Source organism: Gallinula chloropus (assembly GCF_964237585.1).
Source record: "Gallinula chloropus genome assembly, chromosome: 13".
Lineage (NCBI taxonomy): Eukaryota > Metazoa > Chordata > Aves > Gruiformes > Rallidae > Gallinula > Gallinula chloropus.
The window spans coordinates 7,499,980-7,644,158 of NC_140098.1; the positions used below are offsets into that span (position 1 = coordinate 7,499,980).

At 38.2% G+C, this 144,179-nt stretch overlaps 2 protein-coding genes across 2 annotated transcripts; one reads left to right on the plus strand and one right to left on the minus strand.

Annotated features, from left to right (window-relative positions):
• Positions 1 to 36,964: 36,964 nt before the first annotated feature.
• On the plus strand, positions 36,965 to 80,130 carry LONP2 (lon peptidase 2, peroxisomal; the record flags this gene model as incomplete). The annotated part of the gene is made up of 15 exons (XM_084270007.1): positions 36,965 to 37,197; positions 38,131 to 38,365; positions 39,127 to 39,258; positions 40,402 to 40,524; positions 41,372 to 41,535; positions 42,236 to 42,330; positions 44,055 to 44,313; positions 51,143 to 51,284; positions 57,125 to 57,275; positions 57,741 to 57,867; positions 58,957 to 59,090; positions 67,966 to 68,108; positions 75,194 to 75,401; positions 76,612 to 76,802; positions 78,541 to 80,130. 15 exons carry the CDS (start codon positions 36,965 to 36,967, stop codon positions 78,760 to 78,762), a joined length of 2,559 nt encoding a protein of 852 aa, XP_084126133.1. The 3' UTR covers positions 78,763 to 80,130.
• A 2,776-nt stretch (positions 80,131 to 82,906) lies between these two features.
• SIAH1 (siah E3 ubiquitin protein ligase 1) lies at positions 82,907 to 103,809 on the minus strand. Its single transcript, XM_084270145.1, has 2 exons — positions 103,577 to 103,809; positions 82,907 to 84,823 (listed from the first exon to the last, which is right to left on the minus strand). The coding sequence occupies exon 2, from the start codon at positions 84,819 to 84,821 to the stop codon at positions 83,973 to 83,975; it is 849 nt and encodes a 282-aa protein (XP_084126271.1). The 5' UTR covers positions 84,822 to 84,823; positions 103,577 to 103,809; the 3' UTR covers positions 82,907 to 83,972.
• Positions 103,810 to 144,179: the final 40,370 nt, after the last annotated feature.

Here is a 144,179-nt window from a genome sequence, read left to right on the forward strand (position 1 = left end):
ATCAGTGCCTGAATTTTTACATCAACAGTCATCTGCTTGTCTTTATGTATTTAATAAGTTGTTAGAGTGAATGCATTAATGCTTGAAAAGAAGGATTGTTCAGAGTCCCAGTCACTAGTCTGTTATTCTGCTTTATGGAGGAAAGCCTCTTTTAACAAATAGGTAATATTACTGCATCTCTTTCAAATCATAGGGAGCCCCAGTAAATTGTGCTCTTTGTAACCAAAGTGCATCTTCAGAACCTTTCGTTCTTTCTGTCATCTTTCTCTTACCACTCCAGGCAGTTGTAATGCATTTATGGCATCTTTCAACTCAACTGTGTTATAGCTCATCACCAGCATTGCTATTGTTCTCCTGTGTTTGGTTACAGTTTAAATTTATACTTCTCATGGTCGGGACTCTTGTTTTATTCTGCTCCAGGTTACTCATTCCCTCACTTTCTCTTTCTTTCTGTAATACCCTCTGATCTTTCTCTCCTGTCTGTCACTGCCTCTTTCCTTGTGCCTATCGTTTCCCAACTGTATTGCTAAAGGGAAGGAAGGTAAGTCTTTGTACACCTTTGTGTCAGAGTATATTAGTGTTTTTGAATGGCTGATCTGAAAATTTATGCTGCAGGTAAATTATTTTTCTTTTTTTAGCTCTGACTGGTGAATAAGGACTGGAAGGACTCGATTTTCTTAGTGTGATTAAAAACAGTAACCAAGTGGTTCCATTGGCAACAATGATACGGGGCACATCACTTAAAACTAACCTTAGGCTGTTACTTATTGGATCCTTTCAGTAGAAAGTGGGAGATTAGGAGAAGCAGCTCCTCTTAAATTGCTTTCATTTTTACACAGTTTTTACCTTTTACAAACAATCCTTTTGCTAATGCCTCTAGCTAGACAGCTTCCTGAGATGTGCACCAACTTTATGGAGGTCAAAATAATTCAAAAGGAAGAAATAATTTTAACACATGAGCTGGCTCTGAGTACGTAATTTAACTTGAACCAGAAAGAGCATTCCAGAGTGCAGAATTGTCCCTTCTTTTCTGAAATTAACAGCATTGGTGTTGACAGAACATTTTAAGACATCCCATTGCATCATTAATTCGTTGGGAATATGTTGTGCTTCACTGACATAACAGTGAACATAATAAACTAATCTAGCAATAGCATGCAGGGGTATAGTTTCATATCCACACAGCCCCTGCTTCATCACTCCAAAGATAGTTGTAGAGGATACTAGCTGCTTAAACAAAGGTCAACTGCTGACAATCTGCATTTTTTATATATATTCTATTTCCTAGGGGTAATAATCATGAGTTTCTGTGCTTGCAGATTTTGCAAGAAAGAAGTGTAAAACACCTTTCTCTCTCTTTGCTTGACCTTTTATTTTGCCAGTGGAGCACAACCACGTTTTTTGTTTCATGGGGTGTTACAGAGAATTCCAGTCCAGTGTGACTGGAGAACTAACACTACATTTAACAAACATAAAAGAATGTCTGAAGCCCTGAATCTTTCCTAGTTCCTATAATTTGCAGTTTAGATTATGTAATCAGCAGATCACAGCAGAGAGTAAAAAAAACTCCCACCTTAGAACTGTAGGATTTATGGATCTCAAGTGTACAAACATTAATTTGTTAGATTGTTAATTACAAAGGCTTTATATTACTATGTAACTCTTAATTTGAAAATCTGAGCCATCTAGATTTGGATGAAATTACTTGCCTTATGTCTAAGAATGGTGTCATTGTTTAAAAAGAAAGTCTGTTTCTGCCACCTACGTTCTTCCATGCTTCTTTCTTTCTTGGTTGTTTTGTTTTTGTGGGTTTTTTTGATGGCAAATGTTGGAAATGTGGATAGATGAAGTGAAAACCTTGAGTTTCAAGTTACAATCAGCCATTGCAGGTGTCTTCCAGTCATGATTTTGGCCTTTCTTATTTATTGATGAGCCTTTGAAGGGTCTCCAGTTACTTACCAGGTCAGCTTGTTGTTCTCCAAAGCAACCACAAAACTGAAATCAAGCAAAACCATATTTTTTTTTAAAAAAACCCAGCAGCCCATAAATGTCAGGTGATAGTAAATGGTGACTGGGAAATACAGACCATTTTGATTGTAAGTAACATGAAGTTGGTGAAATGGCTGAGGCCAGTCATGACAAATGCTCCAGTTTGTACATGTGGTCTTTCTGATTTTATACAAGGTGGTCCTGCAAGCAGCAAACAGTTCTTTCCGAGAATGAGAGTATAATGAGCTGCTTGAAATACGACAGGTACAGAGTCTTGAGTGTAGAGTACAAGAGAGCTGTAAAGAGGCCATCTCTCTCAAGTTCTGGTATATTTAAAACAAAAGCCCTGAAGAGGTGATAAGATTACATCTCAAAACCCATGTTATATATTTAGGTGAAGCAGCTAGGAGGAATGAGAGTTTTTCCCAATAGGGCTTTGACAGGCTCATTTGATTTTATTACTGTGCACTCAAACACATTAGATACTGTATGGATATGAGAACAGGACAGATTCCTCTGAGAAGTCCTTTGCTCATGCTAGAAAAGGAAGACTTCAAGGAGTCCCAAGCAGCACTTTCCAGTTTTCCTCTCCAAATGGGAGGAGTTGTCCCTTCAATATAATGAACGAGGATAAATAAAGCAGTCTGCATCAACAGCCGTTTATTTCCTATTCCCCTAGGCTGAGCAACATCAATCAAAAGTGAATTAGAGAGACATGTTATACTTCTGTGGCATATTAGATAGCTGTTCAGGCATTACCAAATGTAAATTCATTTTAGAAACTAGAAATTAGTAATCAGCCTGGTAACAGTGTATCTGAAAACTGCTCTGTCCTGGATTAAATGAGTGTCTTGTGGGAAATGTGCCATACCTGCTGCTTTTGCAGTAGAAACCCATGAAGCACAAGGGGTGCTTCAGAGGTGATTGGAAACAAATATTGCAGTCAAATTATTTGAGAAACTATTCATAGTCCTCTAGCTTCAGCCTTTAGTGTGACATTCTCAGCTTTGTCCAGCAGAGATTCGTATCTTTGCAGTCATTTATTTAACTGACCATCAGATAATTTTCCTTCTGGAAGGTTCTGCAGAGGCAGCATAGGTGAACATACTCAAGATTTACGGTAGTCTGGATTCAGGTGAAGGCTTGAGGCAGCTGTCTTGGATGTCCTGTAATGCTCTATGTTCTTTACTGGTAAGAACTTGCGTCTTGAAAGAAAAACACACAGACTTAAATCAGTTGAAGTTGTGTTCAGAATGTACTCTAGGTCTGGATTCCAGAAACAAATGCTGCAGATGATTTATTTACTGAAAAAACATTTACAGCTTTCTAATATTTCATTGTGACTTTTTAATCTAAAGCTGTGTCCATGCTACTTGGTGTGCTAGATCCCACAAAACCTCTTATGTGGATTCAGTATGCCAGCAGACTTGCAATTTATACTAATGCAATGACACAAATCAGTGAGAGCACACCTTTTATTAATGCATAAATGTGTCAGCATTAGGGGCTTCTGCTACCACAGATATGCATTGCAGGAAAATGTCTAATTGGCAGAGTACACATTTTTGATGGCTTTGTTATGATTTGGGGATGGGGCTGTTTGTTTTGATGTTGCTTAGAGGCTCTAACCAGGTGTCATGGTTGGTAACCCCAAAGCATTCAACTAACATGTTACAACTTACTATATAGATGTACAGATACTGTAACTACGATTGTGGTAGACTATAGGTCCCAGGCATAGCATTGCTATTTGTTTGTCACCTTTATAAAATGACATATCAATGTCCATTTTGAAAGATACCGTGCATTTCAAGTGATTGAATTTAATACTTCTGTGTTCTGCACTGCTCTCCCCCTATTTCTATGAAGTAGCAAGGATGGTACTGAATGCAGTTTCCAGCCAGAAAGAATTACACTGTATCCTCATTTAATAGGTCTCCTGTCGCTGCTGTTACGTCTATTAACCCCTGATGATTGCGTGGTTACAATCTGACATTTCTTAGGAGCCCAAAACGCAGTCTTAAACTGGTGATGTGCCCAAGCTCTTCTGCAGCCAACCAGCTGTATATAATTCTAAACTGAGTAACAGTGAACAAAGGTACTGTATTTGCAACTCTTATCCTAGAATATTATGGGGGGGTGGAGGTGTCGGGGGTGGTGGTATATATTTTTTATTGTCCCTGCCCATGCAGGGAGGTTGGAACTTGATGATCTTTAAGGTCTGTCCCAGCCCTAACCTTCCCATGACTTAGAGAATATACCAAAAATAAGTTATGGATTTTAACTCCCATGAAAATGCCAGGTGAAACAGTAGCCAGTGAAAAAAGACAGAAATAATACACTGAAACAATGTATGGCAAATAGTTTGGTTACTGATCTTCAAGGTGGTTTTTAGTGAGATGCTTCACCTCTCTGTGTTTTCTTTCATCTTGTAGCCCTTATCTGTGTTTGTTTTTTGTTAATGCCAAGCCCTGCCATACTGTGTCACCTCAGTCAAGAGCTAGGTTCTTCCATTTTATACAAATTAGAGTAGGTTTAGAGGAACTTGCACAGGCTAGAGATGATTCAAGTTATGATCTAGGTTGAGTGCTATTAACCGAATATTAATAGGATTTTTCTCACTTTATGGCATGATTTGGTTCTCCACACATGGAATGTATACATAGTAAAATGTGGTCTGAGCCCCAAGAAATATTTTCTTTAAATGCAGAGACTGCAAAGTTATAATTCACATCTTCATTCTTGTACCCAATATGTCTATACTGATATATATGGTCTGGCTATATATATATATATATATATACACACACACACACACATTATTATGTGCATCTGTACATAGATACGTGGATGTATGTACATACTGATGCATCCCCATTTGTGTGTCATGTTTAAGCTATGGCCAGTAATTTAAAACTGTAGTATTAGTTATATATCTCAACAGAAGTCTTCCAAATCCAGGATAAGAGAGAGATGCTATTATGTATGTTCATAAAATGGAAATGGTGAATTTTAGCTACAGGACAGAATCCTAGGTTTATGTGTTTTAGTTTGTTGGTTTGTTTGCTTGTTTGTTTTGGAGAGGGAAATTGTTTCTCCGCAGTGATTACTGGAACAGATTATTTTGTTCTCGGTGCTAAAGGTGGGGTTTGGTTTTTGAGATGTGAATGCTGATAGCTGCATATGGAAAAAAGTCACTTATCTAGCTCTTTACTGTACATTGTGGATAAGACAAGTTTGTAAAGATGCTTTTATTTGTCACCTCCTTTTCTAATTGTATGGTTTTGTCCCAGAATAAGAAGTTGCATTACTTATGCTCTCTGCCAGTTATTAAACCTGTCCTCTTTCTGTAGATTCCTTAAGCCTTGTGATTAAGCACTGAATTCTAAAAAGGAAGATTTTTGTGATGAGAAAATGAAAAAGCCGGAATGACATTACAGGAGTTCCATTGAATTTACATAAAAATTGAAACTGGCAAGAGATAAGAATCTACTATAGACTACTTGGGTTTTTTTTAAATAAAGTTGTATAATCTTTGGAAATGTTGATCAGGTAATTTTTTTTTTTCTTAAAAACTCAGTGCATATAAAATAGCTAAGTCTTTTAAAACATGGAAATTCAATGTAAAGATTTTCATCATAGTTCTACATGTTGCGATGCAAGTGAGCATTAGAACACAATCAGCTTTCTTATCACTCTTAACATCTCATGAAAGAAACCAATGGAAACAATCTTCATCCTAAATCTGGGGTAAAGCTTTAAAGGAAGCTCTTTTACAAAGGAGGTAGCAGAGTAGATGGTAATTACTGGAATTACACGTTCAAGTCACGAACTGGGCACCGTTTTCTTTTTCATGGTTCTGTATGTTCTGTTTCCTCTAACGAGAGCAGCACCTAGTGGCTAAAACTCCCCAGTTCGAAACAGAGCCGGGTCCTGGTGTCGGGCGAGTGGGAGGGGGAGACTTTTTGATCATGCATGGAATAATTCCATAGCAATGACTGTACAATTACTGTGGTTCAGTTAAATGCTACAGTAATTTACATAATAGTTTCTGCTAAAGTATCTTAAATGTTTTTGATTGCAAACACCAAAATAAGCCTTATATAGAATCTTCAGATCAAAAATCTCAAAAACCATGTTGGGACAAACACAATGCATCTGATAAGCACTTCAACTTCAGTGATATTAAAAAAAAATTGCAGATGCTCAACATGTTTTAGGATTAGTGCATATTATGTGTTAACAAACAAAACACCCATTAGGTTTGAGAAGTGGTGTCTAAATTCAACAGCATCCTGGCTTGTATCAGAAATAGTGGACAGTAGGATAAGTGAAGGGATTGTCCTCCTATACTTTGCACTGCTGAGTCTGCACTTCGAATACTGTGTGCAGTTTTGGGTGCCTCACTGTAAGAACAACGTGGAGCAGCTGGAGCATGTCCAGAGAAGGGCAACAAATCTGGTGAAAGGTATGGAGTACAGGTCTGATGAGGAGCGGCTGAGGCAGCTGGGGTTGTTTAGCCTGGAGAAAAGGAGGCGGAGGGAAGACCTTATTGACCTCTACAACTACCTGAAAGGAGGTCGTTGTGGGATGGGTGTTGATCTTTTCTCCCACGTAACAAGCAATAGGACAAAACATTTTGTCCTATGCGTCTTGCAAACAAATCATACAGATGTTCACGTTGTGTATTAGGATAGTGTCAGCAGTTGATTCTACTAGTTGAAACAGTGCCACATAATGAAGACTTATCTGCAGAAAAGAATACTTGGAGTGTTTTAAATAGCTATTTATATCAGACACTGCCTGGAGTTGGAGGGGTGTTTACACTGGCAGACTTCTGGATATCTGTGTTCTTATTTCCTGCAAATAAGGTAGACTAATAATTGGTGTGACACAAAATGCAATCCTACCATTGTGACTCAATCATTTAGAGTGTACAAGCGGGGAATGTATGACTTTTTTACGGGGTATGAGATTTGTTCATGCTGCTTATTTGCTCCTTTTGGGCTATCTGAACATGTTAACAAGTGCACCCGTAATAATAAAAATGGTTTCAATTTAGGGCATTCTTTGAAATTTTGCTGAAAGCTACTTAGTAGGTTTCTAATTTTAAGAAAGGAACATTACTGTATTAGAGAAGCAATATAAAAAATGAGCCTGCACAGTTAATTCTGCTGTTAGAGGAAAGTTTATGAGATTAAATTAATGTATAGTAGAGCGTGTGAGCAATCTGTTGGATTTGACAGTTTCACAACTCAAAAAGAGTTTAGGAATGGTGTCCATGAGAAGTTCTTGAACTTTTTATATTAACTAAAGATGATAAAACCTGATTTAACCTGTGATATTTGTTGAACTGTAAATAGATAAACAAATACCAATGTGCTAGAACAACCTTTTCATTACTTGCTGAATGGGCAGCACCCTTCGTATTTTCTGAGTAATTAAAACTGCTGTTTATAGATTGCCTTCCCTCTGGATATGTTTGTGGCATAATGAGATGTTTCATAGTGATAACGAAGTTGGATCTAATTGTGAGATTGAGTAATACCACCATATTTACATACTATTTAACATATGTTCATCCATGTTGCATTGCTTATCAAGTTCATCAAGTATATACTACACTTTAGATAGTGGGCTTAAGGTATTTTTTTTTTCTTTCCCCCCCCCTTATACTTGTGTACTTAGAATTGTCTTAAGATATAATTTTATAATCCTGCAATATATAGTGTGGATCTCTACAGTATTAAATACTACTTTACAGATAGATCTACATTTCTAACTAGATTTGTTGGAAATATGCCATTTGGTGGCACAAGAGAAAGTATACCCAAGAAAAAAGTGCTTCTTATCAAAATGAATTCTTCTGACTATATCAATACCCATAGTTTCTTGACTGTTAAATTTAATATTTAAGCCTGTGAGAACCACGGAACTGGTTTTTTCCTGTATTTCATTTGATAATCTTGAAATATAATTTCTTCCTCACTTGGCCAGTCTTTAGGAGGTTTCAGTGACTCAGTGTTTTGTGGGCTCAGGTACACATCTCAGAAATCAGGGGGAAATGTATATTATTTAATGCATGCAAAGCATCTTTAATAATGCTGTTATTTTTAACAGAATTTTATATATCTGTATGAGCTGTAGTCTTGCTGCCATATTTGCAGGTAGGTTTTACCGAGGCATAGTCAATTATCTCTTCAACTGAAATAAATTTTGAGTCTCTCAGTAGCTGCTCTTGAACACAACTGGAGAAGTCCACTCAGCTATAATTTAACCAGAAAAAAATAATCTGATATAATTATTGGAAAATCACCTTTGTTCATTTTTATCTGTAATAGCTCTTTTGAGGAAAGAAAAGTGACTAATCCAAGTAAAAGGCTGCATAAGAATGTAGCAATATAAAAGCTCATCAACAACAGAGTTCAGTGATAGACCCCAAGGCAATTTCCAAGCTATTAGAACTGCCTGTGGAGACTGCCAAGCTGTAGTAGCTAGAAAAATATCTTTCACAGTTTGATGTGAAGTCTTGTGTTTTTTCTGGCCTCCCTTCTTACTCTAAAGAGATACTGCATAGCTATTAAAAGTCAATAAACAGTATATTTAGTGTGACATTTTAACTAAGTATGGGTTGTAACAACACTAACAATCCAAGTAGTAATGCTGCTATAGTACTTGTGTTTCCCTATGCTAGTTGTTATTGTTTGAATTTTAAACAGAAATAGAAGACTGAGGTGGAAGAAAACTAAGATGGAAAAACAAATCTTATTGCATGTAAGGGTTTTACTGTGACTGAAATATTTGCAGAATGAAAAAGTATTTTTAAGAAACCCCAACAAACAAACCACAAGAAAACAATGAAAAAACAGGAAAAACCCCAACTGAAGCCCTAACCTGAGACTGTACAATGATGACGATCAAGACAAAAATAATATATTTCTATTAGTATGAAGGAAGCAATTCTAATTTTTTTTAATGCAGTGAAGCAAACTGAGATTAAGTTTTTTCTTATGCGTTCTGAAATAAGTAATGTTTAGAAGAGGTCCTGGTTTTTAACAGTACACAAATTAGTCAAATTTGGGGCATACTGCCGTAATACAAAAAGAAAATATAGTCTCTCCTTTGACTTTAGTGAAATACTTCCAATCTCATTTTTAAAAGCTATTACAAGTGAGTTCAACAAGCTATAGAAGGGCATTAATGTGAAATGAAATTCATATTCAGTAACAATGGCATGTTGATTAGCTACATGTGTAACTTCGTGTACAAGAGCTCATTGCAAAGTATGGGCTTCTACATCTCTCCTTTTTGTTTCTGTACCCTGGCATGCCTTCAGAATGCTGTCAGAATATAAGTAGGATAGAATGTGACCCAGAAGAATTTGTCTTGAACTCTATGTTATAAACAGTGGCTAGAATAAGAAAATTACATGTAGCAACATAATTTAACAAAAAAGGTTAACCTGTGAATAACTTGTTATGCCTGAATGCTGTAATATCAAATATTTTGATACAGCACTTATCAGGCAGAAGGCCTTAAAATGCAACAAAGTCACAAAGCTCACAAGGATGTCTGTTCTAACTGCACACCAAGATAATACATAGTTGAATAACAGCATGTGTTTGGCATTTTCATTTATTAACTTTTTTAACCTGAATTGCAAGCAAAAATGAACCTTTTTTTTAAATATGTAAAACAATTTTTTAGCATAAGTGGAAGTTTCATGTCAAACATTTAGGTACTGATTTTGAAACACAATCATCATGAATGTTTTCACTCAAAATGCTTTGCAAGTACCTTTTACCGAAGCAGACGTGTTGATCATGAACCTGTGAAGAATCAGTTTATATTGCAGCCTTGGTTTTAGTGAAGTACTAAGTTCTGAAGAGAATCTGTCAGGTCAGATGTTTGTATTACTATGGTCCCATGTGATGAAGATAAGGGTTAGTATGTGCTCCTTGAAGAATATTTTTTCTAAAAGATGCTCTGTTTCTGGCTAAAACCTGCCAATTTGAGAAGCATTTTTCTTGGGTATACTTGATCTTTTCTCTTTTTACTGAATTTAAATGCACATGTGAAAGGACTAATAATTAATATGGTATTAGACCCATTGTTTACTAAATCTGGCAGATTGGTGGGTCATCTTAGGTGTACACATTGGAAGAAACTCTATGCAAGTATGGAAATTGAGGCTAAAATCTGTTCAAATCTAGAAAAGAGAAATCTGTATGTAATTTCTTGGCATACAGATTAGACAAATCTACAAATTTCTCTTATATTGACAGAAGCGCGTGTGACATCTTCACTGCTTTTGGAGAGAATCCACAGTCCTCAAAGGGCCAAAGTATTTACAAATATGGGATTTTACAAGTGTAAAGGGACTACATCTGAAATGTAATCATGCAGTTTAGGGTCTTTTCATTGTTCCTGGGAATCAAACTTTTGCATGGATGTGAACTATCCTATTTAACACTTATGCTGGTCAATGACAGTACCTCTGGTCTGCAAATATGCCTTGACTGTGTTGATATCTCACTGTTTTTAGAATCCTGCTAGATCAGTGGGTTTTAATTAGCCTAATGGAACACTGCCTATCAGTTTAAGCAAATGCCACACAATGTATTTTCTACTCGCTTATATGCTGGATTCTGGACAAACTTTCCTCTACTTTTTGACACGGCTTCCCTGAGGATACACAGAGCAGTATCTGTTGCTTTAAAAATCCATTAGTGAGTCAGTGAACCATATCACTTTGAAAGCATTCTAGAGATTGCTTAAAACTCAAAGGTAAAGGTATATGCTATGTTTAAAAGTTGGCACAGCGAGATTTGATTTAATGGTGTTTGTTAAATTATTTTAAGGGTCTGTAGTAGAAACTGGCAGCATTCCTGTGGCTGCTCACTTTCTAAATATAAAAAGCTCCTGGATCTTTGCTGCATGTGTAGCATGGTAACTTTGATGGAAACATTCTTTTATCATCCTGTTAAGGTTTCATCAAAGTCAGCGGGGATATCAGCCTACAGTAGCTACAAGCAGCTGCATTTGAAGACAGTCTTACCTGTCCAAACTAGAGCAAAAATGAAACCAAGAATGTTGAATTGCATTTGTCTTACTGGTTCATAGCCATATTTTCTGTCATACTGAGACTTTGCACAGAGAGGCTACATGAGACAATAGTGATGGTCAGCTGTTTTTTATTATTTTTACTTCCTGGATAGTTTACAGAAAAAACCTGCAACACAATAAAAACACAAGGTGCAAGTTTCATGTGCCAGTAAAACCCCTGGGTGTAAAGCACAGCTGGTAATTTGGTGATACTGCCTCATGCAGGTGACTTGAACTGAAACTGCAATGTTTTGTGCTGTACAAATTTGAATGTCCCAAGATTGTACAACACTATATATACTTCCAGCCACTACTTTACTTTTTTTATCAGCTGAATTCTGCTTTCAATTTAGAGAAAACCGAGACTATAGTTTTCTCTCTTACTCAGAAACCTACAAGAAAGTAGTCCTGATATTTCCTGAATAGTCACCACAATTTTTATCTAGGTTTGACATAGTAGTGTAGTAAGTTAGGAGAGCCTTCTGGCTTGCAGCTTCAACAAATACCCTTTCTAGGAGTCTAGCTTAAGATACCTTTAAAAGCTTGATTGAGGGTGTAGCTACTAGTGTTTGAATTGCTTCCCATCAGGTTCTCTCAGGTCAGTAGTCAGTTGAAAACTCTGGTCACACTTGGTAATTCTGTGTCTACTGTCCTAGGTCCTCCCCAAATGTTTTAGCATAGAAAAATGTAATGAGTATATTTTTTATATACAGTCTCTCATGTCATGTTTCAGTACTGAAAATGCAAGATCTTCACCCCTGCAAATTCTTATATTATTTTATGTCATCCCATTAATAATGTATTGTGAATATTAAAGAATGGCAAAACATAAAAGACATGAAACTTACGTTTTCAGAAGAGGAGTGAAGCTTGAAGAATAGCAACACATCTAATCAAGCATTTGCCCTGCAAAAAAACAACCATCTGCATTCTCTGGAGTGGTGGTTGAAGGTGACAAGGTACCTTTGAAGTTGCTACATTCTTGCGTTGCTGGATGCTCTCCAGCAAGTGCTACAGAAGTGAACTTCCAGCCACTTCAGTTTGTTCTTCTTGCTAACCTGGCCTATTTCTGGATCTCTGCTAGTTGTAGGATTCTGGGTGAGCAGGCAGTTGTGGTTGACATGTGCCTCTGTGTGCATTCTGCACATATGAAGAGACTTGGCTACATTGGGGAAAAGAAAGGTTTAGCCAAAGTCTGAACGCAGCCCTTCCTTTCTACAAAAAGCAGAAAGTAAGACACCCTGCCATGCTGGATGTGCTTGCTATTTAAGATACTTGGTTCTACAGTTCTTGGCTTCTAATAAGCCTTTATAAAAGAATCCACAAAATCAAAGTTTACAAATAAAATACAGAAACATACACAAAATTTCTGTAGATCAAACAAAAAAGGTAATTTATATAACTTAAAATATCTTGGAGATACCAAGTTACTTACAGAAAAAAATAATAGCTGTGATAGCAGCTGCAATTAGTAGAAAAGGAAAAACAAGAGCTATTTTGACTTTGAATAAAGATGACTTTAAACTGCTGCAAAAAATTCTCAGCATGAAATGGAAGGCTCACATTCAATTTATCCATATTATTAGAAAAAAGGTTCATTAGCCTGTCAGTGGGAGTTGTATCAAAGAAACTCAGTGGACTCTAAGATCTGTGGATAAAGGGAAAGGGCAGAATCAGATGGTAGTCTTTGTCTTCTACTGTTGTTACAGTTTATGTAGTAATGCATGTGATAGCTTTAATCTTAGCTAAGATTAAAATTACAGGAATAACAAACAATTTTGTTACAGCTTTTACAACATCAGCATTTATAAAGCAGCTTCTGAAAGTGATGCTTTTGAAAGTAAAATAATTTTCTTCAAGTCGGTATCTTCAAGTATTTCTATTATCATAAGTAGAGCCAAAAATTGCACGAGTCAGGATATTTGATGTTATAGCAATATCTACTACTTCCTCTCAGCTCTGACTAGTGCATGAATAATAGCAACTTAATTTAAAGCAGATTAGAGTTACTGTTGTAGATTTAGGCTATACAGAATGATAGTTTGTACTTAGAACCCCTTGACAAGGTCTCTAGACATTTTGTAAAGATTAACTGATTAAGATTGTTTTCGGTACTGATGTTGTCCCAAAACTGCTTTATATATCCCATGCATAGTAAATCCTTCTACTTTATGTAGAAAAAGCCTTGGATCTATAGGCTTATAAAGTCTATAGACCTTATAGGGAGATGTAACTGAAACAGTAACTCGTTTTCTGTCTGTCTAAGGTCCTGTGCATCTTGGCTTGGAATGAACGGAGGAGAATCGGAGTTTATTCTTTTCTTGAACCAGTTGTTTCAGCTCCTTGAACCAGCAGATGAAACACAATTTTCTTTGTAGGACTAATACTAAGTATGTTTTTTAGCACAATAACCAGACAAAAGAGCCTTTGTGTTAGTGATTTCATAGGAACGTTTTGTCAAATGTGCTTACTTGCATGTAGAATCCTTGCGTTTGCTAAATGCTGCTGTATGGTGAGTATGCCTTCCACTTCTGGAGCAGTTTTTGAATGAGTATCAAATTGTGGTAATTATACGTACTTACTAAGAATGATGAGTAGCTTTTAGGTCTGCATACAAAACCCTATTGATGTTCTATTTCTTCCTTCTCATCCTTGACAAAATAAGATGTCAATAGAAAGAAATGCAAAACCCAAATCTTTTTCCGTGAAAAAGCAGTTCTAAATCAATTCCTCACCACCACCTTTTTTTTTTTTTTTTTTACCTGAATTGAACTGGGAGGGCAGAATTTTTATAGATTAAAAAGTGATTTTTCATCTAAGAAATGAACCTTCAAGCTGTAAAGAAAGTTCCTACGGGATGATGTAATAGAGATGCGCGAAGATGAGCGAAATGAAGAGGATGGATAGGAATTAAGCAGTCAGTGTCTAATGTAGCAACCAGGGTGCCAAAAGTAAAGCAAACTGAGCAAAGGGTGGTGGTTCCTCATACCATATTAAATACAACTGTAATTTACTGTGGATGCTTTACATGGTTTCAAAAGTAGATTGGAAATATTCATGAGAAGGAAATCTATTGAAGATTGCTAAATATTCAGAAGCTACAATTAGTTCATTAATTGGATAACATGGTATTTAAATAATTAAATTCAATCCCACTATGTCACTGATAAAAATGTTAAAATATTATTGGTCCTAAATAAAGACTTGTAGAGGGCTTTTTTTTGTCATGAGAAAAATGAAGTAGATTAAGTGAAGTATGTTTTGGCCTGTCTGTGAACCTGTAAGAATTTCAGATTCTGGGGTAGTGTTGAGAGTAAAGGAGGAATCAGGTCAAGCTAATATACAAGTTTAAAAGAAAACAGCTGTCAGTGAAGAGTACTAGCTTAAGCCTTTGCTTAAATTGCTCTGGAACAATCAGTGGGCAGAGCCTACACAGGTAGTGCAACTAGTAAATATTTACTCACATTTAGAGTCCTTATTTTATCTTGTTGGTAGAAGATAATTGGTAGTCTTGCAAAAAAACTGCTTTTGTTTAATGATTTACCTTTCAAAACAGCTGTGCACCTAGATGTTTGTGTCAGCTAACTATTTTTATGGCTGCTTCTTTTATTTCCTGAAAGGCCCTTGCTCAAACAACATGATTTTCAGTCCATAAGGCCATGGAAAAAATTCAAAATCAAATGAGAAAAGTGTCGTCTTTTTTTTTTGTATTGCAGTGACACAACTTGCAACCTCTCTTCATCTCAATAGATACTAAGTGTGAAGTTAATCAATTCTTAATGTCAACAGTATCTTGTTACTGACCTTCATAGCAAATTTGCCATAAAGTCTGTTCCCTTGAAAATGTAATCACTTTCTTTTACCTATTACTCCTTCTTTTCTCCCCCCAGTGCACCTAGAGTAATCTTCAGATGTATTGCTTGTTTTCTATTCTGTTTCTAAAATGAAAATGATGTCCCTCTACTTACTTGCCCATATTATTTGAAGAATTATTACTATTTTGTAAAAATATGTATGCACATTTTATACCACAATATTTCTAAGTGAAAGAAAAATCCCTCTATTTGCCTCCTGTAATTGATGCATTACCAACAGTCCTGTTTTTTTTTTCCTTTAAGAGCCTCTTTTATGTGTTGTTCAAAAGCATGCTTTCCAACACACACATTAACTGCTGGTAGGGGATCATCCAACAAATAAATATCTCTGTTGGCATAAACAACATGCACTAAGATGATTCTTTGTTTCTGATCACCAAGAAGGTAGAGACCTCTTTTATCTATCTATGAGGAACAGAGAGCTGCATAAATTAGGACAGACATCTAGACAAAACGCAGTATTACAGGAGACAGCTCTGCATTCATAACTGCAGTTGATTCATGATTTACATTGTTTATACGTTTGTGTTCTTAATTAGATGAGGAATTATTTACCTGATAGATTTTTAGCCTTCCAAGGAGCAAATATATCAACTCACGTTAATTTTGTTAGGCTTGTTTCTGTGCCTTGGTTGTTGTTTTTCTTTTTGTGTTAGTATTGCAGTTTCTGGCTTTCACATGTTCATAAAACAGCACGGTCATCTGTCTCCTGATTTTGGGAATATTATGGTTACTAGAATGTATTCCCTCAGAGAGAGCATAACCTGATAGACATGTCCCTGAACCTTAAGGGAATTTGTAACAAATTTAGACCTCAGTTTTATGTATTCTGATACTTCAGCAATTGCATTTTTAAAATCCAAGAGTCACTGAAAATTAATTTTTTAATGGAACAAGGCATATCTCTTCACAGTAGTGAATTCTAAGTAAAAGCAGTGTGGTAGCCTTAACATGAGGAAAAGTGAAGGTAGTAGGGAATCTTACGTATAGTAGTAATTTGTATTTAAAATTACTTCAAAGATTTCTACAAAATGCCTATTATTCAGGCAAATTGCTACTTATTTACTAAAATTCTGCATATTGTTCTTGATCTGTTTCATCTGAATCGTGAGTTGACTTCTAGTTTTCAGAATGGATAAGTAAATTAGTACTTTTCAGAAATGATCAGCAGGTGATAAAAAGGTGCAGAAACAAACTGGATAGAAAGATTCTTTGTGGTTTCAGCTGCCCCACAAATCTAAAGTTTTGATTTGTTTTTTTGCTACAGCACAGTATTAATCCCAAATCTTGCTGGATAATTTAATCCTGTCTTCCTAAATCTCAAGTAATTTACAGTTATCAACTATGTAACCACAATGTACACCTGAAGAAATTAGTATATAAGCTGTGAAGAGAAGTCAAGGGGGTATGAACTTCTGTTTAAATACATCCTTCTGACAGCTGTACGTCTAGCCAAGAAAAAAACCTTTCTCAGAGCAGGTCGGGTCAGTGAATAACTGGTCTATTATAAGCTTGTGCAGGGATGTCTCCACTTCTGAAGTCTGGAAGTGGGTCATTCTCATTCCAGGATTTTTGGAAGAGAAGGATGAATCTTAAGGGGAACAATGTGACTGCCTGACAGCTTGCTCTGATTGGATCACTTTTGTGACTGATCGCATTAGCATTTGCTCTGATTGTTAGGAATGACTATATAATTTGAAATGCATGTCTCTGGAGCAGTTGAATTATCTTAATCAGTTATAGTCTAACTTTCTACTATAAAACTTTTAATCTGCATTTTGAATCCCTAACTGTGGATCAGGGATTAGTTACTTTATTAAAAATTGTAAATTACTAACTTCAAACATCTGAGAAGTTTTTTGTTACATGCATGATCGGGGGCGGGGAGGGAAGACAAAATTCAGTAGTGAATCCACCATTTGGGAATAACTGTTTTATACATTCAGTGACAGATGCTTAGCAGTTAAAATATAGTATAGCTCCATTCACTTCAGTTTACCCCTGCTGAGATATTGGCCCTTATAAGTGGGTTATAAATGACTCACAGACACTAACCACACTGAAATGACAGAAGAGAATACCATCATTATCCTGTGCTAACAAGAGTTTCCTGTTATAAAGACACTTAGTGAACCTCTCTGTATTTCATTGGTTTAGCACCTTGATTTCTTAATCTGATAGGATGTAATGTAACTTTATTGACAAGAGCATAAAAAAATATAAGATGTTAAAACTTGTAGCTCTTTATTTGCAATATTACCTCCAAACGCCATAGTTACTGAATAGTTTATTGGAGGTTGTTAGAGGCAAAGCCATCAGTATAAGGAAAATAAATCACAAAAATGATGAATGCTTAAGATAATACATGCATGGATATAAAAAGCATATTGAATCCTTAAGTCCACTAACATGGCAAGATGTCTGACAAGCTGTAGAGTCAGTGATGTCTGAAATAGACTTTGGTGGAATTGAAGACATGCAGCTGTGCAGAATTTTTGAGAAACTAATGATTAAAAAATAGAATATTTGGACCAGCATATGTAAACTTCAGTGTGCGCTGAGATCAGTGTCATGAAATGAAACTCTTTGAAGAATCATGGCAGTTTGAGATTGTGGCCACATTTCACTATCTATCATGGGTTTTAAGACAGTTTTCATTTTCAAATGGTTGGAATTAAGAGTATAATTGCTTTATGCGTTTAGAACATTTGAATTGGATGAAAATCAAGTACTAGATAACACAGTAGGAAAATCATTAGCATAAATGAGTTTGGTTTGGGTTTTTTGTTTTGGTTTTACTATGGGAGTAAAATTGTAAAAAGGCCTTGGTGGTTCAGAAAACTAAATTCAGAGGAATGAAACTGTGAAGAGAAATCTGTGGTATCTCAGTCTCCAGACTGGTTACTATTGGGTTTTCACATAGTAAGACACTTTCCCACTGATGCAGAGCAGTTTTGTTCCTCTGGGATGGACCAAAAGAACACTACTTTTTGGAGAACTTCTCATATGTTGTTCTCTTTACCTCTTACTAGGAGAGAGAACACAGAAGATAAGCATTTAAAGATACTTCTAGATAAAACATTTTAGAAACTACAATAATGCATATTATTTCTGTGAAATCCTGATATTGGAAAGAACACTAAAATTAAAATCGTTTGCTACTTCGAAATTGGAATTTTCTGTACCTTAAGTGGTTGTTGCAAATGCTATTTCCTAGTAGTACATTGTACTTGGTGCGTGTTAAAATCTCAGTCTTTATTTGCATACACTTATCAGTTACTGAAATTGCTGCTTGTTGAAATTCAGTTGTGAATTTACTCATCTTCACCTGTAATCGAGCTGTAACAATCTTGTTAAAACATTTCCTTAATAGTAAAATATCCGGCAAAAATTTAACCTAAGTGGTGATCACCGAACATGAGTATTAGAAAGTAGAAATGTTACAAACTATACACCACACTTTCTAAAGTGATATTTATTCTTTTCTTATGCTTACTTTTCAAGCATGTATGCTCCTACATTGCCTATTTGAATGTTCATTTATTCCTGAAAAGATGTAAGCATTGGAATTCCTAAGAACATTAGCAATTGTGTTGAAGCAAAGCTGAAGAATTGTTTTCCCCAGAGTATTGTACCTGAGATCTGGCCCACAGCTTTTCTTCAAATTATCCACTCCAGAGTGGATACAGAGTAGTGGATGTAAGTGGAAATCTATTGGTTTACTCTTTACAGAGTTCTCCCTAGTTGCAGTAGCCAAGTATTAAACATTGTTCGCTTTAGTATGAAAAGGCTGTGTATTTCTTGAAGGGACTTTGTTGTTTAGATTCTTTCATATGATGCAAGGAGGAATAGATCCTTGAAAGGACTAGGAAGCAGAGTAATCACTGAACTCTGGGAAATGCAGGTTTGTTCCTGGTGATGCAGAGGAGGCATGCTTTGCCTTTTCTTAATCACTAATCAAAGACTGGCTAATTGAATCAAGCAACTAAGACATGTTTGATGCAGACACTTTATTTCTGAGACAACACCGGACAGTTATTCCTATCAACCATGTAGATATTTTTCTGTGGTATTTTTACCTGGTTGAAAACTGGTACTAAGAACAATAGTTCTTCTAAAATCCATAACGTCCATTCATTAGGAGCAAATTTGCTATTCTTACTTTGTGAAACAGATGTAGACAAAAGCATTAATTTTCAAGTAGAAATAGTGGAGTGAAGTTTAGAGAAGGGTTCCTGTGGCACAAAAGCAAATGGTTGCATAGGAATTATTCCCCATTCAATTATTATTACTATGCGTGCAGAATGTTTGAGAGCAACTTGAATAACACTGCTAAATATCTTTTTTTGTAAGAGAATCATTCATGGCTTCCATATCATAAGTTAAGAAATTACTTCTGTAATTAACTATGAGAGGTCATGTTATGGTGAACATGAAGAAATGGATTTGCTTTCCTCAAAGCAATCCCAACCTCCTTTCTTTACAGACAGTGAAGATGGGGAGAATAGTCTTGAAGCGCCTTCATATGTTTAAGAAGTTCTTCAATGAGTATGGAGCAAGAGTCATCTATGTGGTTATTTTTTAGTTAATTTTGTTCAAAACATACAGTTAATTTCATCACACTGAAATTATTGTTTTATAGTAGCAAAATTTGCTTTTCTCTGTCACAAGAATCACAAGGTTGGAAGAGACCTTTGAAGATCGAGTCCAACCGTTCCCATCCTATGCTAAACCATATCTCTAAGTACCTCATCTACCCTTTGTTTAAACACATCCAGGGAGGGTGACTCAACCACCTCCCCGGGCAGCCTGTTCCAGGCCCTGACAACTCTTTCAGTAAAAGTTTTTTTCTAATATCCAATCTAAACCTGCCCTGGCACAGCTTCCTGCCATTTTCCCTTGTTCTATCTTCTGTCACCTGGCTGAAGAGACCATCGCCCACCTCTCTACAACCTCCCTTCAGGTAGCTGTAGGTGGTGATAAGGTCTCCCCTCAGCCTCCTCTTCTCCAGGCTGAACACCCCCAGCTCCCTCAGCCATTCCTCATAGGATTTGCTCTCCAGCCCCTTCACCAGCCTGGTTGCCCTTCTCTGGACTTGCTCAAGGACCTCAATGTCCTTTTTATGGTGGGGAGCCCAGAACTACACACACTACTCAAGGTGTGGCCTCACCAATGCTGAGTACAGGGGCACAATTACCTCCCTAGACCTACTGGCCACACTGTTTTTGATACAAGCCAAGATGCCATTGGTCTTCTTGGCCGCCCGGGCACACTGCTGGCTCATAATCAGCCTGTTGTCAACCAACACCCCCTTGTCCTTCTCTTCCTGACAGATCTCCAGCCAACCTCCCCCAAGTCTGTAGTGTTGCATGGGGCTGTTATGTCCCATGTGCAGCACTCTGCACTTGGCCATGTTAAACTTCATCCCATTGGTCTCAGTCCATCGGTCCAGTCTGTTCAGATCCCTCTGAGGAGCCTCCCTCCCCTCAGGCAGATCAACACTTCCTCCTAGTTTAGTGTCATCTGCAAACTTACTGAGGGAGCATTCAATCCCTTCATTGAGGTCGTTGATAAAGATGTTGAACAAGACCCAGGACTGAGCCCTGGGGGACTCCACTCGTGACCGGCCTCCAGCTGGATTTAGTTCCATTCACCACCACCCTTTGGGCCCAGCCATCCAGCCAGTTTTTAACCCAGTTCAGGGTCCACCTGTCAAGGCCAGTGGCAGCCAGTTTCTCAGTCAGAATGCTATGAGAAACCATGTCAAAGTCTTTGCTGAAGTCCAGGTAGACTACATCCACGGCCTTCCCCTTGTCCATTAAGCGGATCACCTTGTCATAGAAGGTGATCAGGTTAGTTTGGCAGGATCTACCTTTTGTAAACCCATGTTGACTAGGCCTGATCCCCTGGCCATCACACATGTGCTGCATGATAGCTCCCAAGATGACCCTCTCCGTGATCTTCCCAGGAACTGAGGTCAGGCTAACAAGCCTGTAGTTCCCCTTGACGCTATTTTGCTATTTTTCCCCTCTCTGTCAGCCAGATCCTGAGGATGAGTACTCAGGGAATAACCATCGTTACTATTATAGACTGAGGTAAAGAAGGAATTAAGGACTACAGCCTTGTCCTTATCCCTTGTCACTAATGTTCCTTGATCCTCCTCTTACCGTTAATGCACCTATAGAAGGACTTTTTATTATCTTTTACAGAACTGGCCAATTTGAGTTCCGGTTCAGATTTAGCCCTTCTGACTTTCTCCCTACATGATGTCACTAAATTCCTATAGTCAGCCCAAGACACCTGCCCCTTCTTCCAAAGGTCATATTTTTCCCTCTTTTCCCAAAGATCTTCCTGGATGTCCCTACTCAGCCAAGCTGGTGTCCTTCCTCGCCGACTCCTCTTTTGACAGACTGGGACAGCCTGTTCTTGTGCTGCCAAGATTTCCTTCTTGAGGAGCAACCAATTCTCATGGGCTCCTCTGCCCTCAAGGGCTGCTTCCCATGGAGTCTTATTGAGCAGCTTCCTGAACAGACCAAAGTCAGCCCTATGGAAGTCTAAGGTGCTTGTTCTGGTGTCTCCCTTTCTTACTTCTCCCAGTACTAAGAATTCTATCAACTGTCATGGCAGCTTTCAATGGAACTGGTTGTCGGCAAAGAAGAGATAATGCAGAAACACCAAATATCTGCTGTTGAAGATCAGTTCTGTGTTCTCTAACTTGCTTGCAAACTATAGGATGCAAATAAGGAATGATGCTTTTGAAAAGGAAAGGTGCGAGGAAAAAAGGTTTGCAGTCTTCTCCCTGTTACAGAAGCAGTGTCAAAGCAGAGGTGATGTAGAGACAAAGATACTCTCAGCATCTATTCTGCGTAGGCTTAAGGAGGTGCTGAGATTAAGTAAGGTTGAACAGTAGGGCCTTTGCATCAATTTAAGTACATTGGGGTTTTTTTATATCTATTTAGTTATGGTTGTATTATGTGGGATAAAGTAGCTGAGATCTACTGTCTCTTTGTGGAGCACAAGTATTTTGTGCTCAAGTAGTTGAGGAAATCTGAATATATACAATCTTCTCTATACTCTGTTTGTATGTGAGAAGAGATGACTCTGCGGCTAAGAGGAACTTCTGTAGAGCAAATGGTTTTGTACTTAGTAGTTTGAGGCTATGTTAATTGGTCAGATTCTAAGAGGTAAAAAAATACAGAAAGTAATTCAATTTGCATGTCAGGTTCATGGTTTCCTGTCAGAACTCTGCAAATAGATCTGTAAAAAATGAAGGCCAAAGATTAAAAATGTACAGATACTGAAGGACATGTTAGGACAGTATTTCCTGTTCTGCTGTTACAATGTTCATCACAGGTGTGATATATTCATCTCCTGTGTTTTCTTGCAGTTGCATAAACAAGCCCTGAATTATAGCTGAGTATAATAACATTTATTCACACACAAAGAAGAACTGGTAGTTTATTAATATTCATTCACAGACCATATAATTTACCTTTCCCAAACCAGACTGTGTTTTAAATGTTTAAAATATTTTCATTTTAGGCATTTGTGATAAAGTACAATATTAGTAAATTTTTTTATAAATATGTAGTAGAATTTACAGGTATTAAAGGAGCAAATAAAATGCTAACTAAATATGCTTTCATGTCCATCAAAACTCTTGTTCTTTGGAATTTCTATATTACTTTGCCCAAGAAAGCCTTTTTCAGGCCCAACACTTGCAACCTGTGCTTTCCAAAGGTGATGAAATCTGTAAATAAATACATTTAATAGATGAAATATTTTATTAATTTTTTCAAATCCCCAAATTTGTCAGATACTTGTGTAGAAAACTGAAATAAGTATAATAATAAAAAATAATACAAGTCATCTTCTTGCTCTGTTAATCAGTGCATTTGAAGACTTCGTCAGAATTAACATACAGAGCATATTTCCACTGAGCAACATTTCCTAAAATTAATTTATTATGCAAAATGACTCCTCTAGCAAATTATTAAAATGAGGCATTAATTGAGATTTTTTTTCATGAGGACAGTCTTAATTTTTGAGCTAAATGTAAACCACAGGGGAGTAGGATGAAATCATTGGGTTTTTTCAACCCCTGGAGGGAAGTCAGAGTGCTAATGTTGAGTTGAAATGAATGTCAGCTTCTAGCACTAGAAACTGAAGCTTCATGGGATTGTTAATGCCAAATGTAAAACTCAATTTCTTCACAAAGGTTTGAACTTGATACTACTAAATTCTGAGTGTTCTGACTCCACCCTATGATGCAATAACATGAATTTAAGGTTATAAATAAGATTTACAGTATTCTTAAATGTTCATGCCAATCATGAACAGGACATTTAGATCAGATTCAACTTGCACAAAACCCATTTGCAGCTTCTGCTGGTTTTTGATTAGAACTGTACACTAATTTGACTGGAGACACATGAAGCTTGATGAATTTTGAGAAGAATTCTTCATAGTCTTTTTCAATTTTATAGGTAGACACTAGATCTTCTTGCATAGAGGTTTAAGAAGGGAGGTTGTAAATCTTTTTTTATTTTTGCTTTTATGTTTCTCTTTCTCTGCATGTTATATACAACTCCCACTTTTCTTTCACATGTTAAGCATGTTGGGTTTCTCCCACCATTTATACTTTATTATCTGAGAATCATGAACTAAGTTAAACAATGGGAACAGCAAAAAAACTAAGCAGCTAAGATCCATGTCTGTATCAATTCATCGTTAAGGGTGAAAGCCAAGAACATGTAGCATATGAGAACAGTCTTGCCACATCCACTGGATTAACAGCCAACCTAAGGGAAAAGAGAAGATGATATTATACATTCCCCAAGTTCATTTTATGGTTGGCAGACTGACCTTACAAATGTTAACTGTAGAAAATCATGTTCTGAAGCCTATAAAGATCTCTTGACACTTCTTGGCAGTGATTGCCATGCATTTTTTAGGAGCATGAAGGACAATACACCGCTTACTAATTAATGATAAGGTGAGGTCACATTCATGGCCTAAGAATAAAGCCCTGCTTTCCAGTGAATGCTGTCTGTTCTCTTTCTGAGCCAAAGGGCACTCCCCTTCTTGAAGCAAACTGGCATTTGGTATGTGTAATCAGTATCCTTCTCATACTGCAAAGGGGCATGCAGGGAGTATTAGGGCTTATGCTCATGTTACCTTTAAACAGTGTTACATCCTGTGAGTTAAACTCAGGTTGAGACTATGCATGACTCAGTTACAAAAAACAAACTAAAGAAAGATACTATTTCATTATAATGTAGCCAATGAATTTTCAATTGTCCTTATGTTTCTGCATTTCGTTTTCCAGTTACAAACAGATGAGGCTTACTTTACTTTGATGTGGGTAGGAATCAGTGTTTTTAAACTGGGTTCATGTGTCTGAAGAACAGAGCTTTTTTTTTTTTTTACTTCTCCATCTACATTATGTGGTACTGAATCACTCATTATACCAGTATGCAATTTTGAGAGGGTTTTTTATCCCTTTTCAGATATTTCTTTGGAGCAAAAATTTGAAAAGCTTATGATTAATTTTAACTAACTCCTTATGAATCTTATAATCCAACTGAGTATAATAAATTAATTAATGGAACAAACTTATGGACCTGACAATACGTGGTTAGCATGGTTGGCTATAGTCCTTGGTGCTTGCAGAAGTCAAGGTGATCAGACTTGAGAGGCCTTCAACAAGGAAAGCTGGAACTCAAGGAATTGTTGGTTTGTTGTTTGTATTGTTTGGGTTTTTTTCCCCTGCAGTCTTTCCTCTGTCTTTAGTGTTTTATGCTTCTTGCCATCCTGTCACAATTATTTTTATTTTTGAGATCCTGGAATTTTTGCTTTTGCTGGGCATGTTTCTTGCCTGTTCTGCAGGATTACTCTGGGTTTATGAGACACTTTCTGCTTTTTCTTCAGTACATCTTTCCTGCCTGTACTATATGCTTTCTCTTTTGTGCACATTTTACTGTCTCCAGTTTTTCTCTACCCTGTTTCTGCAGCTGTACTGCAAATCTCTGACCCTTTGTGGTGTGTGTATATATATATACATACATGTACGTATATACACTTAGCTGTGTGATAAAAATGCTTTTTGCTTGGTTCTGTTATTCATAATGTTAAGATGTTACAAAATCTCAGTGGTTAGGCTCTTTTAGTGTTCTGGTGTCTAGGGGTGCATCAGGCTTCTGCCTTGGCTACAAAAGTTCTCATAGCTTTTGTTTTCTCTCTACTTAGAATATGCCATTATGACTGTCACAGTGATTAAAAAGTAGTAAAGCACATAAAAGAATATAAAGGGTGTACTTTCCCTTTGCATTTTGATCTTCAGTACAATTACTTTTTTTCACTGAGCTTTGATATGCTTCTCATTACCATCAGGTTTTCTTGACAACATTATAGTGCTCAACTGAGGAAAGAGGTGCTTAAATTTAGGAGCTTTTAATTTGAGAAAGTATACTTGGTGTGGTTAACATTTCCAGTCATATTGTTGACCTTAGTCTAATGTCTCACTGATCTGATAAAAATGAAAAAAAAAAGCTTCTTAAAACTCTGCCTTTTGTTTCTTCCCTGTTTTGTTAATCTTTGTACTTTTTTAATTCAATATTTAGTAGACATAAAAACAATGCTACACCCTTTTTTCATCTTACAGCTGAGAATGTTCAAATTTCTTGTCTCTCTTGTCCTTGTGTTGCTACACCCACATCATGCCCAGAAATGTCAAATCAACGTCCAAACTGTGTAGACTTTAATTGGAATCAGTGGGATTTTTTCTTGCTAGCTGTGCTTTAGAATAAAACCTAGAATAAAGTTCCCAGTCTTTTTATTTGGGTTACATTATCCCATTTATTTATGCAGGTTTCTGTGATTTTTTTGCTCAGGAGTCTTCAAACAGTAGCTAGAGTCAGCTTGTGCCAAATCTGCATTTTACCCACTAAAGTGTGTATGCATTTAAGTATGTGGGTGTAGACATATGTGTATGCATACAGATAATTCATATCTTATACATATACGTGTACACATACATATATTTACAAACACTGTAGAAATGCTACTGTGTCCTCCTTGGTTCCTCCAGTGTTTCTCTGTCACTATAATTCTGTTGTACGAAGTGTCGTATCTCTTTTCTCTGACTTGCATATTTGATCATGGCACAATACAGCTATTTCCAATCTTAATAAATATTTATTATGTTAATTAAATATTAAATAAATAGTAAAACATAATTAAAATGAAAATATTAAATATTTATTGAAAGAGATCTAGTGCTGGTGATTCTATGAGCAGATATCCAGAAATTACCTCCTCGTTAATGTTGTGCCATTTATAATTGTTATGATAAAGGTCCAGCAGCCAATTAGGTATTTCAGACTATGCTCATGTTCGAGTCACGTCTTTCTTTCCCCTTAAATAGATTTGTTGAGCTATACTGAAACCACTGGTAAAATTTTAGCAGTAAACTTCCATTTTGGGGAAGATAATTGTAGTAAGAGACCTGAGAAGTACGCTGGTCAAAGTTGACGCTGCCCAATTCAAGGGTTACTGGCTTAGCAACTTGCTCTTTGAGGAGCTTAGAACGTAGTGAAGGAGTGCTGTGCTTTAAACCTAATTATGATGAGGAGAGGGAAAAAAAGTATTATGTCCCCATACTTTTCCGTTCTGAGACTTTCCAAGGCTAGAAAGCATAATTAAGAAAAAGTCAATTTCTGCTTGACTTGAACTACTGCTGTAATGTTTTTAGCATATCTGAACTTAGAACTCTTGCTCTAACCTGTATTCAGCATTGTGAAAATGACTACTGGTCCAGTATACGTGGTATACTTTATGGGATGTTGGAAAGATGGAACTGGACCTTCAGAGTGATACCATGCCAAAGGAGGAGAGAGACTGGGCAAAAATGAAATAACAGATTGTTTAAGCAGCAGAGAAAAAAACCCAAACAATCCAAACTGTGAGGTTGACCAAACATTGCAACAGGTTGCTTAGGTTGTAGAGTCTCCTTTCTTGGAGGTATTCGAGACCCAAATAGTCATTGCAACTTGCTCTAGCTGACCATGCCTTGAGCTGGAGGTTTGGACTAGATGGTAGCGAGAGATCCCTTCCAACCTCAACTATTCTGTGGCTATATGTTTCATACCATGTGTATGACAGATGTTGGTATTTTCAGTGCAAAATTAACACTAACTTACTAGAACATGTAAATTATAATAGCATGGGAAAAAAAGTAATAATGCCTATATTGTTTATTTTTTTACTATTTATTTTTTCCTTTATGCTGATTAATTTGGTTTGGACTATTTTTAGTTTTCACATATTTAACTGGTTTCCAAGAACGCTGTCTTAAATTGTTTTCACTAAAACAGCAATCAAGATAAGTATAAAGAACTGTAGTTCCTGGAAGTATTAGAAGCATAGTGTGTGGTACCAAATTCTGCCTCTTGCCTTTTTCTTCCAAATTTGAAGTGATAAAGTATACCTGAAACATTACAAATCCAATGTGTCTGAAACTATTTTTCATGGAACAGACTAGATGTCACAGGCAAATTTGAACAAAGCACTTGATAAGAGGCTGAATACTGAATATGCAATAAATAAATGTGAGCTCTTTTTTATGAATCAGGTTTGATTCTTCAAATATCAAAAAAGATATTTTAATATCCTATCTTGAGTCTTCAACATCCTGAATAAAGCATATCTTAAAGGAAACATGGAGGGCTGTTTTTTTTTTCCATATGAGTGTTCACAGGACCTGGGTTTTATTAGCTTTTTTCTGGCCACAGTTTTGTTCTTATATGAGAATTCTATTTGACTTGAAATTGTGGTGGCTGAGATAGTCATCAGCACTGTTACCTACTTGGAATAGCTGATCTAACAAAAAATGAAGCTAAAAGAATCAGAACATATAAGTTTCTTTTCATTTTTAAATGGTGCTTTTGTAATTTATATGCTGTCACGATGTTTTGTCAGTTAATATCCTATAGCCTAATATTTCCAGAAAAGCTAGCTTGCTATTTCTTCCCTTCTTTTTTAATATAGCAATTAAGAATTAAAAATAATTATCCCTTTACATTTATGTCAAGATTGCTTTTCAACACTGCATTGTGAATGGTTTTAAAACTCCTATAGAATTAAGTTAGGTGGTGAAATACTCATACTGTAAATACACACGCCACCTACTGTTGGACACTGATATTGAAACCGTATTAAAATACATTGTATAGGCTCAACCTTTATTAATCTACTTACAGCTATTATTTATAAATATTTATATTGAATCACATGAGGCCTAGTTCTCCCTGCATTGGAGTCAGGCCTCTAATCTAAGTGGAACCTAGCTTTCTTTTTTTCAAAAAAAAAGGTACATTGTAGATATTTTATAAAAAAACAGGGAATATAAAGAGGGCTAAATGTCTTAAGAGTATAATTATGTTATCATGAATTTTGGTTACTGACAGCTAGAAGTCTGTTGCTAAACAATTAGTTTGCAGGCAACTGCAGTCCAAGCAAAGTCTGTTCTCCCTGGGCTGCTGCTTATAGCTATGCTCATGGATTGATCCAGAATGTGCAAGTGCACTGCAATTTAATATTCCCTGGATTTAATTAATGGATAAGGACAAAAACATTGCTGTTCTTAATGTCTGCATGCCAGAGTCAAACCTAATGAGCTTTCTCTAATGCGATGGACAGGAAAATATGGTCCTCCCTTCCTAAATAGCAGTAAAATTATGCAGAGGTGTGGGAAATCGAGATTGCTTTTGCTTCTGTTAATTTATAGTCCATTTTGACACTGGTTCCGGATTGTGGGTTGGTGTTGGGTTTGGTTTTGTTCTTTTTTTCTTGGGTGAAGTATTAATTCCAGAATGGTTGATAGAATTATAGATAGGAGTAATTTTGGTAACATGACTTGCTCTCTGGGCTGTTATCAGGGAAGCTGCTAACTAAATGGAGGACTTTTTTACTCAGCGCAGTTCTGGTAAGTGTACTATATCCTTCATGTTTAGTCATGAAGCTGAATAGTGCAATGTATATTCAATTTAAGAATTAGATTCGTATCACAATGACTTGGTTAATCTCATATTTTAAATCACAGAAAATTCTCAGCTGTTTAATGTAAACTTTATGACGTTTAATGGTATGTCCTTTTTTTTTACATGGCCATGCAGTTTTTTCCAAGACTCACAGGCATTTTTAATATGGCTAAGCATAATAAATACTGAAAAAGTTTTGTATGTGCAGAAGTTTTATGAAGTGGCAATGAATAAAAAATAAATGCATCTGCATCTGCCATATTTTATATGTCCTCTATCATAATAATCTAACAAGGCCAACTGGTAAAAATGTACATACGTACGTGCTGTTGTGCTTAGCTGATACAATAATTTCTATGAAAAACAAAGTGGTTTGAACTTAATTTATGTGTATTAGAGAAATCCGCATGAAGTAACAGTGTTGTTGCCATGCACACATGATATGTGTCTGCTATGGGTATTTCAGGCTATGAGGTCAGTGGCTACCTGACCTGAATTTAGACAACCATATTAGAGGGGAAATTGGTTCAAGTATATAATTTCTTGAAACATCCTTAGGGAATACACAGTTTTGATTACTTAGTTACTTTAAATCAATGCAGCTAGAACAGTACTTGTAATATTTGGCAGCTTAAAAATATTTTAAAACATTAAATTATGGATAATATTTTGGGTAATGACTCCAGTTTGCATTGTGATCAAAACCAGTGATGAAACATGTTTATGTAATACAGATTCTGTCAAACAGCAGTGTGCAGATACACTAACAAAGAATGACCAATGTGAAAACAATTATTTTGCTAGTGATAGGTAACTGCTTCCATTCAACTTCATTTTTGAAGAGCTTTGACTCTGGAAAATTGAATAATGTACAAAAAATTTGGTTGAATAACTGAAAGCAGAGTAGGTCATGTTACATGTAGAGAATCATTATCCTGTACATTTGAAAAGGAATCAGGTAGGCAAACGTTCTTGAGTTGATTGACCTACAGTGTGCAGTTAATATGCTATCAGACTGTTGAAAATAGAGCAGAGTGACTAAATCCAGACCAGGTAGTCTATTCAGAGTTCTTGACTGAATGGGTATGGTAGAAAGTACATTGTGCTGCAAAATGGAGAAGCAAATACAGAGGGAGAAAGAGCAAAAATACAATGTGAGCGAAAGAGAAGGAGGAAGTAAATGATCAAGGTAAAATGCAAGGAAGGATTGAACTAGTCTTAAATAAGGATTGCTAAAGTTCTCTCTTGGAAGTTGTAGGTGTTCAGCAGTACCTCTGCAACTAAATGATTAGGGTAAAAGAAAATCAAGGCAATAAATTTGAGTGGAGTAATATTTGAATAAAAATAGTGCAAAGGAAGTTTAATGAGTAATAATAACTAAAGCTGAAGGAGATTTTATACTGAAATAAGGTTGCAATTCAAGAAAATACTATGCTAGTAGTTTCTCACAGTGAATTTCATGTAAACACAAAGATAACTAGTTTTGATGTAACACCCTGTGATACTGTACTGAATTAGGTTAATAAAATAGATGATCTGCAAATAGTAGCAATCAAAAATTGTTTTGTTACACGACTTGAATTTGAAAATGTGATTGGTTCGTGAACTTGGAAGCTTTATTAAACAAAGGACAGGCTAGCAGAACACGTAAAGTCAAGGCTACCATACTCTGTGCTGCTACCATGAAGAGACAAACCAAGTTTTCCATCAGTATCTTAGAGGCTGTGCATTACTTTCCCTTTTGCTATGAAAAGCAAAATGTCTCCTAGCACATAGTTAGTCTCAGACTGTTAGGAGAGTGCTTTGTGATTATAGCTATTAGATAATCATGTTACAATTAGAAGATCTGTAATCCAATTTTTTCTCCTATTCTTTAAAAGGAGTGTGATTCTAAGGTTTATAGGATCTGTAGGAGCTTACCCCACAACCAATAATGCCTTCTTTAGATTTGTCATGAAATGAGACTAGAGATATGGAGCATTATTGGTTTGGGTTTATTCTAGCATCTAGCCTCAATCACAGTCTTTTTACTCACCTTGTACTATCAAAATTACAAGTTGTATGTTTTTTCTTTTTGGTATTAAGAATCATTTAGAATGTTTTTAGATTAATGTTAAATCATCTAAAATAGAACATTTCTCATTATAGACATGTAGAAATATTATTCAGGCCTCAGGATTGTTGAATACCCCCAGTGAGACAGCATAATACACAGGTGCTCCGAAAACAGAAGCAGAATTTGACTGTCTGTAACAGGTGCAACACAAGGCATATCAGTGTCCTATCTGTTCTTTCTCTTTTAATACTGTCTTTTCATCCTTAATATTTACTCTTTCTCTCTGCTTATTTCTCCTGATGATCATTTCACTTATCACCTGCCACTTTCCATTTTCTGCTTTTTTTTTTGTTGTGGATTATACTGCCCACTTGCTCTCTAGCAACCTAGTTAACTGCCACTTTCAACTTGCATGAAACTTAGGACAGTGTTCCCTTCTATCCTGGTAAAGAAGCACTGTCCAAGTAATGAAAGCAAAAGGCAGAGAACTTGATTTTATTTTATTTAATTTTTAAAAAATGTTGAAAAGGCAAATTAGCTGCATAACATAGCCAAATATACCCTCTTTTCTGGTAGGACACATCCATTTCAGAAGATACAGTTCCTCAGTCTATACTGAACTCCAGAGATGATGTGTGCAAAAATACGCAGAGAGAACTTTGTTGTTAGCATTCTGCATGGACAGCATGAGATTGATTCCATGTATCTGACAAGAGGAGGTAACAAACCTTGTCTGAGAGCAAGTATTCTAGCTGCTGTTCTGGGAGCCGTGGAGATGCTCAGGTTGTAGAGTATTAAGTAGCTGCTAAGAAGCAAAAGCAAACTTCACATTCATCTAAAAATTTAACTGCAATTTTTTCTATGTAGCAATTTTGAAAACAGGCCTGAGGACTGTTTCCCACAGACTGTGTGGACTTTCTTTAAGGTCAAACCCAGAATTACTCCAGATCATTAGCATTCCATTTTTAGGTTGCAGTCAGCAATTTCATTTGAGTTCTGGAAAAGAAAATGCTCCATCTGGTAAGAGGAACATAAAAATGGGATTCTGCAACTCCTTCAAACTGTTGCCTGGTTAAAACATGTACTAGAAATATGACTGAGTTTGACTTTGGAGAGTATTTACTCAATAAGCTGTGGCAGTAAATCCATTATTTTCCATGTTTCTCCTCTTTGATTATGTTCTTGGTTTCTGGAGAAAACATTCTTCTTAGTTGGAAGCCTATTTTTTTGCTGTTATGAGGTCAAAAAAAAAAAGGGTTAAGGTTACAAAACCATAGCAAAGATGTATGTGCCTCAAACCTGATGCCTCCAGCTTTTCATTCAGTCACATTATACAAAGGGAACATATTTTTATCTCTTACTAGCAGTTCCCATATAAAGTCTGATTTGACACTATGCAGTTTAAAGGGGGAACAACATATTCCAGGTAGTATGATACTGTGTTGCCAAAACTAAGCTTGAGTGAGATTCTGTTTCAAGTCTGTATATCTGCATCTTTGTCTGAGTGTTAATCAGCACAAATCTACTGATGGCATTTCCTTAATTTCCTGTCCTTCAAAAGTTCCTCCAAATCCTTATTTCTGTGACATACATCTGGTGTGAAAATCACGTCTAGCTAGGCAAGAACTCTCTCTGCCCCACTCTATTCTAGCTCAAATTTCAAATTTGAACAGTAAGCTTGAATTTCTTTTTCTGGGTACTTTTCCCTCCCTTTTTTTTCCTTTTTTTCCTTTTTTTTTTTTCCTTTTCCTCTCATGCTTTTGAATAAAAGATTAAGTCTTTAAGTTCAGTTGTTCTTGTGAATCCCACTCACAGCTTGAGATATTTCTGAAAGGTCTCGCGCTCTTTTAGTCAGTTATGTGCTGCCAGCAATTCTTGGCATGTGTTCCGGGTGCTAAGCTTACATAACTAACTGGTAGCTTTTTAATCAAGTTGCATGTGAAAACCCAGAAATTTTGTGTGAAGAATGACTGAGGATATGTAATATAAAGCCTACATTAAAAAACACTTTAAGATTTCTCCTGCAACCTCGTAGTGAGTAGACAAAGCAGACATTAAAATAAATGAAATTTAAAATTGAGTTCAGGTATATCAATATATATTTTGCACAGCTTTACAAAAACTTTCTTACTAGCTATTGTATTTTAAAGATTTTTGAGGCTTTCATGATGTGTGCCAAGATGGTAGGAAGCAGCAAAGTATATTCAGCACTTGAGGAAGAGGAAATAATTGAGGAAAATATTCTAATGAACAGACAATCTATGTAGTCTGTTTTGTACACAGGGGATTGGTCATGCCTCCATATCACCTCTCACCTGAGAAGACTGCAAAACAGGCATTATATCATCGTCCTTTATATGGTCTTGTATATTCTTTATTGGATGTTTGATATTAAATGATGTATAGAAATACACCTTGAATTAATTCAAAGCATCTTTTCATAGTAGCTTTAAGCCTAATTGTTATGTTGTATTTGGAGCTCGATGGTATGCTCTTAACTTTCCACATGGTAGAGAGAGAAATTGAAAAGAAAATTGCCAAAATTCTTTTATTTACAGACATAGCAGTTAATAGTGGAGATAAATAGTTTCTAAAGAACATCATTGCAACAAACAATCTGTAAGTATAAAACTGAACTTATAAGACAGGGAAAGTCTGATGGCAGATTGTCTTGTCTTAGAAAATAGCTGCACAAGGTTGAGCTATGACTTGAGACCTCTAGGGAATACCAGTGAGGGAGCAGAAGTGTGTGTGCATCTTAAGAGAAAAGAATCGAGTTTAGAGAGACAGGTGAACCATAGCCTAGGAGTTTATATTGCATGGAAACTTAAAAGAATGTTTTTAGTTTAGAACAATGTTTTAATACTCAAAATGTCCATTTGTATCAGTACTATGGAGCTCTACCATTTTAAAACTCAAATTTTGTGAACAAGGTCAAAAGGCTGCTGGGATTAATCTCTATAGAACTTGTAGGTTTGAAATCTCTACCACAACCCCAAAAGAAAGAAATGTATCTTCAGTATATGTACTCTGGTAGTTCTAAAAACTATGTGAACCTCTTTTACTAACTTTAAAAAAGACAGAATCACTTCAGTCTTCCCTGAGATCATATCTTAGAAAGACAAATTCCATGTAAATGAAGCCTGAATTATTTTACATAGCCAGAGTCAGAACATTTGTATTAGAGTAACTTCAAGGTCGTGAAACTATGTTCTAGAATAGAAAAAAAAGAAAAAGTAGTAATAATTGACATCTAATAGGTAAAACATAAATATCACATCAGGATTAATGAGAGCTAGTTAAAGATCTAGCATCCTGTAGCACATCACAGATGCACAGGCATAGTTGAACTATGTAAGTGCAAAAGGGGTTTAAGAACTTCTGTGCATCTGTAAAAAATATTTGCTATAATTGCATTTTCTGTCTTTGTGTTAAATTACTTCTACTTTAAAGTAGTAGTAAAATTATTTCCAAACAGTAACAGTGCAAAGCATTAGGAATTTATTTGAAATGAAAATAGGTAGATGTACAGCAAGTACATGATCTGTTTCTGAGAGGTTTCAATACTTTTACAATGCAGATTTCTAGAAGTAGGTTAATAATAAGAAAGAAAGTATCAAGTTTTTTGAAAGAATGCTATATGGTATTGGCAAGACCAATGTTGGAATACTAGTTGTAGGCTATCTGTGTTTTAAGGAGGATGAAATTTTATAAAGAAATGTGGTTAATAGAGAAACTCAAAGTTAAGCCATGACTTGATCATGGAGTGAGTATTGGTTGCACTCGCAGAGGAAAGATTTTTGTCATAATAGGCAATTCTTTCACTTGTTAGGTAAAACAGAAGCCAGTCTCTGGAGACTGATATTACAAGCAAAGGTGGAAATTTTAACAACTCAACTTTTTTGTTGGTCAGTCTAAGTCAAGGCTTGAATGCCTTTAGGAGCTACAGTGTCAACTCATATGGTGGACTTGATGCAGAAGTTGCTGCTGAGAGTCAGAGGTCAGAGGAGATAGCAATTGTCCCTTCTGATCTTAAATCCTCAGAGCTGGGTGCAGAGAATCCTATTAATGCTGGACTGTTTCTGCATGTATCAGAAATATTTGGCTAGTCCAGAAAAAAGTTTGAAAGGCTGGTGGCTCAAATGTGATCTTGTTATATTTAAGAAAAAAATAATTTAAAAAAAATTGGGATGATTGGGTGCTATCTAGACATTGTAATTGGGATGTAGCCCTATTGTATTGCACACTTAGTACCTGTAATAAAATATAGTCCTGGGTATTCAAAGTTGTTCACTAGAAACTGAAAGGAATTTTAAAGCATTCATTGAGACTTTTTTTAAATGCAGTTCTAGAATGAATTAAACTATTTTTAATGACTGCAGGGACTAGTCACCTCTGAGGGAGGAGGGAAAATGGTAGCCTGGAGAATAAAGGTAAGATTGGTGGGTTATTTTTAATGAAAAGACTCACGCTGAGAAAATTCATCAGTAAACGTGGTGAGTAGACGTTTAACCTTTAGCTTTTGTTTGTGTTCAGATTCCAAACTAATATAAAGACACTTAAACATTTGTGAGTCTTGAACATGTTTACAGACTAATTATATTGAACATCAGGACGTCCACAAAACACTTTCCATATTCCTGTGTTAGGTGCCCTTTTGTATTAATGTTTTCTAAATGTCATGTTGAATAGTGTATTAAATTCCAGTTTCTTTCTAAAGTACCTGAGGTGGCTGCTTTAGAAAATACTTTACTCAGCTGCAATAACTTCTTGCATTTAAATATATTGTTAGTATTTCCATATGCCCTATCACTTTGACATTTTCCAATAGGCCAACAGGTTAAGGTGTTAATAAACTGCATGATCAAGCAAGTTTTTCACTGTAGCTACAGCCCTGCATTTCGGATTGTCAGTTTGTTGCTACTGCGATTTCCCCTCTGTACAGAATTACCTTTGCTCAAAACGTGTTGTGCAAGTCAGTGATTAACAAGGGATTGGCTAATGTAGTTCATTGCATTATGCAATTTGGATGTTGCATCTCTCTTCACGGACGCGGAAGGGGAGTTTCTAAAACCTGCTTGTTCATCTGAACTGTCCGTCGGGCCCGAGTACTTGGAGCCCTTTCACCTGGACAGGCTTTTTCAGGACTGGGCACAGGACGGTTACTGCTCAGCGAGCTGCGCCCTTGGCTGACCCCTCCAGCTCTGCCGCGAAGAGCTGTACTGCAGCACACCTCCCACAGCCCTGGCGGGGCGCCTGGGTCTCTGCAGGCGCCCAGCCTGCCTGGCTTACGGGCTACCGCCCCGCGGCCTTTGCTCTTCACTGCTCCCCGGTCCGGAGGACAGGCTCGAGTTTGGGTCCCCGTCTTGCAGAGGGGAGGTTGCATCCTGCATTTCCTCCCTGAGGTTTAAGGCTGCCATAACCTGTGTTTGGAGAGTCCTGGACCCTTGGGCCAGGAGCTAGCTGTAGGAGGGCCGAGTTCTGTAGAAACAAACGCCATTTCACCCCCTTTCACCAATGCTGTACGTTGCACAGGTTTGTTACAGCGCGCTTCATCTCTCAAACGGAGAACTGGCGCCTGCCAGCCTGACCTCTGGCTTCGGCTTTTCAAGGAGGGAAAAAGCCCGCCCCCCCGGGGAGAAAGATCCGGGAGTGCTGCTGTATGGGGCAGCGCAGGCTCCCCGCCAGGCGCGGCCGGGGGCATGTCGCCCCGGGCGAAGGACAGGCAGCCTCGCCCGCCCCCCAGCCCGCCCCGCGGCCCGGCAGGAGGCGGGTACAGGGGCGGGGTCCCGTGCGGCCTGTCCCTTTCGGGCGCCCGTAGCGGGGCGGGGCCGCGCGCGCCGAGCCTGCCCGGCCGCACCGGTGTGTGGGCGGCGCGCGGGGCCGCGCAGCGGGCGGCCATGGCGGCGGGCAGCGCCATCCAGATCCCCAGCCGCCTCCCGCTGCTGCTCACCCATGAGGGCGTCCTGCTGCCCGGCTCGACCATGCGGACGAGCGTGGACTCGCCGCGCAACATGCAGCTGGTGCGCAGCCGGCTGCTGAAAGGCACCTCGCTGCGGAGCACCATCATCGGCGTCATCCCCAACACCAGCGACCCCACCTCCGACTGCGACGATCTGCCCTCCCTGCACAGGTGCCGCCCGGCCCGGCTCCCCCCTCCCTCGCGGTCTCGGACTCCGCACCCTGGCGCGCTTGTCAGCGCTGCCGCCGTACCGCAGCGTGCTGCCCCGCGGCCAGCTCGCCATGTTGTCACCTCCGCGGGAGCGTTGGGGTGGCAGGGGCGGGCCTGTTCCGCTCCGCCGCCGTGCGGAGAACGCTTCTCCTTTCAGAGAAACGCCCGGCGCCGGAGCGGGGCAGGGGGGAGTTGGGGTGTGGGGGGGGGTGGAGGTGTGTTTCGTGGTGGCAGGGACTGGAAGGAAAGTTTGAAAAGGAGACCAAGGTGGAAGGGAAAACACGGTCAAAGGACGCAGGCCGGGAGCATGAAGGCTCTCGCTGCTGTGAACGATAGCGGTTTTCGTTCAATAAGCAGTGTGCGTAGTGACCTAGTTCATGTCAAATGCAAACAAATTTTATTTCTGTGGGACAAAGTACAAGTAAAACTGACCTGCGGGAATCTGTAGTCTCTAAACTTTACCACATCGGTAATTTTGCAAGAAAGGAACTTCCCTTTTAAATATGTTTAAGCAGATACATGTAAAGGTTGTTCAGAATGAGGCCAATAATTTGAGTAAAGGCCTGTAAACTACAAACACTCAGCTTTCCAATGCGAGTAGTCAGAGCAGAAGTGTGAGGGTTCTTGTCCACAGTGAGATCTGATACGTTATTTATGAGAAAAATACGTAAGTTTTTGAATCGGGTGACCGTTAGCTCGTTCATTTTCAGGTTCTAGGATTTGGTTTTGTAATCTGTGTTCCAAAGGGAAACATACAATTTAGTTGCTTTTCATGATAAGGAGCTATGACTCGGAAGGTTCTTGCAACCCATAGCTCTGTTGCCCCTTGGTAAGGGCCACACAAGATGTTCTGTGGAAGCTGACAAATAATACGAAGATTTGATCTGGTTTTAGGATTGGCACAGCTGCCTTGGCAGTTCAGGTGGTTGGTAGCAACTGGCCCAAGCCACATTACACGTTGCTGGTTACGGGCCTCTGCCGATTCCAGATCCTGCAGTTGCTGAAAGAGAAGCCGTATCCTGTTGCTGAAGTTGAACAGTTAGATCGACTTGAGCAGTTCACTAATCAGCATAAATCTGAGGAGGAACTTGGAGAGCTATCAGAACAATTCTACAAATACGCAGTACAGGTAAATTGTTTTAATCCCATGTATCATATATTGATATATTTATACATATGTTTGGTTTCTTCTCTGACCTTTTCCTTCTGTAGTTCTATTTTTTCAGTGGCTAGTAGATTTGCAGTATTTCGGCTACAAGTATTTTTATTATAGCTTACATTTTCTGCATTAAGGTCCATGGTGTCTGTACAGCTCACTGCAGGATTAGTCTGTGTGGGCTAGTACTCTGATAAGTTGTTGTTATTTGATATATGTATAGTAATGCTATAAATACATTCTAGTAAAAGTGATAGTCTTTTTTTTTCCTACAGAATTTATATGTAAATATATGTCATGAATTGAGGTTATGTGAGGGTTGGTTTTTTTAAAATTATTAAATGAGAAAAAACCCTCTAGAGCCTTGATTATAAACAACTGTCCTCAGGTACAATGAATTTTAGTTTAAAAGATGTACAGAAGAAGAGTCATAGCATTTAAATGACTGCAGAAGTTTTTCATCATGAGCATGTGTGGGAAGTGAGAAGTGTGGGCATTGAAAAAGGTGCTGCAGACAATTAGGATATTTTTGAACTTCTTGAACAAGCAGAAAGCCTGAAGTCTGAACTGCCCTATGCTGGGTTAGGGAATTCTTCTTTTTTTTTTTTTTTAAATTTATTTCAGTAGCTTTTGGCTGAGTACCTAGATATATTTCATGCTGAAAGATACTCACTTAAACTATTGAGAAAGAAACATAATAATCATGAGTATTGTGCGTTGTGTGTTCCTTACAGTTGGTTGAGATGCTGGATATGTCTGTTCCTGCAGTTGCAAAGCTGAGACGTCTTTTGGATAATCTGCCTAGAGAAGCTTTGCCAGATATATTAACTTCCATCATCCGCACGTCCAACCAAGAGAAACTTCAGGTATTAGGTTCTTAATTTTTTTAAAGGGGAGTTAGGTGTTTACAATTTTTTTTACATTTTATTACTTTTAGATAATTTTGAAAATGCTTACACTTGAGAATGTACAGTGTTAACACTCTGCCAGCAGGTGTCTGTGTTACAACTGAGCATGAATACTTGTAAAAGGCTATTTATTATATTGCTGTTTAAAGTGTTTCTATGTGTGTATGTCAGAACTTGCCTAATAAGGTTAATCTGGTTAGCATTGAAAACCATTCATTTTATTAACAATAAATACAGCATGGACTTCCCCTTCCCATGATAAATATGCTAAATCTTTTTTCTAATTTTGTTGACATACTTATTACAGTTGACAGTTCATTATACATCTCTTAATACCAACAGCTTCAGAATCAGGCTTTTAAAATATTTTTAATAATTTCCCCAAGTGTGGGTTTTTTTTAAAACACTAAGACATTGGTTAAATTTGCATCATGTGTCAAAATAACTTTATGCATGCTGTGTTCAGAAGGTTTTTGTTGTGGCTTTTCTTTTCTCACTGCTAGTCCGTAAAGCATAAATTTGGTTCTTTTAAAGCACAAAATTTAGCAATTATTGCCTTAATTTGAAGTGAAGGTGTGTCCTGTAGCTGACTAACCTGGAAGGTACATTAGTCATTAAATTTATTGTATCCTTTCTTATATTAGAAGTGCTGAAGAAATGAGCAACCCATGGAAGGTGTGGAAAAGCCACATTCTACCTGTTTCTACTTACTAGCTTCATTAAACATCAAAATGGAATAACATCTAAAATATTAAAAAGACAAACCAAAAAACGGCATAAGGTGATTTTTTTTTTCTGGGTTATCTAAGGAGATCATGCTGTAACTTTAGAGGGCTAGCTCTTTCTTGAGGCTCAGTAATTGAAAAATAGAATGCTGATAGATGTTTACCACATAAAATACAACTGAAATATCAAGATGCTTTAAAAACAGACATACAAGGCTATATCTTGTTTAAGATAAAATATTTTATTCTTATTTTGGAGTGCTTTGTAGCTTAACTCAGGTCAAAAGACAGTAATAGTACCTACCTGCCATGTTCCATTCCCTGAACTGATCCATCAGCATGAACTTGTTGGCTATTTGTAACTCCTTCCTCTTAGATTTTAGATGCTGTTAGGCTGGAAGAACGATTCAAGATGACTATACCATTGCTTGTTAGACAGATTGAAGGCCTGAAACTGCTTCAGAAAACAAGAAAGCCCAAGCAGGATGATGATAAAAGGGTATGGATCTTTAAATAAGGGATACTTAAGCAACCTAGATGTATAAAGATGCGATTCTAAACAGGCTAATGAACATGCGTTTTAATCTCTGCAGTTTCCATTTATAGCTGTAATGTTTCATGGCAGTCCAGAGCTGCAGAAAACACCCAGCTGGCAGCTTTGGCTGTTTAGATACCTAAAGGAGGAAATTTTCTTTTAAAACTAACTTGACTCTGTTTGTCTGTTTGTTTACATACTTCATTCTGATCACTTTCTGACTCTGGAAAAATGCTTGGGTTACTTTAAAGAGTTACTGGGTGCCCAGTTCACTAGTGTCGCTCAGTTTTGGCCTGTGCAGTGAAAGGCGTACCTTTTACCAGTGGCACTGCAAATGAATGTTAGCTTTTGAAATGCAGATAAACAATGTGTTGTAAAATGTAGCTTGCTAAACTAGGTCAGTTTGGACTTTTGCTGCATTTTACTATCACAAAGTAATTGAGAAGTAAAAAAAAGAGAGATGACATCTGTTTTCTAAAGATTCTTATTCTGCTTATGATGGGCTGCAATGCCCAAAAGTCAGAAATAACTCTCTTCAGTTTTGGTCTACTGTAGTCTGCTGCTTTAGGGTAGATAGGATATACTTATGAAATACATAAAGTAAAATGAGAGCTGTGACTTTTTAAAGTAATACCAATATACTTTGTGAAGTTATTTATTGGATTAAAATTTTCTCATTTTTTTAATGAAGGAGGCTCTCCTAAAACCTTGCATTTTTTGCCATGGTTTCCATTTGAAGCCAAAGTATACACCTTACTTAAAAAACAAAAAAACCTAATACTGCTTTCTGGCTTTGTTTACCATTTCATAGATTGTAGCTATTCGACCTAATAGAAGAATCAATCACATTCCCAGCACTACAGAAGATGAGGAGGAAGAAGAAGATCATGATGATGTTGTCTTGCTGGAAAAAAAGATTAGAACATCCAGTATGTCAGAACAAGCTCTTAAAGTTTGTCTTAAGGAAATAAAGAGGTAGGAGACTTTCAGATGGTTGTTTCTTCTCTTATTTTGTATTTTAAAAGAAATCTTGTGTTAACTTTTTGCTTATTTGATATGTTTGTGTTGGTGTGTTTTGGAATTGATTTTTAAAAATTTAGTAGACTGCTTTTTTTAATTATAAATTTCATAATTTCATCTGGAACATCAGAGGTGATGACATAGAAATATGAAGTCTTTATACATTACATAGCATTAAACTGCAAGCTCTAAGCCTCTGTTATGAAGAGCTCAGGGGGAAAAAAAAGCAATAAACCCCCAACTAAATATAACATTATTGTTAATGAATAAACTGATCCATCCAGTTACTGGGTCTTTTTTTCCTCTGTTTTTCTGTGAGAGGATAACTGCTATAACTACCTATGGTGATAGGTGATTAGCAACCTCTTTTTCAGTGAGGATGTATGTATGTATGCGTGCATTGTATTTGCATAGGGAACTGACTTTTTTTTTTCCCCATTTCTGTTTTAATTCAATAAATAACTTATTATTTTGAAAAGTCAGTCTCTTAATTGGTGGAGTAGTGACTTGCTTTTTTGGTTATTATGGCTGTTACAAACTAAGAGGGCATGCTGATGACCTGAAGTTTGCTAAATACCTGTCTTGTGGTGCAGGAGAGTTTTACTTCACAGTTAATTCTTGATTAGCCTTATGAATTCTGTGCATGTATTTCCAGACTGAAGAAGATGCCCCAGTCAATGCCTGAATATGCACTGACAAGAAATTACTTGGAACTGATGGTAGAATTACCATGGAACAAGAGTACAAAAGGTAAACTCTTCTATTATTGTTGATTATCTCTTGCACAGACTTTTTTTGGCAAGTAACCATCATGTAAATAGGTAGTTAGTTCTGTCTTGCAAATGTTTGTCTTCATTGTCAGATAAAAATGTTATTAATATGTTACTGAAGTCTTGCATCTACCTGCTTTGTACTAATATCTGTATACTTACTAGCATGAGTAGCTCAGTTGTACATCTAGGAATGTGAATTTTAAAAGTATTAGGACTATCTATACAAAAAGTGAAGGTGTTATTACTTACAATTTGTACTACCATGTATCTAAAATAATGAAGAATGGAGCATTTAATTATAAAAAAAGCATTTGTACATTTCTGTAGCATTAATCATCCTGAAGAAGGTTCTGGTATGTCTTAAGTCAATCAAGATTGTTAAGGAAGAAAAGGATGCAAAAGCACCATTGTAGTTAATTTTAATAATTACAGTTTTGGGTACAAGAGAAAAATGCAGTATCATGTCAGCTTTGTACTAAAGTATTCAAAGGTTGTGAGTAAAGGTAAAGAGTAGAATACGAAACATCCCTCTTCCTGCTGACCGAAACAAGTAGATTAAATGGGCAAAATGACTTGTGAGAAGGTGTACTGCTGGAGAAAAAGGATCTTAATTCCTTCTAGCACCCACTGAACAATGAGGCTTTTGAACAACATTTAAAACCTGTCAGATTTTAAAAAGGAATTTAGCGTACTACACCATCAGAAACATCTGTGTATCTTTGTCCCTCTTAGAATATGTGGTGATGAATTTTGACCATTTTTGACTAGAGCCTTGACTGTTTACAAATCTTCTTGTAATCAATAAATTATGAAATGATAGTTTTTGAAATTGTGAAAAGCTTTAGACTCCATAGATAGATACAGTGAACAAAAACATACTTAAATATAAAAATAGAAAATCCAATAGAAAATGACAATCATTAGTAAATTTTTTGTTCAGTGGTTGATTGCAAAAACTTTCACAGTTGATGATGAAATTTAATCAGAATTGTCTGTATATAAAATATGCACATTTACTATACTGGTATGAGAGGTATGCCTCTGGAATGCACAGAATTTGAGGGGTGCGTGTGTGCAGAGTTGATAGACTTTGCTGCTTTCTGCCTACTCTCTTTATGTTGTAGAGCAAAGGAGAGGACATAATGTTGTGACAGAAATTCCTGCTCTGTGCAAAGCATTAGTTAATGTCTGTCAGTAAGGCCTGACCGTTTATCTCAAATTATGACAATTGCAACAAAAAACCCTTTCTTATCCTAGTATCACATGGGTATTTTTACAGAGTTGCACAGCAAGTAAAGCCTGCCAGCCAAGCCAGTGAGATCTTGCTCTGGTTTTGAGATATAGACTATGTAACTGGATGATGAAGACACAGTCTTTTGAGAAGGCTTTACCATATAGACTGAATTGCTGTTCCAAAATAGACACAAAGTTCATTTGAACCAGATCTGAATCTGTGACACAGTGTAAAGGTGGTGTTCTAAAATTTCAGTATTAGTACTATGATCTATCTTACGTCTAATCTCATTAAAGGAGAATTCTAACACCTTTGTTTTAGGAAAACATTGACTGAAATGTGTGTGTCTGTCAGGGGGATTGCATTGGTGAAGGTGTTTGAGAATGTGTTGGTTTCTGTTGCATTGTAGAATTGTTTCCATTGGTAAAGGTAAAAGTGCTGATACATTTTCTGTTGATGATTGATAGATCGCCTTGAAATTCGGGCAGCTCGAATTCTTTTGGATAATGACCATTATGCTATGGAGAAGTTGAAGAAGAGAGTTTTGGAGTACTTAGCTGTCCGACAGCTTAAAAATAACCTCAAGGGACCCATTCTTTGTTTTGTGGGGCCCCCAGGAGTTGGTAAAACTAGTGTTGGAAGATCAATTGCAAAGACTTTGGGTCGAGAATTCCACAGAATTGCTTTAGGAGGAGTCTGTGATCAGTCCGATATTCGAGGCCACAGGTAACTACTACTTCTGTTCCTAGTTGAAATTTTCCCTTTTGTTTGTTTCTGAATGTATCAATAATTTTAGTTGTTTAGCTAATACAGAGAAATTTTGCTTGTTTCAAAGTGTGGTAGTTATTAACTGATTTTTCTTGGAGTTCAATGGTGTTACTCAAGGGAGAAATTTAGTACAGGAATGGATGTTTGGTGTTGATGAGATACAGCCTTTATTCCTCCCTTCTGCTGCTTCTTTTTGTTGTTATAGGACAGAGTGGAATTTCATCTTCAGTCATTTTTGCACTTTGAAATAAAATTCAGTAGAAAGTCTGATGCAAACTTTTGAAGGTTGGATCTGATTTTTCTACTCCTAGAAAGGGTTGTAAAATTTACGTATCAAAAATAGCCTATGGATAGTGATGTAATATTGCCCAACAGGAGTAGAAATTGAGTGCTACTTCGAAGTTACTAGAGTTAGCTACTGAGTTACTTAGTATTTCATACTGGTTAGTGTACTATTTTCCCTTTTCAAAAGGAAGAGCATACAAGTACATTTAACCTTAAGAAGGAAGAGGAGATTTTTGGTGTGTGTTTCTTTAGGACTTGTTAATCTTGTATTTCTTCGTGTATTTACTTTTTAGACTCTTAAACTTTGTTTAGATTAGTCTGTTCGCCATTCCTTGCAACTGGAAACATCTTCAATGGGTAATGTAAGTAAGTATTGGCAGTATCAGTGCAGCATTTTTGGTTCCATTGAACATATGCTATGCTTACTGCATACATTGTAGGAAGTTTGTAATAATAGATTTGTTAGTGTTCTGAAGATCTGTAAAACCAATGTGGAGTTTTTTTAAAGTCAGATTACTGAATAAAATTTCTCCTTACAACAGTAAGTCAATTCTTGTCAATTAAAGCTGTCAGTTATTTCTTCAATACCATAGTGCAGGTAATTTTACCCAGTGGCTATGCTGCTACTTTCAATCAGAGTACGCCATCATTCTTGCTTCAATTCCAAGTTATTCTGTAATTTCTTTATGTTTTCAAGGCATAAAGAGGACCTTGATGTTTCTACCTCTTGTCTATGTAATTTTATTGAAATCTTACAAGAAATCCCATAATAAAAGTTCATTTTGTAGTTTCAGACTTAGAATTGTGTAAGGTAGTTGCTTGTGTGACTATATTAGAATGGTGGAAGCTTTCAGTCCCAAGTGAAAGGAATGTGGGAGACTCACTGAACTTATCCATAAATGATAGGAATCTGGAATATAATGTATTTCTAGAAATCTAGAGTATAACTATTTAAAACTTCTAAGACCAAAATATGATAGATGAAAAAGCAAGTAAATGGTGATTTTGCACTTGATGACAACTTGAAAATGCTGGTTTTTTGTCAGCAAAACCTTTAGTCAGTTAACCTTTGGTCAGTTAAACCTTTAGTTTAACACTCTTGATAAAACTTAGCTACAGGTGTAACTCCTGTGCATGTTCTGTGGGAAATTTGCAGTTCTGTTTTCCGGAGTCTTGGACACTTCCCTAGAATTGTAGCTTGAAAGAATCATCTATGGTTTTTCTTAGTCTATATTTGGCCAATACACCCAGATGCCACTAAGGGTCTGTAGATATATTTGTTTTAACGCGTCAGGTTTTGCTGCAGAGCAGCACTCTGCATGTATGGCTTTTGTAAACCTTCATAATATCTGGCCTTTCTACCAAGTTATGTAGGCACGAATGGAAGAAGGAGCTAAATGTTGTCCTCCTCTTTCACTGTGTATCATTCCTGTAATTCATAACCTGGTTGGTTAATTGCTACTTAATAAATGAGAATTCTGATGGTTTAGAATATTTCTGGTATGGATCCTAAAAGACAATTAATGTGATTCAACAACATGTTGCTATTCGAAACGAAACCACTAGAGGCTGTTGAATACTAAGCGTTTACAGACACCAGTAACTGTTCCAGAGCAGAGCTCAAGCCTTTGTAACAGGGAAACCAGGTCTGTGAGATTGACGTTAGGAATAAAAGTAAAACTCTTCTGCAATCGCCAGTAATTCCTTACTGTTATCATTTTTGTTTGGGGTTGGTTTTTTGTTGGGTTTTTTACTTTGTTTTCTATCTTGTGCTTAGATCTAATAAAGACAGCTAGAAGAAAGCTTTTATGAATGAAGGTTTTAGAAACTTCTGAATTCAGGCATTTGTGGCTGTTACACTGTTTTTGAGGGTGTCACTATTAATGCATGTTAGAAGCTAACCATTATAAACTTCATATTAAAAATTCACAGGAAATCAGCTGATGGGGAAGTATTTGGTAAGAGTATTTCATCAGCAAAGGAAAATATGATCTAGAATGAGCAAGAGTATCATGTGATTACTTTTTAACAAGTGTTTAGTTTAAGACTAAAAACAAACTTCAAAGCAGCTGGTATGAGTTGTCCCTTGTTAACCAACTGCTTTTGCAATTTTTATGTAGGTAAAATCAAAACAAGCAGTTGCATACTGTTTTTTAATACTGGAGTTTTTTTTCTCCTGCCTTTCTGCTTCTCAGTCTAAGATTTAATCAAAACTACAGCTTTTCTATAGACCTTTCACTGTAATGTTCTTTTGTATGAATAAATCCTTCAAGTTATTCCTAGTCAAGCGAAGCAATAGTGTACATCTGATGGCAGTTGTAGAGGGGAATTGCAGAAGTGGTCTAACAGAGGAGGAGACATAAGCTGCTGTTCTCCAAGTTTTACTGCTAAGGAGGCTGATTTTCTAATATTACATGTTAGGAGCTATTCTTTTTCTCCTAAAAGCTCCTTACTAGGCTTTAAGGCTTAAGTTAAGGATTCCATTAGAGGTGCAGAAAAATGATAGTCTGTGTACCTATTAATGTACTACATTTTTTTTAAAATATACTAATTGTGCTAGAACAGTAAAAAACCAAAACTGTCATTCGGTTTCACTTGCAGGCAAATACTGCCTGAAATAGCATTCACTTTGGCTGCTTATTACTGTTGTAAGTGAAAGATGTAGACTGACAGATTCAGCAAGCAAGGTCTATTAGATGGCAGCAGGGCGGGGAGTGGTGTTCCAGCAAGTGTGCTGTTCCATGTGATGTGTAACTAGGGCAGCTGGAAACACCCAGGTTTTGCCATTTCAGTGTGGATCATGTGCCTGCAGCTGGAGGGGTTGTGAATCCTTTTATGATTGGGTAAAGAGTAGCTATTACTGTTCTGTATTCCCAAAATGAAATCATCATCTTAGTACGAAAACAGAGCTGCTTCATCAGACATCCTCTAGGAATTAGTTGCATTTACCACTCATCTGTACCATATGTAAAAGTTTGCTGGCGTACGTTTGTTGTTTATATGTATTTAAAAAAAAATATTAGAAAAACTCACCACAAACAAATCACCCTGAAGGGCTACTTAGAACTTTTTTCCAAGGAACTCACTGTATTTAAGATCCTTCTGTACTGGTATTTTGGTTTATACAGGAGCTATATGATCTTCTCTGTTGTATGTGCATGTGGCTTGTTATTTTTAAAAAGGAAAGACGTAATTGTGCTGTTTATTTATAGTGGTGTTGGTGAGATCACTGTGAAGTTCTTCTCTTTCTCTCACAACCCTGTGAAGCACTCTTTCTTATATTACCTTTGCTTTTCAGTTTCTAGAAGTTTGTGTAGATTATTCTGGCTTAGACCTGCACTGAAAACTTGTTCAGGTGCATCTGTGTCACAGAAGGTGACAGTAACAGCTGTGCTGGAAGTTCACAGCACAGGCCTCAACAGCACTAGAAGAAAACCAAGACCTTAGAACAGTTTCACATGTGTGAGACATAGCTTTGTTGTACAAGTATAAAACATAAATACATTTGTAAAGCACTTGAGTGTACACAGCCTATGTCCTTGTGGAAAAAAAAAACCTGTGACCTTGTTCAGGTAAGTTCAGGAATGAGGCATTAACTTTGTTATTTTTTCCTACCTCTGCACTGTAGAAAAAACCCACTGTAGTTAAAATCAGTTTAAACCTTTTTGTCTTTAGGACAACATTAAGAAAGTGAGTCAGATTTTTATCAATTATATAGTACTGCTTTAAGGGTTCCAATTCATACACATTCCCAGTTTACACTGGGAGAGCTGTCGAGGTGAAATTTCCCAGCTGCTTCTTTGCATTTTCTAGGATATATGGCTTCTCATAACACACTGTCCAACTCTAGTGTTTTTTTAAAGGTAGCTTTTAACTGGTTTAAAAATAAATAAGAAGGTTACTAAATTACAGTCCTTCTGTGGTATGAGCTCTTGAGTGGTTTTTTTAATTGTTACTACAGAAGTGAGATAACCAAGAAACTTGATGTGTACTTCCTGTTTTGAATATAAAGCAGCTAACTCTCTAGGTTTGATGCATGGCAAGAAACTGCATCAAAAAATGAGTAAAGCCACATTATATCATCAAAACCACTAACACAGAATATTGGTTTTCCTCCTAGCTAAAATAATAATAAAAATAAAGGAATAACATCACATTCAGAGCTGCTGTTCACCAACAGCTGTATTCAGTTTTACAGGTTGCAAGGCAAAGGTTAATGTCCAGACAGAAAAATGACCTGCTTGTAATTTAAAAATATTATAGTGATTTTATATGTAGATATCTGTAGCATCTGTCTTGCCTCGAGGACTCGTGTGTTGAGATGTGTTCTGTAATCATTCACAAATGAAAACAGGCTACCTGTGTTTATATTCTCAGGGTAAAATACTATATTATTGTTCTTTTTCATCCTACATAGGGCATTTACATTAGCATTCTTTACTCACCTTGGAGATCTTGAGTCTTGATTAATAGTATAATAAAATATGTAATGGTCCTTCTCCAATAAATGAAGGTGTCATGGACTTAGACTGTTGTTACATGTGGGAAGACTGAATTGGTATCTAGGTATTTGTTGTTCCCCAGTTTATAGTTTGATTTTCTATTTCATGGTACATGGTACATGAAATAGAATGGCATATTGTATTTGAAATTTAGTGCATCAGTGAAACATTTATATTTGAGTTAATTGTTTAGATTTACCATATGTAGCAATGATTGAAAGTGCAAATGAGAAGAAGACAGTACGCTAGAGGAAGAGCGAGAACAGGCAATTGTCAGGTAGTGAACGGAAGAGCAGCATGTTTCTAGCCACTGTGCGCTTTTCTCATCTGTCAACCCTGATTCAGTGGAGACTGAGTCTTTTGTGGGACTGCTCCATAAAGGATCAGATAAAACTGTGCATGTAAACACACGAACACATATTAAAGAAGTGTCAAGTCTTTAAGCGTGCACTTGAGAATAAAGTACTAAGTCAGAAAAAAGAATGCTTCATAATTACCTAATTATGTTATCCTGTTGGTGGCACAGAGTATTACAATCAGGTTCTACTCTCTCTGCAGCAGATAGAATTATTTGCTGGTGCAGTAACAACCTTTTGTTAAAAAACCCCACCAAAACAACAAAAACAACAACCAAACAAAACCCAAACCCACAAACAAATGGGGACACACACACACACAAACATTCCAACAAAAAATCCCAAAGAACTCTCCAGATTGCTACAGTGTTTAATTTGGTTGCACTGGTAAACAATTGACAGTTGTGAATTTCCAGTCTGCTTCAGTTTTGTAGTTTTCTGATTAGGTTTTATAGGATCCTTGCATTCTTTTGGCAAGGTTGGCTGTGTGCAGATGGAGAACGGAGTGGCATGGTAGCATAATAGCTCCCCCATGCAGATTCTTAATCTGTAATAAAAGTTATACAGAGCAATCCTAAAGGGAGAGGCATCCACTCACTGCAGAGTAAGACTACACAAAGCAGTGAGGTGCTGAACTTTTACATGCTGGGTCTTCCGGTCTTTAGCAGCTGTCTCATGAAGGAATAAGCAAACTGAAATTCTGCTGCATTTCTGGCTATTTAGAAGATCTTAAAAACTTATTTTTGCTCAGATGTAAAATGAAATACAGTAACTACAGTTTGTTCCCTGAGTGGTTAAATATTAGATATAACTAATGCCATTGCTGTGTGGTTCAATTTGGGTTTTTTAATATTTAAAGTCTTCTCTGATATATTTTGAAATTACTCCCATGGTATTTTTGGCTTCGACTTTCTAAATGTCATCCTGTTTATTTTGGACTGTATTAAAACAGATCACATGGCAAAGTAGGCCTGTTCTGCAGATCTGCTGTGTGAGGGTCATGAGACAGTTATTGTAATTCAGCACTTCGTGTATCTCTCAGTTCTTGAGTGACCAGCATTTCACCAACTTTGCTGAACAAGTTCAGACTAATAACTTTGATGTTCCATTGTGCTGTTCTGATTTTTTATTTTATGATGAAATGACATAGTAAATATTTAATTCTGTGAGTGTTAGTTAGAGCGTGCTGTGTATTGACAGTTCAGCATATTTGGAATTTTGCCTTAATTTTTAAGATGCTGTGTAAATTCTGTTGTGATGAAACCCAGTATCATCATTATTAAAATATTATTATTAATGAGGTTCCCAGATCTGCTTCTCCTTGTTCATGCAGTACAAGGATGCTTGTACTGAATTGTGTAAAATGCCTGCAAGCCATAAAGTTTGGGCAGACTTTAATGTTTATCTTTCCGGACCAACTAGTGTACCACAGAATTGAATTTTCATTTGCTGATATAATTACTTTTATTAGTACAGGTGCATATTCCATATTTTTATAAACTTGTTCAAAAAAATGTGCAAAAAGGCAAGAATTGTTACAATGCTGCATATTCTTCCATTTTCCTTTGAGTTTTACTTTCGATGTTGCTACTCTTGTTACATGTGTGTGACCCCTCTTTCCCCATATACATTTGTTTCTCACAGGCGCACCTATGTTGGCAGTATGCCTGGCAGAATAATTAATGGACTGAAAACTGTTGGGGTTAACAATCCAGTATTCCTGTTAGATGAGGTTGATAAACTGGGGAAGAGTTTGCAGGGGGATCCTGCAGCAGCCTTACTTGAGGTAAGAGATGTTAAATTACAAGCATTGTTTCATTTGTAATCAAAAAGGATTAAGATGCTGGACTCAAGAAGGAAGATTCAGTGGACAAAAAGCACGACAGTGTCAGCTTTTTTATTCAAATACTGTGCTGTGACATTGTTGTATTTCGGTCAATTACTTGTTGCAGGATGCAAATGCTGTTACGTAATGTACAGGTAAAATATCTTTAATCTGCATGGCTTGCACTTAACCACAAGGATGTAATTTGTGCTAAGTGTTCTGTATGTTTAAATGCTGCTTAAGCCTTTAAACATTATTTATTTGGGGGCATTTGAGACATTGATTCTTAATGACTAAATGCTGTTAGCTGTAAGAAAGAACTCCAGAGCAGCCATAGAGTAGCTGCACTTTCTCAAGTTTCCCTTTCCCTTTCTTTCTTGGAACAATTTTGATGCATTTTCGAAGATTTTGATGGTACAAGCTTTTATTGGAGCTGAACATTTCACCTAGCATGTGATAAGGACTGATTGTGCATTATTTTAGCAGCCTTTATTTAATTAATGTTGTAATTAACTTGCTGAACTTAAGTTTTTCATTTAAGTCTCCTTGACTGATTGTGGTGTGGTGGGTGGTTGCTGTTAAGTGTTTTTCCTGAAATTCTGACACTCAGACCAAGATATAAATGAATCTAATTTTAAAATATGTGTTGGTTATTTTATCACAAAGAGTTTAAGGGTGTTGAAGTTGATTTGCTTAAAGGTGCAGGTTGAATCTGGAAGATAAAATAAGGACGTTGGTGAATGAGATACTGCTGAAATATTTTGTAAATCCATCCATCAACTGTTGAAATGTTATTAATTAGGTTAGTTGGTTGGGATTTCAGGAGGCTAAAACATGAGTGATTATGAAAATGATGAATTGAGACCTATGCCTTGGAGGCTTTGTGTGTCAGACTGTAGCAGTGAGCAGCAATGAGTTGCCAGAACTCACTTTCTGCCGCCTCCTTGCCTGGAGTGTGATGCACGAAGATATTCCAGTACAATTCTTTGTTCTACTGACTTTTGTATTCCGTGGTTTTATTCTAGTAGTTTGCTGGAGTGAGGAAGGAGCACCTTCTCAGGTATGGGAAGAGACAAAGAACATTGCTCTTCCACAGCATCTTAGTGCAGAAGGCTGTGTGCACCTTCCTGTGCTAGCACTGATGATGAGGAAAGGAGGGAATGAGGAAGGTAATGGCATGACAGGGCTGGGCTAGGCTGATGCAACCTGTCCAGAGCAGATGTAGCACCTAGTGCACTTAATGGTTTGAGTATTGTGCATGTTTAGAATTTCCTTATACTGCTTTATTTTTACACTGCCTCTTTTACATTCTCTCTGGCTGTAGGGGCTACCATCCTATCAGTATTTCAGCTGAATTGCTTCTGTGATTTTTCTTTACCAGTTTCAGTCAAAAGGAGTTGGGTTAGTAAAAGATACTTACTAAATCTTTTGAGCAAACCTGGCTCACTTTCTCTGAAATGATTTAGGACATAATCCTAGGAACATCTCAGTTGTCACACTTAAGGTACAGTAACTTCTGTAGCTGGGTGGTTGTAGGTGGGGATGAAAGGGGTTCTTGTAATATTTGTCTACAGAGTCATGCTAATGACTCCCTTTGACTGACAGTGCTTAATACAGAGATTTGAACATGAAAAATGCTCCCTAAATTATGGTGTCATGTGCTCACACGTATGCTGTGTGACTTTGTGCAAATGAAATGTCAGTTGATGTTCTACAAATGTTATTTTCTTCCAGATAGATAGTGTAAAATTACTGTTGTGACAGGGCCAACTAGTTCTTTGAAAATCAGCATATGAACAGGTTATGGTTTGAGAGCTGTGTTTTGATCTTTACATGTTAACATGAACCTAGTAATAAATGTGCTAGAGAATAACATGGCTTCACTTTTTTAGTTTTCAAAAATGATAATTACAGTCCTTTACCTGTGTATTTCTCAGATGTGGTCCACATTTCTAGGGTGCATGAAAAGTCTCTAAGTGCAAGGAAAACAGGAGTGTAAGATACTCAAATGCATTTTCTCTGTACTTTTCACTTGCAGGATTTTATTTACTCTTTGCTGTTAATGAGTTCTGTTTCTGAGTTTGCTGGTATTCTGTCATTTTTCCTTTAGATATTGAACTAAACTGGATTAAATCTAGTCAACGCATGGGTAAAAAATACCTGGAAATCAAATTTTGTTAGGTAGCTGATTGTTGTTCCCTTGGCAGTCAAAATCAGTAATGAAGCAATGATTTGGCATTTCTTGGAAATCCAAGTGTTCCAATCGTGAATCCAGATCTGTACATTAACAGTGTTACTTTTGTTCAAGCTTTGGTGTTTCTTTTAATTTATTTTCATTTCCTGTCTTGCAGTCGAGAATTAGCATTTTTGTTCTTATTCTGTCATATAAAGCGTGTGAGGCCAAACCAAATTAATTTATTTTAAAATTATTTGTGTTTTAATTTTTGCTACTTTGTTGCTGGTTTGGAATGCTTCTGGTTTTTCCATGTTTTACAACCATATTCTTAGTGATATTCAATTCAGCTCCTGCCATGGATTATTCCAGCTGAGGCTTATCAAGTTAGCTTCCAGCTGCCTGGTTGGGCTGCAGACTTTATGTAAGTCGTTGCTAATTGGTCATTAGTTGCGTCTGGAGAAGTAATTGCTCTATTAACCATCTCTGGGCTGGTCCCCTGTGAAATCTGTATCTCTCTCTAATGCTGTCTAAACATGCTGAAGCAGGTGCTTTACCTCCTCTAATGGAGAACTCTTGCCTGGACACAACAGTTTAACATTCATCTGCTTTTTGTGGTTTACATTGTTGGAAAGTCCATCTGGAATGAACAAAGGTGGCGATTAGGTAGAAAAAGCAATAGTAAGTGGTCACCTAACTGGCATATTTGTTTTCTAGACTGCTACTTCTTGTTTGTTAAGTACCATCGTTAAGTGTAAAAGGCACATCCTTTTTTCCTTAATGTGTAGGTGTGTTACATTCTCACTGACTATACAGTGGGATATACATTTAAAAGAAAATTGCCCTGCAAGCTTGGAAGCAAAGTTTGATGTTTCATAATTGCTGGATGTGTGTTTAGTTCTAGTGCTTCTGCAGAGCAATTGCTTAAGCAAAACAGAATGTCTTCCTATTTCCAGTTACTGTTCATGAACAAGGGAATGTTTAAGTCTAAATTTAGATGACCTCTGTTTAAAACAGAAGAAAACAGAAATGGATCCAAGTGCCTGATAGTGAGGATTTGTATGCAGGAAAATTAGACCAGGAGCATAGCCAGGCAATTAAACGTTCGTGGAACTTATTCTGGATTTTGTGGTAATGTAAAACTTGTACAAAGAAGCTTTTGTATGCATGTGAGTTGTTGGCCATAAATTAACCAAGATGTTTTGTTCACTGAATGTTCTTTTTGTACTTAATATTTTTGTATTTGTTGAATATCTTCAAAAACTTTTGAACTTGAACTTTAGCACAGATACCTAGCTGAAAAACAGTTCTATTTGCTTTGGAAAATCTCTTTTAAATGCATAGGTCTGATATTGTTTTATGTCTTACTCTGTGAAATAATTACCATGCAGAAGAATTATCATTCCAGAGAAACTCCAGCCCTTGTAGAAAATCTTGGATAAGTCACATTTTTAGATATAGCCCAAGTTGGTTTTGATTACAGTTTCCTTTACCTTTGTGAATGAGCACACCACTAGTGTTTTGTATATCTTTGTAAATACTCTTCATAGGGTTTGTAAGAATTTCTAGTTGCAGACTAGGAGAAAGGGGTATACACACATGTAGATAAATTTATAAAAAACTAACTTGGTCTATCAGAATACATTATTTTTCAACATCTTTGGAAGTAATTGCAAATGCTTCAGCTAATAGATCACAGAGACATGGTGGGACAGCTTGGATGACTGGAATGCTATCATGGATGGCTATGTGCTTTTTAGGAAAGATTGGCTAGGGAGTTGAGGTGGAGGAGTTGCTGTTCATGTGAGAGAGCAGCTAGAATGTATTGAACCCCCCCCTGGGGGCGGATGATGTACCAGTTGAGAGCTTATGGGTGAGAATCAAGGGGCAGGGTAGTGTGGGTGACACTTGTAGGTGTGTACTACTGGCCCCCTGATCAGGAGGAGAAAGTTGATGATGTCTTCTACAAGCAGCTAGAAGTAGCCTCGCAATCCCAGGCACTGGTCCCAGTGGGGGACTTCAGTTACCCAGATACTTGTTGGGTAAGCAACAGGGCCAGTCAGGTATGGACCGGACAGTTTCTGTGACGTGTGGAAGAAAACTTTCTCTTACAGATGGTGGAGGAGCTGACAAGGGGGGAACAGTTACTGGATCCTGTTTTAACCAACAAGGATGGTCTCATTAGGGAAGTGAAGGTTGGGGGCAGCTTGGGACATAATAAAGTCAGAAATTGTTCCTTTTTTTAAAAAAATGTGGTTCTGGCATTCTGTAAAAAAGGTACCCTGCTAGTTTGTTCTGATCATAAATCATTTCTGTTCTAAGAATTTTTAACTTTTCAAAGACTGCACAGAATTCAAGAACAATGAAAATTCAGAGTTGTTTCTGCCAAAACTAGCTATGAAGTGCTTAAATTCAGTTTTTTAGAGTTATCAACACTGTTCTTGGCTATAACTCAAGTTGCTAAGACAAGGGGTGCATTCATTTGGGTACAGGCAGAGAAATTATTCTGACAGTAGTGTGCTGTTTCTCAAGAGATGCATAGGTCCCATTATTTGTACCATGAGAATTATTTGTGTCGGTGTAACATTGATAATTCATCATTTAGGAAGGCAAAGTGTGCCAGTACTTTAAGAGGGAGTGGAATGAGGTTGGTTCACAGGTGGTGATATAGAAGCCAACTGCAGATTGCTATACAAAGTGACCTTCCAATTTTTGGCATTGTTAAAAATCCTACAAGGGAGCACCTTAATACACTCACAATCCACTTATGTAGAATATTTATCACCTAATGCAAATAGCTTAAATATAAGCAAGTGTTGCATTAGTGCACGTGAGTAGTACTAAAAGCAATAGGAAGACAACAGTGTTACTTAGGCCATAGTTCTAATTGTGCATTACATTTTTGTCATTAGTCAGACTGTGTGTTGTTAATCTTCAGTGCTTGTTTAATTTTGTCTCCATTTTTTTATCACAAAATTTGGGGAAAAAGGAAAAATGCAAAGATTGTGTTAGGAAAGTTGGAGCTCAGCTGGAGTCAAGGCTTGCATGGAATGTCATGAGCAGTAAGAAGAGCTTCTATTACAACATTAGTATTAAAAGGGTGGGCAGAATTGAATGAGTGGGTGATTTAGTGACAGCAGGTAAGGCCAAGATAATTCACATTCTTCCCCTTGGTCTTCACAGTGAGAGCTCTCAGGTTGGTGTGCTTACAGAAAGAAGAGCTTCAAGCAGAGATGAGGTTTGGAGTCAGAGATTACTTGAGAGAATTCTACCCATAGGAATGCATAGGACCACTCGGGCTGCTTTTCCAAAGGTGCTGAGAGTCCTTGAAAGGCCACTCTACCATCTGTGAAAGGTCATGGAGGTAGATTACAAGAGGTATTTGTTGATTGGAGAAGTGCTGCAGCCATCTTTAGAAAAGGGTAAAAAGAACTAATAGGGAAATGACTTTTTTTTGCATGTGATGTAGATTGTATTCACAGAGTAATCAGAGTGAGGCAGGATATTGAGGGTCAGGCTTTAGTAATATTCATATTATATGAATGTAAAGTTAAATTTGACATAATAAAAATGTGCAAATGTTATTTACTTCTAATTGAGCCAACTGCATCAATTTTGTGTTGTTAAGGTCTTGGATCCAGAACAGAATCACAGTTTCACCGATCACTACTTAAACGTAGCCTTTGATCTGTCCCAAGTCCTTTTTATAGCTACAGCCAACACTACGGCTACTATCCCACCTGCTCTCCTGGACAGAATGGAAATTATTCAAGTTCCAGGTAACACTACAGGGTTTTCATTAAAGTGATGATTGCAAGTCCTTAAACAATGTTTGGGTGTTTTTTCCTGAAATGAAAAGGGTTCCTTAAGGTAAGCCTGCCAGGCATCTAGACTGAATGGCCAAAGAGAAAGGTACCATTGCACTTAGGAAAATTCAGTTCCAGGTATATGGAGATACATTCTGCAACAGTATTTTCACTGACTGGTGTGTTTGTATTCTACTTGGCTGTTGGCTAATGCATCTTTTTAAAATTCCAGTGAAGAAAAGGATCTTTGAAACATTAAAATTCTGTTCTTGTTCACTTGAAGTTATGAATAACCACAAAGTATCATACCAACTTTTAAATAATAGCTGGGGATTTTTATGTTAAATTCAATCAGGTACAGTTCTAAATGTTAACAGATTTGATTGTGTTGTGTTGTGTAAGCAAAACATAAGTAAATATATGCATTTTCTTTCGAAGGATATACACAAGAAGAAAAAATTGAAATTGCACATAGACACTTGATTCCTAAACAGCTTGAGCAACACGGCCTGACTCCACAGCAAATACAGATTCCACAAGTAACCACTTTGGACATAATTACCAGGTAAATCTGTTATTCGTTGCTTTGAGTTTAAATAACTTCTCTTTCTGGTAACTAGTAGATCATTTATAAAGTGGTAACACAAAACATCTCTTAAGATCTATTGTCCTTAATATTTCAGAAGTTCAACAGTTGGTAATTTATGGAATTTCTCTTTCCTGAGTTCTGGCTGGCTCTGCTGGCTAAGTCAAATAATTTTTCCTTCCCTAGAGAATTCTTTGATATGTTTCTGAGACTGTGGCTTGCTGTCAGTTGTGTTGACACAATTGGCAAGGCACTATGAATAAACAGAAACACTTTAAGCTAGTATTGCTGCACTGTTCAGTGTGTAAAGCCATGGTCTTGGCAGCAGAAAACCTATACTTTAAAGAATAAAGTTTTATTTCTGTCATTGTCCTGGAAAAAAAAGGAAATTACCATTTTGGTTTTTGTGTCTTGATATGTGCCACATATGTCTAAAAATTAGAATTAGGTAAAAGAAAAATTAAAATGTGGGGTTTTTAATAAGCTAGTATTGATTACAGTTACTTTTCAGTTGGACATGAGAGCAAAGATATTGATCATAACATTGTTTGGACTTGACAGTAGTTCATTTCCAATGGAAAAAGTGTATCAGTATTCATTGAGTGGAAGTATTTTCTGACCAGGAACAGCATTTTGTTATTCAGTGAGTGTCACTGTCTAGTGTTTGTTTTTCATTTGTAGACTAAAAGAAAATACTCTTTAACAGTCAGTTCCTCAACTTTGAGTGAACTATGTTTTGAGTTTTAAAATAGTTCTTTTAATTTTTATGCATCTGAGAAAAGCTCAGTGCTGTTGGATCATTGTTGCATTTCACTTAGTTTTGACACCAAGCATTAGTCATGTCTCCTTCCCACTCAGTAGTTTGTCTTCTGTTAAACTGTTAACACCAAACCACAATTGTTTTGATAAAAGTACCTGATGTTTTCTCCCATTTATTAGAGCAGTCCAAGGTCTTACTGCCTTTCACATCTCATTTGGATGTCTTCTTAAAGAGAAAGTCTGTTTACATTCAAAAGAATTACCTCTTACAAAGAGTATCCATCAGTAAAACAATTGTCTCTACACTAGGTACACTAGAGAGGCAGGAGTCCGCTCTCTGGATCGGAAGCTCGGAGCTATTTGCAGAGCAGTGGCAGTGAAAGTGGCAGAAGGACAGCACAAAGAAACAAAGCCAGATCGTGCTGAAGTGGGTGAAGGAGAAGGTGTGTATCTTTTGCATGTTTTATTAGAAAGGCATCTCCTAATGTAGTCACTAGGAAGCTGAGTTACCAACCTTTTCTTTTTTATGCTTCTCTAAGGGCTCTGTTTTTAAAAGCTTTGCAAATAGAGCGACATACCTATTATGTGTGGTTCAAGTAGTGCTGAATTATGTCTTGGGATATAAGTCATTATAGCCTGCCAGGTTGGTAATCGAGAAGTACAATGGGATCTGTTGCATATCTTAGGTATGCAGTTATGGTTTGTGTATGTTTTTATGTCTTTCTAGGCTTTTTTTTATGCAACTCTTCCACATTTTTTCTTTAATAAAAGACTAAGGATGACTTTCATTATTGTATTAATAGAAGTTCTTTAACTGCTATGCATGCTGCACCAGCTCAGAACTCAATCCAGTTATTTTGATGTAATCTAAAATAAATGTTTGCTTGAAGAGCTTTGAAAATCAGAAAGGTTGAGGGGCTCTTTTTGTGTGTCTTTGAGATTGCACTTAGTCTCTTGGAGCTTTGGTAACGTATCAGATTCAGTAAATCTGTTCTTGTTTCCCATATACACAGACAATAGTGTTTTCTCATTCCTAGTCATCCAACAGATGAAATGAAAACTAAATATAAAATTCTCAGACATCAAAAATAGAGGTAACTGCTTCATCGGTAAAGGTGGACTTCTTTCTACTGTTGAAATAGAATATGGGAAGAAAGAAATCAGGCATAATCCATTTTCTGTGCAACATACAACTAGTGACCGCTTCCTTTTTCATCCCCAAATTAATGTTGCACATCCATACTCTTATTTGCCAAAACATGCCATGCAGAGTGTAGATGGCTGTGCTTTTATTCCAGCAGCTGCTGATGGAGGATCTCACTGTACGCAGCAGTTCTCTGTGGAAGGTTTCGAATGCTCATTGCAGGGCTAGTTGTCTGCAGGAGCCCACAGTTCAAGGTCACTGAGAAATGTAAAAGGACAGAATCCAAACCTGGGGCTGAACTTGTAAAATGTAGATAGTCTCAATAAAAGCTACTAAGCAGGGTGTCAGGTACTGTGTTTGTTTTTTAAAGACTGTAGTGAGTCTAGTTGACACTTTCTGACAGGAAATACTGCTGGTCTGTTGGAGAGCAGCAGTGTGCCAGAGAACTCCAGAAGGCAAAAGCTGCAAAATTACTGCTTACTTTTGCTTGAGAATACTCACAAACTTAAAATACTCAACAGGCCCCTGTGGGTTTGATGGGAGATATTCCACAATTAAGTCAATATGGGGGGAAAAAACCTTTTAACATCTGTACAGCTGGAATAGTTCTGGACTGGTTTAAATGAGGAAAAATAGGCAGACTCGTTATTTCTTCCTTTAAAATAAGGCAGCTTCTGAGTATGAATGGGGTGTGTGTGTGTGTGTGTCCTTTTCACAGAGCAAATCCATGGGGAGGAAATATAACTGCTATTTGTACAAACAGTGGTATTAATTAGAAGAATATATCAAGAAGAGTTTTTACTATGGGTCAAACTTGTGTAATTTGTTGCTGGAAATCTGTTAATGGTCTTTCAGCTTTACCATGCCTTTTTTTTTTGCATATTTCCCTTCTGAAAGTTAAATTATCTTTTACATTCTTGAATTTTTCAAGATGATCATGTGGAACTGTAGTATCAGTAATATTTGGTCTGCAGATCAGCGTTTGGCTAAGTGGCTTCAGCTCAGGTGTTTCTGAACACATGCTTAAAGAAAGTCATCTCTCACAATAACGTGCCTATGTAAACGTGCAGTTTAAACTGTCCCATCTATTAAAAGGAAGAGTTTTTAAGAGATTTATTAATGCTTTCCATTTATATTATCTACATCTTTTCTGCCTTCTCTGCTGTGCTGTATTTTTCTGAAGTTGAACACTGAGTGTGCCAGTACTTCTGCAATACTTGACCCAGAGTGCTGAGCCTTCGGGCTGCAGCAGCCAGGTGTACTGGCAACAAGCAGTATCAGGTGTCTTTGCTGCTGTCACTTTTTTGATAGTAATTTTGACAAGTCTTATTTTTAAAGTATTTCTTTGCACTGAAGGGTGGCAGTGTTTAAAACATGCCTAAAGGTCTAATGTGATGCCTGAATAAAAAAAAGTTTCATTTTGCTCTTCAAGCCAATGATAAAATAAACAAAAAATAGGTTCAGAGCACAACTCCTGCTACTGTGAGAAGACACATTTTACTACTAAAGCCAAGAGCAAAAAGGAACTGTATCGGACATCTCAATCCAGTGGGAGAGGTATTTACAATGTTAAAATTAGCACCTGACTTGCAACTTCGGTATTTACACTGTTCAAGTTATACACTGTCAAAATTAGTACTGGAGTCCCTTCTTTCCAAAGCTAAGTGAAAACAGCAAGCAAAATGCTATCAAAAGATAGTAAAATGCCAGCATTTTTGATTGACGCACAGTTTGGAGTGAGTCCAGAAGAAATTAATCTGTGAGGATTTGTCTAACTGTCCATAAGAAAAACCTGTATTAATAAAAGGGAGTCCAAGTAACAGGTGGTTCTGTAGTGAAACTTCAGTATTATAAAGACATGTATACAGTGGTGGGGTCTGCAAAATGTGTTTTATTTTGTACTAATAATGTGCCTGTACCCTGCTGTATTTTTAGTAAAATAGGTCAGTTGGGAGTCTGTGAGAGTAGGGCACTTTAAAAATATTTTTGCTTAGTTTTCATTCAATCTGTTAACTACAAACAAGTGTTTAAAACAAATTTCAGAAATATCCCAAAATATGTGCTAGTTGGAGCAAATTTGTAGCCCATGCCCTACATTGGTTCCTGGACATTTGTTCAGTGGTGCATAGTGATGTTAATTTCATGTAATGAGTGACTCTGGAAAAATAGTTAATTAGGTTATTGTATCTTGATAGTTTAATTTAGAATTATTTCTTGACATTTTATTTCTTTACCAGTATAAAAAGACCTATAATCCATTTTTGCTTTACACATTTCTCTGTTACTGATGTGGGCCTGAGATTTGACAGTTGGTGCATACATGTCCTGAGCTGTGAATATAAGAGAACAAGCTACAGCCTTCCCTTGTAGATTCTAACTTGCCAAAACATAATTTGTGTATGATTATCAGAATAGTGACACGGTGCCTATAGTGTTTATTCAGCTTCTGGCTTGTGAGTTTGGTATAGAGGTAGAAAGACATTAGGTGGTAAGACCACAAAATTTCCGTCACTATATTGATTAAATGTGATTATTAACTCCAAGTGGGGCATCTGTTTTGGAGTCTTTAAGAACATCAGGCTTTTGACACTGTGATATCAGGCTCTAAAGGTGGAGTGGACCTGCTGTAGCAGAACCGATGCTGGAAGATACGCTGTCAAGCCGTGCTTAGCACTTCCCAAAATTGCATGACTCAAATACACTGGCAGCTTTGTATTGCCTTCCTTGCTCCTTTGACTTCTCAGCTTTATGATGAAGTTGGCAAGTGGAGGAGTGTTAAGTTTGCATCAGTCGTTGAATTTGTAGAGTGAACTTCAGCAAAAGCAAATGGAATAATTTTTCAGACCTCTCCAGGGAGTCATCCTTGTGTACAGTAATGCTGTCTGATGTTTTACTGAAACACTATCCAAGATTTATGACACACTCATCTAGTCTTTGACACTAGAAGAAATTCTAGGAGTCACAAAAATATGTGAAACTCCCCTTCCTATTTTAGTGCAACTGTCTTGAGAATACAATGCAGCAACTGTGCAGTAGGGCACCGTATCATGATACAACAGTTGAAACCCAGAGTGAAAAATGATGTGTCTAATTCAGACTTGAAAGGAGATTTAGGAAAGGTAATATTTAATAACTAAAAGTGATTAAGTGAGCATTCTGTCTATGTTGAAACCAAGGCTTTGAAAATAAATATTTCCATAACCCAGTAATACAGTAAAGTTTTTTCTTCTCCTTGTGGAAGAAAAAACACTTGGGTTTGAGTTTAAGTGCAGCTTTGCCTGAAGTGGTCAATGCTAACTGAAATATGTGGTCTCTACTCCCCATCCCTCGACTTGGGCATAATACATTTTATTCTAAAAGCATTAATTATGCATAACTGGGGGGGAATTTGCTTAGGTTTATTATGTATAAGGGCCTTGATACAGCTGGGCTTACATCCCAGCTCTTGCAAAACGTGACCTGTTTTATGTTCTAGCCAAAACTCGGCACTTCCAGCAGCATGGGATCTTCCACAGCACTGAGAAATGACTTTATGAAACCTGATCTGCATAAATCTCACTGTGGTATGACTGCAGACACTCAAGTTTGAGCTCAGCTGTGCCGGCAGTAGTATACTTAACAGCCCTGCAGCCTAATGTGTGGTTCTTTCTAAAAATTGCTTGGAATGTCTTTTCTGGTGTAGGCCAGAGAGTCATAAATGTTATGAAAAGATGGGTTTATATACAAACTTTTTTCACTGCGTTAATTTATCTAAATGTTCTTGCATGAAAACCTCAAGTTCAAGTGCCTCAAGTACATGTTGTTATTCTAGATCAGTATTGACAGAATGCAATTATTTTGTGAAAAATACTCTGATCCTGTGGGGAAAATGCACATAGCATTAAATTTAAGTCTACAAGTAAATGCTAGTAGGATTGGGGTCCCAGGAAGGAGTTCTTTTCCAAAAGATTTTCTTACGGAAGTGACACTGCTGGAGTGCGTAGTGTGTAAGATTTAAATTTGACAGTAGGAAGTTGCTTTTAAGATGTAATTTCATGTTATGTCTGGCTTGTGACTGTTGTCAACAGGGGCATTTCCATCCTTTCCTACTTAAATGTAGCTTTGTTGAGTTTGTTAGTTAATTAGTTTGCAGGGATTAAAAGAGCTCTGGGTCTGCCTGTCACATGCTGAAGAATCTGCTAATAAAGCAGCTGAGAAAAAAAGAACATGCTGATTTCCCTTTAATTGCCCACAAACTTGAAACCTGTTTTTTTCATTGTTATGGTCTTTCTTAATACCTCTGCAAAGCAATTCAGCGAATCAGAATATGTTATGCCAACAGCTGGTTAAAAATTTTAGGTTTCTATTACATTCTTTTACCTTGGCCAGTAAATGTGGCCAGAAATGTTTGTGTTTGAGTTACATATTACTGTTGCTTAATTTAAAAGTTTTATGGGGAGCTGAGAAATTGCTACATGCTTAAGATGTTTTAGGCTCTTCTATTCAATCATTTACATTTTACCTCTAGAAGAAAGTGGCAGTCTTAAATTCTTAAATTGTTGTCTTTGTGCCTCAGAATTAATTTTTAGTTTAACTCCAGATTATATATCATTTATTGTCAGCATATTTTCTGAGGAGTCAATTTCCTTACTAATCCAGTATCTACTTGCAAGATTTTGTTTTAGGAACTTGTAAAGGCAGATTCCTGAGGAATATTGTCATAATTTTTGCTGAGTAGCTGCAGATTCTGCTCTGAAAATTTTACAAACCTAGTTTTCTTTGGTTGGTTGGTTGTTTTTAAGATGTTTGGGGGATTTTGTAGCAGGAGGATGGTTTGGGTTTGGATTTTGCGAGGGAATTGATTTGTTTTTCCAGTTTTTAAATGTCTAAACAACGTGGTACCATGCTACTTTTGTTTAAGCAGTAATATAGTGGTAGATCAGTAGGTGGCTCCTCCAGGTCAGGGTGGAGCTCTGTTAAGGGCACTTCATTGAATTTTTTGCTTATTTCTCCAATTTAACTCAAAACATGACTATGCTGTTGTCCTAACTAAAGGCTGTGTTTCTGGAAACTTGAATTTAACTGTCTTGTTTTAGATAGTTGTGTCCTTTAACTTGCACTGTGGTTTATGGCTATTCCTCAGGGATAGGTAGGGAATGTGTATTTGTCATTATTAATGGAAATATTAATTGCATCTTTATAGATTCTTCATAGTCAGCAATTCTATAAAGGTGGCAAAAGAAGATATTTTTTCCCTTCAAAGAAGAAGGTATAGCATAACATACCTCACTGTATGCATTTATAGAAAATTAGATTATGTCAGTATTTAGGCTAGTATTTTTAGAAAAAGTCTGGAGTTTGTTATTTTACAGATTGTAAAATGGGGTCTACTAATTAGATTATATAAACTCTTAAGAGTTTCTGATTCTTTTAATAGGGCAGGTGGCCTCAAAACTTGTAACTACTGATTTGTTTATGTGAAGTCTGTCTCCTTCAGCTGTAAACATAAGACTAAGTGAAATAAAAGCAAGCAGGCATGGAAAATTGTGTTTGCTAGGCAGTAAAACCTTGGTATAGAACAAAAACAGTTGTTTTAAAACTCAGTTTTGTTTTAACATACAAATTGTCATATATTACTCAGGTTTTGAAGATTGATGCTGCTGAGATTGCGTTCTGAGTTGCAAGAATAGCATGTGGGTAACGTTTCCTGGGCTTGCTAGTGTTTATGTATTTGAATTTATTATCTACAGAAATAGAATTTCAACAAGAAAACGGAGAGATGCTGGAAGAACAGGAGGGCTATCTGACTGAAGGCAGTATTTACCATAAAGGAGTAGGACTGATGCATGAAGTGATGAGTTGTACAATGGAAAGATTAGTGGCTGTCAGATAATAACAATAATAATAATTTGAGCCCCAAATGAAAGCTGAGTTGGTGCTACAGTAATAGTGATGGAGAATGTTTTTGTTGATGCTGTATTAGTGAGAATTGCACTACAACAAAAGTAAATTACATTGCCTGCATCCATTCTGAAAATTACTTCTGCAGCACAGAACACCTCTTAATGTTATATTGAATACTGTGATTTTTCTATAATTGTTAAAATTCCTGAATCTTTGATTATTGTGCATGTGTTAATGTGCAAAGCAAGACAGTTTCTTCATTGAAAGTAAAAAAAAAATGAAGAAAGGAAGCAACAGCAGGTAATTTCCTAAAACACAGTGCAGAAGTCTTGCATCTCACTATACGTTCCTGTGTAATATGGACTGTAGCTTTAAATGTTTCTAAGGATTGTGGTTTTGGGGTGGGAAGAAATATCTTCACTATATGTACGTGCACAATACTGTTCTTAATGGCAGCCTAAGGGCAGGGAGGCACTGCCGTAAAACTGCCACAGAACCTTAGAAACATCTGGATTGTTCAAGTATTTTTCATTTCTCTGATAGATGTTCCACTAAAGTATTGCTTAGGGCTCTTGAGAAAATGGTAATGAGCCTTCTGCATCTGGATCGAATTCTGCAGGGAAATTACTCCCCGCTTGCATTCTCCTTCTGTATACAGTCGCTTCAGTGAATGTGCAGTGTAGGCCTAGTACAAATGATGTTTAAGTTCTTGAGCTTATTCATTCAAACAACTGACTATGTAGTCTGGTTTAAAGCAATTTCGAGGCTTTGATATTTATATGGTCCCCATTACAGCTCACTTTTGCATTAAAAACACATTTATATAGATGAAGCAGAAATCTTAAGGAAATCCTGCCAAGGAAACAAATGTATAGGTAAGGAATACAATTATATATCGTATTTTGTATATATATTTATTTATTTTATATATATATTTATTATATATATAAATGGAGGAAGGAAAGGGCACTCTTGAATCCATAACTATTGTGCTAATTATGTGCTCCCTTCTTGGTGATGCTTGCAGGTATTGCACTCAACAATGTCAGGCTAATTGAGCTTTATAGCCCTTGCTGAAGAGTGTCTTCATGGTTAGGGATTTCCGAAAATGCCTCCTAACTTGGTCTTCAAGAAATTTTTTGCTGCTGGTCAAGACACCTTAGAAATACTTCATCCAGCACAGATAAAAAGCAGAGCCCTGCTTTGAGACAAGTCATGCATGAAGCTGTTACACTGAAAGTGAGGTTTTTCCACTGAGCAAAGACTCTTACGTGCTGTGTGCCAGGCTGGAGGGATGTCAGCTTTGTGAATTAAGCACCTGGTCTAGTGAAAGGTGTCCCTGCCCATGTCAGATCATCATTAAAGGTCTCTTCCAACCCAAACCATTCTATGATTGAGTAAACCTGTAATAGTCATAAGAGACAAAAAACAAAGCAAAAAGTGTCATGTCAGAATGTATGTGCTGCATTGGCTGCAGTAAAGGTGGGCTGGGGTGTCTTGGGGTAGAGGTTCCATCCAACAGCCTGGAAGGAGGTGGCACACCAGGGCTGGATGAGTTAGGCTTCCGTGTGGTCTACAAATAGCAGCTTCTCCTGTCCCTGATCTGCTGGTGTGGGTACATGTGTCAGGACTGGGATTTGGAGAGAGGAAGGCAGAGTTAGAGAGCAGCAAGTTACACTGATCTTGGATACTGTGAACTGAGATGTTATTGAAAGTAATGCAGGTGAGCTATAAGTAATACAGCCATGTGGCAAAGCAATGGATGTAAATCTGGCCAAAATACGCCTACTTCATTTGACAGGACTTAATTATTAGTACCAGAACTTAATTATTAGTGCCTTGCAGAAAGAGACCAGAGAGCGTATCTGTAAACCTACATAAAAAGAACAGCAGCTGCTGAACCTTAAAGATTTCTACATTCAGCTCCATATTCCACAAATACTGGTTCTATGCACCAATCTGATGAAAAGTGCAAAGTCCTAAATGAACTTAATGTGTTTTGCAGTTTGACCCAGTTTCAAATGCATTTAGGCAAGTGAGTTGTGTCTCTGTCAGTGCTCCAGATTTAGCATTATCTTTGCTGAACAGTTAGAACATGTTCAGTCTTAATGATGACATTTGATGCCGTATTATATTTAATTCGACAAGGTGGTTGTGAAGGCTGGTGTAAGCACACTCTGTGAACTTCTTGAGCATTTCTTTCAATATTTTGTTTTTCTCTGTCATTGTTTTTTTAATTCCTGTGTCAAGAAAGGCTGCTACAAATCCTAAATGAGATTCTCTTCTTGTAGATTGCAAAGAGCATGTCACAGAAGATGCAAAGACGGAATCCATCAATGACACAGCTGACCTGGCTTTGCCACCTGAAATGCCGATTTTAATTGATTTCCATGCTTTAAAAGATATCCTGGGGCCACCCATGTATGAAATGGAGGTAACATCCTCATTTGTTTCTCCTCGACTGCTGTTTCTGTCTGGTTTGACTAGTTGTCTGTTTTATTGCTCCTGGCTGAGATTATACAATATTAACTTTTTAAAAAAACGTGCTAGTGACAGGACTCTCTGTTTCTTTGTGTTCCACCAAGGGTTTTTTCATGTAAAGAAGATTTTGTTTGCCTTGTTCTAATTCAGGGTACATAAATAACACAATGGCATGGCTTTCTGGTAGCAAAGATGTCTGCAGCAGCGCTTAAGAATGCGGTGGTGTTTTTTTGAGTTTATAACAACTTTGCTTTTGTTTGGGGGATGTTTGGTTGTCTCGGGAAGGAAGCCAAAAGTAGAGCCCAGGAATCCTGGCTCTGAGGCAGCTGTGTTAAGGACTGTCCCACATACCTCCTTAAAGCCAGTAAGCATTTTTGGGTATTAAAACCACTTCAGTTTGCACCAGAAGTTCTCAGACATTCTTCAGATTAATGTAACTCTTGGCTACTAAAAATGTTTTATGACCAATCAGTCACCTCTAACTTCCTAGTACCAGCTCTGTTCCTCAGTAGGCATATTCCAGAATTTTGTCTTTCCCTCATCTGTATTTTGCTACCTTCTCTGAAAGTGCCATGAGTTAAAATAGTTTGTTAGTTTGGGATTCTCCTTTCACCATTTACATCACGGTTATTCTCTGCTTTACTTCAGGTGCAGGTGAACTGAGTGTTGGTAGTATTTATAACACTGGCAGGAAATCTGTTGCTGATGGAACACTATTTTTTTCTGTCTTTATCATGGAGAAAAGATCAGTAACCAGTAAGTTATGGAGAAAATAGAAATGAAGGGAAGACTTCAAGGAGAGACAAAATAAAAAATGTTAAGAACTTTGCTCTGATAATTCTTCTCTCCTAGGTGACAGAACCAGACCCCAGTGGGATTTGGAGGACAAAAAAGGGATGAGATGTGTAGGGGAAGCAGGAGAAAATGAATTATTGTTAAGGAATGAGCCTGAACTGAGGTTTTTTGATAAGAAGATTTTTATCATGGTAGAGATTCTTAATGAAAAGACACAAATGAGAAAAGTTGAAAGAAGACAGCACTGTTGATTGTGTTAGAGGATGCTGATGGTAGTAGTGGACATTGAGGGGAACGGGAAGCAAGGAAGATCACAGAATCACAGAATCATAGGGACCTTAAGAGATCATCGGGTCCAACCCCCCTGCCAGAGCAGCTCCCCAGCTCATACTGCACAGACAGGCATCCAGACGGGAAGATCAGCTGATCGAGAGGCCAGCACCTTATGACTCTTTTGGCTGAGTTTTTTTTCACATTGGTTATTTGTGTTCCAATTTATTTCTTTTTACTTTCAGAACTTAGAGAAGAGCTTGCTCTGTATGCAAATTACTTCCTTGTAAGCGACTCCTGTTCTTTCTTACTGTCCCTCAGAACGCGCTATGCCCAGTAATGACATCACTCCAAACAGCTCAGGGCCACTTTAATTAAGAAGGCAGTGTAGATAGACTTTAGCTTGATTTGCAATGACTTTAGCCATCAGACCATTTTTAATGCTTCTGTGGGAATTTTTACTAGTCTGTCTTTGTTTCTCCCTGACTTTCAAGAACAATTACTGAAAAATAGCATGTGGGGTTTTTTCAGACAAATAACATTCTATCTGAGTTTTCTTTTTGAAGTATGTTAATATGCTTCAGACATCTGTTCTTCAGAGCTCAAGTGCTGCAGGTTCATTTGGCATTTTAGTGCTTGACTTACAGATGCACATAAAGCCACTGTAATAAATTGAACTTAATATTCAAACCAGTACTGTGATTTCTACAAATGGTTTTTATTAGTTTCATAAAAAATAAATTGAATTTTGTAGTTTTCAAGATGTTCTGGTCACTTGGAACTGTAATCCCAGTTCCCAGTCATGAGTAGAATTAATGCAAATAAATGTGAACTTAGCACAGTTTTTAAAATTTAGATTGTAGGCCAAGCAATATTTTAATATGTAACTTCCCTTAGATATTCTGTCTCATTTTTAGGACTTTATGATCCTTGTGGGTCCCTTCCAACTCAGGATGTTCTGTGAATCTCTGTTATTATTTTGAGCTTTTTCTGGAGTTGATTATTCATTTTTGGTTGCATGGCTGTGTTGGCAAATGATTTCTGCTGTTCTGGCCATTTTCTATAGAAGAAAAGTAGGGTCAGTAAAATTTTTAAGCTGTGGTTCTTAATTCCAGATCTACAAATACCTGAGTGCTGGCTTGGGTGGTTGGTTCTTTGCATGAACAGTTGCCATGAACATGCATATAAGCATCTCATGGTTCTGCTGGCCTGTAAAAGCTGAAATAAGGCTGACTGAAGCTTTTGACCTGTGTATCAAAGGTTTTATAAATGTTTCCATATTTAGTAGGCAAATTAAGTAGTGCATAAATGGAGCTAGAGCTGAATCCACACAGCATCAATTCCCTGAGCAGCTCAGGGTTTATTTTCATGTACTATTTGATGTAGTTATTAATGAGTACATATTTTTCAGTGCACACTTTATGATTTTTTTTTCAATTTAAATTGCTCAGACAGACACATAACTCCCATTTTAATGAATTTTCCCAACTAACCTATTTATTATTCCTTTGAATCTTCTCAAGAGCCCCCAAGATTCTTTCAAATGAAGAGTGTATCTCCTATCTCAATGGCAGGCAGTTCAGTTTGGCTGCTGGGGTTTTTGTTCCTGGTTTTGTAGTCTGCAGCATGTCTCCTTTCTATATCTAGCATTTAAAGCTTTCCCTTTGACCTGCATTTTGCCATTTATAATTAGTTGAAATAAAGATACAGTGGAGGCAGCCACTGTGTCAGGATGAGACTGAGCAAATACAACAGAAGACATGGTATGACTCCATTGATCTGCTGTCCTTCAGGGAATATCTTAAAATGATTGATTCATCTTTCAGTGCGTTGCTTGTACGTTTTCTGCAGAGCTCTCCCAGCAGAAAGGGATGACAGAATTCTCACCTCAGACTTGCAGGATGAATTCATTTATCACAAATAAATAATCCTGTGTGTCACCCCACAGAACAAATGTTGGAATAAATCACATAGTGAGGCCTTGTAAGAATAATCTTGACAGTGGTTTCAAGTGTAAAAGAGGTAATGAAATGTTTCAGCACAGTGTGCATTTGGGGGACAGGGTTTATAACACAGCCAGAGTGTTGATAATTAAGTATTTCTCTTCTGACTTGGATTTTAGCTTTCTTCTTTCATCCGCATGATGTGAGTGACGTTGAATGATCGAAGCTCTCAGTCAGTGAAATTGCCTGTTCTAGGAAATTAAAGCCCAGGTGCCATACAAGAATAGCTCTATTTCATGGGGCATTCACAAATCTGACGAAGGAACAAATCAGATTATCTTTTTAGAAGCAAAATCTGTACAGAACAGAGGTTGAGCTAGGTGTTTTTATCTAAGAAGTATCAGTCTTGTGATATTTCTGGGAAATCATCCTCCCTTCAAGGGAAGCTGTTGTTACATGTCTTGCCTGCAGTGGTTTGCCTGGGAATGAACCAGAAGAGTAGGCTAGAAAACAGGCTTGTAGTCACACTGGGAGAACCCTTGGAAGAATGACAAAGATGCTAAAGGCCAGCCAGTAATTTAGGACTGGTTCTCATCTTCCCATCATGAATCGGTCCCTTAAAATGCTTTTTGCCGGTTATGCTGATTTCCAAAGTAACTCAAACTGCAGACTTGTGGATGTCTTTCCTCCTTTATCTTGGAATTTCTTAAATATTTTAAAATCAATGACACTGTTAAATTTAATAGTTTGTTTTTCAGTGTCCAGGCAGCTAAAATGCATCTGACAGTGTGTTCTTCAGGTGACACCTGGGTTGTAGCTGGGTTGATCTTTTCTACAAAAATTTTCAAAATACCAGACTGTTTAATGTAGGTCAATGACCTTTTCTTCTGTCATCCAACAGACATGATCAGTCATCAGCTGATTCTAATGGTCATTTTTAATTGAAGTTGCTTTAAAAGTATAAAGTAAGGGTTGGGGTTTTTTCTAATTTAATTCCTCTCTTTGTGAGAAGAAATTATTCTGAGGTGCCAGGAGTGATTGAGTCTTGTAGAGTTAGTTCACTGTAACACTTCATAGCTATGTTTAATGGCAAATGGCTTGTTGATGGCTGCTTTGGGATGGGAGAGGATACAGACAGTTACTGCTCATTATACCTGAAATGTTTGAGACCATGACAGGTTTGTCTGAAGTGTAAAGGAGAATGCTTCAGTGTTGCTGTATTTCAGGCTAACCAGGATGAAGTGATTTTGTTACCCTGAGTTACTAAGTGATTACTAAGCCAGTCAGACTATGTCACTGTCAGGAAATGCAGGGAATATAGAAACCTGTGTTAACAGAAAAGAAAATGCTTTATACGATGAGGTATTTTGATAATATGAAAGTGAAACACTATTATGTGCAATTTTCTTAAATGCCAGGATATAAACCCAGCCCTTTTAGCTAAATTATGCTAATAAAAGCAAATGGCCTGATATTTGAAGTATGTAGATAACTGAGAGCCACAGTGGAACCAAGGAGGGGGGCTGTATGGCTTCCTTTGCTTTACTGCCACAGGAGCACAGTTCTCAGCTAGATCCAGGAGTGTAACACCAGTAGTCCCACCGGCCTCTGCTGCTTCTCTCCTGGCAGCTGAAATCTTGTTTGCACCTGGAGCTCCTGTATCAGCACACCTCTGCTAGAGCCAGAGTTGTGCTAATTCCTCTCAAACTAAGAAACAAACACTGATCCTGAGCGAGGGCCACATTTCAAATCTTAGGCATCAAGCTTAACAGGCAGGTCTTGACCGTTCAGTGTAGCACCTGGCTAAGCATGTGATACAGAATCAGAAATTACAACAAGAACCATCTATGGTTCATGTCATTTCATAGGACTTCAAATGCCTTTTTTTTTCCCCCCTTTTTTTTTGCTTCACCAGTTCTCTTGCATGAGCAAATTGTTCCTGTCATATATCTGAGTTGCCTACAGCTACAAGCACCACAATGTGTATGTGTGTGTGTGTGTGTGTGTGTGTGTGTGTGTAAATCAACTTGTTTTTTCCAATGTGTGTCTCTGATGAGCAGTGAGAGGTACCAGCTGTAGAGTGAATAGTTTGGTCACTCTTCCTGCACAAAAGAGGCCGTTTTCTATTTGTGAAACAGGAAAGAGAAAACTGAGCATTAAGAATTTTATGGTCTTGGTTTTGATGCTATTTATATGATGAGGATGGATTTCAGCCTAATCCTGAAACCTTGACAGTTGGCTCCTATTTAGAAAGGGAGTTTTTGTTCTGATAATCTCATGTCATCCTGCTTAGATAACCCACTGCTGCTGTTTGACTTACTTATAACTTTAGGCCCACGTACTACCCGGGGACTTGCAGCAGCATTTCTGGTGGGCTTACAGAGAGGCATTTTAGTAAGGGACTAGAACGCTCAGTAACTGACTGCCTTTGGAGCTCACAAATCCCAGTATTCCTAATACAGCCAGCTCACAGCAGTGTCTGCCGCCGGATCTAAGGTACGCGCCTGTACGGGCTCATGGACAGACTTCTCTGCTCTCGCAGCTGGGCTGATGGCTGAAAGCTGGCCAGCCCTGTGTATACAGAGCTTCACCCTTTCAGTGTCTATAGAAAGTCTCGTTAGTTTACTGCTCTGCTCGCTCTTGGAAGGAAGCAAAATGAAAGCATTAATATTGTGGCAACTTGTGTAGATCAGAATCAGTTGATTATATAGGAACAAAAATGGTCTAGTGCTGTGGATTAACAAGTAGTATTAAATGGGGTGCTAAAAGGGACACAAATAGCTTGAGAAATTTTATTGTAACTAGAAATGCAGATTTCAGAATTGGAATCCTGTTACTATGGTTGTGAGCCTCCTTTGAGTTGTTTTCTAGTCAAAAAATTAAATATTTCTTTAAATTCTCTAAACAGTGAAACAAAGAATTCATCCATTTCAGGAATTAATCAAAAGAACTTTCAATTCTGCATTTCAGTAAGAGGCAAAATTATTTTTAAATGGGCCCATTGCTTTATTTCACAAAGGAGCATTTGTCTTCTGCTCTAGTCACTGCCTGACACCGTAAAAATTCATCCAGTTTCTCTTCTGCCATGTAATAAATGTATAACTTAGTAGTTCAGGACATGGTGAATAGCAGTAACATCTTTCATCAGGGTTTCTTCATTTCCTTAAAGCTCAGACAAACACAAGGACTTTCTGTAGGTTCTAAAAGAATCTGACAACGGAATGAAGATAAAACCCTGGAACTTTCATGGAAAATATCCTGCGTCTCCTTCCCTCTCTTATCATAGGGGACTGGGATTCAGAGACCTCCATTGCTCTCATTGGTAACTAGGCATAGGCAGACTTGATGTAGTGTGGTGCAGAGCTTGCTTAACTACTTACAGTTCCTAACTAATGGAATCAGCCAGGTTTCCCATCCTCTCTCATATCTAGCCTGCTTGCAGGCTCATGTTTTCATTATTCCAAATAATTTATAAATTTCTTCAGTGAACAAAACCAGTGTCTTGTCTGACAGTAGTTTGGGTAATGAAACCACCTTTTAAAACATTTGGGAGCAAAAATGGCTTTTTCTATCAGTTAACAAGAGTCAGATGTATATTGTATATAACGACATACATCTAGTGGGTGGATTAAGGCATATAATAAGCATTCAGTCAGAACTGACTAAATACTTGAAGGCTTTTGCTGCAAAGAGAGATATTCTCACAGAACCTTTGGGGATGGGGAATGTTTCAGGAATGATGTACCCAGATGTCTGTCACTGCCTTAAGCTAAGCAGCTACATACAGCTCCTATTCTATAATTCATGTTTACATACAAGGCAGAATTTCTGCTGCATTAAATGTGTGTGTGTGTATATATATACACACACACACACACACACACACACACACACATATCAGATGTTTGGGCTTCACTTTTGTGTTTTAATCAGTACAGTTGCTTTGAAGACAACTAGCAAACATTTTTTTGCAATAGTTTTGTTATGACTGTTTCCTAAACTGATTCTTATGTTATTTTCTTTCCTTCAGGTGTCTCAACGCTTAAGCCAGCCAGGAGTAGCCATAGGCTTGGCTTGGACTCCCTTAGGGGGAGAGATCATGTTTGTAGAAGCCAGTCGGATGGATGGAGAAGGGCAGCTTACTCTGACGGGTCAGCTGGGGGACGTGATGAAGGAGTCGGCACATCTCGCCATTAGCTGGTTGCGCAGCAATGCCAAGAGGTACCAGCTGACCAACGGTAGGTGGGAAACAGTGACAGCCAGTGCTTGGCAGTATTGCATCACAGAGATTCTGTGCAACCCCTGGGCCCTTCCTGCAGGGATGCACATAAAGGAAGTGTTAATACTGAAGGGAAATGAAATGCCCTAAAAGTATTTTTGAGTAATTCCGCAGCTTGTACCGTTGCTGAGTAGAGTGGAAGTTACTCGTGTTGCCCTAACAGAAAAGGGGTTTCCCCTGTGCGACGCTGAAGATGAGATCAGCTCTGGAGTTGTTTGTTGTAGCTTTTTTCTTGATCTCTGCCAAGCTGAGGTGTGAGCGGCCTGGCAGGTGGGTCTGGGGAGGCACAATAGGTGCTGTCACTGCAGATTCTCCCACCCTGGACAGTCCACTGCAACCACCGTGGAAGCTGTGCGCAGCCTCTGTGCCAAGATGCTTCTCTTTAGTTTTGGCTGACCCTGCCTCTTACTCATTTTTACATTCAGATTTTGTTCTTGCCTCTTAGTTTTCCTCTAAAATTAAAACAGTTTATGTTAAGAGTAGGTTTTAATATTTAGAGAATAAGTTGGGGGATTGTGTGGCAGCTGTTAAACTGCAGTACAATAGGGCTTCAGCCAAGAAACTTTGGTTCATGTTTGAACCTCCCAGTAATTCTAGAAATGTGCTTTCTGGTTCGATCATCTCCTGAATAGTCAAATAATTGTCCAGTGTCTATCATTATTTACAGAATTTTAGATAGTTGAAAAACTGTATTAAATCAATGTATGTGAAATGCTGCTGGCATTAACTATGTATGTGTTTAACAGTTACATCCTACAGGTTAAGTCAGGTGAAAAGCTGTAAATGAGAGATTTACTCTACAATATTGGCTAATACTGGGTTCCCTGGACCACTGATTTGGTGTATGGTCTCTGAAAACTGATGTTAATCGTTTGGGACACTAAAAAACCTAAAAATTGTACTTAACACAGCAACCAAGGAATTCTTAACTCTCAATTTCCCAACAAATGCTGAGCTTTTTGTTTTTGTCTAGGAATGTGGATATAGGAAAGGTGGTTGAGTTTTCCTTTTGGTTTTCTAGAGCTTCTGCAACATAGTGTTGCTGTTTCAGCTAACGGTTAAAAAACAGTGCTAAGACTAGTTCTCTGCTGGGCTTTTAGAATAAAGGCTGGGAACAAAATGGGTTTAGATTTTTCACATTCAAACCCTTCCTTTTTTTTTTCCTTAAGCTTCTGGAAGTTTTGATCTCCTTGACAACACTGACATCCATCTGCACTTCCCAGCTGGAGCTGTCACAAAAGATGGACCATCTGCTGGTGTTACCATAGTAACCTGTCTTGCTTCACTCTTCAGTGGGCGGCTGGTGTGTTCAGATGTAGCCATGACAGGAGAAATTACACTAAGAGGCCTTGTTCTTCCAGTAAGTATAATTTGAGAAAACAGCCAAGCTGTATTAATTCTCCCTATTCTGGGTATAAAATCTGTTTATAGCCGTTTGCAAGAGCAAAGCCCTGCTGGATCGTTCCTTAGCAGCAATCCAGTGTCTTCTGGTGCAGTTGTAGGAAGCTGATGGAAGCCAGCGTGCTGTAGTACCGTACTGCTGCTCTGCAGGCTTTGCCTTAAAGCTGGGCTTGGTGCTGCTCTCAGTATTTTGCACACCAAAATACTCCACAGAAAGGAGGCCTAGAAACCTGAAGAAGTCAAGATGGCTCCAGGGCACATATTGCTATTGCTGAACACGCTTCCTCAAATCATAGTAATCATTTGAAAAGTTCTGTGAAAAGTTACTGCCAAAGCTCTTACTTGGTGCCTACAGGGTACTCCCCAAAGCATCTCCATACATGGACTTATAGATCCTTCTCCAGTTTTGCTCCTTGTATACAGAGTTCAGGTGAAGAGTGTTCCCACAAAGCTCTTTGAAAGCTTTCCTTTGCCCTCATGCTCTGAAACAAACACTGTTTTGGTTTTAAGTATCAAATGGAGCCTGGGGTAAGTGACATTATAGAAGTGGGAGAGATCATCTCATACCAAATGATGGACAAAGGGAAGATGAAGCTGGAAAACAGTATTTTGTTTCAGCAGCAGAGTAAAGCAGGGATAAGACTGTAAGGTGGCAAACTAGAAGGACCACTGAAATCATATTCTAGTGGCAGTTAGACTGACACGATTGGCTGGTATTGAAGGCTCTACTGCATTAAGTCTCAGCTGGACAGGTTTGTTTGGCATTCCAAAGAGACTGCCTTTATTACACCAGTGACCAAACTTTGCTTGTCTGGGTGGGTGCAAAGATTCTGTGATGGGTAAATATGAAAGCAGGCTTACCTTCCATCTGAGCATCCTCTGGAGTCTCACACTGCATATGGGCATGCCCCTACCTGCAGCTGCTGCCTGAAAGCAGGCAGTGTGGTCCATTGTCCCAGCTAGGCAGATCACTGTGAGGACTTGGGGATTGCTATTACCTGGTTTTACAGCAGCCTAAATTTTACCCTTTCTGCTGCAGTATGAGGCTTTTTTTCCTCTAAAGCATCCTAAAATTGCAAGTTTCTTCTGTAAGATGGTCTTGAAATAGGATTAGGATGGAGGTCCAAGGGAAAAAAGGTACCTGAAAGAATTCAAAACCCCTCTTTACGTATCGTTACAAACTAAAATGGGTGGCATGGCGAAGCAATGCCTGTGTTTCTGAACAAAGCCATCTCTGCAGTTGTGGAGCACAGGCTTGCTGTTCTGTGCATTTTCTGTTGTACAGCTCAAGTTACTGACTGTGTGACGTCACATCCTTAAAACTATTTCCCCCCTAAGCCTAATACTGCCTTTATCTTGACAGTGTTCTGTCCAGGTTGGGTGAACAATGTCATGTGAAAAAACTGAGCTGTCTTAAGAAAAATATCCCTGAAAAGCACTTGATGCTATTGATACTTCTGTCCCTGCATTCCTTTCCCCCCCTTTTTTATTAACTGCTACAGAAAGGGTACTGTAGCATATTAACATATTTCCCTCATTAAGCATATAATGAGCTAAAACTACTGTGACATTTTTAATTGCTTTCCTAAATGACTGGGGGAGGGAGATCCTTTCATTAAAATTTAACTCCCGATGTGATTTGTTACAATAATTACGTGTTAGATTAGTGTCATGCATACATTTCTTCTCCTTATTAGGTTGGGGGAATTAAAGACAAAGTCTTGGCAGCACACCGAGCTGGGCTGAAGAGAATTATCATCCCTCGACGAAATGAAAAAGATCTTGAAGAAATTGCAGTGAACGTACGGCAAGACCTGACTTTTGTCATGGCAAGCTGTCTGGATGAAGTGCTTAACGCAGCCTTTGATGGAGGATTTGCAGTTAAGCCCAGAGTTGAGCGTCTGAATAGTAAACTTTAAGCAGACAGGCTGAGATTACTTCTGTATATCAAATTTAATAGACATCACTAGCTATCAGCTACACACGTATCAAGTAGAACCAAGAACTAAACTCGATTGTTTAAATGTGGGTGTAAATTAAGTCAAAATAAAAATACTACCCTCAGCAGTTAATAAGCTGAAACCACGTTTTATGGGCATCTGCTGCTTTTTACTCCAATTGGTAAAGAATCTTGAAAACAAAAAAAAACCAAAAACCAAACCTCATTTCCTGATAGATTCCATGAGAGCGCTGAAGCTGTTGAGAAACAATTCCTCAGCTTATCTGCTATCTGTGTCTGTCAATGTTGGCAGCTGGCTACATCTTGGAAAATGACATGCCCACAGCCAAGGAGTGACAGGCACCTCTGTGAGCCAGCTTCAGAGAACACAAATGGCAGCACATGCAGCACAGCAAGAGTCTATAATCGCTGGGGTGGTACTGGAGAGCAAAGTGATTCAGCGCAAGAGTTTGCTTGTTTAGAAGCAACACTGGACATGCTAAGGAGCAGCAGCATCACAGGAAAAAGAAAGGGTTTGAAATAAAAAAAAAATACAGTTAAGGCAGTTGCACAGCAGCAGTGTGGTCTCAATGGAGCTACTGCCTCCTTTCAGCTCTCGCTGAAGGACGTCTCAAGCAAGGTCAATGCAGACGTCATTTTTCATACAGGAAGCAGCTCAAGACTTGACACAGCGATTCCTGTGTTGGGAGATCCTGCACAGCTGTACTTGGAGCAGCAGGGGGAGGTGGAGCATACTCCAGGTCAGGTAACATTCTGTAGGGAGAGCGTACCCATCCTTCATTCTTACCTGGTACAAATCCACTTGGCCCTGGGATGGCTGCGTTCCGAGTCTGTAAGAACTGAAACAATTTAAACAATGCCAAGAAAATATAGATCATTACTCTGCATTAGGCACTGCATACTGTGAGTCATTTAAGGCCGCCAGTGTCCCATCTCAGGCAGCAGCTCTGTCTCTTCCCTTGAATATTAGTGAAGACAGAAATTTGAATTTATGTAATCTAAGATCCCTCGGTTTCTGTTTTATGCTAGGGTCAGCCACAAGAGTGTTACATTCTGTTCTTGCTCATTAATTCTGATATCAACTCAAGTGTGCTTAGGAAACACAAATTCTATCTGTGCCAAAAGTCTATTGCAGAAGCAGCCTATGAATCAAGTCAGTCTGTTTTGATTTCATTTCCATAGATAGCAAGTTGATTTACCTGGGACATATTAGCAGTGATAATTAATTCAGTGGGTATTTCTGCACTTTACAAAAGACTTTACAACTTTCACAGACTTAATCTAATAAAATGATTGAAATAAACCCCCCTCCTGTTTCGCTGTTGTAAGATTCTACTCTTAGTCATTCGCTAGCGATGTTCCAGGGCTAAGAGGCAAACAAGCAGTGTCTCAGTGTACTTTCTGCCATACTGAACACAGAACGTGTGAAAAGGCTACACAATCAGTAAAACACCACAAAGGTACAACAACTATTCTGCCACTTTGCCTTTAATCAAAGCCAAACTTAGAGCAGATCAGTAACAACCCGGCAGCACCCTGCACTAGAGAGCACGGAACTCCAGCAGCCTGTTCCTATGTGCAGAAAAACCCCCAACCCACAAGCAGCCACAGCCCTTTCACTGCACAACAGGGGCTTGCTCCCAAGGAAAGGTAAGCAATTACTTTGTCTGCCACACCATTCCAATTAAGTCTTGTCCACACGGACTGTATCTGTGTCGGGGTTTGAATGCCACCCCAAAGACTTTTAATAGGCATTGACTTACAGCCTTCCATGTTCCTGCCAGCAGAGCTGACTGGGTTCTTACCTTGTTGAGATTTAAATAAAACTTCAGCATTACCCACTGTATCAGACACTACAGCCATACTTCATGCCTTTTCATTTGCTCTCCCTGAACAGCCTCAAGAACAGTCAGAAAATCAGTCAGAAAACACTGGAGAACAGCAGCAAACCAGAACAGTAAAGAGCCTTTAAGGTAACTTCAGTGCCCATGGGACGACTATGCTTTGCAACTGACAATTAAATGGACCCCATATTAAATGTGTCCCTCAAAATACACGAGAAGGTAACTATGCTTACCAGCAGTGGCAGCTCCATTCCTCTGCCCCCACTGTAACTCACTAAAAGTACCTACCCACCAGTGCAATTCACAGTTTGAAAAGAGCCTGGTCAGTAGAGACAGCAACACAAACCAACTCACCTGCTTTCATTTTAAAGCCCCACCACTTCAAACAAGAACAAGCAAGTAATGTCAAAACAGAGGCCAAGCATTAACATCCACATTTGTCAAACAATTTCCTTTTAAGGCTTTTTTTTTTTAAAGGGCAATGAAACCCAACAGCAGCAGTGCTAATGGACAGATACAAGATCTGCAGCTCATCTATTAAAGACAAATTTGAATATGCTTTCCCAACAGAGCAAAGTAAAATAGTACTTTCTAAAATAAACAGCTAATGTTCAGACAATGCCAGGTTTTAATGCGCTGTTTATTTTAGATAAGGCAGTAAAACTATACAGCTGTCTAGTATGCTTGCTTTTTTCATATCTAACAGTGCAGTTGACTAACCCAATGCTCAAACTCTTTCAAGGAGATCCACTGAGTTAGGCTTCTGATGGTTTTGAGGATCTGGGCCCAAATATAATTTGTTTAATAATTCCATCTGATGGGACATCAAATGTTCCACACAGCTGGGGTTTTTTTAAAATGTCACATGGAGCAACACTGGTTTACATTACAGCAAGTCAGCATACATTAGTCATGTTAGAGCACTCCTGTAAAACACAAGAGCTGCCTGCCCATACCGGTTTGCCTGTAGAGCTCATCACAAACACAGTTTTTAAAGTCCCTGTCAAACACACAGTCCTGATCTCCAGCCCATTCTGACTTAAGTGAAATCACTGCAGACCAGCACAACAAGGCTTTAAGATTCACAGTTGAACAACTCCACCTACAAGAGCAGCAGAGAAGCTCATGCAACTGGTGCTTACACAGCCCTAATCACAAGTATCAGACGGCGGCAGGTCCGCACAGGTCCTCTGCTAGCTGAAAGATCACCAAAGTAGCCCAGGCCAGCCAGGCACCTGTAAGCAACTACAATGGAGAATCAGTTATTCCTCAAATATCTGAAGTATTTAGCCAAGTTTCTGTCAAAGACAAACCTGAGGTAAATGTAGACAAGCTTAATTAGATAAGAATAATTAATAAATTTAGGAGATTGCAGACAATTAGATGTATAGTCATAAGAAAAAAATACTGATTGCAGGATTCTTTATCTACTCTCACAAGGTACATCTTCTAAATGAAATCTGTGCACAGTTCAAACAGTCTAAATATGATTTTTAAGTGAAACTCTGTACTTTCCTGCATGCTGCCAGCTCTTTCTGTAGTATTTCATTAATCCATCCTGAAAGGATTTTTTGTTCTTACCTGGAGAACTACTTACCTCATTATGCATCAAACAACAAGAGCTGTTTCAACAAACGAACTTACAATAACAAAGGTAAGACAGTGCACAGTAAATAAACTGTATTTTAATGCATTACAAAAGTAGTTAATAGCCAGGCTACCTCCCCAGACAGATGCTCACTACTACTAGGTCTAACAAACATTTCTTGCTAGTAGCTTGAGATCAAACAGCTTTTCACCTGACTCCTTTTTTCTGTCTCTAGGTCTGCTGTTCTGTAGCACAAACACCATGTCCATCCATGGGTAAATTTTTCAGATACAGGCACTCTGCATAAAGCCAAATATCCTCAAAAAGCCTTTATGGCTGGTGCATCATACCTGTAAGAGAGTACGTGCGTTGTCACGTGTATCATGGCACTGGAATGACATACAGAAACCAGTTCAAGAACTGGGGAGCTAGGATCTGGGCTAGTGCTATAAAGCAGAGTTTTAGGACCTTTTTGAAAGTTAAAAAGGGAATTCAGGATGCTTAGCATTCAATAGTTGGGGTGGTGCTTGCCCAGGCATTGGAAGGAGTATTTTGTCCTGTCCTAAAGGGATAGTTCTAGGAACAACCAAAAGGCGTGAAGACAAGAAGCTGAGGAAGAATATCAACGTGTCAAACTTTGAGCTAAAGCAAAGAGCAAAGTTGGGTTTTTTAATTTGCCAGGTATTCTTTTAATGACAAATATAAAAAGACTGAAAACATCTCATTCTGACTGCCTTTTTTTTTTTTAAACAAATGGTCTGTTTTTATAGTTACAAATACTGTGTAAGACAATACCTTCTTTGTACTGCAAAACCAACAAATACAAGGGTGCAATCAAGTTTCTAAGCATCTCTAAACTTGAAACGTGAATTATTTCTTTTAATTCGGAAAATTCTTAGTAATTGTTCATTTTTTGTTAGAAGGTAACTCAAAGTACAACAACATCTAGACCTGTTTTTAAAGGAGCTTTCTTTCCTGATACATCTTTGAACATAACTACTCCTTTTGCGATCAGTACATTCACAAAATAGCTCAATTAAGAACAGTATCACCAATGAATTGACTACTGGAAAGAGACAAAATTTACCAAACATACAGAAATATAAGTTTTACCATAGCCATAACGCATATCAAAAGATGACACCGGTAATTAATTTTAAAAAGATACAAAAAAGAGAAAAACCTGAATTACAGAAAAGAAAGTCATATTTATTTAATGAAAAACTAGAAGTTAATAAAAATTAGCAAATACACAAAAAATATACACAAACAGCAGCAATACTATGTAGTGACTTACAAAGGGGTAGGTGGAGGGAGAGGAGGGGAAGCAGCGGCCAGAGACCAGACCACTCAACATGGCTTGTCAGTCAAAGGGGAGAGGAAAAAAACACAAAAACACGAAACAGTATCCTTTTCAACAGTACAATCAATCTACAAACAAGTTTTTAGAATTATTTTACAACATTTCCTGTAGAATCAATTCTTAATACAAAAGATGCCCATTTTGGGTGTATATATATTTTCAGTGGTTTACTGTTGACTTATTTTAAATATATTAGTGTTACTACATGCAACTGCTTCCTGTAATTTAACAGCCTTTCCTTTTATTTACCTTCATATATGTCTACCCTCCATCTACCAAATAATTTGTCTGACAGTCAAAGATGGTTACCCTAGTTTCTGCTAAATTAAATGCAACTGTTTTAAACACTGGCCTGAAGAGGTTTGATTGCCATTTCAGCACATGGATATAGTTACGTTGATGCCTAAATTGCCATTTTCTGCAAAGAGCTGTGCAATGCTGGTGTCAAAGACTAGACAGTCACTATTCATAATGGCTGTTGCAATTCCCTCATGAATAGACCGAGGAGTCGCTTCCCAAGTCAATCGCCGCCTGTGCCCATTTAACTCCAGTCGATATGCAAAGTTTTCCGCTTGCTTGCGTGTTCCTATCAGCTGTACAATTGCAAAGAACTGCTGGTGACCATCATATTTTTCCTGCTTCTCCAACACTAACATGAAATGAAAGCCAAAACAGGACTGCATCATAACCCAGTCAACAGCACCAGGAAGATTAATGTCTGTAGCAAGGAATACTATATCTTCTCCCTGAAGTGTTGTAATTGACTTGTGTTGATGCATCAGATGTGGCATTACAGCATCCAGAGAACCTTGCCATTTACATGAAGCACCGGGACATGGACAGGAATAAGGCCTAAACTCACACAGCTCCTCGTGGTCTGCTTTTTCTGTGTGTGGCAAAGTTATCTCGCATCCAGAAGAGGCATATTTACATGGGAATAGTACGGAATTGGCAACTTTCTCCATAGCCAGGTTACGAATGGAGCCCAGAGGGCCTCGGCAGGTTGGACAGCACGTAAGCTTGGGGCGACAGTTGCTACAAACAAGATGGCCACTCTGACACTGAAGAATTGGTGGCAGCACATAGTCAAAACACACAGGACACTCAAAGAGGCTAGCCAAGTCATTATTGGAAGCTGTAGTGCCTGTCAGTGCAGGCACCCTCTGTGATGGCGTGCACTTTGAAGTACCTGTAGGTAGTGCTGTGGCAGTCTGACGGCTCATTTCTGTAAGAGAAGAGAAAAAACAATCAGCATCTAAACACATTTCCTTTCCCTCTATACACTATTTCTTGGCTTGCAAAGAAGCTTCTAATGAAAATAAATACAGATGAAACAGAAATAACCACGTAAGGCAAACTGTGCATATGTTACACGTGAAGTAACTGATGTGCTGTACACAATACAGACACTTGTATGTCGTGAAGAAGTGAAGAAGTTCTGCTAATTACTCTGAAGTGGAATTTACCAACTGGAAGCTGCAAAGGCAGAGTGGAACTGAAATCCTCAAAGAAGTTTGTTTTGTTTATTTTTAGACTTGCCTTTGTGAAATACTCCACCCAGCTCACTTGTGGGTAACAACTACAAGCACTATGGAACAATTCTAAGTCCGAATTTTAAATTGCTGTCTTTTAGTGAAATAAATGGTGCAAGCCATTTTTAATGGAAAACCCCCGAACTTCTGGATAGGTCCTTTTCAATAATCATGTTTACTGTGCCATTTTTTTTTCAAAAAATGCAAAGCAGCAGCAAAGGAAGACATAGCTAAGATGATCACTACACTGCTTTTTTCCCCAGCACAGGATAGTGATTCTTCAATTTCATCACTCTGTTGCCAAGCCTTGTAATAGCTTGTAAAGCACATTGCTGCTTCAGCTTCCCAAACTCAACCAGTTGTGCAAACACATGAAAAGACAACCAATGCAATTATTTTCCTGAGTTTACCAACTAAGACAAGGAACTCAAAAGATTTGAGGATTAATTTTAACACATGAGTATTCAAATACTCCTACTAACTTGAAAAGGCACTGCTGATCAGTTTTACATTCAGTGGAGTTTACACTGAAGTTCTATTCTTTCCAATGTGCCCAGACAAAAGTTAACAGCTGTCTGACCAGACAGCTCAATCCAGCATTAACAGATGTGGTACAAGTACCACATTCCTTAACACGCTGTGGATGCTACACTTTGTCCTGCACCCCCTCACACCTCCACCCTGTGCAGGAAATTACTAGTCCTGACAGAGAAAATAAACACTCCGTTTTGAAACGTGAAGGCAAGTTAAGTAAAACGCTACCCAAAACTGGCTTCCGTTACACAGTAAGATTCTCAACCCCTCTAAGTGCTTCTCTGCAAGCACAGCAGCTCTGTATCAGTCACATATGCCCAAAGCTCTCAAAATACACCTCATCTTTAATCTCCTTGCTATTTATTTGCCATGGGAATATTAGGCAATAGGCAAGCTTCCCATATTTAGCATCACTTCACCCACAAACTTACTCATACTTGGACTGGATACCTCAAAGCAGCATACTGTGCATGCTTTTGCAACACAGACACTGTTCAGGGCAGAAAGCAAGGGAACAAAGAGATTCCAACATGCAAAATAACTTCTCCCTTGACATTCAAAAAGTAATCATAAAAAATTCCAAATTCTTCTACAGAAGCACTTCTCCTCAGTCCTGAGCCAGGAAAACATGGGTGTCTAATACTCAATATTCAGCCACTGATTTTACAAGTCTCATGTGCCAAATAAGAGCTTTATAGATATAATAACCAGTTCTCATCACTGGGGTGAGGGGTGGGGTGAACCAAAACCATGCAGTGGTTTTCAATGCTGAACCTTAACTGAAACCATAGAGATATGACAGGAATGTTTCTACCTTTTGGCCTTATTTCCCTACTATAAGGCATTCCAGCTCAGATGAAAAGTTTAAGGTATCTGTGACAAATCAAATACACGTTCTGGGGAAGCGATGCCACACCAGCTTGTTGTGAGTGGATTCAAATGATGAAGCCTCTGCAACAACTGAGTGCTGCTGCTATTTTTCCCAACACCCGTAGGTGGGAGGATCGTGATGGCAGACTGCAGTTCTGTGCTCTAGAACAAACTACGCAGAGAATAATTGTACATGGGAGAATAAATTCTGATCACGTTGTTCGCCTGAGTTCAGACATCACATGCATGTTCTTATGCAAAGTTCTACAACGTGTCCCTAAATACTGCAAACACACCCTTCAGAACAGTTCGTGTGCGCTTCATCTTACCTGAACCTCTATGTCCTGAGATCCAGGGATCCCCTGTAACCCACAGATAACACTGGTGAAAACCACTGCGTTAGACCAGTTCCCTAGGCAGTCTGACGAGCTGGGTAACTCTGGTTTCTTTAATTACACCTCTCGGTGCCCATTCCACAGTTAAATTAAGCAACCGACAAAATCTGCAGCAGCCCTTACGCACAGATGTACTTCCCACGTAGGCTTCCTGAGCCACGGAAGTACTGGAGAGAAGGAGCGCACAGCCCTGGTTTGTCATCAGTTCTGTATGCCACCTTCCTTCACACACACTTTCCACAACCAAGGGGCATCCAAATGAGCAGGGGATGAAAATGAGCAGGAATCTGCGAACCAGACCACTGAGATGAGCATTCAAGGAAGAAACTGGATAAAGCTATAAACTGTAATTTACCAAGCCTAAACCTGCCCAAAGCCTATGTTTTCATCGCTCTTGTTAATATAAAGACGAATAACACATCATGATGGAAAAGCCAGAGGAGTTAATTTCTCATAGCTATCTTAAAACTACGAGTTAATCACAAGTAGAAGCATTAATAATGTATTACAATTTAACCCTCTGAACTGCCAAAACCAGACAAACAACGTAAAAAACAACTACAGAACAGAAATAAATTTTAAACATATTTTTAGTTAAAAAGCCAAAACTTACTACAAGTAAATACTCCTGTTGGCAATGTTGTTATTATCTTTATTCCCAGACGCTGGGAATAAGTGTCTAAGCAACAGTGCCAAACTCAGGTACATTAGGTGTCACCTTCAAACGCTCCAGTTCTTACATCACAATTTTTTCAAAAGTTGTACCAATTTGAAAGAGTGTGAGCAACAGGAAGAGTGAGAAGGGGAAAAGTATTTTAAGATTTCCTAGTTTCAAGACCAAGAAAGACTCGGCCCTCGATGACATCAGAAGGCACCGACCCGGTGATGAAACTGCTCTCAACACCAACCCGGGGAAGGGTGAAATACAGACTAGACTATCAAGATCTCCCGATGGACACGATTTCGCCAGCGTACGACACTGCGCAGAACGCCATTCAAGAGTCACTACCTTTCCCCTTGCCGGTTTTACCTCCCGGCAAGCACGCACACAACGCTCCTCTGCACGAATACAGAAAGCTGGAGGCAGATCTCCCCGTCATGGGGAGCGAAGGAGCTCATTGCGGTTCCGCGCAGAAGAGACGGGCTGCGGGGAGCGGCCCCGCCCGGGCAGCCCGGAGGCGGCGGTGCGGCCGGGGGGCGCGGGCCGGGCGGCGCCCCCAGCGAACGCCCCCGCGATCCCCAGCGGGACCCCGCGCCGTTCCGCGCGTCGCAGTTACCGCTTCGGGCCCGACCCCCCCCATTTACGGCCGCGCACTCTCCGCGTCCGCCGGCCACATCCGCGCTCCGGCCCGGCGCCCCAAAATGGTTCCCCAAACTTCCCCCTCCGCGCGGCGCCGGGCCGGCCCGGCTCCTCCCCGCCGGCGCTACCCCGCGGCCGGCCAGCGGCTGAGGCGGCGCGGCCGAGCCATTGGCTGCCCCGGGCTGGGGCCCCGCTCCCGGCCCGCCGCACGCCCCGCCCCGCCGCTGCCCCGGGGGCGCGCAAGGGAGGGCGCGGCGGCCCCGCTCGGGCGCGGCGCGGGCGGCCATCGGCACTCCGGGGGCGGGCACGGCCAGGAACCGGCCCCTTCCACCGACGGCCCCTCTCCCCCGGAACAGCCGCCCCCAGCAGCGCGCCCCGGCCTCGAACACCGCACCGCCTCCATTTCCCGCTCGCGCACCGCGGAGCCGCGAGGAGCGGCGGCTGTCGGCGCATCTCCCTGAGCAACTGGTCTTAAAAGCTGTCCTCGGACACATGAATTTCACTCCTGTTCTTGCTATTTCAATGCCCAAGTTCGCATTTTCCACAGTGGATCTACACAGTACCCACTCATCCCGAATTCCCTCATCCACATAAAGACCAACAGCCTCGGGACACCGCGACGTATCTGACTGTCCACAGGGACTGTTAAAAATTAGAGCAGCCTAAGGAGAGAGGAGCCGGCAACAAACAAAACGCTTGCATGGGGAGCACGCTGGGCTCAGAAAGCTCAGGCACTGCGGAACGCTGATGTAACGATGCTAAGACAAGTTTCGGTGGAGGCAACAGAAAAGCACACTGTGATAAACTGTGTCTGTCGCATAAAAAGTAAGTCTGTGCACCCCAGTACAGAAAGTTACCTTTAAAAATACTTTCTTGCTATCTGAAATTAACATCCTGTTCCAGGAAGCTTGCATCAGCACCACAGCACGTGCAAATAATGCCCAATCACTATTAACAAAAACTACCAACTGGACACAAGGTGTGCTTCAGGTTCCTCCCATAACGCAATACACAGCGTCCCTACCAGGGAAGGGTCCTGAAAGCTTTCAAGTAAACCAGAAAAGCTGAAGAAAACCAGCACCAAAATGACTTTCAAGAAACTAAAAGCATGTTCTGAAGTGTCTGCAACAAGCCCTACATTTTCTTTCCAGCAGCAAAGCCGCTGCCCCCAAAACAAACCCAGGAGCCCTGTGAGGTTTGCTAATGCCCAGCGGTCCTTGCTACGCTGGGATACAATGTACAATTACCCCAGGTAGGTAAAAAAAAACACACTGAGAATGGGAAGACACAACCAATCCACTGTTTTAAACACTCAGCTGAAGTGCTGACAGTGGCAGTTTCAAGAGAAGTTCTAAAATTATGTACCTCACGCCACAGAATTAACAACAGTGTAGAGGAACAGAGTGATTTCCCCCCCCCCCCCCCAGCTTCTCAGCTTTCACATCTCCTGCATTTCACTAAAATACAGAGCACCTTCAATAAATTCAAGTTAATGCCACTCACTTCTCCAAAATCACTCATATCAAATAGATTAGACTTCAGTTTAACATTTTATTTGCTTCTGAGAGGCTAAGTATTAGTACATATGGGGTTTTTCTTTTGGGGTGGAACCCCCTGAAAAGCCCCCCAAAAATTTCTGTATGGTTATGGTTGGTCACCTTAATGGCTGGAAGGGAAGTGACAAACCTCATTATATAATGCTGAAGAGTGATTCAAGGTCAGAAAAAACCAGCCTTATCATAAATGTCTATCTGATGCAATAAGTCTTTTTTCAATCACATTTCAGAACTGAGTTCAGAGACCTCCATTCAAAATCTATGAATTCTTAATGCATTACAGCAATCAACAAAGTAACAAAATCTTTCAACTTTTTCAACTGTACAATCATATTTAAGAATGAGATTTTTAAATAAAAAACCAATAATGTTAAAAAACAATACTCTGTTACAGAGAACTAGAAACAAGAATATTTCATGACGGTGTTTGAAGTTCTAAAAAACACAGATTACTTTTTAAAGATGTGATATAAGCCAAAGAACATCAAAATTCAAACACTAAATGAACTGTTAAAAATCCTCATTGACCGGATGTACATAAGATACATAAAGATTATCCAATATTGTCAGATATTTTCATAATTCCATGTTGATAAACTGCCATAAAATATATGATAAAATATTATAAACAATTGAAAAGATGAGGGAGTCACCAATTTGTCTATATTGGCATAAGGACGGTTTCATGAATGTGCCAGAAGCGTGTGTATATTTAGAAACAAGAGCAGTGGGTGTGTGCACACACATACACAAGTACACTCAAAGTACATCATCCCATGCCCAAGGAACCGCGTTACTGATACAGAAATCCCAAGTGAATAACATCTTGAGAATGAAGGTAATTAACAAGCACACTTTGCTCCAATTTAAAAAGGGACACCAGTGTATTTTAAGTAGGGAACTTTTTGAAGTAGCATTAGGTTAATTTTATATTAAAAAGTCTTAGGAGACCCTATTTTTGTACCACAGCTGGTCTATTATGCAGGACAGCACCTATAGTACTAGAGAAAAGCCAGCTTTTCAACAACATGAGCTTGCCATTTCTGGAAATAATTTTCCAAGGAAACTACCTTTCCTCTGTCCCCTCTTACACTCATAATCATCAATGGACAGCAAAACAGAAGGGGAAAAGAAAAAGCATAGGTAGTTCTGCACCAATACGCAGAAGAACTTCATGGTGAGGGTGACAGAGCACTGGAATAGGCTGCCCAGGGGGGCTGTGGAGTCTCCTTCTCTGGAGATTTTTACGACCTGTCTGAATGCCTACCTGTGCAACCTGTCCTAGGAAACCTGCTTTGGCAGGGGGGTTGGACTCAATCTCTGGAATCCACAGATTGATCCTTGGGGTCCCTTCCAACCGTACAATTCTGTGACTCTGTGAATCTGTTTCAGCAGGGTCTAGTGAAAATATCATGTATCTTGCCCTCACCACCACCAAACCCGTGCCACAGCATTCAAATATCTTTAACGTGAAGTGTATTATGCACTAATGTCTTGGACAACAGCTCATGAATGGTATAAAAAACTAGCATATCTTAATTTCTATCTAAATTTTGAAAGACATTTTAGGGCCCAAGGTTTTCCCATTTTGAAGTCTATCAATTTTTCTCTCAGCTCTTGGGAGATGTTAGATCACTAAACCCTGGCACAGTTAGTATCAAATGCATGTTTGCTCCTGCACATCTGACACTGGACACAGGAACGTACATAGAATCATAGACTGGTCTGGGTTGGAAGGGACCCCAAGGATCACAGACCTCCAACCCCCTGCCACAGGCAGGGCCACCAACCTCCAGGCCTGGAGCTACACAAAGTTGCCCAGGCCCCATCGGATCTGGCTTCCAGGAATGGGGCATCCACCACTTCTCTGGGCAGCCTGTTCCAGCCCCTCACCAATTTCTCTGTAAAAAACTTCCCCCTAATATCTTATTTAAAATTTCCCTCCTTTAGCTTCAATCCATTCCCCCTTGTCCTGCCATTATCTACCCTTTGAGAAAGTCGGTTGCTCTCCTGTTTCTCTGCTCCCTTCAGGTACTGGAAGGTTGCAATGAGGTCCCCCCACAGCCTTCTCTTCTCTAGCTCAGCTCCCCCTGCCTCTCTTTGCAGGGGAGGTGCTCCAGCCCTCTAAGCATCTTCATGGCTCCTCTGAAACCTCTCCAGCAGTTCCACATCTTCCTTATGTTGGGGCCCTCAGATCTGCACACATCCCTGCTTATAATACACAGCCTCTATACATTCTGGCCTACTTCAAAACTTCCAGAAGTACAGTACATGACAGAAGTTATTAATCAACTACATAACACTTTGAGTTTGATTAATGAACTTTTTTCAATGCTTCCAAACACTGCTTTCTTTAGTGCCCTTAACTATATGCTATTTGTTACTTCAGACACCTCAGGGCTTCTTTTTTCCTGCAGACCAAAAGCCAGACCTATCCAATGTAACAGAGTATTTTAAAACAACACAAAGTTTTACAAAACTGAGGCAAGCCTCAGGATTATTTCATTTCCCAAAACGCCATCTGTCCATCTCTTCTTCATACAAAATTACAACAACATTTACTACCTTGTAGTGACCCAGCCTGTCTGAAATTTCAGGTAGATTTTTTTTTCCTGCACCTCAAGACACTCCCTACCAACCCCTCTTCCCAATCATCAGGAAAGGAAATCCCAAAGGATTCATGTAATCACAGATTTGGTCATCTTCATGGCTACCTCTGCAGTGAACCACCAGACATTAATGCTCAATGTTTCTGATGCTATCGTACATGTTCTGCTGTACACAATATATGATCACCAATTGAGTCATTGCTAGTGGGCAATCCAGATCTCCAAATTCAACACAAACTACGTGGCAGACGCAGATACAAACAGCACTATGCAAACACAAACAGTATTATTAAGACCATCAAATGATAGTGACCCGTTTCCAAGCCACACAAAACCCTGAGCCTGGGCTGGTGCTATTTGACTTCTGCTACATCACTGTCATTGACTATTTTCTCCTGCCTGCTTGTGCCAGAATATCAAACATCAACTCAGAAGGTGTTTTTTTTTTTTCTAGCTAGCAAAGATTTTCTTTCCAACAGCTTTATAATTTAAAATTCAGAAGAAGCAGTTTTGTATAGAAAATATACAACAAGCCAAGCACCATATTCACAAGCAACTACTACCATGACTATAAGGCTCATTTTTAGATGCAACAGAAAACTTAACTTTAAACAGTCAATAACCCATACTCTAGCCAATCAGAATTTTCCATATCCTAGAGAATCAAGATCCAAGTTAGCATGGACTCCAGTCTTGCAAAGACAGACAAATTTAAGAGCAAAGTTCACAGCAAAAATGACTGACAACCCTCCAAATTTCACTCCAGAACAAAAACTAGAAATGTCTGATCAATAGCAAAACCCCAAGTTTGGAACACTCGCTCTGTACTATACAATCAGAGAACAACCCATTTTTCATGTCTTGCAATTATACTAGATAAGAAAACAGGCTTCTTAGTCAATCCAGACCCTCCACATATTATAAAATAAACTAGGATGTTTACCTCCCCCCATCTTTTGAGCTCAAAGGCAGAGGAAGCAGGACAAAGTAGCAGCTAGGGGAACTACAAAGGAAACTATACTAAAACAATTTATCAAATGCTACCACTAGAAAAAAAAAAAGCAATACCTTAATCAAACTGGTATAAGCAACAATGACAAAAATTTATATTAGACATATTATCAATATGCATATATTGATTCTGTAATAAAAGAAAGCTAAGCTGCAAACTAGGTAGCGTAAACACTTCTTGTTTATATATAAACAAAAATAGAGATAAAAAGAATAATTCTTTAGACACAAATGAAAATTAAACACTTGCATTAAAAAGATCACGAACCACTCCCAAATTGACCATATTTTTCCTTTTTAAAGACAAGAAAATAACTTATCTCACTGACACTGCCAATTCCACCTCCTACAAAGGTGAGAAGAGGGCAATACAGAGATACTGCTCCAAGGTGTGTACTGCACACTCTTGGACCGCACTTCAGGCTGTGCTGTGACAAAAGGCTTCTCGTTTCTCTGTTCACTACCTTGGTATCCTCCTGTGCTAACATCAGCAGTCAATCAATGGCCACAGCCTTCCACGATACAGGATACCTGAACTTCTAGTATGCCTACACATGGAACCTACAGCATGATATACTATGGTATGAGCTCAAAACAGTATCTATCCCCACACCAGCCTCCTCAGATACCAAACTGAACATGCCTTTCCACAGCCTGACACAGTTTGAGCACCCTACAGCTACTCGAGGCAAAACAGAAGTACAGGTTTCAACATAAAGACGGCAGAAACCACAGAATCCAACAACATAAAACAAGCTTCTCATGAAAGCACAGACAACTCCACACAGATAGTAAATAACAGGGAAAGCAGTTTTTATTTTATTTTTAGTAATATCCAATTTGCTTTCACTGTGCACACAGCACACTGAACTGAGCTGCCTCACAATCACCTTCCGACAATAATTCAGTGCAGTAATTTCTGTGAAGACAGGTAGACAGTTTCCTCCTAAAAACTTCCAGACAGAGCATGTTGCAATAAAAAGTAAGGCAGGCATTCAAGGAGGATCAGCTTCAAAGGGAATTATTAACAGCCCCACAAAAATCCAAGTTATTTTTCATGCTGCAACTTACACTACTATTCGGCATTATCTAAAGCAGGAAGCACTTAATTCTGTTCTACAAGATAGCATAGATGGGCTCTGTATGCAATTACACTCTATCAGTTCAATAAATAAATAGCAAACCAACAAAAAACCCTCTGTAAAAGTTAATCCTCCTACCGAGTGTGACAATTTGAGGGCTGTGTTTCTTTCCTCAGTCTGATTTTGCAAAAACTGTATTCTTGACTGTATACTGTAATTGCCACTCAATATTGCATCACCATTCCTGTGTCTGTGGCAGACACAGGCAAGAGGGTGTGGCATGAAGTGCCTACCTTAATTCAGTAAGGCTAAACTAAAAGAAGTACCTGTACTTTGATGCATCTTCACATACAAAGTCTTTATGCGATAACTATTCCAATTCAAATCGAAGACCTATTTTATGCTCAGTATTTTCCTGCATAACTAAATAGTACTGGAGAACAGACCATCAAAAACCAGACCTGATCAAGGACCTGGCCTATAAAAGAGACTGATCATGACACAGAAAGCCGCACTGTAGGAGGAGTCAGGCCAGGATTAGAGACATTGATCTCTCCACCCTGTGCACTGCCTAGGTTAATAAACACTTCCATCTGAAATAATAATCTATTCTTGCAATCCTTACTTTGTTCTGTATTCCTGTATGCAGCCCTAATGAAAGTGGAACGTTGTGAAGCCAGCATGTTGGAGGGCAAACATAGGAAGGGCTTGGAGAACTGACATACTGACTCCAGAGTACAGATTTTGGTGTCCCAAGGAATATCAAAGGTGAAATCTACACATATGTACATCTTGCATCACAGATTAGTGACACTGAAGCTTTTTAACTCATCATAAATAACTAATTTTTCAGAACTCTAGTACTAATCTGCAAGGAATCTCTAACAACTCTGAAGAAGAGTTTTTACAAGTTTTTTTTTGTTTGGTTTAAATCCTAGAATGTTATGAGTTGGAAGGGACCTTGAAAGGTCATCTAGTCCAACCCCCTGTCAGAGCAGGATCACCTAGACTAAATCACACAGGAAATCCAGATATTTTATCTGCAGAAGCAAGAACATTAAGAATGACAGCTAAAGATATTGTCTTTATTGTATCTCCCACACACAACACAAAGAAAGTAAAATGTACAACATTTTATATGCAAAGGATCAAGACCATATTTTTTAAAATGGGCATTTCTACATTTTGGAAGTAAAATTTTCCTGCTCTGGATATGTAATTCAAAAGGAAAGCTATGGATAGGACACAGGCTTTTGTATTTTGCTGATAGGCTGTAGGTAAAAAATAAAAGATCACTAAAATTATCTACATGGCAACACATATAAGACCTTAATAAAAGAAGCACAAAAACATAGTGGCATTTTCCCATTTCTGATGGTTCCAAACTTTTCAGTACTTAATTTCTTTAAACTTCCAACTTCTACATGCCTTGTGTTTCTAGCAACCATTCTTTGAAGAATGTTGAATGTGCCTCCATTAAAACCAATAGTTCACCTAACTGATTTAAGTATTCCTTGCTCAGCAGCTCAGAATCAACTGTTTCCGCAGTAATGCTGCACAAGGTTTCAACTGTCACCATTTAAAAATCTTTTTTCTAAATCATTATTGCAATGTTAGTGAAATTCTTACACTGGGCCACTGACAAGTCTACCATGGTCACACTCCCGCACAGAGCAACAGCTCTGGGGCTTTATCTCACAAATAAGAGCACTCTTCCAGTAAGTATTATCCACCCAAGGCACAGCAAACAGAAACGGGTTGAACTGCTGACTCCACAGACCACCATGTTACATGAAAAGACTGAGCATTCCTTTAAACAAAAAAAAAAACCCCAAAGACGAAAGAAAGAAAAAAAAAAAGAAAAAAAGAAAAAAGGATTAGTGGTGCTCGAGCAGTAGTCTGTGGCATGGGAGGCCCGGGTGTAGTTCCTGCTCTGTCACAAGTTTCTGAGTCACTACAGGCAAGTACTTCCCTGTCTCTTACAGGTTTTAAAATACCATTAAATAGCTGCAAGTATCAGACATGAATGCAGAAGGGAGTGAATTAACTTGATAAGGATACTAAATCAATTCTGTAGACCCTATTCAAACTTACTTCCAGTTAGTAATAACAAGACAACATTATACATTAAGTAACACTGTGTTAAATTATTTAAAATTTTGGTTTTTTACAGTCAGCAACAGTCAAACTTCAGTCACTACTCACTTTCCAACTCCTGCTCCCATATGGAGCTCCCTTCCATTCATTCAGTATTTTGTATAGCAAAGAGACAAATTAGGGAGACATTAGTGATGCCCTTCTCATGAATTCTATTGCATCTAATCAGAAGGACACCTTCTGAGCCATCAAGTCCATACTGACATTTATGGAAAGCAAAAAAAAGTAATTTTTTTTAGCAGGATCCTTGTATTACAAAAAAAAAAATAATAATCCCTTAGCTTCTTTTGTAAAGATCCAACTATCCAGCTTCTGAAGTGACTCAAATTCCACAGAAAAAGAGCTCTCAGGCAAAGAGCATTACATGTTCTTTTACTGCCATTAAATTCTGATTAGGTATATCTTAAATACTAAATAAATGCACTTGCTGTTTCACTTTTTTGTATTGCTTGGGAAATGCTTCATGGCATACAAAATTAAAATTCAACTATAATCATTCTGAAGTCAGGTCTAAGTCTGTATCAGAAAATAAAACACAAGATATTATAAATGGTTTGGAAATTATAGGAGTAGATTAGTATTTCTGCTATTTCATGATCTCTTTATCAGCACCTTCCAAATTCAATACCTATGACTATGTTATTCTCTGCAAAATAGTGTCCCTCTTCTATTATGTAGTTAAAGCTGGAGTCTGTGGTCGCAGTGCTGAATCTCAAACATTAAATACTAACACTGATTCACTATCTAGAGCCTAACTGCAAACTCAGTACTTTCTAGCCTTTTTCTTTTACAGGAGTGTTACAAAATATTAGAAGAGCAAGTATTCAAAAGTTAGGAAATAATTAATACAAAGTTTCACGGGCAACCTTAAGTCTTCTTCCTCACATGAATATTAAACAAGAGCCTTCATGAAATAATCTTTTCCCACACACACTCAACTCCTTCAACAGATGAGCATCCATATATCCAGGGAAGAATTATGACTGTACAAAGAACAACAACTTTTCCTTAAATGGAACCTGTTCTTAAAATAGGGCTGTTTAGGGCAGCAGCTGGTTTTAACATGCATAGAAGCTCTCTTAAAAAATACTGTTTTACAGGTGCTGTTCTAGAATAACGTCTGCCTCAATTTCTATTATGGAATGCGTAGGTTTTATTTGTAAAATTTCCTTTCTGATGATTATATTTGACCTAGCACACAGCCAGACCAAAATTTTATATAACACCATCAACATCTGCCAGCCAAATTATTCCCTAGTCACACCTGTGCAACCAGTCTTCAAACTGCATCCTTTACATACTTGTGTAAGCACATAGGTATCGGCCATGTAGAGACAAACCCAACACAAATTAGCTCTCAACTGCACTGATAACCTTCGAACACAAAAAAGGGGAAAAAATTCCTGTGAGGGAAAGTCACTTTGCTACTCTAACAATTATATGTATATATATATATATTGCACATTTATATGTGCATACATATTTGAAAATAAACAGCCAATCAGAAATCAAGACATTAGCTGAGCAGAGCATTTTCACAGCTCCTACAAGACAACGACAACAGATGTACATTAGGAGGAAAGGAACAAGACTTAAAAGCTCATCTATGGGTCAAAAGTGAACAAGAATACACGAATTTAAAAAGTAGCTGTAGATAAACATGAGAAGTTTATTGTGTACACCTTAAAGTGGGGTTATGTATGTGTCAATACACAAATGCACATCAGAATACATTTCAAACATGATTTCCAAAACATTATGTAATTTAAGACTATTACAATATCTTGTCACAAGATCATAGTAAAATCCAGGGTCCTACGTCTGGTCAAAAAAACAATAGGTGCTAGAGATGCTTAAAAAAAAAAAAAAATCAGAGTCCATTTTCAGAGATTTGAGCACAGGATTAAGGTCTTGGTTCTAAGCTGATAAATGACTATAACTCAATGTATCTTTCAAAGAGAAAAGCAGCAACATTACACGTTCTAAACGTTCTTAAATATTTTAATAGCACTTTTAAGAACAGTTCAGTAACAGTATTTCTTAAAAGAAGAAAAATGGTGTGTCTGTAGCACAGAGAACAATCCACCAGACCCAGGTTCCATGACTCCAGGAACACACACAGTATGTCAGAGTCCAATGCCACCATCTCTACAACAAACAAAAGCAAGCTGCCACCAGAAGGATCGATTGTGCTGCCAGCCTTTCACCCATTGGTTTTCTTTCTCTTAAAGGTATTCAGCAAGATCAGTCTTGCACAACTACATGAGTGCTTAGGCTGACACACAGGGAAGACACCAAAAACAAAGTGGCAAGGGAGGGTGAGACCACCCTTTCTTAGCTGTGAGCCTGCTCTTAACCCCAATCTGAAGTACACCCACAACAACAGCAGGTAACATCTCCTGTACACGCACCGTCTCTTAGGTTACCATGCAGCAAGCTACTCGGGGAAACGAACCAGATAGTAATAACCCATTCCTTGCAGACAACTTGGGACTAAAACTGGCCCGTTTCACGTTCACACTGGTTACAGCAACACTGCAAGTAATCACTGGCAGCCTGAACAGGAATTGTCTTTAGCTACTGCAGAACTGTACCTTGAACATGCTACAGCTTCTACAGTGCTACATTATTTCTTCTTTCCTAACACTCAACTATCAACACATTTTAGAACTAGTTCTTTTAGGAAAATCATAGGAAAAACCTAGCTTTTAAAACCCACAACTAGCACCTACATCACATTTCAGCATACAGCAACATGTGCTTCCAAAACAGAACTTAGAAACCCAGTATTTCAGTTGTCAAATACAGAAGAAATAGAACCTCCCCTCCTGAAATATCAGTAACAGAACAACAGAGATAAGAGATAAGCCTTTTAACACACCTAGATTTCTAAGATCTAGAACCAGCTCTAACATTTCTATGCAAAGGAATTTATTTTCAAGCTTTCCGTCCCCTAATTTAATACAAATTTCTTTTAAACTAGTCCAGTTAAAACTTTTTCAACCTTTGACAATCTGTGTGTTAGCAAAATTTAACTACACTTTTCCTTCACATACAGTATTCTTTTGACACATTTAATGTGAACATGTATTTGAAAATAACATTTTAAGAAGTGTGGCATTGTAAATGCTCCTCCTTGACAGCATTAAAAAACCCTCCAAAAACGAAAACCCAAACACAAACACTGAAAAGCCACTGTGGTCTTTCACCAAAAACTAATTGAATTTTTGCTCCATTTAGCACTATATGCAAGAACTGTAGGGAAGAACTTCAAAATATTAATTTAAAGATTTCATGCCACATGAATGAAAGTTCAAAAAACTGCTCTTTCACTTGAAAGGTGCTGATGACTAACCCAAGCAGCACAAGTTATCACTATACTCTCCGTGTCTTTCTTCATGTCTCAGCAAGGTTATCGAAAGATACAAATCTGTTTCTAGATAAGGCAAACAAAAAAGGAAATGGGGAACAACCACTGTCTGTAGATGAGTTTACTGTGCTCTTAAAATCAATTTCCCTGCAGAAAAATATCCAGGGTTTTTTTTTTCTAAATGCATTTCCAGATGTTAAAGGACAAATACTATCTTCACAACTCAGTATTTTACTTCCCCACTGTAAACACAACCAACCTCAGCTTCCATATTCAGATCTACAAAGAGAAACAAGTCAAAATCAGAAGCACACCATTTGGTTAACTGTAATTATCTAGCACTTTATCTGATTAAAGTACTGTAGAATTAGTAACCAAATCTCCCATTATTCCTGTGAAAACACAAAGACTCACTATTTCATAGATGAACTCAAACAGGCAGATATTTAAAACAGTTGTTCTGGGCATTACAGAAACATCATACATAGTCTGGATTAGAGCGAGAAAATATGTACACATATGAAGTGTGGCATTAATGCTCCATTAATACTCTTAGGATTTATCTCCTTTGTTTACCTAGTATGGCTAACAATTAAACACACTATAGCATGGTATAAAACAACCCTAAGTCAGTGACTCGGGAGGATTTTTGTTACATGCAAGTACTAACTCCTGTATCCTGCAGTACATACTATGGTAACAACACAGTACTTACATGCATCTCCATTTCTAATGGAGACATGTTGTGACACTGTAGACAGAAAACATACACCAAAACTGCATTTTTATCATGATGTTGTATGTTTAAGACATGAACAGTACATACACTTTGGGGGGGGAAGAATAAATTGCCTACAATAAATTTCCTTATTAATGAAACACCACTTTATTAAGAAAACAGTATGCCTCTACCTGTCCTGTTTTTCTGTTAGAAAAGGGATATCTTTCACTGCTTTCTTTTAATCACAACCCACTTTCACTTTACTAATGATGATTTTCCTTCAAAAAACAAAGGAACAAAAAATCCACCCAACAGTAAAAATTATTTCCTGCCTCTACACTGTTCACGATGTTTAGGGCTGTAAACTCCAGCACCAAGATCCTAAATTTTAGGCCCTAAGATATGTTTGACATGTACTAGAGCTTGCCAGAGTCCTTACTTCACTGCTACTGTTCTCTGCAGCAGGTTGCACCAACCAGGGATGCAGGTAACTACAGTCAGCAGCTAGAAACATCATTTTCATTTTGGCTTTCTGCAGACTGGAAACATACATCACAACTGCAGAACTGAGTTCCTTATGTGTGTCCAGAATTTCAGATACTATTGATTTACCTTGACTGTTCTGGTTCAGCTTAGCTCCTGAAAATGAGACAACCATTAAAGCAAAACATACGCTGATAATCTACTTGGGAAAGCTCAGTCCAACTTTTAAAGCTAACAGTTACAAGACTACAAATGCTATTACAAGCAGAAAAATAAAGCCAAGGTATTCTAACCTAATTTTTAAGAACATCATGTTTCTCATAGGAGTTGCATGTAGTTTACCAGAATGTTTTGTGTGAAGATCAGTGGTCATAAAACTGTCCTACTTTGTCTGACTTTTCAGACTAGAGAGAGTTGCTTCTTAGATGAACCTGCTCATGCTCCCCGCTTTCGTGCATTAGAGACGTGTCTTAGACATGTGATTAGTACCTCTTTCTCAATTTACACTAAGCAGACAGCAGCAACTATACTCAAACTTAAGTACAGAAAGTACTCATGTTATTTAAAATACGTACTTTCCTTAGTTCACACCTACTTAGCTGGAGCCACTAAATTTCTGAGCTAACTCTACTAGTACTGTAGCATTCAAACCTTACAAACAGAAATTAACAACAGACAAGATATTTTGTCATGATGTGCAATTTCAACACAGAAATGCTCATCTCATTGGCTTCAGAATTCTTGGGTACAACAGAATTCTTGGGTCCTAAAACCATATCACCAATGAATGGCATGATTATCCTCATGCTTTCCTGTATAATTTTTCACTGCTGTGAAAAATACTATTTAAGGACATTGGTTTCCATTGAGGTTAAGACAATTACAAATTTCTAACACTCAAATTTTACATCAATGTTACAACACAGAACAAATGATAAATATAGAACTAGATGAAAACAAACAAAAAGTGGTTGTTTCCTGCAACATATGACTAATCCAGAGATCCACATTTTATCCTAAAAGCCTCTGTACTACTCTACCTGTATTCCAATACCCCAAACCTCTTGCAAGACCAGCCTGAGTAACTCAGAGTGGAAAAGAGTCTCTTCCATTCTTCCTTCCCTCTGGAATGCACTGTGCTAGCATCAGAGTTCAGAAGGGAGATAAACAGGGAATTGAAACTATGTCCCATGCATGGAATATCCCATGTCCTTTACGACCTAGTCCAACATCCAGCATGCACTCCTCTAACATGTTAAACAAATTAAGTCACTTTATTACATTTGTAGTGTATAAGTAAACTGCTTATTACAGTAGTATTCACCCAGACAGACTGGTGAGAGAATACAGGCAAAATATGGTACGTTTACAGTCACAAGTGAAACGTGAGTTTATAAGGAAACTACCATCAGAAAAGAAACTCTGTTCTTTTCCTGAAGACATACTTAGGTTACTTTGCCTTTCACTAAAAACGCTATCGTTTCCTGTCCTTTTCAAAACCGTGGAGAAGGGGAAAGACCGGAAGATCTCCAGCCTTTTAATTTCGAAGGGGAAGCCGTCGGATGAGTAAGAATCTCGCCGGCTCTTTGCTCTCACCAGATTAAGAGAAGTGGGAGACGTTACCCGGGAAGGCGGCCGTCTGAGAGGGGAACCCAGCGGCCCATTTACTCCGGCAACCTGTTTCCCGCGGCGGCCGGGCCCTCCGGGACGCACGCAGAGAGGGGCGCCGCCGGGAGCCCAGAGCGGCAGGCCGCCCCCGCCTCCCCCCGCCGCCGCGGCCCAGCTGACCTTCTCCGCACCGCGACGGCAGCCGGCGCCGGGCCCCGCTCCGCTCCCGCGAGCACAAAGCGCGCCGCGCGGCGAGGCCGAGCCCACAAAGAGGCAGCCCCGCAACCCAGGCGGCGCAGGCCAGCGCGCGGCCGGCCTTCCGCAGCAGCCGGCCCGGGCCGCCGCCTCAGCCTGGCGCACAATAGCCCGGCAGAGAGGCTCGAAGTGCCCGGCGCCTCCTCCCTCTCCTCGTGTCGTGTCGTCGTCCCCCCCCCACCCTCCCCCGGGACCCGTGGGCCCCACCGGGGAGGAGAAGGGCCCTGCCGCGCCTCGTTCCCTCGGGCCCGGCTGCCTCAGCCCCCGTCGCGGGCGGCAGCGCGGGGCCCGGTCGCCAGCAGGAAACCGGCCGCCCGGGCTGCGCTTAGGCCGCGCCAGGGCCTCGTCCCGGCTCTCCTCCGCGGCCGCCGCGCCGGACCCGCGGCCTTCCGCAGGCGGACGCCCAGCACGGGGGCCGGGAGGGGAGAGGGCCCCAGCGGGCGAGCCGCTCTCGCCACTCCAAGGCCGCTCGGCCTCCCTCCGCGCCACGCTCACCTATGGGCGCTGGGCTGGGCGGGACCCCGCTGAGGCGGCCTGGCTCCCCCGATCGTGCGGGCTGCGGGGCGACTGGCTGCGCCGCTCTCGCCGAGACGCTCGGTGCCCGGCCCGACCGCCCGAACCGACCGCGCGCTCCCTCCCTTTCGCTGCCGGCCGAGGAGACACCGCCACGGGGGCGCGCCAGCTGCGGTGGAGCTCTCCTGCCTGCCAGGCGCGCTCCCGACGCGGGCAACCGGCGGCGCGCACGCGCACCCGGCAGCGGCGCGCGGACGGAGCTGCCCCGCTCCCGGCGCGGCGTGGGCCGGCGGCGCTGGGAACAAAGGCAGCTCCGCTCCTCTCCGGGTGGGCCCGGCGCGACTGGCGACCGGCTGCCAGTGGCATTCGGGCCCCTCCGTGCGTCCGGGGAGAGGCCGCCTCTTACCTGTACTGCTGCCGAGCCCCGCCAGGGTCGCCCGGCTCCCCCCGCGGCCCGGAAAGCGAGCGAACGAGCCCTGGCGACGCCGCGTCCTGAGGCAGGGAAGAGAACACAGGCCCGGCCTTCACCTTCCTGCGTGCCGCAGGTCGCGGCGGCGGCCCCCTCCAGGTGGACGGGAGCACTCCTGCGCTAAAAGCCAGTGGGTCGGCGTACCGGCATTTGCGCCGTCGAGGCCTCAAAGACCCAACTGGCGTCTGTCACAAGCACTGCCACTTCTATATTTAAAAACGAAAAAGCCTTCGAAAGCGGCCTTTCTTACAGAGGTCAGCAACGTCCAGCACAGGAGCACGGGGGTTTTAAGGGATTGCTACCAACCAATCCCTCCTCCAGTCCCTTCCTCTTAAGAGACTTTGTACAGTTCAAGTGAGGCCCCCGTCCAGCAACACCCTAAATACATACATAGCTTTCAGCATGTAAACTGGATGAAATTGATGTAATTACTTGGCGTGCTTACACGGGCTTTGTTGAGTAGGACCCTGTCCATCTACTGAAGCTATTCAGAGGTTTGCCAGAGGAAATTCACTATTTTCAGTAAAATATTTTAAAATACATATTTGCTATCTTATTTCTGTTTTCTTGGCTAGTTTAATTGGCTATCCAGATGGCTCTCTATATCCTCCTCATTCCTTTTGATGACCAGAAAGCACTTCTATCTGTATAACAGTCTTGTGCTGAATCTGCCAAGTCTATTCCTACTCAGAGATTTTGGGGATTAGTTTGAAGGCAATATCTCAAGTGTACGTCACCGTAGTGATGCTGAGCTGTATCTACCAAACTCACTGTTTAAGAATCCTCCCAAGTATAGATAATTATTTATTGTCAAACAATGGCAACTGTAGGAGTGCAACTTCTTTGGCACGTAGTTTTCCCCTGCACATCTTGTAGCTGTGCAGTGGTTTTTGAGTCTTTAAGTATTTATGAGGAATGATACACATGTCAACGACTGCCAGCCAATAGCCCATACTTAAGGAAATACATTATGATTAAGTATTATTTTTGTCCCAGATAAGAAGAACACATTCCCGAAGCAACGTTATCAATGTTAGAAACTTTTTCCCACCTTTTAGTACTGAGTAGAGCCAGTCACTTGATGCATTTTAAACGTATGGAAGTCTATTCAAGTAGTGAAAACTTCAGAAAAGGTAATCTCCTATAAAAGGAGGGAAAAGAAGGAAAAAAGCTTCTCTAGTAGTAGCAGATAGTATTTTCAGATAAGAGAACCAGAAAGCTTGACAGCTTCAGTTTCTGGTTTCTTACAAAGTACCTCTGTGGTGAAGGCTCTGCTCCTTCAAACACACACTTCTTGCTAAAAAAGACAAGTTGACAGAGTCCCAGAGTCCTGCATGAAATCAATGTGTTGCTAGTTGGTCAGTATTACTAAGCATTTGCCTTTCACTGAATACAAACTACTTCCTTGAGCAGTGAAAGTAATTAAGCCTAGTTTCTAATTGATTTTTCGCCTCACCTCACCACAGGAACCTCCCACTTAACTCCTATGTTCCTACTGACTTCACCTCTGAAATGCCTCCAGCTTGCCCACCGCTTAACCGTTTGCACCCCAGCATGCTCCCACCTGTAACTGACAGCTGCCCCAGAGGGAGCACCCAACGCAGCTGCTTCCCAAGCACCTGCATACACCCACTGCTCCATCTCCCAGGCCACATTTTCAAGCGTTCCAATTGGCCAACCAAAGAGCTCTCTTTTCCTTCCTTCTACCTACTATCTCTATGGAAGGGGGTATGATATCACTGTGGTTGATGAAGTTATATGTGTATGTAGACCTGTAGTGTATTGGTATTACTGTGTCTCCTTACTAGACAATAATGTCTAAGTCTTTGGTTTCATATTATAAATGCAATAAAATACACTTTTTATCTCCCCTAAACTTTAGGCAGTATTCTCATCCTTAAAAGTACTATTATTTCATATTCATTTAGTAAAAGGGATAAACTAGTTCACACTATTTATGTGAGCTGCTGTAACATTTCACAGAGTTCATATACATTATTATCATATACATAAGATTTTAAATGAAAAGTCATTATTGATATTTTAGATTTCTGTAAAGCACATTCTTTGTTTCAAGAATGAAGAGAGTATTAGCAGCACATGGCAGCATACTCTTGAGATGTAGAAATACGATTACCAATGGATAAACTGGATACTCAAATTTTTTGGCTGGATCTGGTTTCTTGGGCATAAACACTACTGCTGATCCTTCATAGTAACACTCGATCCTGGTAGCTAAGTGCCTATGTCCTAAGCAAAGCACCCAAACATAAACTCATTTCTAAGCTTGTCCTTAACAACACTGAAGCTAGCAAAATACATAAACTTAAGCGAACTTTCTACTTAGAGCATTTTAAAGTCTCAAAAAGTAATGAAGAAATAATTTTAGTATACTAGTCTAACTACTTTTAACATTTTCAGAACACACTTATTTTGAAATCTCTATAAAGTGCCTGAAGGTAATATAGTATGCTAATTACAAATTATTGATTACACAAGTTACAAAAGGGCATCTAAAATAATAATTCCTCAAAGTACTAAATACAGCATGGCTTTACAAGAAAAAGGCTACTGTTCATATGCAAAAGAAGAGCTATTTACAAAAATAAAAATAAAAATATTTACTTTTTCTAGCCAATTAATACTTTCCCCATACATATTAGCACTTTGGATGCATTGCTAATGGGGCTTTTATCATCCAGAGTTTCCCAATATCACAGAAAGGAAGATGATAAACTGTCAAAGCTTGTCTAAAACATCCAGAAGGGCCCTTAAAGGCAGTAATATTAAGATGGCAGATCAGTTGCTGATCTTTACCAATACCTTCATCCTTTTGTTAATTTCTATTTTTTTGCTGTGTAAGCTGCTAAAGAACTCTATTGCCAAACAGTTTATTTAGGGACTTTCTGACAGAGTTGAAAGAATAGCACAACTACTTAAAGCAGTTCATTAAAAATAATCTTATTGTTTTAGGTAAATATTGGTAGTGGTTTCATATCTTTGGATCACCCATTTTATATAGTAACAAAATTCTGAGCTAATGAGAACTCCTCAAGAAAGTGATTTTGGGATATAGTCAAGACCTTCGTATGTAAACTGTTGAACTAAACCTTGAGATTCTCTGAAACACCTGTGATATCCCACTCTTAACCTGAAAAGCCTCATACATATACAGGATTGCTGACTCCAGGAATTTTATTGGTAAATACTTTATACAACAAAAGGCTGGGGGATTTTTTCCTGAAATGCTATTTCTAACATCTGCAGCATTCAAGTGATTACCTCAAACTTGGTTTGCACTAAAAAAAAAAATAATAAAGAAAACCTCCAAAAGCAAAAGCTAAAGTTTTATAAGGCAAGAAACATAATCCAAAATTTAATCTTTAAAATAATAAATATTTCATTTTGAAACTAACGTTACATATAGACTGGTTGGATGCGATGATTCTGATGTACCAGTTAACTTCATTGGACATACTCAGAGAAACTAGATGTTATTTAGTCTATTATTTATTAGAGAACAGTTATGTACTACATTTTCAAACACTTAAAAGCCTGAAAAAAATGAGACTGATATTCTGTATTTAATAATTATGATAATTGACTAATTTATATTAGTTATTTTATAGAAAAACATTTTCCATTTTTGCTTGAACTTCACACATTTGCTTTATTTACCACTTATATCCTTCTTCAGGACTTAGAAGAAATTGAAATTGAAAGAAGAGGTAGAACACAGGTTTTATAGAGAGATTAGGAAGACAGAAAGATTTTTAGTTTAGCAATGGACACAGCATTAGGGAGACAAACAAAAAGATTATCTTTAAAGTGAAAAATGTACTATAATATTTTTTGAAGTTATTCTGGGCAGGAAGAGAGGCCTTGCTACCCATTAAATTACATAAGCATATTAATGTATATTACAGAAGCATTTTCAAAATTGGAGATTTTAGGCAATATCAAATCTACTAACTCTTCAGAAGTACTGTATAAGTTAATATAAGACTGGGGTTCTTCCCCAGTTTCATCCCTCCTGATAATAGCCAGCATCTTGACATTTCGTAGATGTCCTAGCATTCAGTAATCATAGGATTAGGTTGCACATGTTTTTTCTTTATGTAGCAGTTACTTTGAAAATACATTTTAATAATCTATCAACCAATTGTAAGCTATCTAGCAAATCTGATGGGTCATGGAGCTACTCAGAAATATTTATGAACAGCATTTTTCTAGACAGTTATTACCTTGCAGTTTTAGGAGAGAAGCAAGTGGCTATATGCCAGTGTGGGTGAAGTAATTAATCTAATTCTGTTTTAGAACGATAAGCTCTGATTTTCAAGAAAGTAGTACACTCTTAGCAACAGAAAGGGCCAAGACAAGCACTGTCTTCCTGAGGACCGGTATGAATCCAAGGAGAGGCTTAAGACCATCAAGTTATTTTGCAAGAATCTATAACAAGTCATTAGACAAAATGCAATTACAGTCAGCCCCAACCTGTTTTAGGTTCCAACTAACTAAATTTAAATTAATTTAAATATCTTGAATCATCCAGTTCTTACTGTGTAAATATGTGGGTTTCATTTAACTCCTTCCGAGTCAAAAATGAGCTGTGTAATTATATAACATTTTAAATGGTGTGACAGTGGAAAAATTCTTTGGACAATTTAGCATATGATACTATACAGAAATCAATTCATAACTACTTGGCAATTCAGTAGGTCAATTACAAGATGAAAAACTGATTTTAAAATAGTGTGAAACAGTTCTGAAATTTGCATGTCTGTAAGGCTGAACAAGGTGTGTTTGAAGGTTTTAATCTGGCAAGATTTTTGGTAGGTTATGCCTAGGTGGAACATGCCTTACACCATGACCTGAAGAACAATGTAACTGTACAGTAATAGGTAATTAGAAACAATATCAAGCAAGAAGTCATCCATCAAACAGTTGGAGTTTAAGTCAGAGATCGTCATCAGATCTGAAACAGTTTGATAGATAATCTGTATACACAAATAATTAGGTGTCAGCTAAAGCCTAAATGTTACATAAAAAGTTCTGAACCTAACTCACCATGTATTTACCTGAATACAGAAACAAACAACTAAGACTGTATGCTAACACCTGTAACTGGCACAAGTAAGCTAAGTTTCCCAAGAGATATACAAACATAGTCCCACACCAAGCACATTAGAGGTCGTTCCTATCTAAAGTCTTACAGTTTGTGTCTTATATTTCACCTATGATTCAGGCAAAGAGTCAATATTTTGAGCCTTCCTAAAAAATTTCAAATCAGGAGACCCCTATAGGATTTAGGTTCATGTTTGGCATAAGCCTATTCATTAAATAGTTGCCTTGAACATACTGGAGGGAAAAGGAGAGTGGCATCACCTTTCTTGCTTACAAGTTCCCTTTTTGCTTTTGTGAAGTACCTCTGACAGAAGCTGTTATTCAAGTTTTCTGATGAGAAAACACACACTAATGCCCATTTCTGTACTTTCAATCTCAGGGTACACGAGTAACACCTTGCTCAGATCCTGCCACGTCTACTAGTTCCTACTGTTCCAGCTCTCTCACTACACATGAATGTTTCATTGTTCCCCTGTTCAGCCTTTACTTATTGACTGTACCCAGGCCCGTGACTGAGCCCAGTCGTAAACATTTGCCAGAAAAAGAGCATTTTGAAAACACTTTCAAAGAAAATGGTCATGCTTCCACCCTTTTTTCATCCCTCTCTTCTTCCTCTAGCCATAGAAACAGGGACAAAAAGTCTCCTGGTTTTCATTTTCTGCATGAATCATTAAGAATGAGAGCACTACTGTGGGGAAGTTTGGACAACAAAGCAAGATTTGCATTCAGTTTTAAATGAAGGGTGATTGAGGAGTTTTCATTTTTCCTCTTGTTACTAATTTTTCAGCAGGGTTGTGGTGGTCACCAAGACATAAATGCAGCAAGACTGTACAACACATTAAGGGTCCACTATATTCACATTCCTATTTACATTTAAAATGCATTTTAAACTTATTATTGTCAACAGTCTTTTCACCAGAAATACATCAGCAAATCACGTACTGGCTAAATGTAATACCTTAAGTTAGGTGTTCTAGAAACAGGATGTTTATTATCAGGTATTCTTTGTCATGCAACATTCCTGTTCATTTTACTGGGAGTTAGTCTGAGCAGACACCACAGAGTGTAATGAGGATTACAAAATCGGAGGGGGTGCCCCACTGAAGAAGCTGTCAGCCACAAAGAAATCTGATTACATGCATTATCCCTGACACTTCTGATTTGTCAGAGAAGAGGGAAAATGACAAAAGACAACATTTTGGTTCTCACACCTAAGTACAGAGAAAGCTTAAGGCATTATAATGTTCTTTGATATGAATGCCTATTTCATACTGCACACATCTTTTGTCCTTCCCACTGTAATATCATTTACCATTGTAACACCACTTGTTTCCAGCCCTCCCCCTAGACTGCCAGTGCTGCACAGGAAAGCTTTTGAGTCACAAGATTCCTTTTATCCAGTGGGGTCATTACAACAGCGTTATCCCTGGTCTCAAGAGGAAAAAAAATTATAACACAGCCTGGCTTGCAACAGGATAATTCAAGGAATGTACTACAACAAGAATAGGTTCACCATCCCAATTAGCATGATGACACTGCCCATCAAAAAGTCACAATAATTTTCACTAGTAAAGATGTTGGGCTTTTAATTCCTGTTATTGTTTGTTGGTTTATTTTTAGAGTTTGGAGTGTGAGGGTTTTTTTCCATTTGTGTAGAGAGGACAGTTCCCTGGCTAAGGTGAAAGACTTAATTTATTAAATACTAAGCATATACGCCAAAGTAAGCCCAAAATTAAATGTAAAATCTTTTAGGTAGTTTATAAATAAGCTTATACTTGTTTTGATTATTTTGTGCATTTGCTTAAAATGAAAAGCTCTTGGGAAGATCACACATTTACAGAGCTGCCGGAGAGAAAATTTATAGCTTGTCAGCTGCATAAAGATATCATCTTCCAAAGTATTTTTGGGTGACATGGTAACAACATTCAATAAGATGTTAAACAGAAATCCTTTGCAAGCTGTGCCTGTGTTCACTGTGATACTGCTAAAAAGTTTATTTCTTCCTAAATGAAAGCAAGCAAGCACATCATTTGAACATCTGCACAGTGAAACACACATCCTTTTTCATAACTGTGAAACAAATGCTGCCCTGGCTGGCCCAGCGTGTTAAAGAAAAGCATTGCATAGTGCATCAGTTACCACAGGGATCCTGCAGACAGGATTGGATTCCAACAGGCACACCCCAGGGAGGCACTTCCAAGACACGATCATGGCCTTATATGCAGTATTAGGGAAACCTACAGTATCACCACCTTCTTATTTTAAATAATACACAACTAAAGTTATATCATATCAAGCAGAGGCCTGTCACAGTCTCAATTTTGCATTTCTTAATATGTTATTGTAACACATGCTTCCTAAAATTTATGAAAAGTGTGCTGATGGAAAAAATATCTCTAGTTTGTTCAGAGGAACATAAGCTCTAGAATTTGAGAATCTCTTGCTGTTGGGCATCCTAAACATTTAGAAAGTTTGAATGGATGGTAAGGAAAGCTACTGCCCTAGCAATAAAACCAATCATCACTGTATGTATTCTCAACTAAACTATTTGGGGACCAGCCTAAAATAAATTGACTCAAATAGTTTCAACTATTGTGATGTCCCTTTAGTCATCACATTACAGACAATAATTTTCACAATCAATAAATTTCATCCATGAGTTTCCAATAAATGGTCCTTAGAAGTGAATTACAATGGGAAGCCCTGGAATGTGACCTAGCCTGGTAACCAACCAAAGCAGAATCTTCCCCAGCTGCACATCAAAGCAGCTGTAAAGCTGCTTTTAGGAAGGAATTTGAGTTCATTCAAAAAATCCAACTAATTTACCCTATCAAAATTCTCCTCAACGTTGGTTGCAGAGTTTCTATATTGATGCATCTAAAGTTTTGGTGTTTTGCTGCTGAGGGGTTTTTTGAGGCAGGGAAAAATTTCAGTATGTTTCCTGGAAAGCAGGAAAGAACTCCATGATTCCAGCTACTAAATCTGCCACTCCTCATTTCCAATTTCATTTTGACAATTTATCTTCTTTTACAATGATTGTCCTCTCTTGAAAAGTTCTATTCTGCTACTGAAGCTCACCTTTTTGAATAGTGCATTGTGTTTTTTGAGGTTGTATATCTTCCTTAGTTAGTAAGTCAAATAAGAAACCACTTTAACTTTACCCTACTTTTTTAACTGGTGTTTACCATTTACTGTTTTAACTGATTTTACTGTCACCTTCCCGATTGCTGTCTAACATTTAGACATTAAAAAGCAAAAGGATATCTGGGGTTTCTCTGAAGGAGAAAGTACCCCATGGGAATGAAAAACAACCCATGACTGCTGCATCTGCTGAATTCTAATGGAAATGAATTTAATCTAGTTAGAGGATAGACACTGGGGCTTATTAGTGCCAGAGGCCTTCTGAACTGTGTACATGCTTATCATAACCCCTCAGAAACTATTTTAAATTTCATTTATCTTTGTAGCTTTCTAGTTTTTTAATTTTGTTATAACGTCACACTTAATGAAACCATAACAAAATCCTTTTACTGTAAAAAACTTTTTTTTCAGGGTTATTTTGTACAGTAGGAACTGACAACCAGCACAAATAAGAACTGAGCAGTAGGGAGATACGTGTTTACATCAGTGCTGCCATACTGATGGTTGTGGTTGCCTAAGCTTGCATATGTCAAACCTGTAACCATATTTAAACTACTGCTGCCAAAACCTGCTTAACCCAAAGAGGATGTGGAAAGACTGTATCCCTTATCCCTAGAAAGGAAATAAATCTATACAGATTATCAATAAAAATTTAGCGGGGAGGTTGTAAATTGAAATCTCTTGTAATGATGGAGGAAAAACCAAGCAAAAAGTACATCTTGCCCCTAAAATTCTTGGTCCAAGTGAGACACTATTCTAAGTCATTCCCAGTTTATCGTGGTTTTACCTTGATTTTTTGAACTGCAGTTGCAATTGTACCAAGATGTAAATATTGTGATCTGACTTGAGAATGTTAAAACAATATACAGCTAATTAATTGCAGCCAGTAAGCTAAGAAATGCTGCTTTCTGTGCCTTTTCAGATCAGTTGCTGTATGCTTTTTTTTTTTTTTTTGGTGCTTGAGTAACTTAGACCAAGTGCTGTAACTACCTACTGTTACCTATGCATACAGGTTACAAAGCTAATGGAAAAATAACTTACTGTTCTGGCGATATGACAGATATTATTTCCTACATCAAATGATTATGTTACTTACAACATAAACGAGTAATGTATGAATTATATTGTGTTAGTAATCCAACAAGATTCATCTAGACAAGCATAATCTGGAAATACTCTAATATGTTTCCTTTTATACGTACTTAATACAAACAGTACCAATCTTCCATATTCTAAGATACCCTGGAATTCAGAGAATTAACAAGAAAAGCAAAATAGGTCCCAAAATCCCAGGTCTCTATTCTTAAGAGCAGAGTCTCGGTGTCCTGGGGGAAGATGGAATAGTCACTGCACTTCCCCAGATGCAATTTTTCCTTGCCTTCATGTGTGCATAAAAAGAAGAGTGGTATGTTTGATTCACTAGCCTCACAGTTCCTACAAAAGGACTAGGAAAAATTCTACTCTTCATGACTGTAATTCATGGACTAACCCTCCAGAACAACCAGGACATTAGAACGCTGAGGGACAACTACTCATCCTTTTCATGTTCACATCTAAGACAACATATAGGGAATGGTAGTGAAGTTACCTACAAGCAAGCCCCCTAGCCAAGATGTACATACACATCCCACACGCAGTTGGTTCAGCTTCTGTGATAGAAGACTGAATTTAGTTCTGTCATTTATATAACCTGTAACTGACCACCTCTTCAAATTACAAGACTCTAAAGTGTGTTAGGTAAAAGCATGCCAGTTGGATTTTCAGAGATCTTTCTTTGATCACAGATCCCTTTACATAGTCTCAATAGTATCAAGTCCAGTTTTGCACCAGGCTGTTACACAAATAATGCTTCTTTTATTAAATGCACCCATATGTATAAATCTTAATCATATGCCAGTGCTTCAGTATGTGAGTTGCTCCATGAACATACAGTTGAAAGAACAATTCAGGCCAACAAAGACTTTTGAATAAGGTGGGAGAGAAAAGAGACAATACGGACAAATGCAAGTTGGAAGACAATAAAAGCTAGCAATATAGGAAGTATATTGACATCCTGATATTTATCCTCTGTTTTGTAGGCATGACCAAAAAAACCCAGAACAACAAAAGAACACTCTTCTTCCCCAAACCCCAGAAAAAACAAACAATCCCAATCCCCCAAATTTACTGGAATCTGAATGAATATAAGAAAATAACAGCTTTGCAGACATGCAAAACCCTCTTCCAAAATGCGAGGCATGGTGTAGAAACATGTGAATATTTTGAGTAATTAATCAAAAAGGCAAAGGTCCTTCTGTGTTGAGGTTATGGAAGGAACGATTTAACCATTCAGAGGTGACAAGACAGATACAGAGAGGCTGTGAATGGATCTTAGAAGGAGGTTTTGTTTGCTCAATGAAGTACAAAAACCAGAAGCATATAATCCAGGAAGGGAATATATTCTTAAAGCCATGGTCTAGGGAAAAGAAAAAGTTTTAGCAGATGGGCATCATCAGAAAGAAATACCAGAATCTATTCATTTACTATGAAGCACAGATACAGAATCTTAGAAATACAACTTTATTCCTGACTGACATACTGTACTTGCTGGGAAATAGTGAATTATGGTATTGAGAATTAATCCCCACAATGTGGTTTTGGAAAGCATTTCATATTTGACAGCTACACGTTTAAACAGAAGAATCCCCTGCCACCACCACTGGCTTACGCACGGATTCACTTATACACACTCCATTTTTCATGAGGTGCCCACATCAGCCATATAACATTACCTACAGAGAAGCCTTATTGCTTTTTCTCTACTGGTTTTTAGTAAGACAAGGTCTCTGCTTCCTCTGGGTCCTACCATTTCCTCTCGTTACTTTATATCCTGAGGCACAGAAGAGCATCTGTTGCCTTTCATTGTATTCCTCTGCTGGCTGTAAGGAGCAATTTTCATGCTTGGTGTGTATACGACCTTCATTAGGAGAGATCCATTTTAGCCAGAAGACCTCTCTGGTTTGGGAAAAGATTAGGTTATTTCTTCTGTTATATCTCTGGCCTCGTGAAGAGGCTTTGTTAGGCTTCCCCCATTTGCTGAAAATCTAGCCTCACCTTCATCTTCCAAAGCAGCAGATTCTACACAGGACTGACTCCAGCTTATGAAAACAACCTTGGAATTTGCATTATATTAGAATTGTGTGAATGGCAGAAAATGTTAGTACCACATTTGTGGTGCAGGAGCACAGCTCTTACCGTCTATGCATTAGACACAGAAAAATTTTGGGGTCAAGCATGAATAGCTAAGCTATAGCCAAATAGATCTTTCAAGCTAACTCATACATTGGATTTAAAATTTGTATTTCTGTCCCTCTGATGATTAGTGCAGTTTTGAAGGAAGTACTGTATGGATACTTTGCATCCTACTTCCAATCTCATGGGGAGAATAGAAACTGCTGTCACAATTTTTGTATAGACATCTGCTAACATTCCAAGCTATACTTTGTGTAAAATCTCCCATGGGTTTCAAAACTTGGTATTTTACAATTTTCGTCAGAGGTTTTGGGCATTAATCCTGTTTGATCTCCATCAACACAGGTGCAGTATCACGCAACAGATCTTCAGGGGGCTCCCATGGGACTTGTTGATAGTCTTCAGGAAAAGTTCTCTTTTAGTATAATCCTTTACTGAAAACATGATGCAGAGAACTGCTTTAAACCTTTTCGATTTTCAGGAGAATTTCTAACAAAACTTGTATTAAAATCTCCATGGCTTTAATGATTTGAGCCTAACAGACAAATTGCTGAAGTCTTTGAATCTCTCAACTGGAAAGAGATTGCTACCTGTAATTTACTTTATTAACTGTGCACATACTCTTAATTCTCTACAGAATTAAGTAAAGAATAAGAAGGGGAATAATGTATCTTAAAGCCATATATTTAAGGCATTATGAATTAACTCCCGCAGTTACTGCATAAATCATCATATTTTGCTTCTCTGATCCTCTGCATATTAGCGAAAAGCTGCCTAGATAAAAGGGAAACAAGGAGAACTTGTGAAGAAATAGAACGGATGACTGAAAAGGAGGTCTGTATATGAACAGCAGGAAATTTAAACCATCATCTTCCACATCCAGATTTTCACTTTACTCTACTAACCTTTATAGGGGGATTTTGCAGGTAAGTTCCAATACAGAGACTAAGATACAAGAGTCTACCCAGTGAGAAGGGACTTCCTAAGTACCTAAGCTAGAGCAAGACAGACCATACATGCGATCTCAGTATTCTAAGACTTCTGTTCAAGATGGTGCAAATCTGCGTTAGGTTCATCACTTGAGAAATGGAGAACAGTGGTAGCATCTGCACCACTGCCTAGAGCATAATTTAAATAGGAAAGTAACACTCTCTTTAAAAACACAATTGAGGAACTTACAAATTATTAAATAATAAGATTTTAGAGTTCATATAATCTGAATGTGGTCTTCCCAGTGACCACAATCTAATTTCACCCACAGTAAGTAATTTCATTACTAGAGAGGTAAAATATATTGCACATCTGTAAATTAATCATGAGGGATGGAGGGAATGTTTTCATATAGCTCACATAGGAAGATTATGATAAATACAATAATTTCCCACTCTATTGAACAGTGGTCTCCAGTTAACAGATCCAGTTTTCTGGCTATATGGCACTTACAGCCCCTACAAATGGAACAGCTCACAACACAGCTTAGTAACTTCTTGGGTAACAACTCAGTTATGTTTCAAAGAACATGTCATACTAACAATTTCCTCCCACGTATGACAGCCATAACATAAATCTTCAAATGTAAGGCAGAGTTTAAATGTACAGTGACAAAAGGCATACCCTCTTAAGCTTCCATGGGAATATGGGGGTGGTACCCATCAAAACAAAGACTGTGTGTGCATTATATTACTTGCTATCACCTTATTTTAACACTCTGTACAAATTTATTATAATCATCATCTTTTTCTCTATCATCAGTCAAGTTACAAGTGAACAGGCTCACATCTTGTAATTAATGTATTGCTCTATAGTAGAAAATTATGAGATCACCAGTGTTTGTATTACAATTTACAATGAAAGAAAATGCCTAAAAGCGAACTTTATCTGCCGTCTGTCATCAAAATCTCTGAATCACATCTCATAATTCTGATTTCTGCCAAAAATACAACTTGTATTTCTTCTGTATTTTGTGTGTCAAGGGTTCAAAATTTAAACCAGGATAGATTCAAGTACACCATGCAAGAACACCTAATCTTTAAGTATCACAGAAAGCAGAAACTTTCAGCTGTGCTATGATGCAGATAACCCTTCCCATTATTTCCCACAGAAAGTACAAATGTTTATTTAAACTAAATATAGCCATATCAAGTGTATATTTCTTCATTTTATATATGTCAGATTGAAGAATATTTAAAGCATTAAGATAAAGGGTATTTTCTTTTTAATATGTATTTCATGTACTTTGACATGACCTGGTAAACTAACCAGAATAAAATAACTAAACAGATTTATTTACACAGTGATATGCTGCCAACAAGTGTTGGATATGAAGGCCAGAAGTCAAGTTCCAATCTTCTGAGTCAAATCCACAATAGAAAACATTGTCACCACTTCACATTTTCTGGAAATATTATTTGTCTTTTTTGCTACGAATTTGTCAGCACTCCATTAAGCTTCTGCCACACCATAATGAACTGTTAGCTACCTCAGATTATTCGCTGTTATTAATGTAAGATCTTGCACTATTTGGCTGGATATTTTTGAAGCCTCATTAGCAAAGGTTACATCATTAGTGAAGATTTAGTCCTGGCAAGGCTTGGTCTGTTAGAAAGACTGAACTGTTACACCACGTAGTAGTCGTGCAAGTTACGTTAGCTAAATTTCCACACTACTGTGTTTATATTAGGTATTTTGTTGGTATGAGGAGAAAACATAATTACTAACAAACTTTCACTCTGCGAGCAGTGAAGCTAATCGAGTCCAGCCTCCTGTCTGAAATTTGAGCACCTGTAGCACCTGATCACTTACTGCCACAAATACAGTAAGAAAAAAAAAAATCATATATCACTTTGGTAAAACTGGACAGCGGTGTGAAAGCCAACAACTTGGAAGACATCTGAATCTTATAAAACTTGTTTGTTTAACTTGAAAGACAAGCATAGTAAGTGTCAGGTCCTAATCTAGGTTATTACACCATCAGGATACTGTGGTGTGAATCAAGATTTAAGAGCAGCAATGATATTTACACATCTGCATATTAAATGCTTTCTAGTAAGTACGAAAACAATATAATTTAAAATTTAGTGATAAAATAGAATATAACAAAATGCTTAATATACTCAAGATATTATTCTTACATCACCAACTGCAGACAGTTGTGTAACGTGATACACATGGGATTAAAATAAGAGAGAAGTATGAAAATGCTTGGTATCTTTAACACTACCACATCTACAGTTTACTGTGAGAAAGCTTAAAGCCCACAGATTACTTAGATTTATTTTCCAGAGATTCTAGGAGCTCAAAAGAGGGCCTCCAGATGCTGTCAAAACACCTTTAATTTATCTTGAAATGCATGAGGTAACTGCTTCAATTGCTGCTAAATTTTTTTTACCATTCTTACCCTGCTGGCATTACACTCCTTTTGCAGAACCTGAGCTTGGCATGCTGCAGCCGTTAAACTTATCGTGACCCATGCGAGTGCCCAGCAGAAGTGAACACACAGGCTATTTTAATTTCTTTATAGTCAGCTTGTGAAAAAGGTCAGCATGCAGCGTATGGGTGGGTCAAAGCCCATTGACACAGATGGCAACATTACATCATTGCACAAGGATGGGAGTTTGTACAGGAAGTTGCAATTCCAGCTTATGCATCAGAGAAAGATCAAACACACCAGAAGTCCCTGCCATCAGTTTGGTTGATCTTAAGAAATGAGCTGGTTAAAAGATAGTAGAACCGTATCTACTTTCTTCGTCCAGTTTGCTTCTTAGAGCAACATAATGTAGTAACAGAGATAATCTAGGCATTGGGATCACTCTTACATGAGCCGAGTGCTTTAATGCATTTAGCATAAAGCATCCTGCTTTAAGCTAAATTCTACCCCAAGTCACAGCAAAAGCTCTGTCAATCACACTTACCATCTTGTCTGAATAGTTCCTACTCTATACATTTTACTGTCAGAACCTTAAGACATTTATTTCAGCCACATCCTTTCTCTTTGGCATATGATCCAAGGAATATCAGCAAAGCTTGCTTAAAAGAAGGGTTATTTATATGATGCCTAATAAGATGTAAATAACGTTGCATAGAGTTATACACTGATTAGCCTCTATAGTAGCATATGCTTTCTAAAGCACATATATGTAATTTTGACAAGGTATCTAGAATCTAGTATCCTAGGAAGTACAGAAATAAAACATGAAAAAGCATGTTCAGGGAGACTTCATCTTTCATCAACAGATCTCCCTTTATTTCTCATTTTGCAGAACTGCCTTCTCTACTATGTGCATTAATATTTCCTTTTGAACCCCATAGTCAGAAGGGAGTTTCCCAAAGTAAAGCCTTCCAAATCATGTTCCATGCCAACCTGTGGCCCTAAAGAAAACTAGCTGACATCCAAAGGTGACATATCTATTCCCCTGATATATGAGCACCTTGAACTCTATGTTATGTAGTCCAGATTGCAGGGATGACTAAATCATGATGCAATTCTGCTGATTTAGTAGGATTGCATAGAGGTGCATTTGGTTTACAGAACTCAGCAATCTTTGCATCTCTATTTTGAAAGTGCACTGGAGAAAGACAAAATCCCCCAGACTGCCTGATTAGCTTCATTTCTTTTTTCCCCACCACTATTACTCTGGACAAATGTTACTTTTAAAAAAATGAAAAACTACAGCATGCCATGTAGATACCATTCCTTTGAAGGAGGCATTCTGCTGGTTTTTGCACTTGTTTTTAATGCTGTTGCCACCTTCTGAATACCTGCTGCACCCTGAAAGGATGACTGTTTCCTCCTCCTGTTTCTGTCACCCTATTGACTTCTTAATTTACATAGATAAGGACAGAGTATAACCACAGGACAGATGTTAGAATCTAACATTTTATATATACACCACTTATAGATAACAACAATATAACAATAAAATAATCTTCTGAGGAATTCAGTAGCACTCCTGCAGTCCCATCAAGGTCACTGAACATATAGGAAAACAGCATTTGTCCCACAATGAAATGTCCCTACTATGTTTATTACTATGAATAAACAAACTTTTTGCAAGAGCCACTTACTTTTCTTCAACTAAACTTTTCTTAAATTGTGAAATTTAGACTCCAAATTACTTCTTTCCTATTTCCAGATATAACATCCAATATTAGGGAAGCACTTTTGAAAATCTAATTAAAAAAAAATATCTTTGAGTTGAAAGTTCCCCTCTTCAAATGTAGCACCAACACTCATTACATAATTATATCTTTTAAAATTATTTTCTCATTTTTAAATACATAGCAGTTATGCATATGTATTTGTGGACGATCCTTACAAGTTCACTAACATTTTAAACTTTTAGTTTCCAGAAAAAATATTTTTGAGGGATTTGCTGATTCTCCAGAAGGCTGCAGATATTGTCCAAAACTTTCTCTACTGCTGAGTGGTAGAAAAGGAGAAGAAAACAATTATACTGGAGAAGAGTTAAAAGGAATGATTTATAGGAAGAAAGTAAGAGCCATTAATCTTTCATTTCAGAAAGCAAGAACTATAATGGTAGAGAATCTTAAAAAACTTTTTCCCTCTAGCATAAGTTGTAAACATATTAAGAAGTGCAGTCAATGAGGGGGGGGGGGGGAATACAATTTTCCTCGGCTTGCTTCTCATGGCAGTAGTGGGGGTAATTAGTTTTCACTGGACAGTGAATAAGAATAGAAACACAGGGGTAAGAATGTAGAATTTTTATTTCCTTTGGATTTCCTTTCATTTTTTAAATTAAGTCTCTGCTGCAGCAGAAAACAGCAGCAATAAACACTGTTGAAATTAAATTTAGGAATTGCATGTATGTGCATGCTTGTATTTGTGAGATATTTTCATTGGGTAATATGAAAGAAAGGAAAGTAGGAATTTATGTGAGGCACACAGTCCTATCCATCAGTGGTTAAAAACTCAAATCTCATTAGGGCTTTCCTCTGCTGAATTCAAAATGCTGCTATTGATGACCTCACTGTGGACCAAAAGTCATACACACATAGGGTTTTAACACATTCTGCTGGCCATGTCAAACCTTTTGCAAAAGTCTGATCGTATTAGCCTGTCATCTGTTCCTCTATTATTTTTCCAATTTCTATTAATAGGGAAGAAGGGAGAGGAAGTGTGATCTGTAGTTGGTACAGGAGTCCCCTATGTTCAGAGAAACTGTAGAAATAATTAAGATTTTTATATGAAAGAGATACTACCTTATTCTTGAGGCAAACTCAACATCAAATGCAGTAGCTTTGCTCAGCCACAGAAATACAAAACAACTTATGTCCAACCCTATGTTCAAAGCAGTTCCAAGTAGACCTGGTGGCACAAGGTTTTGTCCTGTTCAGTTCTCCAAGGATGAAGAGCCTATGACTTCTCTGGGCACCTGCTCCAGTGTTTGATCGCCCTCACATTGAATACTTTTCTCTTCATATCCAGTTGTAATTTCCTGTGTTCCAGTTTGCATCCATTCCCTCTCATCTTATAGCTGCATCCCCCTGGGTAGAGTCACCCTCTGTCTTTTCTATACGTTCCCATTGAACGGATGTAGAGAGCAGTAAAGGTTTCTCCTTCTTCAGGTTCAGATAAACCAGTTCTCTCAGCCTCTACTTGTGTATCATGTATGTCAACCCCCTGCTTATCTTATTGGCCTCTTGCTGAATTAACTCTAATACAGCAATATTCTTCTGGTACTGGAGAGACATTAAAAGGTTTCTAGTGCTCACACACCAGGCAGATATATCTCAGCTAAATAAGTGAGAGGTTTGAAATTCTTTAAAAAGCAGCGGTAGAATATTTTACAAGTGGATCATAAACCATCATACTTCTGCATTTTATCTCCACCATCTTGCACAAAGCTTTCACACACTACAATATACCTGATTTGATATATATCAATACACAAAGCTGTCAAACTTCTGTTTTCTAAAATCTTTCTGCTGGAATTAGGAACTGGAATCTAGGACACTTCCTGCGTAAGCTTTACCTTTACTCACAGTATAAAGAAATATTAACAAGGACATCAGGACTTTGAAAAGTGTCATAGCTTTGCTGTCCTAGATTTAAAAAGGAAATAGCAATGCAGTGTCTGCTACACTGAGACCGACTCCTGGGAGCCTAAGGGAAAGCAGATGAAAAGCAACTTTTTTTTTATAAGATGACAGCACAAGTTTCTAAATTTAAACCTCCAAACTCAGAGATCTTGCAAAGATTTTAAAGTGATACCTCATTCCACTTTTAGAAACAATGATACTTATTTTTTTAAAGTGCTATTTGCATACATAAAAATAACAGCACAGGCATTATGTCACCTCAAAAATACATAAATGGATCATCAAGGATTCTGTGCTTCAGGAAGAATGGTGGTGCAAACACCAGCCTTCCCTTAGTTAATATTGACAAAAGCCAAGCAAAACAAAGTTTCTCTAGTTCACACTGTACCTCGCTAAGTATTTCAATGGGACGTGTGAGAACGGAGGGAGCAGAGGCAAAGCAACGACCTCACGTGGGCTAGTGTGCTAGAGCAAACACTGCCTCCTTCTAAGAAAATACTGCATAGATCCCTGCATAATACTGCACCTGCATCTGTCTAACACTTGCAGAATGCCTCACATGTTCTCCAATTGGTTTTCTGAAGCACTTAGAGGCTCTCCAACAGCCAGGTCACATAAAACAAATACATCAGAAGCTTGATAAAATAACATGTGTACTCAGCCAGTAAAATAGTTTTCAGTTCTGCCTTTTTTGTTTTTTTTTTTTTTTTCAAAAAAACCCAAACAACCCATTGGACACCTGAAGGAAAGTCAGGGAGTCAAGACCCCTAAATCCCATATTAAATTGCTGACTAGATTACTCAGTTACATTAGGCTGCATTGTAGGCACAAAATCTTTGACCTCATTTAAGCTACTGAAAAAAACAGACACAAAGATGGCAGTGAAAAACATATTTAAAATTAGACACTGAGATATTCAGACAGCATGTGCTAAATGCCATTTTATTCACTGTCAGCAAGGGAGTTCTGGAATCATGAAGTTCCACAAAAACTGAAAACAACAGTAGCTTGTGCAGTGAGAAGGAAGTGAGAACTAAGCCAGCCAGCTCCTCATTCTGTCTATGGGCAAAATCACATGTTTTGTATGATTCGCCGAAGAGTTTAACCCCAAACTGGTAAAATTTTCAGCCCCTATCAGATCGCTAAGGGTCCTAGTTAACAGCAACAAGAGCTAAAGACCTCCTGCAAAATCCTTGTGTAAAAACCTACAGCTTGCATGGAGGCATCTGACCTTTGTTGAAGGTCATACCAGTGTAAACAGAAGTGCTGTCTTTCCGTAACAAGTACTTGCATAACTGGGGCAATCCCTTGAACAGATGGATTCAAGTACCTTTACAAAATACAGGGAAGCAAGACTATAGCTGGAAATTACCTGACTTGGAAAGAATCTCTGTCTATTTATGTTACTTAAGGAAATAATCAGGTTATCACTTCCACTGTTGTGTGTAGTGGTTCAAAAACATCAACAAGCCCTCCTGACTTTTTTCCTCAACAAGAAAGATTTTATTTTTTTTTTTTACTGTGGCATTGCAAATCTCAGCTCGTCACCTTCAAATCTCACTTACTAAAGCAGTTACTGTTGGTTTCTTCAGCTCATATTTGGTGCTTGTTTGCAGTCTCATTTTCTACCTTTTACTTTTGGGAAATAACATGTCAGTGGCATGTCTAACATTTTGGAGTTTTGTTATATGTACTTATTGATGTAACTGGTGGACCTCCTATATAATTGTGGGAAAATTATTAACCATTTAAGATACCTTGGGGGGAAATGTCTCTGCAGCAATTCAATAAATGAAAAAAAAACCCACACCTATGCATAAAAGTTGAAAAGAAACTACTTTTATCTCTGCAATATTGCCAATGCCAACATTATTAATGTTTTCTGAAGGACAATGTAAAAACTGAAACTACATAATGACCCAACTAGGAAAAAGAACTAAAATAGGAACACAGAAAGGGGTATTTTTTGGGTTGGCTTGGATTTTTTTCTTTCTTCTTTTCTTAAGGGCTACAAATAGAGAAACAATGCACTCTCCTGTTCTTATTTTTTAACTAAATACACATGGGTATCTGCTGTCTTGACATAAAACTGTTAACACGGATCTCTAGTCTTGCCAAGCTCACCACATCACTTCAAAACCTTAGGCCATTATACTTCTGAATAACCTGAAAAAGGCTTAGAAATAAAAAACTACTGAAATGAATTAAAGGGAGCTACAGGAGTAAATGGGACAGGGAAGAATCTATTTCTTTTCAATACAACATTTATAAGAGACTAAGTAAATACAGCACAATTTAAATCATTCAGATGCCAAGAAAAAGGATCAACTATGTTTTAAACAAGTGATTTATTGCGGTTTATATAGTCCATGTATGCACCCACATCCCCCCTACAGGGATCTGGATACCAATGTCATATGGACCTTCACCTACTACAAACTGGGAAGGAGGCCAAGAACAACCTTTTCACTGGCCTTTGATGGCTATGTTTTCTGTCAAGCCAAGGAAAACTGCAGTGAGACATTCAAAAAAGGAATTATTTCTATGCTTCAAAAATCTGGACTGATTAATTCTGTAAACAAAATCTTAAAGAAAACTCTTCCTAAGATCCATAACAAGTAATATTCACATAGTTGGTACACACAAAATGGATCCCAGTGTCATGTTCTGCACACCCATGCTTCTATATCATGCAATTTTTAAAGATACTGTAAAAACCTAATAAGGAGCCCTTTACATTAATATTTACTGTTTGGTTTATGAGCATTATTATTTTTGTATTTTCTCTTTACTGCCAGTTGGTAAATATTTCTACAGCTTCTCCTAACATTGGAACTTCAAGTGAAAGTGAGACAGCACATCTGAGCAAATATATATCAGTTGTTCTGCTATCTGACTCCAAAGAATCCCTCTGTCCTTCTGGGCTAGTTAGCGTGTAGGATCTTCGGATCACACCTATACTGTTTAATATTTAGAATGACTTGGAAACATTTACTGCTTCAAATTATTTAAAAAATGTATTTAGATATAACACAGAGCATAGGAGGATATTTGTTCTTCTATAAGCAGGCAGCCAGCGTAGAAGTGAAATGTTTTACCTCATCATGATGGCAATGGACATCTGTGGTTTGGCAACAGGTTCATGCCCCAATAACAAAGTCCCGAGAACTAGGGGAAGTAGGATAGATAGAGCATGTAGAGCTTCTGCCCAATCTGCTGTCTAAGTCTAAGCAGCTGCATAATACAAACTGCTGCACATCTTATGAGGATGTAACAGTGCTTAATTAAGCCTGAGGTAACCCTTTCCACATGCAGAAAACTTTACAAAATTAATCTTTATAACCTGTAAGATATCAGCATGTCATCATTTAGTAAACTAAAATGCAATTACTTCATCTTCTTGACATACAAGACTACAAAAATGCAAGGAATTAGGAGAGAAAACTGACTACAGTCTCAAAACAAGAGTGCGTATGTGCAGCCAGACCTCTCCCCATCTCCTTGCTCCCCAAGAGGCTTTTATTATGTATGGGAACTGCTTCCGTTGTTGTTTATAAACTGCAAAATGAACACAATTTGACCATGCAACTTAAATTTGATCAAAAAGGCCTATCACTTTGAAGTTACAGCTACATTATAGTGGTAAGGAACTTAATTTGTTCACTAACTAATCAACAATAACAATGTCCTTCAAAGTTATTAATGCTCAGACAAAACCATAAATATTATGATCATCAAGGGATATTTCATTTCTGGATTCATGACAGGGTTGCCATTTCACGTAGCATTCAGTACCTCAAAGAGAGATGCTTGGTACTTCTCTGATTTGGTTATAAAGGTTGAAATTCATTTATTTTTGAAGGAAATAAATTGTAAGTTTCCCAAAGGCTAGCAAAGCAGCTTGCCATATTTCTGTTGTGACATCAAATGGCAAACAACAAAAATCAATTCAGAGTGAAAACTTCCATTACTCAGGATTAGAAATTATTTTACTGCTGTATCTTTTCAGAGTGATTCCTGAAATGTTTTTGTATACCTCTATTAGAAATTCTATGATTATTACACTGCAGCAGCATCCTGCATGTGAATTTGAATTTAATTTTCTATTTTCTTTTAAGATATTTAGCATTAAAGGGCACTTACTGGTCTCAGTTAGTTGGATTGATGGTAAATTTTATCTCAGAAGAGTAATGCAAACAAAGTATTCAAACCTCCAGACACCTATTGCAGTGCATTGGAGAGAAGCCAGTTTTCGCTCACAATGTTCTTTGACTAAATTGAATCCAGATGTTTACATGGAATAAAATATTAACAAATGTGTCCCAAGGGCAGCCAATCATTATTGAGTGCTTTAATAACCTAAACCAAAAATTCTTTAAGGTGACAACTAGCCTTTAGCCAGAAAGATACTTTTGTTTATTTTACTTTATTTTTTAATAATGCAGGGTGCATTATCCTAATTTAATTCCAGCTTGTCATCAACAAAACACTTATCTGGGATAATTCTGAAAAAGCTATACAACAAACCATTTGTGAAAGCAGTAATAACTTAGTTCTAAACATATGGTTCCAATTTTTTTTCTATAAAAATAAGTTACATGTTGTTTTATTTTTTGCAACACAAATCAGATATTTGTCAGAGAGATCTAGCCATAAAAGGAAAGCTGTATTTACATTTTAAAATAGGTTCAATGGCCCACCATTTTGTCTCTATAACAATATAGTACTATTCAACAGTGTTCTAGTTCTTCAAAATTAAACTTAGAGAGGTTATTGTTTAACAGGAATTTCCTGGAAAGACATTAATCCTTTATATTTCTTTGGAGAATTACTTTACACTGTTTAAATAAACATATAGTTTATTTGTGTCTGCAGCTTGTACACACACAAATTGCAATATTAGATTCCATAGAAGTGATGGTGAAGTTGACTTTTGAGGGCTTAATAGCATGTCAAGAAGCTAATACTAATTTTCAATATGTTCAAGCATTCAGCAAGGTCATGTGAGAATTCACATTTGTGAAATGTTGAAGTTGACATTTACATTTCAACTTCCTTCTTGAGTAGCTTGGCCTATTTAGCTTTATTAGGAACTTGCAACACACAAGAAGAGAGAAGGAAAGTTATGGTCCATTTTAGGACTAAAAAGTATTTTGATAATTAGAAATGTAGACTAAATGTTCTTGCAGTTTTAAAATTATTTTTCTTTCACTTTCTTAAACGCATTTACCAACTTGTATCCCCCCTGGTCCAAATACAAGCCAGGTTCCTGTCTTTAAAGATTCAGGATGGCCATTCCTCTCATATGCAGAAGACATCCTGAAGTACCACTAAGTGTTGAGTAATGAAGGAGTTTTCCTCAGCAAGACTCTCCAAACACAAATTTATTTCTTCCTCAAAACTACTCCCTGACAAAGCTTGCCCTCTTCCCTGTCCCAGCTGTCACAATGATTTCACATGTAAGGAATCTCTAGCCTCCTGATTTACCAGACATATTTACCACATCAGAGAGGTAAAATGTGTCTGTATCATGTGTAGAAACATGCCTCAGAGACTTCAAAAGTATATCTGTGACCAGGAAAACTGCTTACATTACATGTCTGTTAAAATCCAATATATGGATACAAAAGCTGAAATTCTATGTAAGCCATAGACATTTCCAGAGCACCTGTATACATAAATGCTAGGAGGAATTATTCAAAGAATGCTCAACAACATCAGGTACACTGCAGAGTTTAACTATCTTGTTTTATACTTCCATAAAACAAGAAATGGGAATATCTGGGACACATTAAAAGTTTTCAGTGCATTTGTCATGTGAAGAGACAATGAAACGTGAAAACGCATCAGCTAAGTCTCCAAGGAATATTCACAGAGAAATACTTGTGGGACTTACCCACCAGACATGCAAAGACCAAGCCAACACAAACACAGATGGTGAAGCCTTTTTCAGACCCTATCTGGTGTCAAGGGCAAGAGAAGGTATCAGATGATGAATTTTGCAACCTAAAAGTACGTAAGGAATCCAGATTCCTTGATCTGCTTCACTATAACAGCTAAGCACACTGAAACAGACAGCAATACAAGAAGTAGACTTTCTGATCTTGCTTTGTAGTTCGTTACTGAGCACTTCTTTCAGAACTGTACCAGGGTAACAGGCTGATAAACCTTCGTGTCCATAGATATATGCACAGACATATACTGCTGTGTCTTCTGCTGTATTTGAATTTCAAGTCAGTTACAGAAATGAGATCCTAACCACATCAATTTAAAAAAAAAAGAGTCCAGTGTTATACTGACATATGGAAGAGATGTCAGTAAGTACATTCTTCCCTCCTCTACATAGACAGGGTTGTCTTGCTGAAAATATTCTACATTTTATTCTGAAGATGCACTCTTGGTACTTACTATCTGACAGAAAAGTGGTAGCTTCCAGGAATGTTCTCAGACACTGCAGAGAGAACTGTAGCACACAAATCTATAGAAATCAGATTGCAGTTCACTCCTTCCAGACCCCTCTTCTTCCTTGAGAACCCTAGTATATTAGTTTAAGGGGGTTATGCACTCAGGTTCCCAATGTATTTCCACAGGACCTTCTAGTTCTTCTAGAGCTGTTGCAAAACTGTAGTCAGAGACACAGTCCCACTCCTTTTACATTGCAGCTACTCCCTACTTAGGACCTATTAGCATATCTACTTACACTTTCACTTACCATTGTAATGTCTGAATACTTTCTGTACACAAATTACTAAAGTCCAAAGCATATTTCATGAAATCTTTGTCATGTCTCTTTGTTGTGAAATCACGTGTTTTAGAGACCTTTCCTTAAAAAAATTTTTTTTTCTTTAAATAATTATTTGGTGCTACCTGGGTTTTCTTGGGCTGAAGCTGGTATCCAGATTTTTATGTAATTCCAAAAGATGACTTTGCAGAAGTTTCCTAAAATGTTCAGTGCCTGGGTTTAATCTGCCTTGGAAACATGTTTCTAAGCCAGAAGCACTTAAGTGAAAAAAAATTATCCAGGACTTTGTGATCTACATTGTCCCATGGGATTGCAGCTGTTGTTTTAGCATTCCAGAGACTGAAATTCCATCTTCACCATAGCTGTGGTTTGATCTAGTAGCTACTGTGTCTTGTCACCAAATCAATGCAAAACCTTGGAAGACAATGTATTATGTAAATTTAATCTGTGTAACAGCAGCATTATTTAGCCAATCATTATCACTGGAGAATTCCATATTTCACTAAGTGTGACTACCACAATATATGACATTCTGAACTTGCTTTAGAGACAATCTGAAAAGCCCTATTAGTTATATAAGACAAGAGTGAGCGACATAATAATGAACAATTCATACACTGGACTGATGACAGGAGACACTTCTAGAGAATATGTTTAGTGCATACAGCCCCCTTGTAGAAGAAATTATGCTGGTAAATAGGAACTACATGAGGCAAACTTCCTGTTTGTAATAGTATAGTTGTCACAAGGGAGAAATCAATGTCACAAGCAGTTTGAACTTAAAAACCGAAGTATGTTAAACAGGAGGAAACAACAAGTTCAGATGCAAATACCTCTACATAGTTCTTCACAGCCTAAACAAAGAATGTTGCTTTCAGGTCAATACAAATCTCAAGGCAAATCACTGGAACTTATCTGCAAAGTTATCCCAGATGGTCCTTCTTGGCTTGACACCACAGTAGCTGCCTCAATGACAGGAACAATAAAGCTCAGTCACTGTGCTAAGATAACTAGGCAGCTAAGGGAGTAGATCACCATTTGGAAGTTCCCTGGAGAATTTCAATGAGCCAGTTAAATGTCAGATATTATCAGTGTCTAAAAAAGATTAGCACACCCTCTTGGCAGATGTACTGGGACAAGTATAGGGTCTTCCTGGGAGACACAGGAAATGGAACTCCTCCCAGAACACCAAACAAATTAATAAGAGGTAGTCACAGAAAAAGCCTTATTTTCAGAATGTGAATCTTAGTAGTCCTTTATAAAGCCTCATAACCAGAAACAAAGACTCTTTCAGTATGAGAAGAACTCAAGAAACATACTCCAGAGCTACTACATACAGAGATGAAGCAAAAATCCTCCTAAAATTTGACCAGTAACACCCTATTTGCCTAAACTAAGCACATGAAATTAGTATCAAAGCTCATTTTTAATTTCTGTGACCACTGAGTTACAGCAGATCTTCCTTTTCTCTGCCTGTTACCATTTCTCATGGCATTCATTTTGTGTTAACTCATAAGCTCCTCTAAGGCATACTCTATTCCTATCACACGCTTTTTAGTTCCCAGTAGGATGCTACGTATAAATTCTGGCATACTTCAGAAGACACACCATAATCTCAACACACAGTGATCACATGAGTATTCCCTAGTCGTGAACAGACTGGTGATAAATAACAACTTTAGCCAAACACCTGGTAAGAATTTTAGAGCCAAATTCAAATGAATATTGGCCTTTACAAAACTTCATAGAGATATAATCATGTAATTCTTATGTGTCATTAAAACGAGCTAGTGATAACGCATTTGAGTGTGGCCAGCAGGACAAGGGAAGCAACCATTCCACTGTACTCAGCACTGGTGAGGCTGCACCTCAAACAGGGTTCACTTTTGGATTTCTCACTACCAGAAAGCCATTGAAGTGCTGGAGTGTGTCCAAAGAAGGGTAACAAAGCTGGCAAAGGGTTTAGAGAGCAAGCTTGATGAGGAGTGGCTCAGGGAACTGGGGTTGTTTAGCCTGGAGAAAAGGAGGCTAAGGGGAGACTTTACTGCTCACTACATCTGCCTGAAAGGAGGTTGGTCTCTTCTCACTAGTAACAGGCAATAGGATATGAGGAAATGGCCTCAATTTGCACCAGGAGAGGTTTAGGTTGAAATGGGTTGTCAGGCATTGGAACAGGCTGCCCAGAAAAGTGGTTGAGTCATCATCCCTGCAGGTATTTAAAAGACATGTAGACTTGGTGCTTAGGGACATGGTTCAGAGGTGGACTTGGCAATGTTAGACTACCAGCTGGACTTGTGATCTTAAAGGTCCTTTCCAACCTAAATTTTTGTAATAATGCTATTATGTGTTGGAAAAACCTCAAGAACTTTCATCTTTCAAAAATAAAAGTGTTTAGAAATAGCAGAGTTATCATTTTGTAATTAAATAATGTTTTGTTTTGAGTCTCAAAAATTAGAAAAATTAGATAGCTAAACTGAAGCTACTTCATCATTAAAACCAATTAAAACCAAAACTGAAAGTTTTAAGATTTAGTTCATAAAGAACTGCATTTATGTATAAAAATGTTCTTCTGTGAAAAATAACTTATTTGGTAGCATAAGGGAAAAAAAAATCCCAATAAATTAAATATATCTTGGGAAAATTCTTTCAAAGACCCCCTAACTGAACTTGCTTAGGCTCAAAAGTATTTTTAAATAGCATGCAAATATTTGAAAGTCAACAGGAACAAGGTATCTCTAAGTTTTACTTCCTAAGGACTAGCAAATACCTATTGAAAAGACTGTTTCTGATTTAGAAATAGGTGGTGTTTTAAATGGTGCTCTTACAAAAGTAAACCAAGCCAAAACTTGTTGAATTACTTTCAGAAAGTCTGCAGAGACAACATAAAAAAAGGTATTAGAGAAGATGTTTTTAATCCTTTTAATGAGGTAGCAGTGAGTGCCTTTAGGGTTCTCTTCCAATCAGCAATATGCTAAAGCATTTGCTGCTTTGCCAGCTAGCTATGAAGTGTACCCTGCCTTCTCCCAGGGCTTCCATTATTGCTTCCTCCAACGGCCACAACAATCCATTTTCATTAGAGCCTGATGTGGAGTGGGATCCTCTTCTGTAGACACTGCCATATGGAACCAAAATGCTAACTTTAAGTCAGTTCTTTAGAGCCTTCAAGGAGAATCTCAAAACACAAGATAGAAACTACTGCTATCCACAAAAGATTAAGCAATCACCTGTAAATTCATCAACATATTCACCTACCCAAAACTAAGCAATTAATAAATCTTCAGAAAAGAAATATATTCAGAGCCTCTAAGTCCATGCTAGAAATGTGAATTCCCTGATGTCTGTGCCCTGACTCCATAAGCACAGAAATAGAAAGACAGTAGGCCAATTTTGGGCATGTCAACTATTCCTGAAGCTTTCTTTAACTCAAAATTGGGTCATCAACTTGCTTTGGATAAGAATATTTTTAAAAAGCCCATTCCTATGAAATTTATCCTACATATTTCTGTTAGGTCCTCAATATTTCTAAACAGAGAAGTGCATGGCAAGTCCTATTTCAAAATAAAGCAAATCAGTTTAAATCCCTACACTGACAATGCTATGGATAATGCTAACTAGATCTGAATGTGCCTACAACAGAGGTCTTTGAAATCGATTTTGGCATTTGTCTCAAAAATGAGAATATTTGCATAAATTGTTGGGAGCTGCCACTGCAATGTATTAAGTGGAAAAGCTACTCTTAGCATGTGTAGCTCTGCAACCCTACACACTGACCTTTCCAGTACAGAAATAATACTCAGAGTATAAAAACATACTGAACTAGCCAAGAATTTCACAGAAACATATTCAGAAACTTACAACTTTTGTCATCTCTGACAACCAAGTACTGTGGCAGCTATCTGGCCAGATTCAAAACCGTATACACTTAAGCAGTCTAGCCTCATCAAGGAGTTCTCTCTTTCCTCGTGCCAGGATTGTGACTTTAAACAAAACTACATAGCTGAGTTATACTCCCACATCATCATTTTAAAAGGAATCTATAATTGACTTTCTGCAGAAGTCAAAACTTTTCTGTTGTTTTGTATGCATTCTTAATCCCCCAGATAAGTAAAATGCTCAGATTATAACCATTTACATAATTATTCAAAATTAGCAGGGCTATCTATGTACTATTTGTTATCTAGGACTTTCTGTTGATTACATGTACGCTACAAAGCGGATCTCAAAAATAGAAGCTTCTATTTAATCTCCTCTGCATTACACAAAAATATTTGGCACTTGCTCATAATACATTAGCTTCTAAGTAACATAATAATAGCCTTGAGTCAGACAGCTAGCCCTATTTCTGAAGCTGCTAATCTCATTTTTTTCCAATAAACAAAAAACTTTCCCCATTATATATACCATTATGTGGTTTTTCTGCTTGCAATGAATTATCCCAGATTGCTACATAACTAGATAATCTGATATGACAAATTTTGTTTGTTTCAAATAACCTTCAAAGCATCCCCTACATACAATGACGAATGTAAATTGAAGATATAATTATTTTTTTAATAAACATACTTTATACTTTTGACTGATTTGTATAACACCAATATATCTTAGGTATCAAAAAGGAAGGTGAGTGTGTTCAAGGCGCTCATTAACACACATCTATAGCACTTGGCACATTGGTAGCTGGGCAGCTGAACACTCAGGGACACATGGATGCAAGCTTATTGTGTGGGTGCAGTTGTTCTAGATTAACATTACTTTTATAGATACATTTACTGAGTCTGCATGAAGACTTTCTCCCCATACCTAAGGAAAAAATTCCAAGCTTTGCAGTCAACAATATTAGTGTCTACAAAAAAAAATTGCATGCTAGTAACAGGATACAAATAATCTTAGATCAGTAATGAGCTTTTAGTTTAAATCATAATTTTAAAATAATCCTAGAACTGTACATATTCTGTTCCATCCTGGACTTGCTCCTGAGCTCAACAGATAAATTTCATGGAGAGATGGGGATTTATTTTTTCCCCATTTTATGCTTAAAGAGCCAGTCAAACAGAGTCGAGGGCTTTTAAAGGGGTAAAAGTGAGAGTTCTTTTGTCCAGTGAGTACACAGAAACTTATTTGGCAATTCAAATTTCAGGTTTAGGTTTTAGTTTCAGTATTAGTCATTGCAGACTCTTTCAGAACATGAAAGACTGAATTTAAAACTGAATTCTCATAGCCTTGTTTACCATTGTTTTTACTGTAAGAACTGGACTAGCAATCATCCACAATTTAGTGAATGCATTGCTATAGAGACTTGACCCTACACTTCTTTGAGTTAAAAAATCTGAAATTAATGTGGATTTTGACAGTGAGGATGCAACTTTACCCAAACTGTCGAAGATCAAGTAACCCTAGGGTTAGTAGTACATTGAATATCATAGACTGCATGAACAGAATGCTTGATTGGGTTCCAGTTTCTCATAGATGAAACACTAGGACTGCATGGTAGAGGTTAGCCAGATTGTGTGCATTGATACATGTTTTGCCTTTTAGGTAGCCACAAGTCAAAGACATGCAGTTTCTTCTTAAAAATTTACCTCTAAGCATAGCTCCTGATTTGTGTTCAGCTGATATTAAGAATGACTTTGCATTTCAATAATAAAATCCAAAATAATCTGAGAATTTACTTCAATTTGCTGATCCCACATTTTAGATTTTGTTTACTACAACCAATTGACTTTTCAAAACATGAATCCCCTCAGAGAACTGAAAGAAGCTGATTCAGAAAGACGGTAATTTTCTGGTTATTCAAATCCAAACTGAACATCATCATTTAGTGAATCCGAGCGACATAAATTCAATTATTATGATACTGTGTTTAATCTGCTAATAATCTCCTTGCGTGTCAGAGAATCCACTAGATAAAGACAGCAATCTTTCTGATTAGGACCTCAAAATCTGGGCACAATCTAGATACTGGGAAAGGAGTCAAAAAGCAATCCATAGTTTCTGCAATGAAACAGCAGAGATTATGGTGTTAATTCCATTGGCAGCAGAGAAACAATGAAGAGGGGTAAGACTTGAGAATTTTCACAGAGAGGATGTTCTGGTAGAAACCTTTCCTTGTTGATATTGCTGGCACAGAGTCCAATGCCCAAGAACACTGAGGTATCAATACATAAATATATGACACCCCATATTTGTGCAACAGTAATGAAGCTTCCAGTACTGTTGCCCATACCACTCCTTTTGTGAACACGAGGACGACTTTGGCAATCACATTTAGAATTCTTAGTCATTTTCACCAACAATTTAAAGCAGCAATATTTAAATAAATACATTTTTTTTTCACCTTCCATATCTGCTTTCATGAAAGAAAAGCAAGTAACAACTGTTACATATATAATAATAGTTATTTCATGTGATCTCACATAAGTCATTCTGATTGCTGCCTTCTGAAACAGTAGTGTCACCTCTTCAATACCGAAGTTATTTTCAGAAATACCAATCATCTGCAATTACAGCTGACAATGATGGGAGATGCATGTGTAACTTTAGCTCTTTCCATGCCACCAGTTCCTAACTAATGAGCACCAAGACAACCCCCAAATTTGTAACACATTTGGAACACTTTTCTTACTGGGCATGAAGATTCAGTGGGGAAGTTCAGAGACAGGAGGAAAAAGACTATTAGATTGCCTATTTCCAGTCCCCAAGGAGACTTCATCTATGCATTTTTCCTACCATTCTTTTGTTCTATCAACATTTATACCACCTTATGCTGCATGGGTCTTCATATTAAGGACTGTAAATATAAATTTTCAGGGACTGGCCACAAGGCATGTGGGACCTGGATTACAACACAGAAATGCCATCCATTGGCTACTCCAGAATTTTTGACCAGGCTAACAGGGAGATGCACACATTTCTGTAAGGACAGAAACATGCAGAGAGTAATCGAGCATCTGGAGACGGGCAGCGTATGGTATGAAGGGAGTTGAAGAATAATAGATGGAAGTTTCTTGTTAAAGCAAGAAGAATGCCTGCCCTTAGGCTGCAATAAAGAACAAGACATCCCAATTCCCATTGTCCTTAAGTAACCACTGCAGCCATCTCCACAGACATCATCTTTGTGGCATTAACATTACGCTTTCCTCTCAGAAGTACACAGACTACACCTTCTAGTTGCATGTTTGGTCACCTATGCTTTCCCATATAGGTCACAGAGGAAAACTGAAGCTCGCAGAAACCAGCTTATTTGTGTTAAGATCTCAAAAAATGCTTAGCTGGTGTAATTCAATTTCCGGACCACTGTATCAACAATAATTCTGCTAATAAAAGAAAATTCCCTTACTGGTATGAAAAAAAATATCTTATAAACTAGTCATTATTTGAAAAAGAGAAAAAAAAAAAGCAGCCCATATACAGACAGATCAGGTCAAAAATCTCTTGTACAAGTTTGGGGTTTTTTTCCCCCTCAGCATTAGGGTACAATTATTTCTGTAATTGTGTAGAAATCTGGAAGCAGTTTTTGTTATAAAAAAATGCCTTATGAAAAAGGTTCTTTCAGGCTGGGAAAGGAGTGCTGGATTATAAATCATGTTATGCAAGCTTGCTGCTCCAGAGGCCAAAACCCTGCCCCATCAATTGCATAATCAGCTCCAAGGGAGATCTGAGCCCTGCTCCTTTATGAAGGAGCCTCAATGGAAATTCAGCAAGTTACCAGCCTTCTCCAGGCAATAAACAAGGCATTTACTGTCACTTGATATTTACTGGAGCCAATTGCACACAATTTGATTCCCCCTTCTTCCCCCTTCTCATTTCACAGTGTAAACAAAGAAACAACTTACAAAAATGACACTAGGCAGACTGTCTCTTGTTGACACTATTCTGATCTGGGAATCATATTGCCCCTTTGAAATGCTGAACAAGCCTGTAGGCTGCTGAAAGGAAGTGGGAGAGGCAAAGGCAAAACAAGATGCTCCACAATGGAATGTGCTAAAGAAAACTGAATAGTTCAACCAATATTTAAATTCCTCAAGTGTGGGACAAGACCTACTGATCTCATCTGTAACAACTGAAACCACTACCAAAAAAAAAAAAAACACCCAACAAAACCCCCTCAGGTCTGATTTATAGAGACATTAAAAAAATAGTCATGCTTCACTAGAGATCAAGAGAAACCTTAACCATTCAGTTACCATGTTTTTGCTGTCCTATTCTTTCTAGATTGTAGCTCTCAGTCTTGGTACAAGGCGTGCCAAACTGCTTTGCCAGGTTACACAGAAACACTGCTGAAAGTAACAGCACAACTTCCTTTTCCCATGTATATCTGAGTCTTGATCAGTGTTAATATTGTTCTTCCTCTGTTGTAAGTACTGCATTACTAAAGCCTTCTGCATGCATGTCCACTGGTCTATGAACTGATGTAACATGCAGGATGCCACAATGTTACTTGTCTAGTAGGGCAAAAAGCAAAAAAGGAGAAAAGACATATATGAAGTCTGAGTCTTGGTAGCACATTGGGCAGATCTGGTCAAGGGATGACATTTTCCATAGTCAAATTCACACAAAGGACTCATATGAATATTGTAGCTTATAAACACTTCCTCCCCTTATTACTTTTTCCCTTCTCTTTCCAATCTCATTCAGTTTATGACTAGAGGTTTCACTCAGGCACCAGGCTGGTATTAAAAGTGACAAATGTTGGGATAGGTGAAGTTTGTTTAAATTTAGTTTTGCACATAGTTTTGTTTTGCCCTTGATTTTAAAACCAGAATTCTTATGACTGGTCTTACATTTTTCTAAATACCACGTTTGTCGATTACGGGTGAAGAAATTTGTGTAGAACAGCATGGAAATGCGCATAAATTTTTCTACAGCAGCAGTTTTTCAAATACTATCAAGTTGGGGTTTTTTTCCAGGAGATATTAATAAAATATATTCGTCAATTGTTTTCCTGCAAAGCATTCAGCAGAACTGAAAGACCTGAAAAAGGCCCGAATTACATTTCCTTCACAGATTTACGAAGACTCAGGTATGGGGGGGGGAAAACCAAGCACCTGTTTGAGGAAAGCAGCTGCACAGTCACCCAAAAGAAAATTATACTCATCATTCTTACACAAATGAGTGTCACATACAAAAAAAAAAAAAAAACAAACCAAAACACCAAACAACAAACCTGCCACTGTGCTAAAAATCTAGCCCAATATTCTTAAGTCTCTGTAAACAACTGTAATAAGCAAAACAATGTTGCAATCTGCGATATAGAATTCAGCAATTAAAGATCTGTGCACTAACAAGAAGCACTTGAATGGCCTTTTGAGCTTTCTGTTTCTAGGATTCCTTAGGTATGATTCATATGATTAAAACTTACGAAGTTCAGTCAGGACAAATTCCCCTCTCTTCCTATAATCAGACCGCCCAACACAAGTGATTGAGAAACATATCCTAATTACCTTTAAGATATATGTTCAGTTATGCTGGCCATGGCTCAGTTTAGATTTCATAACAAACAACTAGATAATGAAATGCAGAGATAAAAGTTATAATATGAGATACATTAACAGAGGCATTATTTCACATGATACACAAGGCATGAGCTAGCTACAAGACCTATCAAATGTTATTACTGAACGTCTAAATGCAAACCAGCTCTGAGTAGGCAATATTTTCCCCTTTCCACATAATATTCCTATTAAATTAATAATTATTCATTACTATGGGCATACAGAGGAACAAGATGATCTCTAAGGTCCCTTCCAATCCAAACCATTCTATGATTCCCTTTGATTTGCTGCTCTAAGATAAGTACTTTACTCTCATGTTTTCACAATTGCTTAAAAATCCAGCTGCTTTGCTTTGAGATGTTAAAATCACCACCCCCACCCCCATTTTGGCCATACATCTTCCTGTAGCATCCTAAAAGTCATTTTAAACACTGACAAAATTCAGCAATACATGATTGATTGAACAGAGATTAGCAAACAAAGGCCTTTTCAGCCATCACCTTAGCCCCCACATTGTTTTCTAATTAGTTACTGTGTTTGAATCTATGCCAAACAACACACCCTCAGCTAAGCGTATATAAAACTTTGGTCAGTAAACTAGTCAAGTTGTGCAATCCCTTTTAACTCTATAAAGCCAAATAAACATTGCCTTCGTATTATGGAGACACTTTTAAATAACCAAGGAAAATGTGTGCATAATATATAAACCTGAACTGGTTTTAATTTAAAAAAAAAAAAAAAGAAACACTTTTGGCAGAAGGGTAATGTTGGGAAGGAGTCAGACAGTTCTGAAAATTCCATTAGGTGTATATCTGAATATTCAGTTACCAACAAATACCATTGTAGCCAGAATTTTCAATGAACTACAGTCATCTGGGTAAGTTGCTTATTCACGATTCATTGTGGTAGCTAATGACATGTATAATAAATTAAGAAGAGGCATGTATCTTCTGAAGCAAATGATATGCAAATGTATTCTTTGTATAATTCTAAAGAACTCAACAGAGATTATATCATACTGTAACATATACATTACATTTTTGATACAAATTGTTACATTCCCAAAAGCCAAAAATACTTAAGTGCAGGTATCTTCACATACAGTACAGACAGGCTATGTCAAAAATAAAAATAAAGTCCACATATTTGCTTAATCTACAATACAATTATCAACCTAAATGTGTCCAGAAACTCAATTATATAGGCTAAGTTTAGTTTCCATTTAGGCACTTTCAGTGAAATAAAAGAAGTTACAGATGCATCTACTTACAGATTGGGTTTGCTTAATGGTTATAGTACAGGTCTTCCCAAGATTTAGCTTTTTTATTATTAAAGGTATTTTATTAAATGACTGCAAATACAATTTTTTTAAGCTTAACTATGTTGGTAATGAAGTGCTCCCTGGCAGCAATTAAGGAGCAGTTTGAGTTAGGAACTTATCATTAACATATAACCTAAGAGTAGGTAAGAAGACTTTGTGAGGGAAGGCATCCTGTGTGCTTCTCACCAACTGCTGCTTAATTTGTAGGAAGAAGGAAGGACACAAAAATGTACATTTGAGATGGAAACCATCCTGATAAGCAACAATTCACAGGAAGACCCAAAGATCATTGTAAGTAACACAGCTTTTTGTGAAACCTCATAACAGAGGGTCAGCAATATCTACATTAATAATTTTACTACTTCAGTAGTTCTTCAGAATCCATTTTTACATATTCATAAACAAGAATATCAAGTAGAAGTGTAGTAATTCACATCTGTGCACATATTTGGAAAGACAGCTTCTCTTCAATTCTGATACCCACACTTCAAGAATGAAAATATTTTTGAAAGCTTAAAGCACAGAGGCCCTTAGCAATGACACAGGGGACAGGAGGTTAACAAAGCTCAACTTTGTCAAGGGAAATTTTGATAGGTGTCAGTCACTAAGCATGGGTATTAGCACATTAAAAAAGGTTTGCAGTTTTGCTGATAAACACATGGATAAAAGATGAAGTCAATGTTAGTATTGCCTACCAGTGAGGTTCCACTATTTTTTAAAACATTTTTATCAGGGTCAATGACAGAATAATTTCTCAGCAAACCTTTTACTTAAGCGGGTCTTAATGGCATGCTGTCTCCTAATTCTCTGCTTGCAGCATTTACTTTTCCAAAAAGAAAAAAGCTGGACCCTAGGAAAACCATCCTAATTATTAGGTGAACTACAATCGCCCTTAATCTACTTGTCAGCCTATATAATCTACTAGTTATTTGGCGACAAAATCTGTGAAAGCACAATATAACTATCTTTATTAACCGTATAACAGCATGCAGACTGATTTTGAACACAGCAGAACACTAATGGCTTCTGGAGAACCAGACACAGTGATTCTTTGAATAGCAAACATTATTTTAAAAGATATTACCTAGTTACAATTAATTACACATAATGAAGAAGCCGGAGCTAAAAAGTAACTCAGAAATGTATTTGTAACTCAAATTAAAATGTAATATTAATGTATAATTTTATCTCAGGATAGTACCTATTCATATGTACAACAGCAACATATACTCTAAACTTACAGGCAACACAGGGATTGAACTAACATGAATATTACTTCCCTTCCCTGCATTCTTTACTAATGTAACAGTATGTGCATGTGCTGTCAGTCAACTTTTCTGCGTTTAGTGTTAAAGAATATACATATTGAATAAGATCAATAAATAGAACACCATTGTCTCTATTAATAATGTTCAAGCAGAATTCACCAAGAAGTTGCAAAGTTAGCTATTAGCAATTTCTTTCACTTTGCAGTTTCAAAGTCGCAAAATGCAAGCCCTTTCATGGTTTCAGTGGCTTTCTTTACATTTTGTAATATGATCTACTGAGCATGGCTAGTATAACCAAGGCTATTTGGTTAAACATAGCATTTTACTTGGTGACATGCACAGCATACCATTTCCCATAAACCGCAAATGTGGAGAGCTATTGTTATAATGGGTTAAGATTTAGCGATATCACCAGTAAAATACGGGTATTTCAAAGAAGATATATTTGCTTTAAATTCCCTTTGTTAAGACCAACAGTAGCACTTCCAGGCACAATTTTTTAATAAGCAACTTGTTATATTATTAAACTGCCAGACCAGACTTTCGGCAGATGGAGTTAATTAACAAACATAGCATACCAGGCAGGCAAAGAATGTCTCAAAAAGTCAGAGTTAAAAGTAAAATGGTAATACATGGAACATTGATTAATTCCATACCATTTGATAATTTTATTACCATTAAGCAGATCTTGTCTCCTTCAGATTTATCTTGATGACTAAACAAGCAAATAATCTGTAAAATTATACTCACTCTGCTAAAAAACCCCAATGGCTTTCTGTTGGAAACTTTCTCATGGGCTATTTCCTGTTAATTTGTTCTACTTCAATATCTAGCTAGTTTTCATTGGCAGGATTTTCTGTTGCCAAAGGACTGGAATGTTGAGGCTTTTACACTGACACGCAGGTTTTCTGTGTGTGTGATCTCCCTGTTTACATGTCTTAGCTCTTCTGAAAATACCAGCTCAAATTAAAATGCTGCAGATGAAGATTATTTCCATTCTGTAAAATACATCAGATTTGTCATGTCAACTGTATCTACTGACTAATACACATACATAAAGACAACATGCAAACATTATCCTACTGACAAAAGAGCTATGTTTTAATTGCTTCTGGACAGAAACACATGATGCTTCTCAACCTAAGTTTTGTTCCACAAGAAGCTTCCTTGAAGAGTTTCAGAAAACATTTCAACAATCACATCCAAACACACAGTTCCATAGACTAAAACCATGATGAGAAAGCTCTTCAATGTTTTCAACTTTATTGTAGCCTAGCTTCCAAAATTTCAACTTGAAACCCCACCAAATTTGCAGCTTGGTTGGGGAAAATCAGTCAACAGCCTTGAAGGCAAGACTCCCATCCAGAGGGACTTGGGTTGGAGGCTTGGGCCAGCAGGAATATCAGGAAGCTCAGCAACAACAAGTGCAGAGACCTACATTTGGGATGGAACAACCCTGTGTAAGAATACAAGCTGAGGACTATCTGGCTGTGAGCAGCTGTGCTGAAAAGGAGCTCTGGATCCTGGTTAACAGCAGGCTGATCATAAACCCCCAGTGTGTTCTAGCAGCCAGGAAGGCCAACAGCATTACGAGCTGTATTAATGGGAACTTAGCCCATAGGTTGAAGGAAGTGATTGTACCCCTGTACTTGGCACTCATTTAGGCTGCATCCAAAATATTGTGACCCATTTTGGCTTTCTCAATCACGACACTGATGAACCAGAGAGAGCTCAGCAGAGGACCACCAAGACAGCCAGGGCCTGAGCACTTATTCTGCGAGGAAGGAGTGCTGCATATAACCTGGAGAGGGGAAGGCTTTGCAGCAGATCTGATAACAGTTCCCCAGTATCTAAAGTGAGATAATCAGGGACCCAGAAGCAGGCCCCTCACAGCAGTGTATGCTGGAGGGATGAGAGAAAAAAACCCAAACAAATTTAATCAAGACTGGGTCAGCTGGATACAAGGTAAAAACACACAAAAAGCACAACCAAGCAGTGGAACAAGTTGCCTAGTCTCAGCCTCTGGATCTTTTTAGAAACCCAACAGGATAGAGCCCTGAGAAGCCTGATCTTGTAGCTGACCCTGCTTTCTGTAAGAGGTTGGACAAGGTAATGTCCTGAGGTCCATCCCAACCTGAATTAATATATGATTATACTGACTTCGTAAGCAATATTAGGCCCCAACATGCACAAATTGCTAACCAAACTCAACAGCAGGGAGAATAAAAGATAAGATCTTTCACCAAACGTGCTTAGACTTCACAAATGCATTCACTACAGAGAACATAAGGGAAAAAGGTACTGAGAAAACCTTTTTTAAATGAGGAATAAGCGTACTAGATTCTGGCTTTTCTACTCTGAAAAGAAGAGCTGTAGAGACATGATATTGTAATATTTATGGAAAACAAAAATTCCAGATAAAAATTATCGTATTTATACAGGAGGAAGAATTCCTCCTATCCCCCTCTTCAAAGGAAGGCTCTGGAAATTCATATTGGGGCTGAGACACAAGCTAGGAGCCTTATTTTTTGTTTCAATAACAGTAAAATTTTGTATTTACTGTGTATAAGCAATCTTGAATCATAATTTGCATAGTTATAAAAATCTACTGATACAGAAGAATCCCTAAAGTTACGCTGCTTCATTTATTCAGACACATGAATATTCAAAGACTCTACATACATATATGAAGTTAAGCAGAATTACTATAGACTTAAAAACAATCTGGGTAATTATCTT

Excerpts from the sequence above, each read along its gene's own strand:
- SIAH1 (XM_084270145.1), bottom strand. The coding sequence starts at position 84,821 with ATGAGCCGTCAGACTGCCACAGCACTACCTACAGGTACTTCAAAGTGC.